The 122,728-nt window shown below is 67.3% G+C and overlaps 12 protein-coding genes across 14 annotated transcripts in view; 5 read left to right on the forward strand and 7 right to left on the reverse strand.

Moving 5' to 3' along the window:
• Positions 1-8,134, reverse strand: part of NFE2L1 (nuclear factor, erythroid 2 like 1) — a 9,308-nt gene extending 1,174 nt beyond the window's left edge. Inside the window, 6 exon segments of the mRNA XM_030966061.1 lie at positions 1-304; positions 836-997; positions 1,556-1,645; positions 2,166-2,381; positions 7,683-8,054; positions 8,057-8,134. The exon segment at positions 1-304 is cut by the window's left edge and continues 977 nt beyond it. Of these exon segments, the coding sequence (XP_030821921.1) occupies positions 1-304; positions 836-997; positions 1,556-1,645; positions 2,166-2,381; positions 7,683-8,054; positions 8,057-8,134 (1,222 nt within the window).
• Positions 8,135-15,850: 7,716 nt separating this feature from the next.
• Positions 15,851-26,788, reverse strand: CDK5RAP3 (CDK5 regulatory subunit associated protein 3). The gene is made up of 14 exons (XM_030966052.1): positions 26,761-26,788; positions 26,232-26,289; positions 25,410-25,541; positions 24,644-24,744; positions 24,146-24,194; positions 21,647-21,944; positions 19,472-19,625; positions 18,656-18,736; positions 18,298-18,376; positions 17,909-17,997; positions 17,424-17,632; positions 16,384-16,555; positions 16,192-16,301; positions 15,851-16,148 (listed from the first exon to the last, which is right to left on the reverse strand). The coding sequence occupies exons 1-13, from the start codon at positions 26,764-26,766 to the stop codon at positions 16,236-16,238; spliced, it is 1,494 nt and encodes a 497-aa protein (XP_030821912.1). The 5' UTR covers positions 26,767-26,788; the 3' UTR covers positions 15,851-16,148; positions 16,192-16,235.
• A 1,842-nt stretch (positions 26,789-28,630) lies between these two features.
• PRR15L (proline rich 15 like) lies at positions 28,631-29,149 on the forward strand. Its single transcript, XM_030966067.1, has one exon. It carries the CDS (start codon positions 28,631-28,633, stop codon positions 28,928-28,930), a length of 300 nt encoding a protein of 99 aa, XP_030821927.1. The 3' UTR covers positions 28,931-29,149.
• Positions 29,150-31,989: 2,840 nt separating this feature from the next.
• On the reverse strand, positions 31,990-35,985 carry PNPO (pyridoxamine 5'-phosphate oxidase). The gene is made up of 6 exons (XM_030966053.1): positions 35,769-35,985; positions 35,197-35,321; positions 33,161-33,214; positions 32,639-32,767; positions 32,304-32,374; positions 31,990-32,226 (listed from the first exon to the last, which is right to left on the reverse strand). Exons 1-6 carry the CDS (start codon positions 35,983-35,985, stop codon positions 32,061-32,063), a joined length of 762 nt encoding a protein of 253 aa, XP_030821913.1. The 3' UTR covers positions 31,990-32,060.
• A 1,298-nt stretch (positions 35,986-37,283) lies between these two features.
• Positions 37,284-47,458, reverse strand: SP2 (Sp2 transcription factor). Its single transcript, XM_030966068.1, is given in 10 exon segments — positions 37,284-38,405; positions 38,599-38,615; positions 39,275-39,301; positions 39,303-39,455; positions 40,015-40,189; positions 41,940-42,225; positions 42,930-43,846; positions 43,849-43,900; positions 45,426-45,506; positions 47,379-47,458. Coding segments are annotated over 9 exon segments (1,791 nt in total). The 5' UTR covers positions 45,489-45,506; positions 47,379-47,458; the 3' UTR covers positions 37,284-38,304.
• Positions 47,459-52,687: 5,229 nt separating this feature from the next.
• On the forward strand, positions 52,688-56,536 carry SP6 (Sp6 transcription factor). Its single transcript, XM_030966432.1, is given in 4 exon segments — positions 52,688-52,832; positions 55,403-55,786; positions 55,789-55,854; positions 55,857-56,536. Coding segments are annotated over 3 exon segments (1,098 nt in total). The 5' UTR covers positions 52,688-52,832; positions 55,403-55,423; the 3' UTR covers positions 56,526-56,536.
• Positions 56,537-60,797: 4,261 nt separating this feature from the next.
• On the forward strand, positions 60,798-65,270 carry SCRN2 (secernin 2). Of its 2 annotated transcripts, none has more exons than XM_030966468.1 (9): positions 60,798-60,834; positions 61,143-61,319; positions 61,594-61,775; positions 61,975-62,174; positions 62,256-62,471; positions 63,149-63,314; positions 63,386-63,563; positions 64,459-64,627; positions 65,167-65,270. In XM_030966468.1, the coding sequence occupies exons 2-8, from the start codon at positions 61,149-61,151 to the stop codon at positions 64,615-64,617; spliced, it is 1,272 nt and encodes a 423-aa protein (XP_030822328.1). In that variant the 5' UTR covers positions 60,798-60,834; positions 61,143-61,148; the 3' UTR covers positions 64,618-64,627; positions 65,167-65,270. The 2 variants fall into 2 exon arrangements, with proteins under 2 accessions (XP_030822328.1, XP_030822330.1); XM_030966470.1 differs by having other exon boundaries at positions 60,799-60,834; positions 61,148-61,319.
• Positions 65,049-69,197, reverse strand: LRRC46 (leucine rich repeat containing 46). Its single transcript, XM_030966054.1, has 9 exons — positions 69,100-69,197; positions 68,706-68,790; positions 68,568-68,628; positions 68,382-68,490; positions 67,330-67,376; positions 67,143-67,252; positions 66,466-66,535; positions 65,476-65,645; positions 65,049-65,392 (listed from the first exon to the last, which is right to left on the reverse strand). The coding sequence occupies exons 2-9, from the start codon at positions 68,734-68,736 to the stop codon at positions 65,049-65,051; spliced, it is 942 nt and encodes a 313-aa protein (XP_030821914.1). The 5' UTR covers positions 68,737-68,790; positions 69,100-69,197.
• Positions 69,198-69,271: 74 nt separating this feature from the next.
• On the forward strand, positions 69,272-74,987 carry MRPL10 (mitochondrial ribosomal protein L10). Its single transcript, XM_030966414.1, is given in 6 exon segments — positions 69,272-69,311; positions 70,804-70,908; positions 70,911-70,972; positions 72,484-72,648; positions 73,511-73,655; positions 74,379-74,987. Coding segments are annotated over 6 exon segments (762 nt in total). The 3' UTR covers positions 74,624-74,987.
• Positions 74,988-76,765: 1,778 nt separating this feature from the next.
• OSBPL7 (oxysterol binding protein like 7) lies at positions 76,766-83,954 on the forward strand. The gene is given in 23 exon segments (XM_030966372.1): positions 76,766-76,959; positions 77,087-77,203; positions 77,331-77,384; positions 77,504-77,617; positions 77,700-77,810; positions 77,898-78,018; positions 78,095-78,198; positions 78,286-78,378; positions 78,465-78,594; positions 78,669-78,793; positions 78,908-78,988; positions 79,066-79,197; positions 79,608-79,719; positions 80,112-80,344; positions 80,985-81,122; positions 81,195-81,258; positions 81,350-81,428; positions 81,528-81,672; positions 82,504-82,645; positions 82,720-82,784; positions 82,786-82,853; positions 82,920-83,042; positions 83,506-83,954. Coding segments are annotated over 23 exon segments (2,553 nt in total). The 5' UTR covers positions 76,766-76,866; the 3' UTR covers positions 83,615-83,954.
• Positions 83,955-84,330: 376 nt separating this feature from the next.
• On the reverse strand, positions 84,331-93,335 carry TBX21 (T-box transcription factor 21). Its single transcript, XM_030966055.1, is given in 8 exon segments — positions 84,331-84,486; positions 84,488-85,064; positions 85,160-85,221; positions 85,802-85,960; positions 86,039-86,160; positions 86,239-86,393; positions 92,906-93,302; positions 93,305-93,335. Coding segments are annotated over 8 exon segments (1,659 nt in total).
• Positions 93,336-105,671: 12,336 nt separating this feature from the next.
• Positions 105,672-114,771, reverse strand: TBKBP1 (TBK1 binding protein 1). Of its 2 annotated transcripts, XM_030966422.1 has the most exons (10): positions 114,449-114,771; positions 112,946-113,170; positions 112,749-112,871; positions 112,558-112,662; positions 112,056-112,197; positions 111,536-111,696; positions 111,206-111,255; positions 108,311-108,429; positions 106,883-107,625; positions 105,672-106,663 (listed from the first exon to the last, which is right to left on the reverse strand). In XM_030966422.1, the coding sequence occupies exons 2-10, from the start codon at positions 113,165-113,167 to the stop codon at positions 106,535-106,537; spliced, it is 1,794 nt and encodes a 597-aa protein (XP_030822282.1). In that variant the 5' UTR covers positions 113,168-113,170; positions 114,449-114,771; the 3' UTR covers positions 105,672-106,534. The 2 variants fall into 2 exon arrangements, with proteins under 2 accessions (XP_030822282.1, XP_030822281.1); XM_030966421.1 differs by lacking the exon at positions 114,449-114,771 and having other exon boundaries at positions 112,946-113,539.
• Positions 114,772-122,728: the final 7,957 nt, after the last annotated feature.

Below are 122,728 nucleotides of genomic sequence, written 5' to 3' on the forward strand. Positions count from 1 at the left end.
CCGTGCCGTTCATCTGGGGCGGGAAGAAGATCCCGCTCAGGTTGGTGGAGCCGAAGGTGCTGTTGAGGCCGGTGGAGTTGTCGGGCGCCAGCTGCAGCAGGGCCGAGCCGCCCGCCACGGAGGGGCTCTCCATGTCCGAGCTGAAGAGGGAGAAGTCCTGGGAGCAGCTGCCCAGCGAGGCCTGATGCAGGCTGACGTTCTGGTTGATGGGCGTGCCGGGGGCCAGGCTGTAGTTGGACGCCAGGAGGTCCCCGCCGGTGCCGCCGTAGAGGCTCTCGGCGCCCGTGCTGTTCACCTCCATGGCCTGCAAGAGACGCGGCACGGCTCGGCCAGGAGCCCCGGGGCCAAGGGCGCCGCCACATCCCACCCAGGAGCTCGCAGGTGGCATGGGGGGTGGCACAGGGACGGCACAGGGACGGCACGGGGACGGCACGGGGATGGCACGGGGAGATGGCACGGGGATGGCACGGGGATGGCACGGGGAGATGGCACAAGGATGGCACAAGGATGGCACAGGGGATGGCACAGGGATGGCACAGGGATGGCACAGGGGATGGCACAGGGATGGCACAGGGATGGCACAGGGGATGGCACAGGGGATGGCACAGGGGATGGCACAGGGACGGCACAGGGACGGCACAGGGGATGGCACAGGGGATGGCACAGGGGATGGCACAGGGGATGGCACAGGGGATGGCACAGGGGATGGCACAAGGATGGCACAAGGATAGCACAAGGATGGCACAAGGATGGCACAGTGCCACCGCAGCGTCACCACCAGGACCAGAATTGACACCTGGAGGGACGAGGCCCGTGCCACCGTCGCGGGGCTCACCTGCATCTCCATGATGGACATCAGGTCCTGCCACTGCTGCTCCAGGTCGAAGGGCGACTCGGTGTCGGCCAGCAGCGGGGACAGCAGGCTGGGGGGGCCGCCCGGGGCCCGGCTCTGCCCGGGCACGGCCTCGCTCAGGGCGGAGACATCGGCAGCTGGGAACTGAGCACGCCGGGGAGTCAGGGCTGGCACCGCGGGGATGAGCAGGGACACGCGGGGATGGACACCCGGGGATGGACACTCGGGGATGGACACTCGGGGATGGACACCCGGGGATGCACACGGGGATGGACACCCGGGGATGGACACCCGGGGATGGACACTTGGGGACACACAGGGATTTTCAGGGATGTTCAGGGATGCTCAGGGATGTTCAGGGATGCACAGGGATTGATGCTCGGGGATGAGCAGGGACACTTGGGGATGCTCAGGGATGGACACTCAGGAACATTCAGGGATTCTCAGGGATGCTCAGGGATTCTCTGGGACATCCAGAGATGGATGCTCAGGGATGGATGCTCAGGGATGCAGCCACCCCCCAGCCCAGCGCCCTTCCCGCCCTCTTTGCCGTGAACTAACGAGGAGCAAAGCCAGGAGGTTTTAATTAGCCACAGCCCCCCCTCCCCGCGTGGAGCCTCCTGGAGCAGCCAAACCCGATTTGCTGCTGCGGGAGAAGCACGGGAGGCAGGCAGAGCCTGGGGCCCCGGCCCGTGGGCTCACCTCGGAATTGTCCCCGAAGGGGAAGGTGGCCTCCAGCAGCCTAAGGCACTCCTCCAGGGACAGCGCTGTCTGATCCTCCGCTCCAGGCACCTGGGGGACGGCAAACACACGCCATGGCAGCCGCGGGCTGAGCGAGCTGCTGCTGAGGAGGAACCAGCTCCCTTCCAGCAGGGCTGGATCGCAGCGCATCCAAAAAGAGCCAGAGCCCCACCCAGTGCTCCTGTGCTGGCTCCATCCTCCCGCTCGCTTCGGGGCTACGGGAGAGCGCCAGCGCCGCCGCTGCCGGCCAGCCGGCTGTCCCTGCTGTCCCTGCTGCCCCTGCTGCCCCTGCTGTCCCTGCTGCCCCTGCTGTCCCTGCTGTCCCTGCTGCCCCTGCTGTCCCTGCTGTCCCTGCTGTCCCTGCTGCCCCTGCTGTCCCTGCTGCCCCTGCTGTCCCTGCTGCCCCTCCGGCCAGGGGGACTCTGCAGTTGCCCACGGGGACACGGCCCTGCCCAAATCCTGCTGCCCTCCTGGGCGAGCCCTGCTGGAGCTGGAGCTGGAGCAGCCCCCGCAGCGGCAGAGCCGCAGGGCCCCGGAGCGCAGCCCCAGCCCGGCCGGCCCGGGGCGTTACCTGCGCAGGGAAACTCTCCCCGGTCTCTCCATCAACTAGCGGGATTCTATCCAAGACCTCCTGCCCTGCACTCCTCCAGCTGTCCCCGCGCTCCCTCCCATCGCTCAGCTCTTTGTCCACTTCGCTCTCTTTCTGACGGTGGCTGTAGTCAAAAATCTCTCGCCCAGCGCCGAGATCAATATCCTGTCTCCACAGGATGTCAATCAAATCGATGTCCTGCAAGACAGACCACATTTCCTTCAGCCCGCTGGCCTGTGCTGGGGGGGTCCCCGCCCGGCGGCCCCTCCCCAGGGCCCCCCGCCCGTCCCGCAGCCCACCCGCCCGGGCGCCCCTGGGCCGCCGGGGCTCGGGAGCGGCGCGGCCCGGCCGGGAGCGGCTCTGCGGGCTCCGCATGGCCGGCGCTGCCCTGCCCGCCGCCCATGGCCGCCCGCCCGCCGCCGGGGAGGCGGCGGGGGCCGCCGGGCCCGCGTCGCGGCGGTGGCTGCGCCGTGCCCGCCTTGCATCAGCCCGTGGTGCCATCCCGGCCATTTGCATAAGGGGTGGGGTGGCAGGAAAATCCCCGCATTCCCACCCACCTGATGCAACTTGAGCCGCCGCCGCTCCGCCGGGCCCCGGCCCGCTCCCCGCCGGCACCGGGCTGCCCGCAGCCCCCGGGCTCCCCCGCAGCCCCCCGCTCCTCGGGGCGGCCCCGGTACCTTTCTCATGTCCCCAGCTGCCGCCCGGGCCGCGGCGCACGCCGATCATGGTCCCCGGGGGAGGAAGAGGAGGAGGAGGCGGCGGCGGGGCGGGCTGGCCGGGGCGCGGCGCCGCGCACGCATCGCCGGCCGGGGCGGCGGCGGCAGCGGCGGGGGAGCCGCGCTCGCTCCGCCCCACCGGCCACAGGTGCCCGCGCGGCCCCGCTGCGGCGGCAGCGGCCGCCCCCGCCCCCGGTGCGGAGGATGCTGCTGTGGCTGCGGCGGCGGCCCCCGGGCGGGCGGCGGGGCCGGGAGGCTCGGCGGGGCCGGGAGGGGCTCGGGAGGGACCGGGAGGGGCTCGGCGGGGCCGCCCCCCCACCTCCCCCGCCGTTCCCGGCTGCGGCGGCCGCCAAGCCCCGCCCCCTCCGCAAGGCCACGCCCTCTCCCCGCCGGGATGCGGCTCTCCCGGACCACGCCCCTCCGCCGATGGCCCCGCCCCACCCCGGGCGGTGGCCACGACCAATCAGCGCCAACGGGGCCGCCGCCCTGGCCAATCAGTGCCGGCGGGGGCCGCCCGCTCAGCCAATCAGCGCCCGCCCGGCGCCCACCGGGCCGCGCCCCCGCCCTGGCGCAGCGGGGCCGCCCCCGGCCCCGCCCGCACCGCACCGGGAATGGGGAATGGGGGCGGGGAACACCGGGACCCCCGGCCCGGAGCCCGCACGGCCCGGGGTCACCTTGGGCCCGGCCCCCGGGACAGCCCGGCCCGCAGGGCGCGACCCCCGGCGCGCCCCCTCCCCTCCTCCCCCGGTGCTCCTCGGCCCGGGCACGCCCCGGCCCCGGTAACCGCGGCCAAGTGTAAGGAGATCCCCCGGGCGGGGGGGGGACGGCGCGGAGCCCCCGCAGCTCATCACATGCCCCACGTATTTTTATCCTCGTGTTGTGGAAACGGCCCCGGGCACGGAGCCTCCGCCGCCCTCCCCACCCCCAATGCTGCAGAGGGAAGCGCCGGGATTTAATCCCAGCTTTGTCTTTAGCCCCGGCTCGAAATGGGCATTTTTTTATCCGTGGGATAAAAATCAAGTGGATTTCATAATTCCCCTCCCGCCCCGCCCGCTCTCCGGGTGCTGCAACGCCCAAAAAGGGGAAAAAAAAAAAAAAAAAAAAAAAAAAATCCCGCACAGCATTCCCGGAGCGAGTTCCAGCTCTTCCCAAAATTATTTATATCGCCCGTGTTCCCCCGGCAAGGTCGCGCCTGGACCGCGCACAACCCACCGGGAGTCGCAAGGAGCCAGGAAAAGTCACGGGAAAATTCCCAGGGCGGCCCCGGAGCCATCGCAGCCCGGGCCCGCGGGCACGGCCCCGCGGCGCTCCCCGGGGAGCCGGGCGGGGAAATCGCCCCCTGCAACAGCCCCGGAACCAAACTGCGGGGGACGAGGGCGCGGGATGGGGCGAGCGGGATTTCCTGGAGCCCGCGCGCGCTCCGGGAACCGCGGAGAACGGCCCCGGAGGGAGCGGGAGCATCCGGGGTTCTGGGGGAAAGCATGGGAAATACAGCCTGGAGGGGCAGGGATGCGGGAAAATCCGGGATTATGGGGAAATCATGGAAAACAGAGCCTGGAGGGACAGGGATGCGGGAAAATCCGGGATTATGGGGGAAATTATGGGAAACAGAGCCTGGAGGGACAGGGATGGAGGAAAATCCGGGATTATGTGGGAAATCATGGAAAACAGAGCCTGGAGGGACAGGGATGGAGGAAAATCTGGGATTATGGGGAAATCATGGAAAATAGAGCCTGGAGGGACAGGGATGGAGGAAAAACTGGGATTGTGCGGGGATCATGGAAAACAGAGCCCTGGAGGGAGCGGGGATCCTGTCTGGCACGGTTTTGGGGGAAATAGTGGAAAACGGAGCCTTGAGAGTGAGCAGGGATGGAGGAAAAGCCGGGATCAGGGGGAAATAATGGAAAACAGAGCCCTCCTGTCCGGCGAGCTTTTGGGGGAAATCACGAAGAACAGAGCCTTGAGAACACGTAGGGATGCAGGAAAAGCCGGGATCGGGGGGGAATGGAGGAAAACGGAGCCCCGAGGATGAGCAGGGATGCGGGAAGGGCTGGGATCCCCCTGATTCCCAGCCCGGGTTCCACTGCCAGCACAGCCAGGCCCGGGGAGGCCGCTGGAAACGGCGGCTCCCGGCCTCTCTGTGCCCGAAATCCCCAAATCTGAGCCCGGTTTCACTGCCTGGGGAGGGAGGCAGCTCCCGGCCTCTCTGTGCCCGAAATTCCCAAATCTGAGCCCGGTTTTGCTGCCCTGGGAGGGAGGCTGCGGCCTCCTGTGCCCGAAATCCCAAATCTGCGTTTCACTGCCTGGGGAGGGAGGCAGCTCCCGGCCTCTCTGTGCCCGAAATCCCCAAATCTGAGCCCGGTTTCACTGCCTGGGGAGGGAGGCAGCTCCCGGCCTCTCTGTGCCCAAATTCCCTCAAATCTGAGCCCGGTTTCACTGCCTGGGGAGGGAGGCAGCTCCCGGCCTCTCTGTGCCCGAATTCCCCCAAAATCTGAGCCCGGTTTCGCTGCCCTGGGAGGCTTTTGGAAAAGGGCAGCTCCCGGCCTCTCTGTGCCCCTAAAATCCCCCAAATCCGGCCCCGGTTTCCCTTCCCAACGCTCCCCAGAGGCAGGAATCCCCAGCTGGGGAAGGGCGCTGCAGCCTCCCAGCAGTGACCTTGCCCAAGGATCCTCCCGATGCCACTCCCGGGGCTGGGAACGCCTCCCCGGGCAAGGCCAGGGGGCAGCACCAGGGGGATGCCCGGCTGCGTGCCCCGTGTCCCTGTGGCAGCCCAGAGCGGGGCTTTCCCCGGAACAGGCCGGGATGGCACTCCCAGGGGCTGCCCCATCAGCTCCAGCTCTGGCCCTGCAGCGCTCCCCGCACAGCTGCTCCCACAGCCCGGCCCTGATCCCGATCCCGATCCTGGCCCCAATCCCGGCCCTGATCCCTGCTGCAGCACACGCCAGCGGCTCCCGGGGCCCTGCTGGGAGGGCAGAGCCTCGCTGGAAGGGCCTGGGGACGTGGATCAGGACTGACAGCCCATTCCACAGCCCTGGAAGGACCTGGGGACGTGGATCAGCACTGACAGCCCATTCCACAGCCCTGGAAGGACCTGGGGACGTGGATCAGCACTGGGACCCCAATCCACAATCCTGGAAGGACCTGGGGACGTGGATCAGCATTGACACCCTATTCCATAAAGCTGGAAGGACCCAAGGCCATGGATCAGCACTGAGACCCCGTTTAACACCACTGGAAGGACCCAAGGCTGGGAATTACCACTGACACCCTATTGCTTGACCCTGGAAGGACCCAAGGCCATGGATCAGCACTGACAGCCCCATTCCACAATCCTGGAAGGGCCTGGGGACGTGGATCAGGACTGACACCCTATTCCATAAAGCTGGAAGGACCCAAGGCCATGGATCAGCACTGAGACCCCAATTCCACAGCCCTGGAAGGACCCAAGGCTATGGATCACCACTGACACCTCGATTCCACAGCCCTGAAAGGACCTGAGGGCACGGATCAGCCCTGACACCCTGATTCCACAGCCCTGGAAGGACCTGGTGACATGGATCAGCACTGACACTCCCATTCCACAGCCCTGGAAGGACCCGAGGGCACGGATCAGCCCCAGGCCCCAGGGAAGCCAGGATGTGCCGTGACCGAGGCAGCCGTGCCACAACCACAGCAGCAGCTCCCGGGGCCTGCGATCACATCCCAGCCTTCCCAAAGGTCAGGGAAAGCAGGAAAACCAAACCCAGCCCAGCCCAGCCGGATGGGGAGGGAAACTGAGCGAGGAAAGGAATTCTGGGCAGGAAAAGTGAGCGAGGAAAGGAATTCTGGGCAGGAAAAGTGAGCGAGGAAAGGAACTCTGAAGAGGAAAAGTGAGTGAGGAACTGAATTCTGGGGAGAGAAAGTGAGCAAGGAAGGGAATTCTGGGCAGGAAAAGTGAGCAAGGAAGGGAATTCTGGGCAGGAAAAGTGAGCGAGGAAAGGAACTCTGAAGAGGAAAAGTGAGTGAGGAACTGAATTCTGGGGAGAGAAAGTGAGCAAGGAAGGGAATTCTGGGCAGGAAAAGTGAGCGAGGAAAGGAATTCTGGGCAGGAAAAGTGAGCAAGGAAAGGAACTCTGAAGAGGAAAAGTGAGTGAGGAACTGAATTCTGGGGAGAGAAAGTGAGGGAGGAACTGAATTCTGGGGAGGAAATCTGAGTGAGGAACTGGCTCCTGGAGAGGAAAACTGAGTGAAGAATGGAATTCTGGGGAGGAAAACAGAGTGAGGAAATGAATTTTGGGAAGGAAAACTGAGTGAGGAACTGGATTTTGGGGAGGAAAACTGGGTGAGGAAAGGAATTTTGGGGAGGAAAACAGAGTGAGGAACTGGATTTTGGGGAGGAAAACAGAGTGAGGAACTGGATTTTGGGGAGGAGCAGGCTCCTGGGGAGGAACGCTGAGGGAGGAGCAGGCTCCTGGCCGGGCTCCAGCCCAGCAGCCCAACCACCTGCTCCACACCTGGGCCAGGGCTCTTTCCCAACAGCGCTGTTTATGTCCCAGCTGGATTGCTCCTCGCTTTCCCAATCCCCAGAGTCACGAGGGGCCCCAGCTCCTTCCCCCTCCTTTCCCTGCTCCTCCGCAGCCAGAGCAGGGCAGGCAAAAAGGGAAAACCAGCCCGGAATTGCCCCGGGAGCGCTGAAACCGAGCCCAGCTCCCGCATTGCGCCATCCCCGAGTGCCAAACGCGCCGACACCCAAACTGAGCCCAACCCTTCCCCGAACCCGCCCCAAACCCCCCGTGTCTCCTACCTCCTTGGTGAGATCCCCGTTGGCGGGCGCTGCCACGGCTCCCAGGTCCTCCAGCTCCTCCCCAAAGCCCTGCTCGGCCCCGGGGTCCCTGTCGGCGCCGGCGCCGCCGTCCTGCGGCCCCTCGGGCTCGCGGTGCACCAGCCAGGCGCTGAGCTCCGTGCTGGGCACCTGCAGCCGGTCCAGGGCCCGCACCTGGCTGAGCAGGCGGCGCGCGGAGAAGAAGGAGTCCAGCTCGACGCTCTTGGGGTGGATGCCATAGCCGTGCAGGGTGTTCTGCAGCTGGTGGAACTGGGTCTGCGCGTAGGCCGAGCTGGGGCCCAGGATGATCTCGCGCAGCGGCGGCAGCTGCGAGCTCAGGTAGCTGTCCACGTCCGCACGCGCACGCCGATCAGGCTCAGCAGGATGGTGAACTGGATCAGCCCTTCCGTGAAGTATTTCTTCAGGGAGAGCATCTCTGGGTCGGGAAAAAAATTAAAAAAAAAAAAAAATTTAAAACAAACAAACAAGGATTGAGGTTGGGGATGGAGAGCGAGGAGCCTCCACACACAACAGGTTGGGTGGGTTTGGCTTTGCTCTGCCCCACTTTCAAACAATCATTTCTGCCCTTCAGGGCAGAGCTAAGAACCAAAGTTTAAAGAATGCTCAGAAAGTGTAAAGAACATTCAGAAGGTTTTTAGTTCAACGAGGCTTGGTTGTCCTCTGAAAAGGCAGGAAATTGGTGCGCGGAGAACCGGAGAAAATCAAAGTTTGAAGCCGGGAACTCTCCCCAGCAGCTCCACCCTCGCCTGCCCCTTTGTTTTTACCCCGCGATCCATGTGACTTACTGTCCGAAAACTCCACATGCAGCGACTTTCTGCGCGCCCCCGCAGCTCGCCCCGCTCCGGGACGGGCTCTGCTCCTTCCAGCAGCTCCTCCTTCCCCTCCTTCTCCTCTTCTGCTCCCGACGCTTTCTGCAGGAGCCTTTTATGAGTCAAAGGTCCCGAGCATGGGCCGGTCCAAAGACTCCAACGCTCCCGGCCGCGATTTCATCAGCAGCTGAAATGTAACCAGAGAGCAAACACGGTAACACCGGGGCACCACCCTGCCCGCACAGCGCCTGCCCCCGGCCACCACCGGGGCGTTTCGCCGCCATTCCCGATTCTGCTGCCCCGGCCGAGTTACCTTCGGCGACAGCACCGGCCGCGCTCCCCCTGCCCGAGCTATTCTTAGGCGGGCGCGTCAATTCCCGCTGCCCGCAGGAATCCGGCCGCCCGTCCCCGCTCGGCCCCGCTCCCGCCGGGCCGGGGCTGTTCCATGGAACACCGGCCACGCTCCCGGGCCCGCCCCCGCCGCCCCCAGCGCGCGGCGGCTCCCGCGGAGCTGGGGGCTCCCGAGCTTGGGGGGTGCCCGGTTCTGGGGGGATCCCCGGTTTTGGGGGGATCCCCGGTTTTGGGGGGATTCCCCGGTTTTGGGGGTCCCCGGTTCTGTGGGGGATTCCCCGATTCTGGGGGGGATTCCCCGATTCTGGGGGGGTTCCCCGGTTTTGGGGGGGTTCCCCGGTTTGGGGGGTTCCCCGGTTTTGGGGGTGCCCGGTTTTGGGGGATTCCCCGGTTTTGGGGAGGATCCCCGGTTTTGGGGGGGTTCCCCGGTTTTGGGGGTTGCCCGGTTCTGGGGGGTTCCCCGGTTTTGGGGAGGATCCCCGGTTTTGGGGGGGTTCCCCGGCGGGCCCCACGTGCGCTCCCCGTTCCCGGGGCCCTTTAAGGCCCCACGTGACCTCACACCCCCCCCCGCTCCGGCGCGGCCACGTGACCCCGCCCCACCCGCGCGCGCGCTCCCGCGGCCTCGCCGTCCCCCTCAGCGCCGCCCGCCCCGCCCCGCCCCGCGCGCGCCGCCGCCGCCGCCACCACCCGCACGCCACCACCGCCACCCCTGCACCCTCCGCTGCCACAGATTCCGCCCCCGCCGGTACCCGCCGGGCTCCGCCGCCGCTCCGGCCCCGCTGCCGCCGCCGCTCCCGCTCCCCGCCCCGGCCCAACCGCCCCCCCGCCCGCCTCGCGCGGCGCCGCCGCCAATCACCGCCCGCCGAGGGCAGGCGGGAGCGAGGCGCGGACCAATGGGAAGCGGGCGGCGAAGAGTTCCTCCCGCCTTCCCGGCGCCGCTTTGATTGGCAGGTGAACTGACCAATAGATCCGCGAGGAGACGCGGGCGGCCCTCGCGCTCAGCGCAGCCAAGCCAATAGGAAATGAGAAACAGACAAGAGCAGCTGTCCCCGCTCTGTGATTGATTGACAGCACACCTAACCAATACCGCGCAAAGCCTTCACTGAATGACAGCGGCGCGAACCAATGAGACGACGCTCAGGATTAGCGCGCTTGAGTGGCAGCGGCGCGCACCAATCGTTGCGGGGCTGTGGCACCGCCCCTTCGCCCCGCAGCGGTTGCCACGGCAACGGGCGGCCCGGGCCCTGAGCGGGGCGAGGCCGCCATGGCGGGGCCGTGCTGGGCCCGCAGCCCTGGCGGGGCCCGCAGCGCGGCCAGAGCCGCTCCCGAGGCCGCTCCTCAGCCTTGTTCCCCTCGGCACCACCCACAGGCCGCGGGTATGGAGGCAGATGTGGGGGGTCACGGCCCCGGTGTTAGTGACTGCTGGGTGCCAGCAGGTGAGGGCCAGGCTGGGGCCCTTCCCAACCACCTCAAAAATCTGCTCCGGGCCAGGATCTGTGGGAAAAGAGGTGGAAAAGCGCTGCTGGCATCAGGCCCTGCCCTTCCCTTTCCGCTCCAGGGTCATCAACCCCTAACCCAGCCTGCAGCCCCGTAACCTAATTAAACATCCGCAGGGCAGGGTTCAAACCCGCGGCGGGTCGTTCACCCCTTCCCGCAGGGATCCCTGTGGGATTCCTGCCCTTCCCACATGGATCCATTTGGGATTCCTGCTCCATTTGGGATTCCTGTCCCTTCTCCCCATCCCACACAGATCCCCGTGGGATTCCTGCCCATCCCAGCTCCGTGTAGGATTCCTGCCCCTTCTCCCCATCCCACACGGATCCATTCAGGATTTCTGCCCATCCCTGCTCCATTTGGGATTCCTCTCCCTTCACCCCTTCCCATGTGGATCCCTGTGGGATCCCTGCCCCTTCTCCCCTCTCACATGGATCCATTGGGATCCCTGCCCTTTCCCCTTCCCACACGGATCCCTGTGGGATTCCTGCCCTTCTCCCCTTCCCACACGGATCCATGCAGGATCCCTGCCCATCCCTGCTCCATTTGGGGTTCCTGCCTGTTCTCCCCTTCCCACACAGATCCCTGTGGGATCCCTGCCCCTTCTCCCCTTCCCACAGGGATCCATTTGGGATTCCTGCTCCATTTGGGATTCCTGCCCTTTTTCCCCTTCCCACACGGATCCATTCAGGATCCCTGCTCCCTGTGGGATCCCTGCCCCTTCTCCCCTTCCCCCTGGCTCGCTGTGGGATCCCTGCCCCTCCCCGTGCCCCATTCCAGCCCGGTGCCCGGGCAGCACCACGCCGACCCTGCCGCTCCCGCCCTGCCCCACAAACCGGGCAGCGTGCCGCAGGCGCTGCTTCACCCCGGCGAAAGGAAAACGAACACGGGGAAAGGGAGAGGCTGGCCGGGCGCTCCCGGGCTTCTCCGGGCTCTTTGTGCCCCCCAAACACCTGCAGAGACCCACGGAGGCAAGGGAAGGTGGTCGAGGGGCTGGAAGTGCCCAGATCCCGGAGATTTTGGGTCATGTCCTCCCCAAACCCTGCCTGGTTGGGTTTTGGGGCTGTTTTCCACCCTAAATTCCCCTTGGGATGGATTTTGGGGGTATTTCCCACCCTAAATCCCTCTGGGATGGAGATTTGGGGGTATTGCCCAACCTAAACACCCCCAGGATAGATTTTGGGGGTATTTTCCACCCCAAACCCTCCCTGGTTGGATTTTGGGGGTATTTCCCACCCTAAACCCCCCTGGGATGGAGATTTGGGGGTCTTTCCCACCCCAATCTCTTCCTGGGTTGGATTTTGGGGGTGTTTTCCACCCTAAACCCCTCTGGGATGGAGATTTGGGGGTATTGCCCACCCTAAACCCCCCCCAGTTGGATTTTGGGTTGTTTCCCACCCTAAATTCCCCTTGGGATGGAGATTTTGTGGTGTTTTCCACCCTAAACCCCCCCAGGTTGGGTTTTGGGGGTGTTTCCCACCCTAAACCCCCCCAGGTTGGATTTTGGGGGTGTTTCCCACCCTAAACCCCCCAGGTTGGGTTTTGGGGGTGTTTCCCACCCCAAACCCCCCCAGGTTGGGTTTTGGGGGTGTTTCCCACCCTAAACCTCCCCAGGATAGATTTTGGGGGTATTTTCCACCCTAAACCCCCCCAGGATAGATTTTGGGGGTGTTTTCCACCCTAAACCCCCCAGGTTGGATTTTGGGGGTGTTTCCCACCCTAAACTCCCCCAGGTTGGATTTTGGGGGTGTTTCCCACCCTAAACCCCCCCAGGATAGATTTTGGGGGTATTTTCCACCCTAAACCCCCCCAGGTTGGGTTTTGGGGGCGCTGCCCCCCCTAACCCCCCCATGGAAAAGGGGGTGTCCGGCACCCCCAGACCCCTCCCGTGCCAGGGCCCGGCTGGGAACCCGAGCCGGGCTGTCCCTCTGGGTTATTTTTGGTGTCCCCAGGGCCATGTGGGGACAGCTGGCCCTGTCCCCGTGCCCGCCTGTGCCGCTGAAGGGGGGCACGGAGCCCCTTCCCCATTTTCGCCCCCCAGGAAAAAAACAAACGCCCCAGCCCCAAAGATTAAAGGGGAAATGTTCCCAAACATGGGAAAACCCGGGTGAATCACCAGAAAACCCCAGGCTGGGAGAGCTCAGGGGGTGGGAGCCGGGGCAGGGAGGGGCTGGGATGATTTGGGCTCCCCAAATCCAGCATGCCCGGGATCCAAGAGCCCCTTGCCCGCTTTTTCTCCTCCAGGAAAACGCTCCACCCCGAGAATCAAAGCAAACAAGGGAGGACTCGGGTGAGTCACTGGAAAATTCCAGGCCGGGAGAGCTCCGGGAACGGGAGCAGGGCTCGGGATGGTTTGGGACGGAGCCAGGAGCCCCTTCCCAGCTCCGGCCTCCGCCCCCAGCGTGGGTGACGCGGGGATTAATTAGGCACTAATGAAGTTTGTCCTGCCCAGCTGCAGCCAGCCGCAATTAAAGATTTTCCTGCCCAATCCGCTGTCGGGGCGGACCCGGCTGTTCCCCTCCTTGCTGGGGTGGGTTTTTGGGGATATTTATGGGGTTTTTTGTTAAACCCCAACCTTAATGCAGCGATCACTTCCATGGGTCCAGCACAGGGGGCCCGTGGGGCAGTGGGGACCCCCCACTCCCCATGGATGTTCCCCACAGACCCCCCAGGCTTGGGACAACCATCCTAAGGACACCCCACATTGGGATCGCCCCCTTTCTGGGAACCCCCAACCCCACAGACCCCACCCCACATTGGGATCGCCCCCTTTCTGGGAACCCCCAACCCCACAGACCCCACCCCACATTGGGATCACCCCCCTTTTGGGAACCCCCAACCCACAGACCCCACCCCACATTGGGATCGCCCCCTTTTTGGGAACCCCCAGCCCTACAGAGCCCCCCAGGCTGGCACAGCCTGTCCCGGGCCCCCCACGCCCCCAAAATCCATCCCCGGGACCCCAAAATCCGCCCCCGCTCCCCCCAGCGCCGCGGCCCCGGCGCGCCTCTTTCCCAACGCGCCTTGCGACACCGCGCTCATTAGCATAGCCCCGCCCCTTACAACATACATTATCCTTATAAGGAAATTAGCCACGCCCGCTCCGGCAGTGGCTCCTCCCCTCATGCCCCGCCCCGGCTCGCGCATCCGCGGTCCTGCAGCGCCACCTGCCGGCGGCTGTGCGGCAGCGCGCGGGGCCCCGCCCCGACCCCCAAACCGGGACCGCCCCCTCCGGGACCCCGCCCTGAGCCCCCAAACCGGGACCGCCCCCTCCGGGACCCCGCCCTGAGCCCCCAAACCCCCTGAGCCCCCAAAGGGACCGCCTCCGACCCCCAAAGACCCTAGCCCCCAAACAGATCCTCCATCCGGGACCCCGCCCTGAGCCCCCCAAACCGGGACCCCGCCCTGAGCCCCCAAACTCCGCCCCCAGTACCCCCTTCCCCTCTTGGGGACTCCCCGGTTGTAGCGCCCCCCCCCCAATCACAGGGGTTCCCCCGGGACACCCCGCACCCGGGAACCCCCCATGCACACCCTGGGGACCCCCAAGGCGGCGCCAGCCACACGAAGCGCCCCCCAAACCCCAGCCCAGGCCCCGCTTCGGGGGTGTCCCCATCGCTGGGGGGCTCGGTGTCCCCTGTGTGTCCCCTCGGGATGGCGACCCTGCGTGTCCCCCTCCCTGCCAGCCCGAGAACAAAGAGGGGCAGCAGCAGCAGCAGCAGCAGCAGGAGGAGGAGGAGGAGCGCGAAGGCCCCGGCGGTGGCAGCTGGTGCCCCCCGGGTGACACGAGGACAAAGGCGCCGCTGCGGGGACAGAGGGGCTGAGCGGGGGGGACAGGGCGGGCGGCCCCACAGCGCCCCAAACACCCCAAATAAAGATCCCAGAGCCGTGCGGGGCGCAGGGCGCTTTGGGGGCAGCAGCGGTCACAGAACAGGGCGGGAGAGTTTTGGGGCGCCCCCCCAGAAATCCTCAGGCTGAGCGTGCCCAGCTCATCGCACCCATGGGGGGTGAGCCCCCCAAAAACAACCCCCGACAGTTTTCCCCTCTCCGGTGCCTCGACTGTTCCCCGATTTCTGTTCCTGTCCAAGGACCCCCCAACTCCCGGGACCCCCCCATCATTCGGGCCCCCCCCGCCGGCCCAGCGTGTCCCCCCGCCCCGCGCGGAGCTGTCGCCGCTCGGTGCCACATCGGTGCCACGTCGGTGCCACATCGGTGCCCGGGCCCGGGGCAGCTGCGGCCCCGCTCCGCGCGGGTTTAACGGGGAAACGCGGGGGCGGCGGAGCAGCTGCAGCGCTGCCCTGGGCAGGGGGCTCGGGGAGGGGGCGCGGGGGGTCCCCGCCCCGCTGGGAGCGGCTGCTCGGCCCCAAAAATGCGGCGGAGAGAGGGAGGAGGGAGAGGCTGGGGAGGGGAGGATGGACAGAGGGATGGACAGAGGGATGGACAGAGGGATGGACGGGGATGGACAGAGGGATGTGGGAAACAATGCCAGGAGAGCTGGGAGGACACAGGGATGGACAGAGGGATGGATGGAGGGACGGACGGGGAGCGCACAGGACAGGAGGGGCCGGGGGTGGCCGCGGGGACAGTTGGGGACAGCTGGGGACAGTTGGGGACAGCGGGAGGGGCGCAGAGCCGCCCCCCAGCTGGCGGGGGGGTCCCGGCGCTGATGGAGCGAGCGGGGGCGCGGGGACAGCGCCGGGACAGATGGAGCGACGTTAATTGGTAATTAACGGAGAGGGAGCGGCAGCCGGCCCGGGGGAGGGGACACGGCCGGGGGGAGGGGACACGGCCGGGGGGGAGGTGACACCGCCCGAGTCCCGTTCCCGGCCCGGTCCCGTCCCTGTGTCCGGACGCCCCCGGGCTGTGACAGTCCCCGCACGGCAGCGACAGCGAGCGGGGACAGGGACCCACGAGGGACCCCGGCGTTTGGGGGCTGGGGCTGCTGCAGGTCCCTCTGTCCCTCTGTCCCTCTGTCCCTGTCCCGGGGTGCAGGGCCGGGGTCCCGGCGGGATGAAGGCTCTCCATGGCCCCCCAGTGTCTTGGAGACGGGCACGGGGACCCCCCCAGACCCCCTCCCTGTCCCCCCATCCCCGCCCGGGGACCCTCGGCGGCTCCCGGCTCCATGACAGGCGGCGGGTAATTAACGAGGCCGTTAACCACGGCAGCGGGGTAATGAGGGGCTCCCGGAGCGCGGCTGTCGCCGAGCGCTGTCACCGCGCCAGGGACAGCGCCACCAACGCCCCGCCGTGCCGTGCCACCGGGCCGGGGGCTGCTGCGGGGCTGTGCCCAGGCTGTCCCCACGGCGGGCACAGCCCCAGTGCCTCGGGGAGGGCTCACAGGGGTCCCAGCTCTCGCCCCCACTCCCTGCCCCTGGCCCTGTGTCCCATCCCTGTCCCTGTCCCTGTCCCTGTGTCCCATCCCTGTGTCCCATCCCTGTCCCCCTCCCCTCAGTGACACACGGCTCCTCTCCCCCGGTGTGACACCAATCTGGGTTTATTCACCGACACCCCCAAACCCCGCAGCACCCCCGGCTGGGCAGGGGGGCTGGGAGGGGCAGGACACCCTGGGGACACCCTGGGGACCCCCCGTGTCCCTCGGGGGTCTCGGGCTGGTGCCCCCCAGGGCTCACAGGTTGATGTCCCTTGGGTGTCACAGGCTGATCAGGGGTCATACATTGATGTCCCTCAGGGGTCACAGGTGTCCCAGCTGGATGTCCCTCTGGGCTCAGGGGTTGGTGTCCCTCAGGTGTCCCAGTTGGTGTCCCTCAGCTGTCACACTCTGGTGTCCCAGTTGGTGTCCCCCAGGTGTCACAGGGTGACCTCTGGTGTCCCAGTTGGTGTCCCTCAGCTGTCACACTCTGGTGTCACAGGTTGACGCCCATCAGGTTCACCGGGCGCCCCCCGTAGCGTTTGGAGATGTCGGCCTCGATCTGCAACGACACCGGGGGGCTCAGGGGGGGCTCAGGGGGGACTCCCGGGGCTGGGGGGGTCCCGGTGTCCCCCGTCCCTCACCAGCCTCTGCAGCTCCCTGGTTCTCTCCTGCAGCTGCTGCAGCTGCGGCTCCAGCGCCGCCTGCTCGGCCAGGGCCTGGCGGCGCCGCTGCCCCAGCGCCTCCCGCTTGGCCAGCAGCAGCTCGGCCTGCAGGGACTGCTGCCGCAGCAGGGCTGTCACCCGCTCCACGTACCTGGGGACAGGGACAGCAGGGTCATGGGGACAGCGGGGACAGTGGGGACAGTGGGGACAGCGGGGACAGTGGGGACAGTGGGGACAGCGGGGACACATTGTCTGGGGACACATTGTCTGGGGACAGCGGGGACACACTGTGGGACAGGGACAGCTCAGCCTGCAGGGACTGCTGCCGCAGCAGGGCTGTCACCCGCTCCACGTACCTGGGCACAGGGGACAGCAGGGTCATGGGGACAGCTGGGGACAGCGGGGACAGCGGGGACAGCGGGGACAGCGGGGACAGCGGGGACACATTGTCTGGGGACAGCGGGGACAGCGGGGACACACTGCAGGACAGGGGACAGGGGGTCGTGGGGACAGCGGGGTCACACTGGACAGGGGACAGTGGGGTCACATTGTCTGGGGACAAGGACATGGGGTCACACTGCAGGACAGGGACAGCAGGGTCACACTGCAGGGACCGCCTGGTTAAGGGCTGTTTTGGGGCTATTTTAGGGCTGTTTTGGGGCTATTTTAGGGCCGTTTTGGGGCTATTTTAGGGGCTGTTTTGGGGCTATTTTAGGGCCGTTTTGAGGCTGTTTTAGAGCTGTTTGGGGGCTGTTCTGGGGGCTTCTTTAGGGCTATTTTAGGGGCTATTTTAAGGATTATATTAGGGGCTGGTTGGGGGCTGGTTCAGGGCTATTTTAGGGCTATTTTAGGGCTGTTTTGGGGGCTGTTTTGGGGGCTTCTTTAGGGCTATTTTAGGGGCCAGTTTAGGGCCTGTTTCAGGGCAGTTTGGGGCCTGTTTGGGGGCAGTTTGGGGCCTGTTTGGGGGCAGTTTGGGGCCTGTTTCGGGGCAGCGTGTCCCTTCGGGGCAGGGCAGGCACCTGGGCGAGGCGAGGATCATGCAGAGGTGCTGCACGCTGCGCGAGCAGAGCTGGCCCAGCAGCTCCCGCGCCGTGGCCAGCTGGGCCCGCAGGCGCTCGGGGCTCTGGCCCTGCAGCGCGGCCGGGGCCAGCTGGAACTGGCTCAGGGCCACCACGTCCAGGGCCTCGTCCTCCAGCTCCAGCAGCCGCTGCGCCAGGAACAGCTCCAGCTGCGGGACAGGGAAAGGGACACGGTCAGGGACAGCAAAGGGGACAGCAACGGGGACACAGGGACAGCAATGGGGACAGCATCAGGGACACAGGGACAGCAACGGGGACAGCAACGGGGACACAGGGACAGCAATGGGGACAGCAACAGGGACAGCAATGGGGACAGCAATGGGGACACAGGGACAGCAATGGGGACACGGTACAGGGACAGCAATGGGGACAGTGTCAGGGACAGCAACGGGGACACGGTCAGGGTCACTGTCCCTGGTGCCCACCTCCATCAGCTCGTCGATGAACTGGTTCCGAGTCTCGGGGTTCTCCAGCAGGGTCAGCGCGTCCGAGCCACGGGCAACGCCCTCGGGGGCTGCGGCGGGGTGGGTGAAGCTCAGCCTCACCCCAAATCCCTGCCCGGCACCCAAATACACTGCCCGGCACCCAGGAACACTGCCCAGCACCCAAAATCCCTGCCCAGAACCCAAAATCCCTGCCCAGCACCCCATTCCCACTCCCTGCCCCATCCCAAACCCCTCTGGGGGTCCCAGGGGCACTGGGAATGGGGAATCTGGGGGGATTTGGGGGGAATCTGGGGGATTTGGGGGATTTGGGGGAATCTGGGGGATTTGGGAGCTGCCTGTGCCCCCCAGGGCCCCCCAGCCCTGCTCACCCTCAGTTCCAGCCTCTACCACCGTGATCGTCCCCTCCTGTCCCTTCTCTCCGTCACCCCAGTCGATGCCATCGTCCCCCTGGGGAGCAAAGGGTGACAAAGGGGACATCAGGGGGGTCTGGGGACACAGGGACACCCCTGGCCCTGGGGGTGTCACAAACCTGGGGCTCCGCTGTGGTTGTCCCCTCCTGTCCCTTCTCTCCGTCACCCCAATCGATGCCATCGTCCCCCTGGGGAGCAAAGGGTGACAAAAGGGCGATTTGGGGACACAGGGACATCGCCCCAGTCAGTGCCACCATGCCCTGAGGGAGGAAAGGTGACACAGGGTGACACAGGGGGACACAGGGACGTCACCCACCTGGGGGCTGGGCTCCACCGTGATGCCCCAGTCGATGTCCCCGCCCTGGGGCGGCTCCGTGGGGAAATCCCCCCAATCGATCTGCGGGAAAAACCCCAAATCCCCGTGGGGCACGGCCGGGCCCCAAACCCCAAACCCCCCGTGAGGCAAGGCCAAACCCCAAACCCCAAACCCAAACCCCAAACCCACCCGGCCCCAAACTTGCCCAGCAGCGCCAGGGCTGTCCCCCTGTCCCCGTGTCCCCCATGTCCCCCGTGTCCCCATGTCCCCCGTGTCCCCATGTCCCCCTGTCCCCGTGTCCCCCATGTCCCCCTGTCCCCGTGTCCCCCATGTCCCCATGTCCCCCATGTCCCCCCGTGTCCCCCTGTCCCCGTGTCCCCCATGTCCCCGTGTCCCCCATGTCCCCCCGTGTCCCCCTGTCCCCGTGTCCCCCATGTCCCCTGTGCCCTGTGTCCCCCTGTCCCGTCCCCTGTCCCCGTGTCCCCCTGTCCCTCTGTCCCCTGTCCCCATGTGCCCCCTGTCCCTCTGTCCCCTGTCCCCATGTCCCTCGTGTCCCCCTGTCCCCATGTCCCCTGTCCCCTGTCCCCATGTCCCTGTCCCCATGTCCCCTGTCCTCGTGTCCCTCCATGTCCCCATGTCCCCGTGTCCCCCTGTCCCCATGTGCCCCCTGTCCCCATGTGCCCCGTCCCCCTGTCCCCATGTCCCCATGTCCCCGTGTCCTCCTGTCCCCATGTGACCCCTGTCCCCCTGTCCCCATGTCCCCATGTCCCCCTGTCCCCTGTCCCCCTGTCCCCCTGTCCCCTGCCCAGCACCCACCGTGTCCTGCGGGGGCGGCTCCGGTGCCTCCGGGGGTGGCTCGGGCCGCTCCAGCCGCAGCGGCTCCTGCCCCGTGCGCCAGCGGAACACCGAGGAGTTCCCGTGCGACAGCACGTGCCGCAGCAGCGGCAGCGCCCCCGCCTCCGCACCGGGGCTGTGACAGGGACATGGGGACATGGGGACATGGCACAGGGACATGGGGACACGGGGATATGGGGACACGGGGACATGGGGATATGGGGACATGGGGGACATGGGGACAGGGATAGCACAGGGACATGGGGACATGGGACAGGACATGGGGACATGGGGACATGGGGGATATGGGGACAGGGACATGGGGACATGGGGACATGGGGACAGCACAGGGACATGGGGACATGGGGACATGGGGATTTCGGGGACAGCACGTCGCAGCAGCGGCAGCGCCCCCGCCTCCGCACCGGGGCTGTGACAGGGACATGGGGACATGGGGACATGGCACAGGGACATGGGGACACGGGGACATGGGGACACGGGGACATGGGGACATGGGGACATGGGGACATGGGGACACGGGATAGCACAGGGACATGGGGACATGGGACAGGGACATGGGGACATGGGGACATGGGGACATGGGGACAGGGACATGGGGACATGGGGACATGGGGACAGCACAGGGACATGGGGACATGGGGACATGGGGACACGGGGACAGCACGTGCCGCAGCAGCGGCAGCGCCCCCGGCTCCGCACCGGGGCTGTGACAGGGACATGGGGACATGGGGACATGGCACAGGGACATGGGGACACGGGACATGGGGGACAGGGGACATGGGGACATGGGGACATGGGGACACGGGATAGCACAGGGACATGGGGACATGGGACAGGGACATGGGGACATGGGGACATGGGGACATGGGGACAGGGACATGGGGACATGGGGACATGGGGACAGCACAGGGACATGGGGACATGGGGACATGGGGACACGGGGACAGCACGTGCCGCAGCAGCGGCAGCGCCCCCGCCTCCGCACCGGGGCTGTGACAGGGACATGGGGACATGGGGACATGGCACAGGGACATGGGGACACGGGGACATGGGGACACGGGGACATGGGGACATGGGGACATGGGGACATGGGGACACGGGATAGCACAGGGACATGGGGACATGGGACAGGGACATGGGGACATGGGGACATGGGGACATGGGGACAGGAAGGGACATGGGGACATGGGACAGCACAGGGACATGGGGACATGGGGACATGGGGACAGGGGGGACAGCAGTGCACAGGGGCCTGCCGCCTCAACACGGGGCTGTGACAGGGACAGGGACATGGGGACACGGGGACATGGGGATGGCACAGGGATATGGGGACAGGGACAGGGACATGGGGACATGGGGACATGGGGACATGGGGATGGCACAGGGATATGGGGACAGGGACAGGGACATGGGGACATGGGGACACGGGGACAGCACGTGCCGCAGCAGCGGCAGCGCCCCCGCCTCCGCACCGGGGCTGTGACACGGACATGGGGACATGGGGACATGGCACAGGGACATGGGGACACGGGACATGGGGACACGGGATAGCACAGGGACATGCGGACAGGGACATGGGGACATGGGGACACAGGATAGCACAGGTACATGGGGACAGGGACATGGGGACATGGGGACACGGGGACAGCACAGGGACATAGAGACACCATATGCCGCAGCAGCGGCAGCGCCCCCGCCTCTCCACCGGGGCTGTGACAGGGACAGGGACATGGGGACATGGGGATGGCACAGGGACATGGGGACAGGGACATGGGGACATGGGGACATGGGACAGAACCGGGACAAGGGGACAGGGACAGGGACATGGGGACACGGGATAGCACAGGGACATGCGGACAGGGACATGGGGACAGGGACATAGGGACATGGGGACACGGGACAGAACCGGGACAAGGGGACAGGGACATGGGGACAGCACCAGGGTTGGGACTGGTCACGGGGACACCTGAGCATCCGCAGTGCCAGGGCTCTGGAGGGCCCAGGAGCTGTTTAGGGGCAGTTTGGGGAGCTGGGGCTGTTTTAGGGCAGCTGAGGGACGGTTTGGGGCTGGTTTGGGGTGTCAGGGCTGTTTTGGGGGACAGGGTCTGTTTCTGGGGGTGCCAGCGCTGTCCCCACCTGTCGCACACGAAGGCCACGCAGGCCTGGTACAGCTCGATGGCGTCCCCGAGGGCGCTGGCGCCGTCCCCGACGCGGGACAGCAGCGACGGCAGCGCCTGCACCTGAGCCAGCAGCTCCCGGCGCACGTCCTCGCCCTGGGGACACGGCAGGACACTTGGGGACACGGCAGGGACACTTGGGGACACTTGGGGACACCGCGGGACACCTGGGGACACCCGATCTAGGGTCTGTTTGGGGTCATTCTGGGGCCCATTAGGGGTTATTTCAGGGCTGACTCGGGCTCTGTTCAGGGGTTATTTCGGGGCCCATTTGGGGTCATTGCAGCCCCATTTGGGGTTATTCCAGGCCTGGTTTAGGGTCTCTTTGGGGTTAGTCTGGGGCTGGGCTGGGGCTATTCCAGGCCTGTTTCGGCTCCCCCCGGGGTTATTTTGGGGCTCATTTGGGGCCATTCCCAGACCCATTCCAGGCTCTACCCGGGGCCATTCCCATCCCATTCCAGGCTCCCCCCTATTTGGGGCCATTCCCATCCCATTCCAGGCTCTCTCTGGGGCCATTCCCATCCCGTTCCAGGCTCTATCTGGGGCCATTCCCAGCCCCATTCCAGGCTCCCCCCGAGGCCATTCCCATCCCATTTCAGGCTCTATCTGGGGCCATTCCCAGCCCCATTTCAGGCTCTATTTGGGGCCATTCCCATCCCCATTTCAGGCTCTATTTGGGGCCATTCCCATCCCGTTCCAGGCTCTATTTGGGGCCATTCCCAGCCCGTTCCAGGCTCTATCTGGGGCCATTCCCATCCCCATTTCAGGCTCTATCTGGGCCCATTCCCATCCCCGTTCCAGGCTCCCCCCGGGCCCATTCCCATCCTGTTCCAGGCTCTCTCTGGGGCCATTCCCAGCCCGTTCCAGGCTCTATTTGGGGCCATTCCCAGCCCGTTCTGGGCTCCCCGGTTCCCGTGGCACTCACCGCGATGCCGTACTGGCGGCCCCAGGCGCCCATTCCCATGCTCTCCGGCCCTGTGCCTGGGGCATTCCCTCCCCGCGCGCCAGCTCCTGCTTGGCGCCATTGCCCATCCCCACTTCACGCCGCTCTAGCCGGCGCCATTGCGCCTTCCCCAGCAGGCTCCCCGAGCCAGCCGGCTGGGGACAGCGGGGTCACCCCGGGGGCTCGGGGGGCGCCCGGCATCCCGGGGGCTCCTCCCGCTGGGACCCGGGGCTTTAAATCCTGTCCTGTCCCGGTTTGGGGCTGAATTCACCCTTAAATCCCATCCTGTCCTGGTTTGGGGCTGAATTCACCCTTAAATCCCATCCTGTCACAGTTTGGGGCTGAATTCACCTTTAAATCCCATCCTGTCCTGGTTTGGGGCTGAATTCACCCTTAAATCCCATCCTGTCCTGGTTTGGGGCTGAATTCACCCTTAAATCCCATCCTGTCACAGTTTGGGGCTGAATTCACCTTTAAATCCCATCCTGTCCCGGTTTGGGGCTGAATTCACCCTTAAATCCCATCCTGTCCCAGTTTGGGGCTGAATTCACCCTTAAATCCCATCCTGTCACAGTTTGGGGCTGAATTCACCTTTAAATCCCATCCTGTCCCGGTTTGGGGCTGAATTCACCCTTAAATCCCATCCTGTCCCAGTTTGGGGCTGAATTCACCCTTAAATCCCATCCTGTCACAGTTTGGGGCTGAATTCACCTTTAAATCCCATCCTGTCCCGGTTTGGGGCTGAATTCACCCTTAAATCCCATCCTGTCCCAGTTTGGGGCTGAATTCACCTTTAAATCCCATCCTGTCCCGGTTTGGGGCTGAATTCACCTTTAAATCCCATCCTGTCCCGGTTTGGGGCTGAATTCACCTTTAAATCATATCCCTTCCTGGTTTGGGACTGAATTCACCTTTAAATCCCATCCTGTCCCGGTTTGGGGCTGAATTCACCCTTAAATCCCATCCTGTCCTGGTTTGGGGCTGAATTCACCCTTAAATCCCATCCTGTCCTGGTTTGGGGCTGAATTCACCCTTAAATCCCATCCTGTCCTGGTTTGGGGCTGAATTCACCCTTAAATCCCATCCTGTCCCGGTTTGGGGCTGAATTCACCCTTAAATCCCATCCTGTCCTGGTTTGGGGCTGAATTCACCCTTAAATCCCATCCTGTCCCGGTTTGGGGCTGAATTCACCCTTAAATCCCATCCTGTCCCGGTTTGGGACTGAATTCACCTTTAAATCCCATCCTGTCCCGGTTTGGGGCTGCATTCCCCTTTAAATCCCACTGGGATTTGGCCTTCCCACAAATCCCGTCCTTTCCCATCCCAGTCCAAGCCAGTTTGGGGACTGAATTCCACCCACCCAGGGGGTTCTTTGGGACACCTCGGGGAATTCCCATTCCCATTATTCCCATTATTCCCATTATCCCCATTATTCCCCTTATCCCCATTATTCCCATTATTCCCATAATTCCCGTTATCCCCATTATTCCCGCCATTCCCGTTATCCCCTCTCACCCAGGTAGGCGTTGTCCTTCTCATAGAGGGACACGATCTCCTGCCAGTCCTGGGGACAGACACGGGGTCAGCAGGAGCAGGAGCAGGAGGATGAGGAGGATGAGGAGGATGAGGAGGATGAGGAGGGAGGAAGAGGAGGAAGAGGAGGATGAGGAGGAGGGAGGGGGGAGAGGGAGGAAGGAGGAGAGGAGGGGAGGAGGGAGGATGAGGAGGATGGGGGGGAGGAGGAGGAGGAAGAGGAGGAAGAGGAGGAAGAGGAGGAAGAGGAGGAAGAGGAGGAAGAAGAGGAAGAGGAGGAAGAGGAGGAAGAGGAGGATGAGGAGGAGAGGAGGATGAGGAGGATGAGGAGGAGGAGGAGGAGGAAGAGGAGGAAGAGGAGGAAGAGGAGGAAGAGGAGGAAGAGGAGGATGAGGAGGAAGAGGAGGATGAGGAGGAGGAGGAGGATGAGGAGGATGAGGAGGAAGAGGAGGAAGAGGAGGATGAGGAGGGCGCTCCCACCTTCATCCTCTGGGACGAGTAGCGCCCGAAGAGGTTCTTGGTGGAGGCCTCGGTGCCCTTGAGGATCTCCACGATGCGCAGGCAGTGGAAATAGTGCAGGTCTGGGGGGAGCAACGGGGTCAGGGGATCCCGGGGGGCTTTGGGGGATCCCGGGGGGCTTTGGGGGATCCCAAGGAAGTTCTGGGGGATCCCTGGGGGGGCTTTGGGGGATCCCAAGGAAGTTCTGGGGGATCCCTGGGGGGGCTTTGGGGGATCCCAAGGAGGTTTTGGGGGGTTCCTGAGCTGCCATCTCCCCCCCTTTGTGAACAACCCTCCCAGCCCAAATCCTGGCTCTGCATGGGGGGAGATCCATCCCCAAATCCCAAACCCCAAACCCCAAATCTGAAATCCCCAGACCCCAATTCCCAAACCCCCAAACCCCCAATCTCCAAACCCCCAAACCCCAAATCCCAAACCCCAAACCCCAAATCTGAAATCCCCAGACCCCAATTCCCAAACCCCCAAACCCCCAATCTCCAAACCCCCAAACCCCAAACCCCAAACCCCAAATCTGAAATCCCCAGACCCCAATTCCCAAACCCCCAAACCCCATCTCCAAACCCCCAAACCCCAAATCCCAGACCCCAGTTCCCAAACCCTCAAACCCCGAATCTGAAATCCCCAAACCCCAATTCCCAAATCCCCAAACTCCCCAAACCCCAAACCCCAACTCCCAGACCCCAATTCCCAGAGCCCCAGCCCCGAGCCCCGGCCCCGGAGCACTGACAGGAGCCCTGGAGCAGCTCGCGGATCTCGAGGTGCTCGGGCATGTCCTGCAGCGCCGCCCGGATCCGCTCCCGCACCTGCGCCACCTGCGCGGGCCAGCGCCGCCCGCAGTGCCGCCGGTCCAGCAGCCAGTCTGCATGGGGACAGGGGACATGGACATGGGGACATGGGGACATGGGGACAGGGGACAGGGGACATGGGGACATGGGGACAGTGCCACCACCGGGACAGCGACACCGGGACAGGGACACCAGGACAGGGACACTGGGATAGCGCCGCCCGCAGTGCCGCCGGTCCAGCAGCCAGTCTGCATGGGGACATGGGGACATGGACATGGGGACAGGGGACAGTGCCACCACCGGGACAGCGACACCGGGACAGCGACACCGGGACAGGGACACCGGGACAGGGACACTGGGACAGCGACACTGGGACAGGGACACTGGGCCAGCGCCGCCCGCAGTGCCGCCGGTCCAGCAGCCAGTCTGCATGGGGACAGGGGACATGGGGACACGGGGACATGGGGACATGGGGACATGGGGACATGGGGACAGCGCCACCACCGGGACAGGGACACCGGGACAGCAGGGACACCGGGACAGTGCCAGCAGGGACAGGGACACGGCGGGGACACGGGGACATGGGCGTTACCGGGGGACATCCCCGGGCTCCGGGGACACGGGGGACAAACACGGGGAGGAATTCCCGACTCTTTTCGCAAAGGCTGGGGTGGATCGCCCGCTGGAGGGAGAAGCGGGAACCGGGCCGGGATAACCGGGACAAACTCCCGGGTCCGGCCCAGAGCCGGGGGGCGCTCCCGTACCCAGGAGCTTGCTGGTCTGGATGTCGATGGGCACATTGCGGTAGTCCTGGGGAGCGGCCTGCGGGGACAACACGGCGGGGGCGGGGCTGCGACAACCGGAACCGGCACCGGCACCGGGAGCGGCACCGGGAGCGGCACCGGGACCCTCCGCTCCAGCGCCAGGCCCGGGCTGTCCCCGCTGCCCCGCGCCTGGACTCGATCCCGGTCCCTTCCCCGATCCCGGTCCCTTCTCCTGTCCCGATCCCGCTCCCGATCTCGTTTCCGATCCCGATCCCGGCCCCGCTCCCGGTCCCGGACCCTTCCCCGCTCCCGCTCCCGCTCCCGGTCCCGATCCCGTTTCCGATCCCGGTGCCGATCCCGATCCCGCTCCCGATCCCGCTCCCGGTCCCGCTCCCGGTCCCGGACCCTTCCCCGCTCCCGCTCCCGCTCCCGATCCCGTTTCCGATCCCGTGCCGATCCCGATCCCGCTCCCGATCCCGCTCCCGCTTCCGCTCCCGATCCCGTTTCCGATCCCGCTCCCGGTCCGCACCTGCATCTTTCCCGGCCCCGCCTCTCCACTTCCGCCCTCCCCGCCCCAGCCAATCGCCTCCCTCAGCGCCCGCGCTCCGGCCAATCAAAGCGCGCTCCGCCCAAAGGTCGAACTTCCACCAATCAGACGGCGGCAGCTCGGAGGCACCGCCACGTCCCTGTGCTGCCATTGGCTGGAGGAGAAAGGGGCGGGGTCGGCGCGGACCAATCGGAGCGGGCGGTGGGAGTTTGGGGTCCCGATCCCGCTCCCGGTGCAAATCCCGGTCCCGGCTCCAAACCTGGCACCAATCCCGGTCCCGGCCACAATTCCGATACCGGTACCGGCCCTAATCCCAGTCCCAGTCCCAAATCTGGTCCCAGTCCCGATCCCAATTCTGGCCCTAATCCCAATCCCGGTCCCAAACCCGGCACCAGTCCCGGTGCCGGTCCCAGGGTGCCCCAGCACCGAGCCGGGATCCCCGGGATCCCCCCCAGCCGTCCCTGCGGGTCCCCAGCATCCCCCAGAGCACATCCCAGATCCCCCCAGGTCCCTCGGGATCCACCGGGAGCCCCAGCAGCGGGCTGGAATCCGTCTGGGAGCCCCAGGGCACAGCCCCGGACCCCGGAGCCACCCAGAGCCACCCAGGGCCACCTGAGGCCACTCCGGGCCACCCTCCCGGGGCTGGCCCCGCTCCCGGTCATGAATATTCAGCCGTGCCCGGCCCTGCCCCGCTGTTTGCTCCGGCAGGAGGGGTTTGGGAGCGGGTTCACCTTGACGGGAACACCGGGGCAGCGGCAGGTGAGCGGCACCTGCCCGCGCTGCCGCCCGGGACACCCCGGGACACCCCGGGACACCCCGGGACATCTCTGGGACATCCCCGGGACCTCCTCGGACACCCCCGGGACACCCCGGGACCGCGGAGGCGGCAGTCGCAGGTACCGGGGCGCGGTGTGGGGCTGGGGCTGGGCCGTGGGAGCCCCGGGGACGCTGTGGGGACACGGCCGGGGCCGGTCCCGCCCGGCGCTGGGGACACGGGGCCACCAGCGGGGCCGTGGCCGCGGTCTCCGTGCCCCTGGCCCCGTGTCGCTGAGGGAAAAGGGGTTTTATCCCCAAAGCGACATCGGGGAGCGCTCGCTGGCGCCACAGGAACCGGGACAGGAACCGGGACACGGGGCAGGGCTGGCCCCGGGCTCTGGGAATCCCCTCGGTGCCCGCGGCTGCGGAGCCGCCTTGCCCCGGGGCCGCGCTGGGCTCCGGAGCCTCCCGGAGCCTCCCGGAGCCTCCCGGAGCCTCCCGGAACCTCCCGGAACCTCCCGGAGCCTCCCGGAGCCTCCCGGAGCCTCCCGGAGCCTCCAGGAGCCTCCCGGAGCCTCCCGGAACCTCCCGGAGCCTCCCGGAGCCTCCGGAACCTCCCGGAGCCTCCCGGAACCTCCCGGAACCTCCCGGAGGCGCCTCCCGGAACCTCCCGGCGCCTCCCGGAGCCTCCCGGAGCCTCCCGGAACCTCCCGGCGCCTCCCGGAGCCTCCCGGAACCTCCCGGCGCCTCCCGGAGCCTCCCGGAGCCTCCCGGCCCCTCCGGCGCTCCCGGCGGGGCGGGCGAGCCCCGCGGCCGGGGTGGGGCAGGGGCAGCCCCGCCGCGCCCCCGGCGCTCCCCGGTTCCTGTTCCCGTTCGCTCCCCGCGCCCCTCCCGCCGCACGTGGCTGACCAGGGCAGCTCCCGGCGCCGCCCGCGGCCCTTTCCCGGCTCTGCCCCGGGGTTCCCGAGCGGCGGAGCGCCCGCCCCGTGCCGGTGCCCCCGGGGATCCCGCGGGACGGAAGCGCCGCGGCCCCGATGCGGCTGCGGGAGGGAGCCCCGGGCCGGAGCGCGAGCCCCGGTGCCGTTCCCGTTGCAGGATGGCCGACGGGCACGGCTGGTGGAAGCTGACGTTCCTGCGGAAGCGCCCGGCGGCGGCCCCGGTGCTGTACGAGAGCCCCGAGGGCCCCGCGGCGCCCGGCGGGGACAGCGCGGACGGGCCCGGCCCCGAGGGCACCCCCGCGCTCGCCGCCCGCCTGGAGAAGATCGTGGACAAGAGCGCCAAGGGCAAACACGTCAAGGTCTCGCACTCCGGGCGCTTCAAGGAGAAGAAGAAAGTGAGGGCGACGCTGGCCGAGCACCCCAACCTGTGCGGGGCCGGCGAGCGCGAGCAGCAGTGACCGGGGAGCGGAGGGGACTCAGGATGGAGCCGATGGAGCCGATGGAACCGATGGAGCCGATGGAATTACCTGCGGGATGATCCCTGAGCTGCGGGACTGAGCCGGGGCGGAGCGGGGCCGGCGCTCCCCGCGCTGCCCAGCGCGGACTGGTCCGTACTGGGATGAGGACACTGCCCGCGGGGCCCGCCCGGCTCTGCCCCGATCCCGATCCCGATCCCAATCCCGATCCCAATCCCGATCCCCTCCTCCCGTCGCTTTTTGGGGCCGAGCCCCGCTCGTGTCCCAATCCCGAGGGGCTGCGGAGCCGCGTCCTTGCCGAGTCCCGCCCGAGAGGGGATGCGGCGCTTCCCTGTCCCCAGGGACCGACCGGCGGCACCGAAAACCCCGCGGGGACCGCGGAGCGCTCCCGGCGGAGCCGCGTTCCGGGAATCTCTGCCCGGAGGAGCCGCGTTCCCCGGAGGAGCCACTTCCCGGGAATCCCCGGAGGAGCCGCGTTCCGGGAATCTCTCCCCGGAGGAGCCGCGTTCCCGGGAATCTCTCCCCGCTGCTGGAAGCGGGGGTCCCAGCCCGCGGCCCGGGATGCTGGAAGCGCTCGCGCCTGCTGCTAATTAACTGTGGTTAATAAAGCGAGCCTGGGAGCGCACGCAGCTCCGGGAGAGCTCCGCGGATGCCGGGATCCAGCCCGGGAGGCGGGGAAGGCTCCGGATCCCCGCGGGACGAGGGTGGGAGCGGGGCTGTGCCGGGGCCAACTCCCCCGGATTGGTCCCAAACTGGGCAGGATCGGACCCAGGGAGAGCAGGATTGGACCCGGGCAGGATTGGACCCAACGGTTTCCCGGTTTCCCAGTTTCCCGATTTCCCCGTTTCCCGATTTCCCGGTTTCCCGGTTTCCACGTTTCCCGATTTCCCGATTTCCCCGTTTCCCGATTTCCCCGTTTCCCGATTTCCCGGTTTCCCCGTTTCCCTGTTTCCCCGATTTCCGATTTCCCGTTTCCCGATTTCCCCGTTTCCCGATTTCCCGGTTTCCACGTTTCCCGGTTTCCCCGATTTCCCGATTTCCCCGTTTCCCGATTTCCCGATTTCCCGGTTTCCCTGTTTCCCGTTTCCCCTCCCATTTCTCACTTTCCCATTTCCCTTTCCATTCTCTTTCTCGATTTCCCGTTTTTTCCCGATTTCCCGTGCTCTTTTCAAGAGCTCGCCTGGGGCCTGCCACACCCTCCCTCCGCCCCTGTCCTCCCACACCCCTTCCGCTCGCACCCCCGGCTGCCCTGCGTCGGACACCGGGCCCCCCTGACACCCGTCCCTCCTGCCCCGCTGCCCTCCTGTCCCTGGGACACCGCTGCCTGCTGGCCCTCCCTGCCACACCGCGCGTCCTGCTGTCCTTCCCTGCGACAACCGCTGTCCCTGCTGTCCTTCCCTGCCACACCGCGCTGTCCCTGCTGTCCTTCCCTGCCACACCGCGCTGTCCCTGCTGTCCTTCCCTGCCACACCGCCCTGTCCCCTCCTGTCCTTCCCTGCGACACCCGCGCTGTCCCCTCCCGTCCTTCCCAAGGGACCCCACAGCCGGGACGGTCCGGAGCCATCAGGGGCTGCGACAGTGGCACCAAGGGGGTGACAGCGCTGTGGCCACCGGCCCTGCGTGCACCGGGCCAGGCACGGTCCCGCTCCGGGACAGCAAACACGGAACCGGGGCGGTTTTGGGGCTGGTCCCGCTCCGGGACAGCAAACACGGAACTGGGGCCGGTTTTGGGACTGGTCCCGTTCCGGGACAGCAAACACGGAACCGGGGCCGGTTTTTGGGACTGGTCCCGCTCCGGGACAGCAAACACGGAACCGGGGCCGGTTTTTGGGACTGGTCCCGTTCCGGACCGGGTCCAGGCCCGGGATTGGCGGCAGCTCCGAGCCCCGGCTGTCCCGGGACAGCCCGGCCCTGCCTGGCTAAACATTAACCCGGTACCAACCCAAAGGCTCCGCGCCTCCACATAAATCCCGATTTATTGTTTTCCGGCAGCTGGAGGAGGGGACGGGCCGAGGGTTGGGGTCTCACGGCCCTGGGACAGGCCACGCACGATTTCAGTTAATTAAACAACAGCAGTAATTGAGCACATGCCGCGATTCCAGCCAAAGCATGGAGAGAGAGGTGGCAGTGGTGGCACAGGGACAGCGACAGGGACAGGGACAGGGGAGTCACTGGGGTCACAGCTGGACCCTGCACGGTCATTAACACGATTAATTAACCACTGGAATGGTTGCAGACAGGGTGAGGGCAGCTCCGAAGGCATCCCCAGCACACAGCGAGGGACAGGGACAGGGACAGGCACAGGGACAGGGACAGGGACACGGACACGGACAGGGACAGGGGAGTCACTGGGGTCACAGCTGGACCCCGCACGATCATTAACACGATTAATTAACCACCGGGAGCGGCTGCAGACGGGGTGAGGGCAGCTCCGGCCCTTCCCCAGCACACAGCGAGGGACAGGGCGGGGCGGCTGCGACACCTGGGGACATTCCTGGGGACATTCCTGGGGACATTCCCGGGGCCGTTCCGGGGGCCGTTCCGGGGCCGTTCCCGGGGCCGTTCCGGGGGCTCGGGGCCGTTCCCGGGGCCGTCCCGGGGCCGTTCCGGGCCGCCCCGGGCCGTTCGGGGCGTTCCGGGCCGTTCCGGGGCCGGCAGTTCCGGGGCCGTTCCCGGGGCCGTTCGGGGCCTCCGGGCCGTTCCGGGGCCGTCCGGGGCCGTCCCGGGCGCTGGGCCGTTCCCGGGGCCGCTCCGGGGCCGCTCCGGGGCCGTTCCCGGGGCCGTTCCGGGGCCGTTCCCGGGGCCGTTCCCGGGCCGCTCCGGGGCGTTCCCGGGGCCGTTCCGGGGCCGTTCCCGGGGCCGTTCCGGGGCCGTTCCGGGGCCGTTCCGGGGCCGTTCCCGGGGCCGTTCCGGGGCCGCTCCTCCGGCCGCTCCGGGGCCGTTCCGGGCCGTTCCGGGGCCGTTCCGGGGCCGTTCCGGGGCCGCTCGGGGCCGTTCCGGGCCGCTCCGGGGCCCGGGGCCTTCCGGGCCGTTCCGGGGCCGTTCCCGGGGCAGTTCCCGGGGCCGTTCCCGGGGCCGTTCCGGGGCCGTTCCGGGGCCGTTCCGGGCCGGCTCAGGGCGACAGGCGCTCGTAGACCCAGTCGCCGTGGCCGCGGCGGGTCATGGCCCCGAGCGGCGCCGCGCGGTCCCGCAGGCGCCGGAACACGATGCGGTCGTGCAGCCGGTTCGATTGGCCCTGCCAGAACTCCACCAGCTCCGGCTCCACCACGTACGCGCCCCTGCAAGGGACACCCGCGCTCGGGGCGGCCCGGGGGGAATTTGGGGGGCTCAGGGGGGCTCAGCCCCCCGGTCTCACCAATAGTCCGGCCTGGGCACCGCCTTGTCCCGGTACAGCTCCTCCAGCTCCGCGTTCTTCTTCCGCAGGTACTGCGGGGAGCGAGGGGAACAACGGGGAGTGAGGGGAACAACGGGGAGTGAGGGGATCCCACAGGGAACCGGGAGTGAGGGGATCCCACAGGGAACGGGGATCCCAAAGGGAACAGGGGAGTGAGAGGATCCCACAGCCAATCCCAAAGGGAAAGGGGATCCCACAGGGAATGAAGGGAATGGGGAGTGAGGGGATCCCAAAGGGCTCGGGGGTCCCACAGCCGATCCCCAAGGGCTCAGGAGCCGGTCCCGGCCCGGGCTCACCTCTCGGTCGGGGATGACCGAGCTCTGCCGGCTGACCAGGGCCCCGATCTGGCTGCCCCGGGGCCGGGACTGGAAGTAGCGCTCGGATTCCTCCTCGGGCAGGCGCCGCACCGAGCCCTCGATGCGCACCTGGGGACGGCACCGAGACCTCGACCCTCAACCCTCACCTGGGGACAGCCCTGAGCCCTCACCTGGGGCCACCACACCCGAGCATGGAATCGCCTCATTCCCTGACTTTTCCACCCAAAAACCGCTGGGATCGCATCCCTGCGGGGACCACCATGCCCTGGGCTTGGGCCAGTGGTGCCAAAGGCCTGAGCTCCATCCCTGACTTTTCCCCCCAAACCCACAGGAACCGTGTCACCCGGGGAACCATGCCCTGGGCTTGGGCCAGTGGTGCCAAAGGCGCTCCCGAGCACAGAACCCCCTCATTCCGTGACTTTGCCCAAAAAGCGCAGCCACCCCGCCCCGTGTGCCCGCGGTGCCCACCGGGGGTGCCCCCAGCCCCAATTCCCCCCGCACCTGGCGGCAGAGCGGCTCCCAGTAGAAGACGAGGGAGGCGAAGGGATTGGAGTCCTGCGGGAACAGGAGGGAGCTGAGGCAGCACCGGGGCCGAGCTCCGCCGTGATCGGGGTTTATTATTGGCATTTATTTACTGGGGTTTATTTATTGGCGTTTATTTATTGGCATTTATCTGAATTTATTTATCAGAATTTATTCATTAGGATTTATCAGGATTTATTTGTCGGGATTTATTGGCATTTATTTATTGGGATTTATTTATTGGCATTTATCTGAATTTATTTATCAGAATTTATTCATTAGGATTTATCAGGATTTATTTATCGGGATTTATCAGGATTTATTTATTGGGATTTATTTATTGGGATCGGTTTATTGGGGTTTCTCGGGATTGATCTCCGTGTGTCTGTGTGTCCGTGTGTCCGCGTGTCCGCGTGTCCGCGTGTCCGTGTGTCCGTGTGTCCATGTGTCCGTGTCTGTGTGTCCGTGTGTCCGTGTGTCCATGTCTGTGTGTCCGTGTCCGTGTGTCTGTGTGTCCGCGTGTGTCCGTGTGTCCGTGTCCGTGTGTCCGTGTGTCCGTGTGTCCGTGTGTCCGTGTGTCTGTGTGTCCGTGTCCGTGTGTCCGTGTGTCCGTGTGTCCGTGTGTCCGTGTCCGTCCGTGTGTCTGTGTCTGTGTGTCCGTGTGTCCGTGTGTCCGTGTGTCCGTGTGTCCGTGTGTCCATGTCTGTGTGTCTGTGTCCGTGTGTCCGTGTGTCCGTGTGTGTCCGTGTCCGTGTCCGTGTGTCCGTGTGTCCGTGTCTGTGTCCGTGTGTCCGTGTGTCCGTGTGTCCGTGTCCGTGTGTCCGTGTGTCCGTGTCCGTGTGTCCGTGTCCGTGTGTCCGTGTGTCCGTGTCCGTGTCGTGTCCGTGTGTCCGTGTGTCCGTGTGTGTGTGTGTGTGTGTGTGTGTCTGTGTCCGTGTGTGTGTCCGTGTCCGTGTGTCCGTGTGTCCGTGTGTCCGTGTGTCCGTGTCCGTGTGTCCGTGTGTCCGTGTGTCCGTGTGTCCGTGTGTCCGTGTGTCCGTGTGTCCGTGTGTCCGTGTCCGTGTGTCCGTGTCTGTGTCCGTGTGTCCGTGTCCGTGTGTGTGTCCGTGTGTCTGTGTGTGTCCGTGTGTCCGTGTGTCCGTGTGTCCGTGTGTCCGTGTCCGTGTGTCCGTGTGTCCGTGTGTCCGTGTCCCGTGTCCGTGTGTCCTGTGTGTCCGTGTGTCCGTGTGTCCGTGTGTGTGTGTCCGTGTGTCTGTGTGTCCGTGTGTCCGTGTGCCCCAGTCTGTGTTCGCGTGTGTCCGTGGTGTCCGTGTCCGTGTCTGTGTCCGTGTGTCCCGGTGTCCGTGTGTCCGTGTCCGTGTGTGTTCCTGTGTCTGTGTGTCCGTGTCCGTGTGTGTTCTGTGTCTGTGTGTCCGTGTCCTGTGTGTGTCCTGTGTGTCCTGTGTGTGTCCGTGTCCGTGTGTGTGTGTCACCTGTGTCCCTGTGTGTGTGTCTGTCCTGTGTGTCCGTGTCCGTGTGTGTACCTGTGTGTCAGTGTGTGTGTGTCTGTGTGTCCTGTGTGTCCGTGTCTGTGTCACCTGTGTCGTGTGTCCCCTCACCAGCTGTGCCCTTCCTGTGTCACAGTTGGTGAACCTGTGTCACCCCTGTGTGTCCCGCCCCGCACCTCCTGTGTGTCACCTGCGGTGTGTGTCACCTGTGTCACCTGGGGAACCCGTGTCACCCTGTGTGTCACCTGTGTCACCTGTGTGTCACCTGTGTCACCCTGTGTGTCACCTGTGTGTCACCTGTGTGTCACCTGTGTCACCTCTGTGTGTCACCTGTGTGTATCATCTGTGTGTCACCTGTGTCACCTGTGTGTCACCTCCTGTGTGTCACCTGTGTCACCTCTGTGTGTCACCTGTGTGTGTCACCTTGTGTCACCTGTGTGTGTCACCCCTGTGTCACCTCTGTGTGTCACCTCTGTGTCACCTCTGTGTCCCCTGTCCCACCCCTGTCCCCGGTGTCCCCGGTGTCACCTGGAGCAGGTGGCCAGGCACATGGCGTTGGGCTCGGCGATGTCCGGGCACTGCAGCGCGTCCTGCAGCCAGGCCCGGAACTGCTCCAGGGGCTCCAGGGACACCAGGTGGCACTCCTCGAACGCCTGGGGACACCGGGGGACACCGGGGGGCACCGGGGGGCAGGGGGAAGGTGGGGACACCGCAGGGCTCGGGGACATCCTGGGGGTGCCACCCTGGCTGCGGGGCGTCCCCGAGCCTCGGGGACGCGCTGGAAGCGGCAGCGTGGGCGGTCACCCTGCCCGGGGGGCTCTGCGGGCACTGGGGGCTCCTCCCGGTCCCCCCGCTGTCCCCCCGCTGTCCCCCGGTCCCACCCCGGTGTCCCCCCGGTGTCCCCCCGGTCCCGGTCCCACCCTCGGTGTCCCCCCGGTGTCCCCCCGGTCCCGGTCCCACCTCGCTGTCCCCCCGGTGTCCCCCCGGTGTCCCCCCGGTCCCGGTCCCACCTCGGTGTCCCCCCGGTGTCCCCCCCCGCTGTCCCCCGGTCCCGGTCCCACCTCGCTGTCCCCCCGGTGTCCCCCCGGTCCCGGTCCCACCTCGCTGTCCCCCCGGTAGCTTTTCCGCAGCTGCTCCAGCTCCATCGCGGCCGCGCCGAGCCCCCACCTCGCTGGAGGCGTGGCTAAACGCGGCCACGCCTCCCACAGCGCAGCCAATAGGAGGAGGCAGAGCGCGCGCGCCTCTATAGGAGCTGGCTGCCCATTGGAGGAGGTGGAAGGGGCGGGGACAAAAGACCCGGAAGTAGTGGCTGGGCATAGAGCGGCGCGGGGGCTCTTAAAGGGGCAACGACTGCGGGAGAGGGACACGGGGACAGCGGGGACACACAGGGACAGCAATTTGGGGACTTGGGACATTTGGGCCTCGGGAGGGGCGGGCAAGGGGCTGGGACATGGTGGGGACGGGGATTTGGGGACATCGAGCACAGGGACGTGGGTATGGGGTGTTTGGGCTGCTGGGATTTGGGGACGGGGATTTGGGGACAGGGATTTGGGGACAATGCCCCGCTCCTGACCCAGCAGCTCACAGCAGGAGCTGAACCATTTCCTGCTACAATTCCTCCATTTCCCATCCATTCCCCAAACCCCGTCCATTCCCCCAAATCCCATAAATTCCCCAAAATCCCATCCATTCCCGAAACCCCACTAACTCCCCCAAATCTGCCAAATCCCATCCATTCCCCCAATTCCATAAATTCCCCAAAATCCCATCCATTTCCCCAAATCCCACTAACTCCACCAATCGCCATCAATTCCCCAATTCCCCCAAACCCCATCAATTCCCCCAAACCCCATAAACGCCCCAAACCCCACAAACCCAAACCCAAGAAACGGAATTTGTGTTTAATTTAAAAGCTCCGAAGCCATAGAATCTATGATACAATGTACACTGTACACGGGGCCACGCCGGAAAGGGGCAAGGAAACAAAAAGGGAGGGAAAAGGGGAAAAAATCATAAAAAGGGAGGGGAAAAGGGGGGGGAATAAAAATAACGAAAGGAAAAGGGGGGCAAAATAAAAAATAAGGGAAAAGGGAAAAATAATAAGGAAGAGAAAAGGGGGAAAAAATAAGGAAGGGAAAAGGGGGGAAAAAGAAAAAATAAGGAAGGGAAAAGGAAAAAATAATAAGGAAAGGAAAAGGGGAAAATAAAAAATAAGGAAGGGAAAAGGAGAAAATAAAAAAATAAGGAAGGGAAAAGGGGAAAAAGAAAAATAAGGGAGGAAAAAGGAAAAAAAAATAAGGAAGAGAAAAGGGGGAAAAATAAGGAAGGGAAAAGGGGAAAATGGAAAAAAAAAGAAAGGAAAAGGGGAAAAATAAAAAGTAAGGAAGGGAAAAGGGGAAAATAAGAAATAAGGAAGGGAAAAGGGGGAAATAAAAAAAAAGGAAGGAAAAATGGGAGAATAGAAAAGAAAAGGAAGGATAAAAGCAGAAAAGAAAACAAAAGGAAGGAAAAAGGGGGTGAAAATAAAAAATAAGGAAGAAAAAAAGGGGAAAATAAAGAATAAGGAAGGAAAAAGGGAAAAAATAAGGAAGGGAAAAAGGGGGGGAAAGGGGAAAAATAAGAAAATAAGGAAGGGAAAAGGGGGAAAGAAGAGGAAAAAAAGGAAGGAAAAGGGAAAAAAAAAGGGATGGAGTCCCAAAACTGCAAACAAAATTAAAAAAAAAAGGGAATTGCCAACGTTGCTTGGGAATAAAACCTGGGAGAGAGGAATTGGCCATGAGGGGGAAAGCTGGAGGTTTGGGAGAGAAGGCAGGGGATTAAATAGATTAAAAAAGCACTCATGATGCACGGGGGGCGGGCACGGGGAGTGTAAGGCAACGATCCCATAGAAAACGGGGATGTCCCAAAGGGGATAGAGATATTTATAGCTATTTATAGACTTTAAATATAAAGTAGGAATGTGCTCTGGAGCCTCTGGGGCTGCGCCTGCCCCACTCCCTGCGGGGAAACGGGGGCAATGGGGCGCCCCATGGGGCTGGGGATGGGGCAATGGGGCACCCCATGGGGCTGGGGGGGCAATGGGGGACCCCATGGGGCTGGGGATGGGGCAATGGGGGACCCCTGAGCCTGTGGGGTCACTGATGGGGGGCTCTGGGTCACCCCCTAAACCTGTGGGGTCACAGGGGAGGCTCTGGGTCATAGAGGGGGCTCTGGGGTACAAGGGGGCTTGGGGTCACCCCCTAAACCTGTGGGGTCTCAGGGGGCGTTTTGGGGTCACCCCATGAGCCTGTGGGGTCACAGGGGGGGCTCTGGGTCACAGAAGGAACTCTGGGTGACCCCCTAAACCTGTGGGATCTCGGGGGGGGTTTTGGGGTCACCCCCTAAACCTGTGGGGTCTCGGGGGGGGCTTTGGGGTCACCCCCTAAACCTGTGGGGTCTCGGGGGGCTTTGGGGTCACCTCTAGAGCTGTGGGGTCACAGGCAGAACTCCGGGTGACCCCCTGAGCCCGGGGCTCCCAGGGACACCCCCGGCCCCGTTTTCGGGGTGCTCGGCGCCCGGGGTCCCTGCCTGGAGTGCCGTGGGCGGCCCCGGCTGCGGGGCCGGGTGCGGGGTGGGGGTGCGGGGGCTGCCCCCGCCCTACAGGTTCTTGGTGACCAGGTGGGTTTTGTAGTGCTTGGTCAGGTGGTCGGAGCGCATGAAGCGTTTCTGGCACTGCGCGCACTCGAAGCGTTTGTCACCTGCGGGGACAGGGGACACCGGGGTCACCCCAGGGTACGGCCCCGTTAGCCCCTGCCACCAGAGACCGCCCAGAATCCTCCAGAGCCCCGGGAGAACCTGCCCAGGTCATCCCAGTGGCTCCCCAGGTGGCAGTGACACCCCCAGGACACGTGCCCTTGATGTCCCCAGCCCTTCCCATGACACCCCCGTCACCAGAGACCCCCAGAATCCTCCAGAGCCCCCCAGAGCCCCGGGAGAACCAGCCCAGGTCACCCCAGTGCTCCCAAAGGGGCGGTGGGTGACACCGGGGGTCCCCCAGCCCCACTGGGGGCTCTGCCCTGGGAACGGGGGACAGCCTGGGATGTCCCCGATGGGTTTGGGGGTGCTGCCCTGGGAACGGGGACCCTGCAGGGATATCCCATTGGGGGTTCTGCTTTGGGAACAGGGACCCTGCAGGGATATCCCAGCCCCATGAGGGGTGCTGCCCTGGGAACAGGGACCCTGCAGGGATATCCCATGGGGTTAACCCATTGGGGGTGCTGCTTTGGGAACGGGGACCCGCAGGGATATCCCAGCCCTTTTGGGGGTTCTGCTTTGGGAATAGAGACGCTCCAGGGATACCCCAGCCCTACTGGGGCTCTGCCCTGAGAATGAGGGATATCCAGGGATACCCCAGCCCCGTTAGGGATGCTGCGCCCCAGGCTCCCCAGGATGTGCAGATCTGTGTGGGGGTGCTGCCCTGTGAACAGGGATACCCCAGCCCCGTTAGGGATGCTGCCCCGTTTGGCCAGCCCCGGATGTAGGGGGGGGTGCTCAGACCCTATCTATGCAATCTGAAGAACGTTAGGATCCCCCCCCCCCCCGGGAGGGTTGGGGGTGCGTGAATGGCGTCTTGGCGTGCCGGTGCCGCTCGTCGGGCGAAGCGCTTGCCGCAGAACACCCAGTTGCACACGAAGGGCCTCTCGCCCGTGTGCAGCCGCACGTGCGCCCGCAGCAGCGACGTCTTGCGGAACGTGCGCCCGCACTCGGGGATGTGGCAGATGTGCTTCTTCTTGCCGCCATCGCCCGGCCTGCAGGGACGGGACACGAGAGGAGAGGCGGCGTCAGCCGGGACAGGCGGGGCTGGGGGATGAGACACGCCCGGGTTAGACCCGGGACAGGCGGGGCTGGGGGATGAGCTGCTCTGGGTTAGCCCGGGACAGGTGGAGCCAGGGGTATGAACCACTCCAGGTTAGCCCAGGAGAGACAGATCTAGAGGGATGAATCGCGCCGGGTTAGACCCGGGACAGGCAGATCCGGAGGGATGAACCACTCTGGGTCTAACCCGGGAGAGGGGGATCCAAGTGGGATGAGCCAAACCCGGGAGAGATGGTTCCAAGTGGGATGAACCGCTCTGAGTTAGCCCGGGAGAGGCAGATCCGGAGGGATAAAGCGCTCTGAGATAGCCCGGGAGAGGCGGATCCAGAGGGATGAACCGCTCCGGCTCTAACCCGGGACAGGCGGATCCAAGCAGGATGAGCCGCGGCTCTAACCCGGGACAGGCGGATCCAAGCAGGATGAGCCACTCCGGCTCTAACCCGGGACAGGCGGCTCCCGGCGGGACGAGCCCTTCCCACCATCAGCACCCACCGCTTGTCGCCGTCCTTGCAGTTGGGGCAGGTGCAGGCCATCCTCCTCCTCTTCTCGCCGGGCTGCATGTCCCCGGACAGCGCCTGCTCCATCTGCAGCTGGATCTGCGTGGGGCTCAGCCCGCTGATGGTCACGTTGTTGCCGGACACGTTCTGCACCGTCAGCTGCTGCTGGCCTGGGGAAAGGGGAAAAGGGGCACTCAGGATCCATCTGCGCCCTCCGGAGCAGGGAACACCCCGAAGTCACCCCCACATGCAGCACAGCCCCTTTTGCCACGTGCCTCCGCTGGTAAGTCCCCTTTTTCCTGAATATACTGTGCGGTTTTTCAAAGTTTTCAAAAAAGTTGTTTTTCGACCCTTTTCGGGGGGCGCGGAATAAAAAAAGGGCTCAAAGAGGGAACAAAAAAGAAACTTTGAAAAAACGTGCAATATATTGAGCAAAAAAACGGGACTTACCCCGCAGCCTAAGGGCCGCTCCAGGCTCGGGCGTCCCGGGCAGCCGCGACAGGGGCTGGAAAGAAGAACAGGGGTCAGCGTCAGCAAGCGGGGCTGGGGTCGGCATCGGGGCTGGGGCTGGGACTGCTGCTCCCCCGGCAGCACCAGGAGCAGGAGCAGGAGGAGGAGGAGGAGGGGAAGAACAAGGGGGACTGGCAGCGGGAGCAGAGCAGCACGGAGGGAGAGCAGGCAGGGAAGCGCCAAGCGAGGGACGGCAGCGCTGGGATGAGCTGAGCCCTGGCCCGGCCTGGGGGCAGCAGGTCCCGCCAGTCCCCTCCGCGTTAATTGGAACAGCTAATTAAATCCAGTGCCCCCCACAGCGGCAGTCCCGGCAGGACGGCAGAGTGGGAGAGGGGCCGGGATTTCTGCTGACGCCTGGCCAGGAGCAGCAGAGCCAGGGCTGGCGCACCGAGCAGGCAGGCAGCAGGGCTGGGCTCAGCCCAGCCAGCAGACAGAGCTCCCCGCAGGGATAAACCTCCCCTCGGCTCTGCACACGGGTTTGGCCCTGCAGCGGGGACACGGCGGCTGCAGGGACGTGACACTCCCGGCACGGGGAGCAGCGGGGCCGTGCCCGGCTGGTCTGGGGTTTGGGGAGATCCTGAGCGAGGGGTCACTGCTGGAATGATCCCTGAGCGAGGGGGTCAGGTGATCCCTGAGTGAGGGGGTCAGGTGATCCCTGAGTGAGGGGTCACTCCTGGAATGATCCCTGAGTGAGGGGTCACTGCTGGAATGATCCCTGAGTGAGGGGGTCAGGTGATCCCTGAGCGAGGGGTCACTCCTGGAATGATCCCTGAGTGAGGGGTTCAGGTGATCCCTGAGTGAGGGGTCACGGTGATCCCTGAGTGAGGGGTTCACTGCTGGAATGATCCCTGAGTGAGGGGTTCAGGTGATCCCTGAGTGAGGGGTTCAGGTGATCCCTGAGTGAGGGGTTACTCCTGGAATGCTGATTCCTGAAAGTGGAGCTGGAAAAATGGAGCTGGGTGTGTGAATGTGCCTCTCCTGGGTTTGGGAGCCTGGGAGAGCCCTCGCTGCTCTGGAAGCTCAGGGAGCTGCCCACTGTCCCTGTCCCCTCAGGAAGGGATCTGATTTAATCTGATCTGATCCAGGGATAACCCATCCTGGGGGAGCTCAGGGAGCTGCCCACCCCCTGGCCCATGCCCCATGTCCCCAGTGCTGCCAGCAGTGCCACCCACCTGTGCTGTTGGTGATGGTGACGGGCACGCCCTGCCCCTGTCCCATCCCCATGTCCCCATGTCCCCAGTGCTGCCAGCAGTGCCACGTGTTGGTGTCGCCCTGCCTGTCCCATCCCCCATGTCCCCATCCATGCCAGCAGTGCCACCCACCTGTGCTGTTGGTGATGGTGACGGGCACACCCTGCCCCATGTCCCCATCCATCCCCATGTCCCCATCCTTGCCCCTGGTGCCACCCACCTGCGCTGCTGGTGATGGTGACGGGCACGCCCTGCACCTGCACGCCGTTGATGTTGATGGTCTGCATGGCCTGTGCAGCTGCTGCCAGCTGTGCCGCGCTCAGGCTCAGGATGCCGCCGGCCGGGGCGATCTTGGGCAGCGGCCGCTCCTTGCGCGGGGCCGGCCTGCGGGCGGGGCCGGGGCCGGTACCGGGGCTGCCGCAGGACGCGCCCGCCGGCAGCGGGATGGACGAGGCCTCCTGCAGCAGCACCGTCTGCAGCTCCCCAGACGGGGTCTTGAAGTAAACCTGGGGGCAGGAGGGAAGGCGGGCGGGGTGTGGGGAATGGGATCCGCCCGCGCAGCTCGGGAATGCTGCAATGGTTTGGGCTGGGGGGGCTTTGGAGGTTGTTGTGTTTCGATTGCCTTCTGCTGGAGCTGGGCTCGGACACTTCCAGGCACGGGGAAGCCACAGTTTTTCTGATAAATGCAGCCCAGCTCCTCCCCACCCTCACTGGGAGGGGAATGGGCCTCTGTGGGACCCCTGGAGAAAGCTCCTGGATTTCGGCCAAGGCGACACAAAGACACCAACCTCTCCCCCCTCACTGTGTGACCCAGGAGCTCCCAGCGGGCTGGCTCACCCCAGCCCCTGCTGTGGCACTGGGGAGCCTTCAGGGACACTGAAACAGCATCTATAAAACAGCTGGAGCTCCTAAATCCCTGCAGAGGGCATGGCTGCACTCCCAACTCCACTCAGCAACGCCCAAACCAGACTCCAAACTGGGAATATCTCACAAATCCCCCAGTTCCTAAACTCTGGGTGAGATCAGAGAGGAACAGCAGTTCCTAAATCCCTGCAGAGGGCATGGCTGCTCTCCCAACCTGCAGAGAATCCACTCAGCAACGCCCAAGCCATCCTCCAAACTGGGAATATCTCACAAAACTCCCCCAGCTCCTAAACCCAGGGTAGAACCAGAGGGGAAGAGCAGGGAGGAGGTCCCCAGGAGGCCGTACCTGGGTGGGGACGGGCTCGGCCGCCTGGATCTGGAAGTTGTGGGAGGATTTCTGGGGCACGGTGGGCAGCGTGGCCGAGGCCGCCTGCACCACGCGCAGCGCCTGCTGCGGGATCTGCACCACCTGCGGCTCCTGCTTGGGCTGCACCACCTGCACCTGCTGCACCACGGCGGGCTGCCCCGAGCCCGGGCTCTGCACGATCAGCAGGTTGCTGCCCGCCTGGATGATGTTCTCGGCCGTGGTCTCGATGAGCACCGTCTCCACCTGCTCGGCCACGGCCACGGCCGCGGGCTGCCCGGGGGACGGCGCCTTTTTCCGGGGCTTTTTGCCGCCTTTGGAAGGGCTGTCCGTGAGCAGCGGGGGCTGCCCGCCCCCCTCGGGGCTCACCAGGGCCGGGGGCAGGCTCAGGGCGACGTTGGCGGCCCCGGGCAGTTTGACCACGCCGCCCGCTGCCGCCGCTTTCTGCGCCGGGGCCGGCTTGATGGGCACGGGCTTGTGCGAGGAGGAGGAGGAGGAGGAGGGCGTGAGGATGGCCTGGCTGGTGCCTGGGATGATCTGGATCTGGTTAGGCTGCACCTGGATGGTCTGAGCCCCGCTGGGCTGCAGCTGCGGCACCGCCTGGTACTGGATGTTGGAGGAGGACGAGGAGGACGAGGAGGAGCACGAGGAGGAGGAGGAGGAGCGCGAGGCTTTGCTGAGCACGGCCGCGTTCTGGATGGCGAACACCAGCTGCCCGCGGGGGTAGGAGGCGCCCACCTGGGAGCCCTGGAGCTGGAAGAGGCTCCCCTTGGAGGACAGGATGCCGATGCCGCTCTTGGCGGAGCCCAGCGGCAGCGGGGCGGGTTTGATGGGCACCAGCTTGCGAGGCGCGGGCTGCGGGGGCGCCGGCGGCGCCGCGGCCGCTTCCACGGCAGGGGACCGATCTTGCTGCATGTGGCTGCCAGCAGCGCCAGCGGGGAGGGCTGCGAGTCCTGCGGAGACGCGGCAGTCAGGGCCCCGCGCCCGCAGCACGGCGACACAGCCCCGGGCGAGGCGCCGTCCATCGCCCGCCTGGGGCGGAGCTGCCCTGCACAGCATTCCCGGAGCTCCTGCCCGACCTGGGGACACTCTGTCACCCCAGCGCGGCGCTGAGGGCCACGCCAGTCTCTCCTGAAGCACCCCCAGGTGACTCCAGCACCCTCTGGGCAGCCCAGCCCAATCCCCAGTTTTCTGTGAGGGAATTCCTGCACATGTCCAGCGCCCACTGCTTTTAGCAGTGCTGACATCTAACATCCCATCCCCGTGCCCCTAAATCCTTTTAAATCCCATCCTTGTGTCCTTAAAACCATCCCAAAGCTTAAAACCCTGTTTAAAACCATCCTAAAGCCTTAAACCATCCTTAAAACCATTCTAAAGCTTAAAACCATCCCAAAGCTTAAAACTGTCCTAAAGCTTAAAACCCTGTTTAAAACCATCCTAAAGCTTAAAACCATCCTAAAGCTGTAAAAACCTGTGGAAAACGCAACCTGGGCAGGGCTGGGCAAACCTGGGCAGAGCTGGGCACACCTGGGCAGGGGCTGGGCTCACCTGGGCAGGGCTGGGCACACCTGGGCAGGGCTGGGCACACCTGGGCAGGGGCTGGGCTCACCTGGGCAGGGCTGGGCACACCTGGGCAGGGGCTGGGCTCACCTGGGCAGGGGCTGGGCACACCTGGGCAGGGCTGGGCTCACCTGGGCAGGGGCTGGGCACACCTGTGCAGGGCTGGGCACACCTGGGCAGGGGCTGGGCTCACCTGGGGCAGGGGCTGGGCTCACCTGGGCAGGGCTGGGCTCACCTGTGCAGGGGCTGGGCTCACCTGGGCAGGGGCTGGGCTCACCTGGGCAGGGCTGGGCTCACCTGTGCAGGGGCTGGGCTCACCTGTGCAGGGGCTGGGCACACCTGTGCAGGGGCTGGGCTCACCTGGGCTCACCTGGGCAGGGCTGGGCTCACCTGTGCAGGGGCTGGGCACACCTGGGCAGGGGCTGGGCTCACCTGGGCACACCTGGGCAGGGGCTGGGCACACCTGGGCACACCTGTGCAGGGGCTGGGCTCACCTGGGCACACCTGGGCACACCTGGGCAGGGGCTGGGCTCACCTGGGCTCACCTGGGCACACCTGGGCAGGGGCTGGGCTCACCTGGGCTCACCTGGGCAGGGGCTAGGCTCCCCCCAAACAGGGCTGGGCACACCTGGGCAGGGCTGGGCTCACCTGGGCAGGGGCTGGGCTCACCTGGGCAGGGGCTAGGCTCCCCCCAAACAGGGCTGGGCACACCTGGGCGGGGCTGGGCACACCTGTGCAGGGGCTGGGCTCACCTGGGCAGGGGCTGGGCTCACCTGGGCAGGGGCTGGGCACACCTGGGCACACCTGGGCAGGGGCTGGGCTCACCTGGGCAGGGGCTGGGCTCACCTGGGCTCACCTGGGCAGGGGCTAGGCTCCCCCCAAACAGGGCTGGGCACACCTGGGCAGGGCTGGGCTCACCTGTGCGCTGCCGCTGGCGGGCTGCAGGTACTCGCTGGGGCTGACAGCAGCCGTGGCAGCCATGCTGCGCTGTCCCTCGGGCTGCGGGCACAGAGCAGGCAGGGATCAGCTCCCCGGGGAGCCCCGCACGCGCCTGGTGCCCCCGAACCACCCCACCCCCGTGCACGCGGCACCTCCGGCCCTCCCCAGGGGCTGGGCTGTGGCTGGTGCCATCCCTGCACTGCCCTCGTTTGCCTCAATTCCAGCGCAGCCTTGGCTCCAAGGAGCAGCCCCCGAAACGGGCAGAGCCCAGCTTCAAAGCGCGTGTGCCCAGAGAGCCGGAATGTCCCCAAACCTTCCCAGTCCCGGCCCCAAACCTTCCCATTCCCAGCCCCAAACCTTCCCATTCCCAGCCCCAAATCTTCCCATTCCCAGCCCCAAACCTTCCCATTCCCAGCCCCAAACCTTCCCATTCCCGGCCCCAAATCTTCCCATTCCCAGCCCCAAACCTTCCCATTTCCAGCCCCAAATCTTCTTGTTCACAGCCCCAAACCTTCCCATTCCCAGCCCCAAATCTTCCCATTCCCGGCCCCAAATCTTCCCATTCCCAGCCCCAAACCTTCCCATTCCCGGCCCCAAATCTTCCCATTCCCAGCCCCAAATCTTCCCATTCCCGCCCCAAATCTTCCCAGCCCCAAATCTTCCCATTCCCGGCCCCAAATCTTCCCATTCCCAGCCCCAAACCTTCCCATTCCCGGCCCCAAATCTTCCCATTCCTGGCCCCAAATCTTCCCATTCCCAGCCTGAAATCCTCCTCCTTCCACCCTGAAATCCTCCCATTTCTAGCCCCAAAACTTCCCTGTTCCAGCCTGAAATTTTCCCGTTCCCAGCCCCAAAAATTCCCATTCCCAGCCCCAAAAATTCCCATTCCCAGCCTGAAACATTCCCGTTTTCCCGGGGATTTTGTGCGGCCGTTCCCTCCCTTCCATCGGAACTTAGGGCAGAGCTGAGGCTCAACAGCCCCGAGTGCGAATCAGAGCGGGGCCGGGCCGGCCAGGGAGGAGCCAGATCCCCTTTTTCTGCAGAAATCCCCTTTTCCCAGGAGAGACCCCACTTTCCCAGGACAATAAATGGGGAAGCCCGGTGTGATCCCTCCGTGTGTTTCCCACTCGTGGTCAAGCAGAGCCCCCTAAATCCGGGAACCATCCCGAACCCCACCAGAAGAATGAATCCCAAGGAAATGAATCCCAAAAACAGCCCAAATCCCATTGGGGAAATGAATCTCACGAGAGAAATTTGGGAATCATCCTGAACCCCACCAGGGGAATGAATCCCACAAGGAAATTTGGGAACCGTCCTGAACCCCATCAGGGAAATTTAGGAATCATCCCGAACTCCATCAAGAAAATTTGGGAACCGTCCTGAACGCCATCAGGGGAATGAATCCCATCAGGAAATTTGGGAATCATCCTGAATCCCATCAGGGGAATGAATCCCATCAGGAAATTTGGGAACCATCCCGAACTCCATCAAGAATATTTGGGAATCATCCCCAAACCCCACCAGGGGAATGAATCCCATCAGGAAATTTGGGAACCATCCTGAACCCCATAAGGAAATTTAGGAATCATCCTGAACGCCATCAGGGGAATGAATCCCATCAGGAAATTTGGGGACCCCCCGAGCATCCCGGGACCCCCCGAGCATGGCGGGACCCCCGAGCACGGATGAGGCCGCGACCCCCAGGGCCCCCCGGAGCTCCCCCCGGTCCCCCCGGGCCGCCCCCGCCGCACCGGGCGGTCCCGGGGGAGGCGGGTCCCAAAGGCCGGGCCCGCCCCCGACCGGGCCCCGCTGCCGGAAGCGCCGCCCGCCCGCCGGGCGCTGAGGGAGGGCGGCTCGGGGCGGCTCAGGGCCGCTCCCCGCCCCGGCGGCCCCGCAGCGGCCGCGGCCCGGCCCCGCTCCCCCCGCACTGACCGGCCGGGGGCGGCGGCGGCTCCGACCCGCTCACGGCGCCATCTTCCTCCGCCGGGCACCGCCCTGCTGCGCCCGCCCACAGAGGGGGTTTGGGCCAATCGCCGCCCGGCTGTTTTGCGATCTGGCCAATGGGCGGTGAGATGATGGAGCGGCGGCCAATCCGAGGAGGGGGAAAAGTTGATGGGCAGCTGCGCCGAGCAGTAAGGCGCGTGATGGAGGGATGGCTCCGCCAATGGGCGCGGAGCTCTGAGGTGACGGACGGCAGCGGAAAACCAATAGTAGTGAAGAGCTCTGATTGACATCATAGACAGCCAATGGGCGCAAGCCCAGCCTGTGGCCATCCGCTGTTTGATTGACAGGCCTTCAAGGGGGCGGAGTTCCTCGTGGGCGTGATCCGCCCAAAACACGCCTCGTGATTGGTCACAATAATTTGATTGACAGATTGATGATTCAATGGAAGGCGCGAGGCGCAGGACCTGCGCTTGCGATTGGCGGAGAGGGGAGTCCGGGCAGCTGAAGCCCGATGACGTCACGGGGTCCCCCGGCGGGTGGGGAGTCCCGGGGATCCCCCTCGCCCCGCCCTCCATTAAATGTGGCACGGAGGGGACCCGGGGGTCCCAGGGAGGGGATCCGGGGGTCCCAGGGAGGGGATCCGGGGGTCCCGGGATGGGCACGGAGGGGACCCGGGGGTCTCAGGGAGGGGATCCGGGGGTCCCGGGATGGGCACGGAGGGGACCCGGGGGTCCCAGGGAGGGGATCCGGGGGTCCCGGGGCGATGGCGCCCCCGAGGGTCCCCAACCCCTGCGGGAAGGGAGCACAGCGGGGTTCGGGGGGTCCCTGCAGAACCTGGGCTGGGATGGGGGTCCCCAACCCCGCACAACAATCGGGGTGCTCGGGGGGGTTCAGGGTCCCGGAGGGGATCGGGGCTCCCTGACAGGATGGGGGTCCCCATGCCCCTCGCAGAATTTGGGGCACCCAAAAGCGACGGGGATCCCCAACCCCTTCCCACACTCCGGGGTGTGCTCCATGTCCCGCAGGGGTCACCCCCACCACCCCATCCCCCTTTTGGGGGTCCCTCACCCTGCCGGGGTCCGCTCGGCGCTGCCGCCCGGGGTTCCCGGGGGTTCCCGGGGGTGCCCAGCTGGCTCCAGCCCCCACGGGCCCGGCTGCTCCCACTGGAGCCAAATAATTGCCCGGTGCTTTGTTGTGCCGTGTCTGTGGCCGCGGGGCCTCCATTTGTGGGAAGCAGCCGCGGCCAGCGCCGCCCTCCCCGCCCTCGTCCCCGCCCTCCGCGCTCCGCTCCGCTTACTCACCGACCCCGGCCCGCGCCCCGAACCCCCCGGGGACCCCCGGACCCCCCGGGGACCCCCCCGGGTACCCCCGGCCCGCGCCTGTCCCGCGCTGGGGTGGCCCGGGGGGGTCGCGGGGTTGGGTCCCTGTGCTGGGGACACCTGTCCGTGTCCCTGTCCCATCCCTGTCCCATTCCTGTCCCTGTCCCTGTCCCTGTCCCTGTCCCTGTCCCTGTCCCTGTCCCATCCCTGTCCCTGTCCCTGTCCCTGTCCCTGTCCCTGTCCCATCCCTGTCCCATCCCTGTCCCTGTCCCTGTCCCATCCCTGTCCCTGTCCCTGTCCCTGTCCCATCCCTGTCCCTATCCCTGTCCCTGTCCCTGTCCCATCCCTGTCCCTGTCCCTGTCCCTGTCCCTGTCCCTGTCCCTGTCCCTGTCCCATCCCTGTCCCATCCCTGTCCCTGTCCCTGTCCCTGTCCCTGTCCCATCCCTGTCCCATCCCTGTCCCTGTCCCATCCCTGTCCCTGTCCCTGTCCCTGTCCCTGTCCCTGTCCCTGTCCCCGTTCCTGTCCGGGCTGTCCCGGTTCTGTCCCGGTTTCCCGGGCCGTGACTGACAGCGGGGCCGCTGGGGCTCAGATACGGCAGCGAGATTAGCCCGGGACTAATTAAACCGCAATTAAAGCTCGCGTTGGAGCGCGCACCGAGCGAGCCCCAGCCCCGTCCCAGCGCCGCAGCCCCGGCCGCGCTCGCTGAGGAAACGCCGCCCGCGGGCACGCGCTGCGGGCAGGGCAGCGCCGTCGCGATAATCGCGATAGAGATCTCCGCAAGGCTGGCACGCGGCCCTGGCCTCGGGCAGCGGGGGCGCAGCGCCGTGCCAGATGTGCCAGCCGTGCCAGATGTGCCATCGGTGCCAGCTGTGCCAGCCGTGCCAGATGTGCCATCTGTGCCAACTGTGCCAGCCGTGCCAGATGTGCCAGATGTGCCAGCCGTGCCAGATGTGCCAGCCGTGCCATCGGTGCCAGCCGTGCCAGATGTGCCATCGGTGCCAGCCGTGCCACCCGTGCCAGCCGTGCCAGATGTGCCACCCGTGCCAGCCGTGCCAGATGTGCCAGCCGTGGCAGCTGTGGCAGCCGTGCCAGATGTGCCCCGGGTACCGGGCACTGGGCAGCGGCCGTGGCACCGCGGCGGCACCGCTGGAAGGGGGACATGGGGGTGTCCTGGCGGGTATTGGGGCACCCCGTGGGGCTGGGACACCCCCGTGCTGGCTGTGACCCCCCCATGGGAACCGTGACCCCCCATGGGGACCGTGACACCCCTATGGGGACCCCTCCATAGGACTGTGCCCCCCCCATGGTGGCTGTCCCCCCCCCAGGGCTGTGCCCCCCCGGTGCCGCCCCGTCCCTCGCTCACCTGGCGCTGTCCCCATGCGCCACCCGCAGCAGTCGCGGGTCCCCCCCGGGCCCGTCTGGGCGTGGGGCCCCCCCCGAGCCGCGGGGAGGCTCCGGCAGCTCCGCCCGGGCCCGTCTGGGCCCCGCGGCCGCCCCCGGGCTGTCCCCGCAGGGACGGGGCGGCCCAGACGGCGCAGCCCCGCGGCGGAGCCCCCCCGGCACCCCGAGCAGCGGGGGCACGCAGGGACGGGTGGGGACAGGGACGGGCTCGGGGACACTGTAAGTGGACATGGACCCTGGGCACAGGGACGGGCTCGGGGACACGGTGTGACACTGCTGGGACACCCCTGGGACACCCCCAGTGCCACCCCTGCCCTGTCCCCGTCCCTGTCCCCACCGAGGGCTGTGTCCCCCCCACCCCCTGCCGGGCTCTGGGGACACCCCGAGGTCCCGCTGCGGTTTTGGGGAGCCCCGGCCCCCCCTGTCCCCCCCTGTCCCCCCCTGTCCCCCCTCTGTCCCCATCCCCCCCCCGCTGCCTGATCACTCATAGGGATTGGCGGCATTTGCCTCTTGCCTTATAATTTATGCAAATGAGCTGTAATTAGCAGTAATTTCAAGGCACGGCTCGGGGTTTCAGACGCTCGGGTCCCCCCCGGGATGCGCCGCGATTCCCTGCCCTGGGTGGTCCCAGCTCTGCCCGGGGGGCACCGCCCGCACCCCCAGCGCCCGGGGGTCCGCAGGAGGGAGCGGCCGCGGGAACAGCCCCGGCTCCTCCCGGGCGGGCCGGGGAGGGAGCGCAGCGGGACCTGGGACAAATGCCCCAGATGTGCCCTACAGAGCCCCATGCGTGCGCTCACCCCATTTCCGTACAGCCAGACACCCCAGAGGGGCTTCTCCCGCCCCTTCCCACGCCGGGATCCCCAGGGCAGCATCCCCCTCCCCAGGACAGGGTCCCCATCCCCGTGTCCCCATCCCGGTGTCCCCATCCCCGTGTCCCCATCCCGGTGTCCCCATCCCAGTGGCCCCATCCCCGTGTCCCCATTCCCATCCCCGTGTCCCCATCCCGGTGTCCCCATCCCCGTGTCCCCATTCCCATCCCCGTGTCCCCATCCCGGTGTCCCCATCCCCGTGTCCCCATCCCGGTGTCCCCATCCCCGTGTCCCCATCCCCGTGTCCCCATTCCCATCCCAGTGTCCCCATCCCCGTGTCCCCATCCCCGTGTCCCCATCCCGGTGTCCCCATCCCGGTGTCCCCATCCCCGTGTCCCCATCCCCGTGTCCCCATCCCAGTGTCCCCATTCCCATCCCGGTGTCCCCATCCCCGTGTCCCCATCCCCGTGTCCCCATCCCGGTGTCCCCATCCCGGTGTCCCCATTCCCATCCCCGTGTCCCCATCCCGGTGTCCCCATCCCCGTGTCCCCATCCCGGTGTCCCCATCCCGGTGTCCCCATCCCCGTGTCCCCATCCCCACCCCGGTGTCCCCACCCCGGTGCCCGATCCCCTCCGGTGGTGCCGCTCTCAGCCCACCGGGCAGCCCCGTTTCTGCGGCGGCGGCGGCGGGCCCGTCCGTGCCGGGATGATGGAAACCGGCGCAGCTTTCCCCGCGGCCAGGGCGGAGCTCGCTGCTCCTCGGCCGGGCCGGGCCGGGCGCTCTCCGGGCTCCCACGCGCCGGCCGCGATCGCGGCGCTGCCCGCCCCGGCCCGGCTCCGCCGCCGCCTTTTCCCGTGGGATTCGGGGGCCCGGGGACCTCCCCGTGCCCACCGGGGTCCGCGGGGGCTGCGGGACCGCCGGGCGGGCGCAGCGGCTGCAAATGGGGACACGGCGCGCCGGTGATTAAGTGGCTCCAGCGGCCGCGGTGTTGTCACCCGGCGGCTCGCGGGGTTTGTCCCTCCCGGCAGCCTCGGGGGGGACACGGCAGACACGGGGGTGGGACACCCCCGCCCGAGCGGGGACAGGCTCCGCCAGCGCCTCCCGGGCGGTTTTGGGTGGCCCCAAACCCCCCGGGGTCACGGTGGGTCCTGTGTCCCGCTCCCTCCTGCCAGCTGTGACCCCGAAATTGTCCCCTGTGTCCCCCCCCGTCCCACTGGTGCCGCGGCGCAGAACCGAGGGGCGGTGGGGGGCACTGAGCCCCCACGGGGACAGGTGACATCCCTGCGGGCAGGAGCAGGTGCCCGCCCCCGTGTGCCACCCCCGTGTGTCACCCCTTGTCACCCCCGGGCACACAGAGCGGGGGGCGGCCACCCCTGTGTGCGGGGACAGGGCCGGGGGTCCCGGGGGGTGGCAGGAGGACAGGGCGGCCACCTGAGCGTCACCAACAGGCGAGGGGGTGCCTGGAGGGGGTGGGAACACGAGGGGCGCCCGGGGGTCCCCGGGGGTGGCGGGGGGTGGCAGGAGGAGGCGGCCACGGCCGCGGGAGGGAGGGAGGGAGGCGGTTGTTGCTTTCTTCTTTAATTACCCCCCTGTTTGCGGTGTCTGCTGCGAACTTCCCGTCCCCTCCCTCCGCTTTCATCCGCCGGATCCTGAGCCCGGAGCCGGCTCCTGTCAAGCGCCGGGGCTGCGGCTCTGCCTCCAAGGGTTAAAATCACCGGGCCGGGGGTGGAGCTGGGCGGGGGGGCGGAGGGAAGAGCCGGCGGCCGGGCTGGGACCCGGCCATTCCTGCTCGCCCGGCCCAGTGGGTGCCCCGTCCCTGGGGAGCCGCGCGGGTCCCTCGGGGTCCCCTCGGGAAGCAGCGCCCGCGCCCATGAGGACGGAGCCGCCGGGAGCTCGCCGCCGCTAGAGCCGTACGTACCGCCGGTGCCGCGGGACGGGACCCCCGCCGTGGTCCCGGGGACGGGGCTGCCCTGACCCAGGCGGGGGCGCGGCCGCTCCGGTCCGCGCTGCCCCCCGAGCCCGGGGCTCCGGCCCCGCCGCCTCCCGGGACACCGCGTTCTGTCCCCTCGCTCCAGCGTCCAGCGCGACCCCCGCCCCTCGGGGGTCTGCCTCTGAGACCCCTCGCGCGGTGCCGAGTCCTGCGGGGGCTGCACAGGCGGGACCCCCCCCCCGCCACCGGAGCGGCCCCGCTCCCCTCCCGAAAAACCCCGGGCAGCTCCGCCGGGGCGCGGGGGGCACGGTCCCGATCCCACCGCAGCCCCCGGCCCCGCAGCGTCCCCCCGGCCCCGGGGCATCCCCGGGACTCGCGGCATCGCCCCAAAGCCGCCGCATCCCCCGAGCGCGGCCCCGCCGCCGCCCCCGTGCCCCCGTCGGGACTCCCGGTGCTGGGGGCGCGGCGCCCGCCCGGCCCCGCCGCGGGGCGAGGCACCGGCGGAGCCGGGAGCCGGGGCCGGGCCGCCCGTGCCCAGCCCGGGCCGTGACTCACGGGACGCTTCAGCCGCCGCTGCCTCAGTTTCCCTGCGGTGAAATGGCCAACGCGTCGCTGAGCCCCGCCAGGGAGGGAGGGAGGACGCCGCGGGCCCCTGGGGATTTTTGTCATCGTTCCCGGATGGAAAAACGTCCTGGGAGGCTCCGTGCCCGGCCGGGGCAGGCCCGCGCACGGGGCTTCTCCCAGCGCTCCCCATCCCGGTCGCGGCCCTTTCCCGGGTCTGGGGCTGGGATGGGGGGCTGGTCACGGTGCGGTCGGTGGGACCCCCGAGCGGGGGGGATCGCTGCGATTGGGGTGTCCCAGGAGAGCCCCGTGCTGATCCCATGGGCTGGGAGCGCCCCCGGAGGGTCCCTCCCCTCCCATGGGGGTGTGGGGGGCTGGGGGATGTCCCTGAGCCCCCAGATCGGGGGGTCCCGTCCGTGCCAGCCCCCCAGAGGCCCGTGAGGGGCCGGCACTGCGGGACTTTGTGGCTTTGACCCCAACTCGGAGCTCGTGGGGAGCAGGGTCGGGGGGCTCCGGAGCCCTGAGCGCCGCTGCGGGCGGGGGCGATGGAGCCGCCAGTGCCACCCCCTCCCGAGCCCGCTCGTGTCCCCGGGGCCAGGGACCGTCCCCAGCGCTGGGTGGGCAGAGCTGAGCCCCCCACGGGGCAGCAGGACCCCAAAACCTGCTCGGCTGCCGCCCCGGGGGCTCATCCTGCCCCCAGCCCCAGGCCGAGCCCCACCTGTGTCAGCAGCACAGGTACAGGTGGGTCCCGCCGGGGGCATTTTGGGACCCCCCCAAACTCCCACCCCGAACTTTGGGGTCCCCCTGCCTGCCCGAGTGACGCCTGGCCGGGGAAAACGGGGTCCCCATGCGGCTGAGGGGTCTCCAGCACTGTGGGGACCCCGGAATCACAGCGAGGGCATCGGGGGGCACCGGGGGTCTGCTCGGGGGATCCCCCACCCCAAATCATCCAGCACCCCCCAGATGTGTCCCCAAGGCTCTGTCCCTGTCCCGAAGCATCTGTCCTTGTCCCTGTGGGTCTGTCCCTGTCCCTGAGGCTCTGTCCCTGTCCCCCGCGGGTCCGTCTCTGTCCCCGAGGCTCTGTCCCTGTGGGTCCGTCCCTGTCCCTGAGGGTCCATCCCTGTGGGTCTGTCCCTGTCCCCGCGGCTCCCGGGGGTGGCCGGGGCAGGGGGATGGTGACGAGAGCGGCGCTGGGAGGAGGTTCGGGGGCGTCCCTGGGAAGCCGGGGGGCGGGAGCCGGCGGCGGCAGGTGGATTTCGACACCGGGGTGGGGCCCGTCCCCAGCCCCGTGGGGTTTGCGCAGCTCCCGCTGAGTCACGGCCGCCCCGCGGGAGGCTGCGGCTGCCCGGGGCTCGGGGGGTGTCCCGGGGGTGCCCCGGGGCTGCGGGGGAGCCGGCCCGAGCCAGCTTCAAAGGGCGGCCCGGGGCTCCGCTGCCTCATCCCGCTGCCAGCCAGCCCGGGGCTGCAGCCCCCCCAGAGCAGCCCGGGGGCTCCCAGCTGGGCCGGGCCTTGGGGGGAGCCGAGGGGGGCGAGGCTTTCCCAGCCCGGCTGGGCTGCGGCACAGACAGGCTGGCCTCGCGGGGCCGTGCCCCCTCCATGGGTCTGGGGACGCCACCTTCGTCCCCTTGGGGAGCCGGGCGGTGTTGGGGGGCACAGCTGGGGAGGAGATCAGCAGATGCTGGATGTTCCTCGGGTTTTGGAATTAGGCGCCGACCCCTCCGGGCTGCAGACGTGACCGAGCGGCGCCAGGGGCTGGCACAGGGGGCGGGGACGGGTGTGAGGGGTGCCCCCCCCCCCCCCAGCCGGTGCCACGGTCCCGGTGTCCCAGCGGTGTCGCGGAGCAGCGCAGCCCCCTCGGTGGGGGCTCAGGGCGCCCCAAACCGCGGCTGCGGTGCCGGTGCGGGCGGGGCCGGGGGGCGCGGAGCTGCGCCCCCCCCTCCTCTCACAGCTGCTCTCCCCCCTCCCCGGCCGCCCCGCTCGGCCCCGCAGGTCCGTGCGCGCCGCCCCGCGATGCTGACGGCGGTCTGCGGCTCGCTGGGATCGCAGCCCTCGGACGCGCCCCGCGCCTCCCCGACCCACCTGGACCTGCAGCCGCTGCAGCCCTTCCAGCCGCACGGCCCCGCCGCGCCGGCCGCCCCCGACTTCGCCTCGCCGCTGCCGCCGCCCGAGCTGCCGCTGCCGGGGCCCGAGGACGCCGCGTTCGCCGCCGCCGCCGCCGCCTACGAGCCCCATGGCCCCCCGAGGTTAGAGCTGCCCCCCGAGGGGCCCCGCCGCGCCGGAGCCTACGCCAAGCTGCTGCCGGCCGCCCCGGACATGGCGCATCCCTACGAGCCCTGGTTTCGGCCCCCGCACCCCGGAGCCCCCGGCGAGGGGGCGGAGGCGTCAACTGGTGGGAGCTGCACGCCGGGGCCAGCTGGATGGAGCTGCCGCCGGGGCAGGCCGGGGGCTGCCGGTGCCCGCGCACCCCGGGCTGCCCGCGGGGCTGGGCGGCTACGGCGGGGCCGAGCACCAGCTCTGCGCGCCCCCCGCCCACCTGCTGCCCCCGCCCGCGCAGCACCTGCTGGCCAACGAGGGGCGAAGGCGCTCGAGGGGCCCCCGGAGCCGCGGGGCGCCGAGGGCGAGGGCGGGGGCGGCCCAAGGGGCCCGGCGGGCCGTGCCCCGCGGCGGGGCGCAGGCGGCGTGCCGCTGCCCCAACTGCCAGGAGGCCGAGAGGGGCGGCCCGTGCCCCGAGGGGGCCAAGCGCAAGCACCTGCACAACTGCCACATCCCGGGCTGCGGCAAGGCCTACGCCAAGACCTCGCACCTGAAAGCGCACCTGCGCTGGCACAGCGGCGACCGGCCCTTCGTGTGCAACTGGCTCTTCTGCGGCAAGCGCTTCACCCGCTCCGACGAGCTGCAGCGGCACCTCCAGACCCACACGGGCGCCAAGAAATTCTCCTGCCCCGTCTGCGGCCGCGTCTTCATGCGCAGCGACCACCTGGGCAAGCACATGAAGACGCACGACGGGGGCAAGGACGGGCCCGAGCCCGAGGGCAAAGGCGCCGGGGACGCGGCGGCCGCCAAGGGAGGCAAGAGGGAGCCGGAGGGGGGCACGGCCGCCCCCACAAACTGAGCCGCTGAGCCCGGGGCGGGGGGGACGCGCACGGAGGTGGGGCGGGGGCCGGGGGGAGCCTTCGGGGCCGGTCTCCGGAGGGGCTCGGGGCGGGGCTGGGCGCAGGGCTGGCTCCTTGTGCCGGCAGCGGCGGCGAGCCCGGGGACGGCGCTGGTGGCGCGGCCCCGTCCCCGGCGCGGCTTGGGGAGCGCCGCAGCCGGAGCTGCCCCGCGGCGGTTTCACTTGTCCCGCTGCCGCTCTCCCGCCCCGCTTCTCCCTCCCCCTCCCTCCCTCCCCCGCACTCGTCCTCCCCCGGCTTCCCAAATCTTTTTTTTCGGGAGGCTGCTGGCAGGCGGCGGGGCTGTTTGGGAGGAACATCAATGGGAGCCGAAGGAGCGGGAGCTGCCCGGGCACGTCCAGCCCAGAGGGGAGGAAGGAGAAGGAGAAAGGGAGAGAGGAGAGGAGGAACCCGGGAGCCTCCGCTCGGGGGGGGCGGCCGCAGCCCCCCGGGCCCTCCCCACGGTCCCCTCCGAACCGCGGCACCCCGGGCTCGGCCCCCAGCCGTGCCAGCCCCGCTCTGCCGTCGCCCACGAGGTGTCGGCACAGCCACCCACGGGCGACACTCGGGGGGCCGGGGACATCCCCGTGCCCCAGCGGGGGCCGCTGAGCCGGCGGGGTCCCCCACCCTCGGAGCCCCGCTTTGTCTGTGCGGCTCGAAGATGTGGAACCCATTTTTGGCCCGAATCGTGGCTAAAATGGAGAGAAAGGGAAACAAAAGAACCCCCAAGAAATCCTGCGCGAGTGTGGCCGCGGGGAGCTCGGGGGCCGCGGGGGCCGCGGCGGGCGGTGGCCCGAGCGCGCACCTGCCGCGTTCCCACGCCCACCGCCGCGGCCGCGGGCGGGAGGCACCGGGGCGGCCGCGGGCCCGGGCGAGCCGGGGCGGCCGCATTCCTCCGGCCTGGCACGGCCGCGCCGCCGCCCGCGACCCCCGCCCCTCCCTGCGGGCGCCCCCGCCCCGGGCCGGCTGCCCGCGCCCCCCGTCCCTCCCGGGGACCGCAGCCGCCCCGGGCCCCTCGGGGGCGCCGTGTCCCCTCCGTGCATGCTGCCTGTCCCCTGTGGCCCCGTAGCCGTCCCTCCCCGGGATCCCGGAATTCCAGGGAATTCTGCCTGGCCCCTGCATGCTGCCCGTCCCCCCGGGGACCCCAGAGCTGTCCCTTCCCTCCCGGGGACCCCCGGGCCTTCCCCCACCAGGGACCCCGTAGTTTTCCTGCCCTGGGGTTGCCCCTGTCCCCGGGGCACCCCGTATCTGTCCCACACCCCTGGCTGGGGGTCCGTGAATCTCGGTTTTTAGATCTTTCGGGGTCTTACACCCCGATTTTGGCAGAACCCCTCGGACACAGAAGGAGAAGCTAAACCCGGGACCTGGGAGGGGGGTTTGGGGGGGTGGGGTTCGCTGGCTGCTCGAGGCACCCGGGGGTCCCCCCGGCGCTGCCCCCCAGCCAACACCAGTTCGAACCAGTTGGGAATCTGGGGAGGGGGGCGATTTGGGGGGCGCTGAGCCCCGGCCCGGCCCCTCCGGGGGGTTCTGGGGGGGCCGTGTCGGGGCTGCCCGGGCTCGGAGCGCCCCGAGGTCGGGGGGGGAAGGGGTAGAGGTGAAGTCGAGTGGGGTCCGTGCCCAGAGGGCGCCCCGAGACCTTCGGTTTTGAGTGTTTTATTATTATTATTAGTATTATTATTATTAATTATTATTAATATTAATTATTAATTATTATTATTTTATTAAGGTGAAGCCAGGCTTTGCTGCTCGGGCAGAGTGGATGTCCCGGGCCGGAGCTGTGGCCGTGGGCTGTGCGGATGGGGCGGGCTCGGGCCCCTCCAAGGGTCCCCATGGCTGTCCCCTCGCTGTCCCCATGGCTGTCCCCATGGCTGTCCCCATGGCTGTCCCCTCACTGTCCCTCGCTGTCCCCATGGCTGTCCCCATGGCTGTCCCCATGGCTGTCCCCATGGCTGTCCCCATGCGCTGTCCCCATGGCTGTCCCCATGGCTGTCCCCATGGCTGTCCCCATGGCTGTCCCCTCGCTGTCCCATGGCTGTCCCATGGCTGTCCCCTCGCTGTCCCCTCGCTGTCCCCTCGCTGTCCCATGGCTGTCCCCTTGGCTGTCCCCATGGCTGTCCCATGGCTGTCCCCTCACTGTCCCCTCGCTGTCCCCATGGCTGTCCCCATGGCTGTCCCCATGGCTGTCCCCTCGCTGTCCCTCGCTGTCCCCTCGCTGTCCCCATGGCTGTCCCCATGGCTGTCCCCATGGCTGTCCCCATGGCTGTCCCCTCGCTGTCCCCCCGCTGTCCCCTCGCTGTCCCTTGCTGTCCCCATGGCTGTCCCATGGCTGTCCCCATGGCTGTCCCCTCGCTGTCCCCATGGCTGTCCCCTCGCTGTCCCCTCGCTGTCCCCATGGCTGTCCCATGGCTGTCCCATGGCTGTCCCATCGCTGTCCCCATGGCTGTCCCATGGCTGTCCCCATCGCTGTCCCCTCGCTGTCCCATGGCTGTCCCCTCGCTGTCCCCTCGCTGTCCCCATGGCTGTCCCCTCGCTGTCCCATCGCTGTCCCCTCGCTGTCCCATCGCTGTCCCCCGCTGTCCCCTCGCTGTCCCCGTCCCCAGGCCCCGAGGGGCTGGCGTGCCCCCCGGGCCGCGGGGCAGGGCCGAGCCCGGGGCTGGGACCCCCCAGCACGAGGTGAAGTCTCGCTGGGGGGGTCTCAGGGCACGTCCCCAGCCCCAGCACGGCCCCCGCTGTCCCCCCCCCGCAGGACTCGGGTGACCTGGGCTGTCCCAGCTCTCGAAGGACGTCCCCGACCCCGGAATTTGCCTTTTCCAGCACAAAATTCCCCCTCGGTGTCCCCCAGATGGGATCTCACCTCCCAAAGGGACCCGGGGGGGGCTCAGGACCGTCCCCGTGTCCCTCAGAGTGGCACCAACGGGACTTCAGCGGCCCCTGCAGCACCTGGGGGGGCTCCGGCCCTTTGGGGGCAGATTGTGGGGGGCTGCACCCCACGGCTGGGCTGGGGGGTCCCACGGCCACGCCGGCACTCGGGGCTCAGCCTCAGCGAGCTGATCCAACCTGGGGGGCTGCGAGGGGGGGCCCAGGTGCGCTCAGCGCCCCCAGGTGCGCTCAGCCCCCGCAGCCCCGGGGCTCTGCCAGCCGCGATGGGGCAATGAAGGCTGTAAAACCGGGTGGGGAGGGACGGCGGCCGGGAAACCAGTCCGGCCTGCTGCGGCGTGGGGATCCCGGCCCCGCGCCCCGAACCGCCGCGTCCCCCGCCCGCCCCCGGGGCAGGGAGGCACCGGGCCGGCGGGGCCCCGGGCCGGGGGCGGCCGCGGGGGGGATGGAGCGGCCCCGGGGGCGCCCCCGGCCCGGCGAGGGAGCGTTTGTGCTGTGAGGAGGCTGCGGGGCTGTGGGGTTTGCGTTTTGTACTGGAATAAACGCCGCGTGTTTTCCACGCTCCGGCTCTCCGGCTCCATCCCTGCCCAAGGACACGGGGGTCCCGCGCCCCGACCCCAAATCAGCCCTGCCGAGGGGATCAGGCATCCCGACCCCAAATCAGCCCTGTCAAATGGTTCAGGGGTCCTGCATCCCGACCCCAAACCATTCATTCTAAGGGGCTCAGGGGTCCTGCATCCCGACCCCAAACCATTCATTCTAAGGGGCTCAGGGGTCCCCCAGCCTGGCCTCGGCTCTCCAAGGCTTCCCAGCACGGGGACCCCGGGAGCTGCTGGGTGCGGGGCTGACACGGGCTGGGACCGGCCGAGCCCCCCTGAGGGTCCCATCCTGCGCCCCCCGGGCCGGGCGGGCGTGCGGGGTGCCCCCGCGGGGGGTGCCAACGGGGGCGCTGCCCACGCCGGTGCTGCTCACGGGGGTGCGGGGGTGCCCATGGGGGTGATGCTCACGGGGGTGCGGGTGTGCCCACGGGGGTGATGCCCACGGGGGTGATGCCCACGGGGGTGATGCCCACGCGGGGCTCTGACCCCCGAGAACCCCCAGCACGCACCCGGGTCCGCCGTCTCTGCCCCAGGGGAGGAAAATTGGGACCCCCGTCCCCGGGCTCCTTTGGGAACCGCCCCCCCGACCCAGGCGGGTGCCGGTCCCGGTGCCGGTGCCGGTCCCGGTCCCGGTGCCAGTCCCGGTGCCGGTGCCCGTCCCCGCCGCTGCCGCCGTGCGGCCTCCGGCCACCGGGCGCCGCCGTCGCACGGCCGGGGCTGGACGGGGCGGGCCGGGGCCGGACAGGGCGGGCCGGGGCGGGCCCGGGCAGCGGCGGAGCTGCGGAAGCAGCGGCAGGTCCGTGGGGACGGGAGGCCCCCGCGGGGTCCCGGTTACCGGCGCTGGGAGGGACGGAGGGAGGGGGTCCCGTCCGCGGTCGGTGCTGGGGGGTCCCGGTTACCGGGGCTGCGGTCGGTGCGGGGCTGCGGGGTCCGGGGCGGGGGGTGCCCCCCAGGTCACCCTGCCATGGGGTCCCTGATGTCCCCCCAGTTTCAGGGACCACGTCAACCCCTCCATGCCCAGCACCAAAGGGACCCTGGGGACACATCCGGGGCAGGGACAGGGACGGGGGGGTGACATCGCCCTCGGTGCCCGCCCTGACCCAGTTTAGGATGGCGGGGCACGGTCCGGTGCCCTCGTCCTGCGACTGCTTCGTGGCCATGCCCCCGCACACGGCGGCCCCCGCCGTCATCTTCGCCAAGAACGCCGATCGGCCCCGGGACGAGGTGCAGGAGATCGTCTATGTCCCCGCCGCCACCCACCGGCCTGGGGACAAAGTCCAGGTGAGACCGTGCTGGGGCCAACGGGGCTGCAGGGTCAGGGCGTGCGGTGCCAGCTCAGCCGAGTGTGTCCCCACAGCGTGCAGGGCCAGGGGGGCCGCAGGGACAGGACAGTGAATGTGCCAGGTGTCACCCTGTGTGCCAGGGGGGCTGAGAGCACTGAGGGTGCCAGGTGTCACCTCTGTGTTCCCCCAGAGCACCTCTGTGTCCCAGGGGGGCTGCAGGGACAGAGCACTGAGGGTGCCAGGTGTCACCCGTGTCCCGCGTGTCCCCGCAGTGCACGTACCTGCAGATCGAGCAGGCAGAGCGCACCCACGCCGTGCTGCTGAGCCGCCCCGCCTGGCTCTGGGGGGCCGAGATGGGCGCCAACGACTGCGGGGTCTGCGTGGGCAACGAGGGCGTGTGGACCCGCGAGCCCCTGGGCGAGGCCGAGGCGCTGCTGGGCATGGACCTGGTGAGGTGAGGAGGGTGAGGATGATGAGGGTGATGAGGACAGCCCCATGTCCCCATGTCCCCATGGTGAGGACAGCCCCGTGCCTGTGCTGTCCCAGCCGCTGGTGAGGAGGGTGAGGGTGGTGAGGGTGGTGAGGATGGTGAGGGTGATGAGGACAGCCCCGTGCCCAGCCCTGGCTCTGTCTGACGGGCGCTGCTGGCGCAGGCTGGGTCTGGAGCGGGGCAGCTCGGCCCGGGAGGCCCTGGAGGTGATCACGGCCCTGCTGGAGCGCCACGGGCAGGGCGGGAGCTGCAAGGAGGAGCCGGTGCCCTTCGTGTACCACAACACCTTCCTGCTGGCCGACCGCACCGAGGCCTGGCTGCTGGAGACCGCCGGGCGCTACTGGGCAGCGCAGCGGATCCGGGGTGAGCGGGCACGGGGGGCACCGGGGGCACTGGGGGGGTCCCGCAGCCCCCCGAGTGACCCCCGGGCCCCCCCCGGCACAGAGGGCAGCCTCAACATCTCCAACCAGCTGAGCATCGGCAGCGAGATCACGGCGGAGCACGCGGGGCTGCGGGAGCGGGCGCGGAGCCAGGGCTGGTGGAGCGGGCACGGCGAGTTCAGCTTCGCACGGGCGTTCTCCCTGGAGAAGGAGCCGCCGCGCATGGAGGCTGCCAAGGCACGGCTGAGCGCTGGGAGGGAGCTGCTGCAGCGGCACGCAGGTGGGACAGGGCGGGGACAGGGCGGGGACAGCGTGGGGATGGGGATGGGCACGGAGACAGGGATGGGGATGGGATGAGATGGGGACGGGGACACGGACAGGACTGGGACAGGATGAGGACAGGGATGGGGATGGGAACAGGACAAGGACAGGGATAGGAACATGATAGAGACAGGAAGGGGAATAGGACAGGGACAGGGGTGGGGACAGGAATGGGGATGAGGACAGGGATGGGGACAGGACAGGGACAGGGATGGCGATACTGATCCATGGCTGCTTCCATGCCGGCAAGGAGCTCTTGTGGCAGCACTCAGGTGGGGACAGGGATGGGGACAGGGATGGCCACCCATGGCTCGCCAAGGGCTGCATCTGTGCTGGCACAGCCCCAGCTCCTGGGGACAGGGCCTGGCATGGGGACAGCCACCCACAGCTCACCCCAGTGCGTCCCCACAGCCACCCCACATGTCACCAGCCACCCACACCTCGCCCCAGTGCGCCCCCACACCTCGCCCCAGTGTCCCCACAGCCACCCCACATGTCACCAGCCCCCCCACACCTCGCCCCAGTGTCCCCACAGCCACCCCACATGTCACCAACCCCCCCACACCTCGCCCCAGTGCGTCCCCGCTGCCCAGGGCCCGGCTGGCCGTGCTGAGGTGGCCCTGCCTGTCCCCGCAGGTCACATCACGGAGGAGACGCTGATGTCCATCCTGCGGGACAAGGCCAGCGGGATCTGCGTGGACAGCGAGGGGTTCCACACGGCCGGCAGCATGGTGTCCGTGCTGCCCCGCGACCCCGCCGTGCCCTGCGTGCATTTCCTCACCGGCACCCCGGACCCGTCCCGGTGAGGCGCGGGCGGGCGCGGGGCCGCGGCGCTGCCCGCGGTTCTGCTCCCTCACCCCCGCTCCTCCCCAGCTCTGTGTTCAAGCCCTTCGTGTTCGTGGCCGGCGTCAAGGCGGCGCCGCAGGTGAGGTCCCCGAGCTTCCCGCAGGATCCCGCCCGGCAGATCCCGCGCTTCCGGAGCTCCGTGGATCGGCGGCACGAGCTGTACCGGCGGCACCAGGCGGCGCTGGAGCTCATGGAGCGGGAGCCGGTACTGCACACCCCGCACAGCCCAGGGATCCCACAGACCCGCACACCCTGCAGAGCCCACAGAGCCTGCGGATCCCACAGAGCCCACAGACCCCACAGAGCCTGCGGATCCTACAGACCCCACAGAGCCTGCGGATCCCACAGACCCACACACCCTGCAGAGCCCACAGAGCCCACAGAGCCCACCGACCCCACAGAGCCCGCGGATCCCACAGACCCGCACACCCTGCGGATCCCACAGACCCGCACACCCTGCAGAGCCCACAGAGCCCACAGAGCCCGCAGACCCTGCGGATCCCACAGAGCCCACAGAGCCCACCGACCCCACAGAGCCTGCGGATCCCACAGAGCCCACAGACCCCGCACAGCCCAGGGATCCTACAGACCCGCACACCCTGCAGAGCCCCTGCAGAGCCCGCAGAGCCCACAGAGCCCACAGACCCCACAGAGCCTGCGGATCCCACAGACCCGCACACCCTGCAGAGCCCACAGACCCTGCGGATCCCACAGAGCCCGCAGAGCCCACAGAGCCTGCGGATCCCACAGACCCGCACACCCTGCAGAGCCCACAGACCCCACAGAGCCTGCGGATCCCACAGACCCCACAGAGCCTGCGGATCCCACAGACCCGCACACCCTGCAGAGCCCGCAGACCCTGTGGATCCCACAGAGCCCGCAGAGCCCACCAAGCCCACAGATTCCACAGAGCCTGTGGATCCCACAGAGCCCGCAGAGCCCAAAGATCCCACAGATCTCACAGACCCCACAGACCTTGCAGACCCTGCAGACTCACAGATCCCACAGACCCTTCCCCACCCTGCAATGGGATCAAACCCTGAGCTCTGTGACCCCATTCCGGAACCCCCGATGTCCCTGACCCGCCCTGATCCCCGCAGGAGCGGGGCCAGCGGCTCCTGGGCACGCTGCAGGAGCTGGAGCAGCAGGGCCTGCAGGGCATGCGGGATTTGCTGCAGGGCAGGGCGAGCCCCAGCCCCCAGGAGCTGGCCGACCTCTTCTTCGACTGCGTGGAGGCCGAGATGAAGTTTTACACCTAAAGCTGCACAGGTGGGTGGGCTCGGGTCCCCCCAGGGCGTTTGTCACGGACAGGGAATCACAAAACATTCCCAGAGTCCGACCCCAACTCCTCCTGACTCCCAGCCCCCGGGTTACCCCGGAGGTGAGCTCAGGCTGGACTGGGGTGCGAGGGGAAGGACAGGGATATGGGATATGGGATATGGGATGGGATGTGGGATATGGGATGTGGGATATGGGATGGGATGTGGGATATGGGATATGGGATATGGGATATGGGATATGGGATATGGGATGTGGGATGTGGGATGTGGGATGTGGGATATGGGATATGGGATGGGATTGGGGGTCCTGCCCACTCCCCGTGTGTGCTTTCCCCATTTCCAGCCCCTGTATGGGATGGGATTGGGGGTCCTGTCCACCCCCCGTGTGTGCTTTCCCCATTTCCAGCCCCTCAGGGGGCACCAGGCTGGACTGGGGTGGGAATAAAGCCTTTATTGCTGGCTGCTGCCGCAGGGTATTTGGGATAACTGCCCATTTCCTGCTCCTCTGGCACGGGTCTCCTCCTGCAGAGCCTCGCCCGGGGGCTGGCTGGGCCCGCCGGGTGCCGGCGGAGGTGCCGCCGGTGCCCCTGGGCGCCGCTGTGGACACGGCCGGGCCGGGCCGCGCTGCCCCGGGCCCAGCAGCAGCGCCCGGCGCTCCGCAGCTCCTCCAGGCGGGCCCGGTGCTCCTCCAGGCTCAGGGTCCGCCTCAGCCGCGCCCGCGCCGCCAGCTCCCGGCGCACGGCCCCGAGGAAATCTGCCCGGAGGGACGGCAGCTCCAGGAGCCGCGGCGCCGCCAGCGCCGGCACCGCGCCGCGTGTCCCGCCCCCGCCCGGGCACCTCTGTCCGCCGTGAAGGGAGCCCTGAGCGCCGGGAGCAGCTCCTCCTCCTCATCCTCCTCATCCTCGCTGCTGCAGGAGCCTCCTCCCGCCGCCTCCTCGGCCGCGCTTCCCTGGACGGGCTGGGAATCCAGCTGCAGGAGCTGGGGCAGCGCCGCCAGCACCCCGGCCCTGTGCGGGGAAGGGAGGAAAAGCCGAATTTCCTGCAGCTGTGGGAGCGGGACTGGGGGTCCCGTCCTCCCTCTGCCCACCAGAGCCTGAGCGGGGAGAGGAGAGATTCAAATCCCTGAGATGGAGAGCAGGGATTCAAATCCTTGGGGTTTGAGCAGGGATTCAGATCCCTGGGGTTTGGAGAGATTCAGATCCTTGGGATTTGGAGAGCAGGGATTCAAATCCTTGGGGTTTGAGCAGGGATTCAGATCCCTGGGGTTTGGAGAGGAGAGATTCAAATCCCTGGGGTTTGAGCAGGGATTCAATCCCTGGGTTTGAGCAGAGATTCACATCCTTGGGGTTCGGAGAGGAGAGATTCAAATCCCTGGGGTTTGAGCAGGGATTCAATCCCTGGGGTTTGTGCAGGGATTCAATTCCCTGGGATGGAGAGCAGGGATTCAGCCCCTGGGGTTTGTGCAGGGATTCAGCCCCTGGGGTTTGGAGGGCCAGGCTGTGTTTGCTATTTCATGGAATGGTTTGGCTGGGAAGGGTCCTTAAACCCCACCCAGCTCCATCCAGGGACACATCCCACTGTCCCAACTGCGCTGGGGCACTGCCAGGGATCCAGGGGCAGCCACAGCCCCTCTGGGAATCCCATCGCACCCCCTCCCCACCCTCCAGCCAGGAATTCCTTCCCCAAATCCCCTCTGGCAATGGGAACGCGTTCCCCCTTGTCCCCCTGTGTCCAGAACCAGCTCTCCGGGGGCACTGCAAGGCCACAATCGAGTCACCCCGAGCTCCTCCCGCGTTTTGGGGGGCTGTTTGTCCCCTCCAGCCCCACCTGTATCCCTCCTGCTGGGTGCACGGGTTCCCTGCCAGGTCCAGGATCCGGAGGCTGCGGGGCAGCTCCTCTGCCAGGACAGAGGCAAAGCACAGGGAGCTGGGAGCCCAAATTCCTGCTCCCCAAAACCCCCAGCTCCCCTCGCTCCTGGGGCAGCCCCCAAACAGAGGTGGCCCCCAAATAGAGGGAACCCCCAAACAGAGGGAACCCCCAAATAGAGGGAAAGCACAGCAGGGCTGAGCTGGGAGCCCAAATTCCTGCTCCCCAAACCTCCCAGCTCCCTCGCTCCTGGGGCAGCCCCCAAACAGAGGTAACCCCCAAATAGAGGGAACACCCAAACAGAGGGCTAGGAGACAAAACTCCCCCCCCACACTCCCCGCTCCTGGGCAGCCCCCAAACAGAGGCAGCCCCAAAAAAAAACCCCAAACAGAGGCAGCCCCCAGGACAGAGGGAACCCCCAAATAGAGGCAAAACCCCCAAATAGAGGCAGCCCCCAAAGAGAGGGAAAGCACAGGGGGGCTGAGCTGGGACCCCAGATTCCTGCTCCCCACACTCCCCAGCTCCTCTTGCTCCTGGGGCAGCCCCCACAGCAGCACTGCACCCCACAGCCGGGGAAACTGAGGCAGGAGGGCGGGAATGGGAGTGCAGACGGCCCTGGGGGGGGTCCCTGCTCCCACCTGCGTGCAGCACCTGGATCAGGTTGCAGGACAGGTCCAGGAGGCTGAGCCGGGGCAGCCCCCGCAGGTTCTGCACCCTCTGGATGCGGTTCCCAGCCAGGCACAGGAACCTGCGGGGCTCACGAGGGCAGGGCTGTCACGGCCCCCTGGGCACGCCTGCTCCCCTTCCCCAGCCCTCCTGCTCTACCTCAGGTTGGGAAAACACTCCAGGTTCTCCATCTTCTCAATGTGGTTCTGGAAAATAAAATAGAAAAAAAAAACCAAACCCCAACGTGGTTTTCTCTTGTCGTTTTGTTGGGGTTTTTTGTTTGTTTGCTTTTGGTTTTGTTTTGTTTTTTTCATTTATTTTGCCTGCTGAGTGAGAATTCACATTTTGGGAACGCTCTGGGATCGCTCCAACCAATGCTGGGGGCAACACGGGAGATGCTGGGGAAGGAACGGGGTGGGGGGGACAGTGAGAGATCCCCAAATCCAGAGCCCTGAGCTGAGTATCCTCATGTGGGTTTGGGAACAGCGGGATTCTGGGGGGGTGGAGCGGGGGGAGGCTCAGAGACCCCCGTGGGGGGATTGGGGGTCACTGGGGGGACAAAACCCTCAAGGGTGGGGGGAACTGTTCCCTTCTGGATACTGCGGAGGGAAAGCAGGAGCAGGACTGGGGTGTCTGTGGGATCAGGAGCAGAATTGGGGTGTCTCTGGGATCAGCACTGGGGTGTCTGTACGATCAGCATTGGGGTGTCTGTGGGATCAGCACTGGGGCGTCTGTGGGGTCAGGATCAGAACTGGGGTGTCTGTGGGAGCAGAATTGGGGTGTCTGTGGGATCAGCACTGGGGTGTCTGTACGATCAGCATTGGGGTGTCTCTGGGATCAGCACTGGGGTGTCTGTACGATCAGAATTGGGGTGTCTGTGGGAGCAGCATTGGGGTGTCTGTGCCCCCAGGATCAGCACTGGGGTGTCTCTGGGATCAGCACTGGGGTGTCTGTGCCCCAGGATCAGAATTGGGGTGTCTGTGCCCCCAGGATCAGCACTGGGGTGTCTGTGCCCCGGATCAGCACTGGGGTGTCTGTGGGATCAGCACTGGGGTGTCTGTGCGATCAGAACTGGGGTGTCTGTGCCCCCAGGATCAGCACTGGGGTGTCTCTGGGATCAGGATCAGCATTGGGGTGTCTGTGCGAGCAGAATTGGGGTGTCTGTGCCCCCAGGATCAGCACTGGGGTGTCTGTGCCCCCCAGCTCCGTACCTGCTGCAGGTAGAGGCTGTGGATCCCGTCCTGCCCCCGGGTTTTCCCGATGCAGCAGATGTTCTCCCGGTCCAGGCGGATGGTGCCGGTGGGCAGCGGCCCCGTGGAGCTGAAGGGGACACGGGGGGTTTTGGGGTGCCCCGAGCCCCCTCCGTGCCAGCCCAGGGGGCTCTGGGGGATCCTCACCGTGCGCGGGCGATGATGAGGCTGTCACTGAGGGTCGCTCCCGGGCACGGCTCCTCGGGCGCTGCGGGGATTCAGAGCGGGGGTCCAGGGCAGGGGCGGCCCCTCCTGCCCGGGGGGAGCCCCCAGAGCCTCACTCACCCCCACAAAGGGCGTCCCCTTGCTCAGCCATGGCCGGGCGGCCTGGGCTCCTTGTCTCCTCTCCGGGGGGATGGAGGAGCAGGGTCTGAGGGAACAGAGGGTGACACACCTGTGGGCTGGGGATGTCAGCTGGGCCGGGGTCAGGGCTGGGACCCCACAGCGGGCAGGGGGGCTCTGTACCCAGGGGGATGATGGCACTGCGGGGATCAGTGGGACCGAGAGCCCCGGTCTGGGCATCTCAGGGACCCCCGGGATGGGGCTGGGGGGTCACCGGGACCAGGCCCCACTGGACGGCGGCTCTTAGAGACCCCTGAGATGGAGCCACGGCAGCTCAGCAGGACCGGCTACCGCGGGTTTGGGGCTCAGAGACCCCCGGAAGGGCCAGGGGGCTCACCGGGAGCGGTTCCCCGGGTTTGGGGCTCAGAGTCCCCCACTTTGGGGGGTTCAGCGCCCCCGATCCGGGCTCCGAACAACCAGGCCGCGCCGCGCCGTTGCTATGGAGACGGGCGCGCCGGAAGTGATGAATCCTCCACCTTCCCACAGGCCCTTGCGCCGGCGCGACCAAGATGGCGGCGCTCAGTGGCGGCGGGACGCGATGGCGGCGGGGTGAGAGATGGGAACGGGAATGGGAACGGGCTGGGACAGGGGCCTGGAATGGGAACGGGATGGGACAGGGGCCTGGAATGGGAACGGAAGTGGGAACGGGAGTGGGAACGGGACTGGAACAGGAATGGGAATGGGAAGGGACAGGAATAGTAATGGGACGGAGAGCGGGACAGGGCCAGGAATGGGAACGGGAGTGGGACGGTAATGGGAACGGGAATGGGGTTGGGAAGGGACAAGAATAGGAATGGGAGGGAGAACGGGACAGGGGCAGGAATGGGAATGGAACAGGACTGGGACGGGGGCTTGGAATGGGAACGGGACTGGGAACGGGAGGGGGCAGAGACCGGGAACGCGAGTGGGTCGGGGGCACGATCGGCAACCAGGGCCAGGACTGGGGCCGGGCCCGAGGCAGCCTGGTGCCGGTATCGGTGCTGGTATCGGTGCGGGGGCTGAGCTCTGTCCCGCAGGCTGGCCGCCCGGTGCCGGTACCGGTATCGGTGCTGGTATCGGTGCTGGTATCGGTACCGGTATCGGTGCCGGTATCGGTACCGGTATCGGTACCGGTATCGGTGCCGGTATCAGTACCGGTATCGGTGCCGGTATCAGTACCGGTATCGGTGCCGGTATCAGTGCCGGTATCGGTGCTGGTATCGGTGCTGGTATCGGTGCCGGTATCGGTGCCGGTATCGGTGCTGGTATCGGTGCTGGTATCGGTACCGGTATCAGTACCGGTATCGGTGCCGGTATCAGTACCGGTATCGGTGCCGGTATCGGAGCCAGTATCGGTGCCGGTATCGGTGCCGGTATCGGTGCTGGTATCGGTGCTGGTATCGGTACCGGTATCGGTGCTGGTATCGGTACGGTATCGGTACCGTATCGGTGCGGTATCCGGTACGCGTATCGGTGCCGGTATCAGTACCGGCATCGGTGCCGGTATCAGTGCCGTATCGGTGCTGGTATCGGTGCTGGTATCGTGCCGGTATCGGTGCCGGTATCGGTGCTGGTATCGGTGCTGGTATCGGTGCCGGTATCAGTACCGGTATCGGTGCCGGTATCAGTACCGGTATCGGTGCCGGTATCGGAGCCGGTATCGGTGCCGGTATCGGTGCCGGTATCGGTGCTGGTATCGGTGCCGGTATCGGTACCGGTATCGGTGCCGGTATCGGTGCCGGTTGCCATGCTCAGCGCTGTCCCGCAGGCTGGCTGCCCGGTACCGGTATCGGTGCTGGTATCGGTGCTGGTATCGGTGCGGGGGCTGAGCTCTGTCCCGCAGGCTGGCCGCCCGGTGCCGGTACCGGTATCGGTGCCGGTATCGGTGCCGGTATCGGTGCTGGTATCGGTGCTGGTATCGGTGCCGGTGCCGGTACCGGTATCGGTGCTGGTATCGGTGCCGGTATCGGTGCCGGTATCGGTGCTGGTATCGGTGCCGGTATCGGTGCCGGTATCGGTGCCGGTATCGGTGCCGGTTGCCATGCTCAGCGCTGTCCCGCAGGCTGGCTGCCCGCCCTGCAGCTGCTGCGGCGCGGCTCCAAGGCGGTGACGCGGCACTGGAAGGCCGTGCACTTCCAGCGGCAGAAGCTGCTGGCCCTGACCGAGTACCTGCCCCGCGGCCCGCCCTGCCCCCGCGCTGCCTGCCCCGGCCCGGCCCCCGCCAGCAGCAGGTACGGCACCGCACGGCACTGCACCGCACGGCATGGCATGGCACTGCACCGCGGCTCGGCACGGCACGGCACGGCATGGCATGGCATGGCATGGCATGGCATGGCATGGCATGGCACGGCTCGGCACGGCACGGCACGGCATGGCATGGCATGGCATGGCACTGCACCGCACGGCACGGCATGGCATGGCATGGCATGGCACTGCACCGCACGGCATGGCATGGCATGGCATGGCATGGCATCGGCATGGCATGGCATGGCATGGCATCGGCTCGCGGCACGGCATGGCATGGCATGGCATGGCACGGCATGGCATGGCATGGCATGGCATCGGCATGGCATGGCATGGCATGGCATGGCATGGCATGGCATGGCATGGCATGGCACCGCACAGCTCGGCATGGCATGGCATGGCATGGCATGGCATGGCATGGCATGGCATGGCATGGCATGGCATGGCATGGCATGGCATGGCATGGCATGGCATGGCACGGCTCGGCCTCGGCATGGCATGCTGGAGCTGGCGCGAGTGTGTGACCCCGTGGGGTGGGATGTTGGGGCTGGGAAACAGGTGAGACCCCATGCGTGGGACCTCGAGATCTGGGGGGACACCTCGAGATCCCTGGGAACACCTCGAGATCCCTGGGAACACCTCGAGATCCATGAGATCACCTTGAGATCCATGGGAACACCTCGAGATCCCTGGGAACACCTCGAGATCCATGGGAACACCTTGGGATCCATGGGAACACCTCGAGATCCATGGGAACACCTCGAGATCCATGGGATCACCTCGAGATCCATGGGAACACCTTGGGATCCATGGGAACACCTTGGGATCCATGGGATCACCTCGAGATCCATGGGATCACCTCGAGATCCATGGGAACACCTCGAGATCCATGGGAACACCGTGGGATCCATGGGAACACTTTGATATCCATGGGATCACCTTGAGATCCTTGGGAACACCTCAGGATCCATGGGAACACCTTGGGATCCATGAGATCACCTTGAGATCCCTGGGAACACCTCGGGATCCATGGGAACACCTTGGGATCCATGAGATCACCTTGAGATCCATGGGAACACCGTGGGATCCATGGGAACACTTTGATATCCATGGGATCACCTCGAGATCCTTGGGAACACCTTGAGATCCTTGGGAACACTTTGAGATCCATGGGAACACTTTGAGATCCTTGGGAACACCTTGAGATCCTTGGGAACACTTTGAGATCCATGGGAATCCCTCAAAATCCATGGGAACACCTCACAATCCACGGCATCACCTCGCAATCCTTGGGACCATCTCCCCCCAGCACCTCCAGCTGCGGGATCACACCAGAGGTCCCATCCTGTCCCCTGTCCCCAGGAGGACGGCTATGGGCACTGTGACACCGGGGCTGTCCCCTGTCCCACCCTGACACCCCCTGTCCCCAGGAGGACGGCTATGGGCACTGTGACACCGGGGCTGTCCCCTGTCCCACCCTGACACCCCCTGTCCCCAGGAGGACGGCTATGCCCGCGTGCTGCGTGCCCAGCTGGAGGCCACGCTCCGTGCCAGCCGCATGGTGGCCGTGTGCCAGTACAACGCCATGGCCGACGAGGACGTGGCCACGCTGCGGCACTTCCTGCGCCGCCACGACATCCACGTCAAGTTCGTGCTCAACGAGGTGGGGCTGGGCCTCGCGGGGGTCCTGGGGGTGTCCAGGGGTATCCCGGGGCTTCTGGGGGTGTCCAGGGATATCCCGGGGCTTCTGGGGGTGTCCCAGGGGTGTCCCAGGGGTCCTGGGGGTATCCAGGGGTTTCAGGGTATCCCGGGGGTTTTGGGACTGTCCCGGGGGTATCCTGGTGCTTCCGGGGGTGTCCTGGTGCTTCCGGGGGTATCCCGGGGGTTCTGGGGGTGTTCCAGAGGTTTGGGACATCCCAGGGGTGTCCTGGTGGGTCCGGGGGTATCCCAGGGGTATCCAGGTGGTTCTGGGGGTATCCCAGTGGTATCCTGGTGCTTCCAGGGTATCCTGGTGCTTCCAGGGATATCCCAGTGGCTCTGGGGGTGTTGTCCTGGTGGTTCTGGGCTGTCCTGCTGGCCCTGTGCTGTCCCGGTGTCCCCCGGGCGCTGTCCCGCTGTCCCCGCGCTGTCCCGCTGGCCCCGGGGTTGCTGTCCCACTGGCTGTCCCGCTGTCCCCGTGTGGCTCCAGCGCTGTCCCGCTGTCCCCGTGCTGTCCCGCTGGCCCCGCGCTGTCCCGCTGGCCCCGGGGTTGCTGTCCCGCTGGCCCCGCGCTGTCCCGCTGGCCCTGTGCTGTCCCGGTTGCCCCGCACTGTCCCGCTGTCCCCGCGCTGTCCCGCTGGCCCCGGGGTTGCTGTCCCGCTGGCCCCGCGCTGTCCCGGTGGCTCCAGGCTGTCCCGCTGTCCCCGTGCTGTCCCGCTGGCCCTGCTGCTGTCCCGCTGGCCCCGTGCTGTCCCGCTGTCCCCGCGCTGTCCCGCTGTCCCCGCGCTGTCCCGCTGGCCCCGGCTCTCATGCAGGCTGTGTCGCAGGTTGCCCGGCCGGTGCTGGCGCAGTCCAAGCTCAGGAACCTGCTGCCGCTGTTCGTGTGCAGGAACATCCTGCTGGTGAGCGCGGAGCCGCGCGCCAGGGAGATGCTGCGCGTGCTCAAGGGGGTGCCACAGGTCACCCTGCTGGGTGAGAGCCTGCCCCGCTCCCCACGGGCTGGGAACGGGGCTGGGAACGGGGGAATGGGGATGGGAATGGGGGAATGGGGACGGGGATGGGAGTGGGGGAATGGGGATTGGAATGGGGGAACGAGGATGGGAGTGGGGAATGGGGAATGGGGGGGAATGGGGGGGATTGGAATGGGGGAATGGGGATGGGAATGGGGCTGGGAATGGGGGAACAGGGCTGGGAATGGGGGAATGGGGCTGGGAATGGGGGAAGGGGCGGGGATGGGAGTGGGGGAATGGGGGAATGGGGATTGGAATGGGGGAATGGGGATGGGAATGGGGCTGGGAATGGGGGAACGGGGCTGGGAATGGGGGAATGGGGATGGGAGTGGGGGAATGGGGGAATGGGGCTGGGAATGGGGGAACGGGGCTGGGAATGGGGGAATGGGGGAACGGGGCTGGGAATGGGGGCCTGGGCTTGAGGGGCTCATCCGGGGCTGAGAATTGGGATCCAGGGCTTGGGAGGCTCATCCAGGGCTGGGAATGCTGGCCCAGGACTGGGAATGAGGCCCCTGACAGAGCTGCATCCATGCACACAGGGCAGGGCGGCCTGAGGAGCCAGCAGTCCCTCCCCAGGGGGCTCTGGGATTCCCTCCCCAGGGGGCTCTGGGATTCCCTCCCCAGGGGGCTCTGGGATTCCCTCCCCAGGGGGCTCTGGGATTCCATGCCCAGCTCCCTTTTCCAGGCGCCTGCATCGACGACACCATCCTGAGCCGGCAGGGTGTGGAGCAGCTGGCCCGGCTGCCGCCGCTGGAGGTGTCGCAGGGCCAGACGGTGGCCGCGCTGTCCCTGCTGCCCTCGCAGACCTGCTCCCTGCTGCAGCGCGGCCCCGCGCTCCTGGCGGCGCTCCTGGAGCAGCACCTCCGGCGGCTGCGGGGCGCGGGCGGAGCCGCGGAGCCTGCCCCGGGCCCCGTTACCGGGAGCCACTGACGCTGGGAGCTGGGAACCAGCTCCTTCCCCGGCCACGGGAAACGGGGAGCCCCCCGGATGAGGGCTTGGGGGGTCATGGACACAATTCCCATGGGATTCTCCAGCTCCACAGCGCGGGGTCAGGGGCTGGGGGTTTGGCACCGAGGGTCCTGCGGCCCCCCCAGCCCCGCAGGGAGTCGTGGCCATTCCCTTGTGCTCCCTTGGGATCGTCCCAGCAGCGTTCCAGCTGTGAGCGGGGTCTCTGGGAGCAGCCGGAGGAGGAGGAGGAGCGCGGGTGGGCCCTGCAGGGGGGTCTGGGGCACTCCCACCCGGTGCCTTCGGGACGGGGCCCGGGCTCCCTGTCCTGCCCATTAAAGCGTCCGTGTGCAGATGCCGAGGCCTCGTCTGCGATTCTGGGCGTGGGTGGGGGGTGGTGCTGCCCCCCGAGGGTGGGGGGAGAGGCCAGGGCTGCTCTGGGGGTGGGAGAGGGAAATGCCAGGGTGGGAATGCCCCGGGACCAGCTTGGAGCGGTGAGCCCCGACACGCCCGCGGGTCAGCGATTCCCGGGATCCCCATGGGGTGAGCAGCCCCGAGACCCCCACGGGATGATGATCCTGAGACCCCCGCGGGCTGGTGATTCCCGGGATGCCGGTGGGTCAGTGATCCCTGAGACCCCCGGGGTTGGCAATCCCCAAGCCATGCGTGGGATGATGATCCTGAGACCCTCGGACATCCATGGGACCCCCTCGGTCGGTGATTCCCGGATCCCCGTGGGATGACCAACCCCGGGACCCCCGTGCGGTGCTGCCTCTCCCCGCCCCTTTCCCCGGGGCTGCTCCCGGGTGCGGTCCGGAGCTGCCCCGGTTCCGTGCGGGCGCTCCCGGGCTCCCGGCGGCTCCCGGGCTCGCGGCGGCTCCCGGCGCTGGCGGCTCCGGTCCTCCACGGAGCAGGGGGCAGAGCCGAGCGGCTCCGGACCGCCCTCCGTGTTCCGCTTCCTGCCGCCGCCGCCGGGCAGGATGCGACCGGCCCCCGCCGCCCGCCCGCCGCCCGCCCAGGTGAGCACCGGCACCGGGGGAGGCTCCGGCCGGCCCCGCGACCTCCGGCCCCCGCTGCCCCGGGGGGTGACACCGGCGCGGGGACACCGGGATGGGCTTTGCCCCGCCGGGGGATGGAGAGCCCCGGGGGTACCGGCGCAGCCCCGCTCCGGTGCGAGGGGTCCGCACCGATCCGCTGCAGCAGCTGCGGGAGAGAGCCGGGAGACCCCCGGTGCCTCCCCTCGGAGCCGCCGTTACCGGTGCCGGGTTATCTGAGGCAGCGTGGCTGTGTGCCGGTGCCGTGGTTACCGGCGCCGTGGCCGTCGGTACGGCGCTGACGGTGCCGCCGTTACGGGCACGGTGCTCACCGGTGCCGGGGCTTGGCCGCTGTGCCGGGGTTATCCCGGGATCCATCCTACAGCAGCGGCCGGGACTCACGGGTACCCCGTTAGGGACAGCGCCGGGGAGGGGGGGGTGGCAAGGCCAGGAGACGCTTCCCGTGCCTCAGTTTCCCCCTCTGGAATGGCGAAGGGCAAAGGGAACAAACGCCGTGCCGGGAGGGCGAGCGGCCACACCGGGATTTGCAGGGGTCGGATGGGGCAGGGGTCGGTGCCGGCCCGTGGGGCTGCGTCACCCCCGGCTGTGCCAGGCTGGCCGGCCCGTGGGGCTGTGTCACCCCGGGCTGTGCCAGGCTGGCGGTTCACCCGGGACGGCCGTGTCGGGTGATTTTGTACGGCTGTGCCATTTTGGTGTCCCCGGCTTCCAGCTGGCGGTCCGGTGTAGGCTGTCAGGCTGGGGGGGGGGCTGTGTCACCCCGGGCTGTGCCAGGCTGGCCGGCCCGTGGGGCTGTGTCACCCCGGGCTGTGCCAGGCTGGCCGCCCGTGGGGCTGTCCCGGGCTGTGCCGGCTGGCCCGCCGGCGGTGCGGGGCCGACGACCCGACTGGGTGGCACAGCCGCGAGGCGCGCCGGGGTCAAAGGCTCCGCTCACGCAGAAGTTTCTGGGTGCCGGCGGCGGTGCCATGCAGAGCCCCCGCGGGGCCGGGGACGGGGCCATGCCCGCCACTCCCGGTCCCCCGGGGCTGCCGGGGCCGCCCCCCAGCGCCCTGACCGGCCGTGCCGTCCCCGCCGCGAGCTCCCCGCCCTGACGGCCGAGCTCGGAGCCCCGGCCCCGCAGCCCCGACGGGAGGGGGGGCCCGGCCCGGTGCCCCCCGGCCCCTCTGCTCGCCGGCCATGGGCAGCCACGAGAAGGACCCGTGCTCCCCGAAAAGGGCCCTGTCCCGCTCCAACAGCACCGTGTCCTCCAAGCACAGCAGCGTGCAGCAGGTTGGAGGGTTTGCCTCTGGATTTGGGGGCTGTGGGGGCTGTGGGTACCAAACATCCCTGCCTGGGGCCAAGGTGGGCAGCAGCCTGCGGTGCTCAGGGACCCCCACACTGAGCCCTGTCCCCGCAGGGCTCGGAGAGCTGGGAGGTGGTGGAGGAGCCCCGGGGCAGCCCCAGGCAGCGGCCGCAGCGGCACGAGGGGTACCTGCTCAAGAAGAGGAAGTGGCCCCTGAAGGGCTGGCACAAGGTAACAGGCAGAGCTGGCACCAGGGGCCGTGAGCCCGGCTGGGCCTGGCAGGATTTGGGGGGGGACTGGCTCTAGGGGCTGCTGTCTGCACGCCCTCCCAAAAGAAACCTTTCCCCTCCATCCTCAGCGGTACTTCGTGCTGGAAAACGGGATCCTGAAATATTCCACCACGTGCCAGGACGTGAGTGTGCGCCCAGGCTGTGGCCAGGCGGCCTGCCCGGGGGCTCAGGGCTGGGGACACCCCCGTGGCCCCCTGAGGAGGGGGTCTGTCCCCTGACGGGCGTCCCTGGGCCCCCGCAGGTCCTCAAGGGCAAGCTGCACGGTGCCATCGATGTCCGTCAGTCCGTCATGTCCGTCAACAAGAAGGCTCAGAGGGTTGACCTGGACACGGAGGACAACATTTATCACCTCAAGGTGCTACTGGGAGGCTGGAGCTGGGGAGGCACGGGGTTGGGGACATCAGGTGCTGTGCCCTCCAACCCGGCCCTGTCCCCAGATCAAGTCCCCGGAGGTGTTCTCCAGCTGGGTGAGCAGCCTGTGCTCCCACCACCACGGCGAGCGGCCGGGGCCGTGTCCCCCGGGGGGTCCCACGGGGACCAGCACGCAGGTGGGTGACAGCCGGGGGTGACAGCCGCGGGCAGGGCCTGGCCAGGGGGCTCCTGACACCATGGGTGCCCTCTGTGCCCCGCTGCAGGGCCAGTGGACGCGGATGCTGCCCTCGGGCAGTGCCCCGGCCCTGTCCGCGCTGGCCAGCTCCCGGGACAAGGTGAACGCCTGGCTGAAGGACAGCGAGGGGCTGGAGCGCTGCTCGGCCGGTGAGCGGGGCCCGAGGGGGCTGGGGGGCCGGGCAGGGTCCCCGCGGCCCCTCCCTGACCGCCGTGCCCCTGGCAGAGCTGTCGGAGTGCCAGGCCAAGCTGCAGGAGCTGACGGGAATGCTGCAGCACCTGGAGGCCCTGCACCGCATCCCCTCGGCCCCGCTCATCTCCGGCGGCCAGGTGAGAGGCACAGCCGGGCCAGGGAGGGGGTCCCGTGCCCCCCTTCCTGGGGAGGGTCCGGCTGCAGCCCCCTCCTCTCCCTCCCAGCCCTCGGCCGCCACGGAGAGGCCCAAGAAGGGCCGGAGGAGCACCAAGATCTGGTGCACGCAGAGCTTTGCCAAGGACGACACCATCGGCAGGGTGAGGGTGAGCTGGGACCCCCGCCCCGAGCTCTGCCTGGGCACGGAGCGCCCTGGGAGAGCCCCCTGAGCCCCGTGTCCCCCCAGGCGGGCCGGCTGCACGGCTCTGTCCCCAACCTGTCCCGCTACCTGGAGCCGTCGCAGAGCCAGCTGCCCTTCAGCGTGCCCCCGGAGTACAGCCAGCTGCAGCGCAGCTTCTGGGTGCTGGCCCAGAAAGGTGCGACGGGCGGGGGCTCCGGGGCGGGTTTGGGGTGCTGAGGCTCAGCCTGACCCCGCCGTGTCCCCCGGCAGTGCACGGCTCGCTGAGCAGCGTGGTGGCGGCGCTGGTGGCCGAGAGGGCCCGGCTGGAGGAGATGCGGCGGGCGCTGGACCGGCAGTGCCCGGCCCCACGGCCCGGCAGCGCGGGCACCGCCGCGGTGAGGGGGCGCGGGGGCCTCGGGGGCTGCTCTGGGGTGCCCTGGCCCTGCCAGCCCTGTCCTGGCCGGAGGGCACCGGCCGGGGGGCTCGGCTCAGCCTCGCCCTCCCCACAGCCCGCCCTGCGCCGCTTCCACTCCCTGTCCGTCTCCTCCGACACCACCCTGGACTCCTTTGCCTCGCTGCACCCGGATGAGGTCAGGGGGGTGGGATGGGGCGCTCTGGGGGTGCTGTGCCCCCCGGGGCGGGGCTGAGCCGCTGGCTGTGCCCGCAGCCGGACGCGCTGCCCGCCAAGGGCCGGGAGCAGCAGCTCTCCAACCGCAGCATCGTCTCGCTGGCCGACTCGCACACCGAGTTCTTCGATGCCTGCGAGGTTTTCCTCTCGGCCAGCTCCTCTGAGAACGAGGTGAGGGGCTTGGGGGGCTCTGCTGGCTGGGGCTGTGCTGGTGGGGGGCTCTGCGGACCCCCCGCCACCCCTCGCTGCTCTGGGTTCATCTGTCCCCTCTCTCTGCCCCGTCCCACCTCATTAGGCGGCCCGAGAGCCGCTCCCCGTGTCCCCCCCAGCCCCGGGACCCCCCAGCCCCGGGACCCCCAGCCCCGGGACCCCCCAGCCCCGGGACCCCCCCGCTGCCGGTGTCCCCCCGCCGCTGCTCCCCCCTCCCGACACCCCCATCCCAGGATCCCGGGGCTCATCCCACCCTTTCGGGGGGGCCCTTCCCGGTAACGCCCCACCCGCCCCCTCTATGGGGTCCCCCCCGCATCCCCCCCATCCCCCCGGGACCCCCGAAGCCGCCGACGGTCCCTGCGCCCCCTCAGCCCTCGGAGGACGAGTCGTGCATCAGCGAGGTCACCACCAGCGTCTGCGAGGAGCCCACCGAGCCGGGCGGGCCGGGCCGCCCCCCGACAGGTACGGGGAGCACCGGGGGGGGCACCGGGCGGGGAGCGGGAAGGGGGAACCGAGGCGCAGGCAGCTCTGCTCCCCGACACGGGAAAGGGGAACACGGGACGGGGGAACGGGGGAAGGGACAGCTCTGCTCCCCGACACGGGAAAGGGGAACACGGGACGGGGGAACGGGGGAAGGGGACAGCTCTGCTCCCCGACACGGGAAAGGGGAACACGGGACGGGGGAACGGGGGAAGGGACAGCTCTGCTCCCCGACACGGGAAAGGGGAACACGGGACGGGGGAACGGGGGAAGGGGACAGCTCTGCTCCCCGACACCTCGGGGATTGGGGGCTCCGTCCCAGCGGCCGCTGCCCGGCAGGAGCGGAGCGCCCGGGGCCGCCGGCGGAGCCGCTGCCGCTGGAGCCGCCGCTGGAGCTGCCGGGCCGGACCCGCGGCGGAGGAGCCGCCTGCCCGCGCCCCCCGCGCCCCCGGGGGACGTGAGCCTGTGGGGGCTCCTGCGGAGCAGCGTGGGCAAGGACCTGTCCCGCGTGGCGCTGCCCGTGCAGCTGAACGAGCCGCTGAACACCCTGCAGCGGCTCTGCGAGGAGCTGGAGTACAGCGAGCTGCTGGACAGGGCCAGCCGCGCCCGCGACCCCCGGCAGCGCCTGGTGAGGGGGCGAAGGGGGCACCGGGGGGCAAAGGGGACACCGGGGGGCAAAGGGGACACCGGGGGGCAAAGGGGACACCGGGGGGAACGGGACACTGGGGGGCAAAGGGGACACCGGGGGAACCGGGACACTGGGGGGGGCGAAGGGGACACGAGGGGGATTTAGGGGAGCTCAGGGGCAGGAGGACATGAGGGACTTTGAGGACACAGGGGACGCAGGGGGCTTGGGGGATACGGGGGGCTCATGGGGTGTGGGAGGAGCTCAGGGGGTCCCAGGGGGCTCGGGAGCAAGGGGACGTGGCTTGGGGACATGAAGGGCTTTGGGGACAGGGTGGGCATTGGGAGGTTGAGGGCACAGGGAGTGTGGGGGGACACTGGAAGTTTGGGGGACATGAGGGGACTTGGGGAGTTTGAGGATTTTGGGAAGCCCAAGGACGTGAGGGGACAGGGAGACTTTGAGGATTTTGGGGACACGGGGGACCCCAAAGGCATGTGGGATTTGAGGATTTAGTGGGCTCAGAGGTGCTTGAGGACACAAGGCTCTCCTGGGACTTGTGGGAACGGGGGAGGGCACAGCGGTGGGCGTGGTGACAGCGTCGCGGTGGCCATGGTGACACGGTGACACGGTGACACGGTGACAGGTGTACGTGGCCGCCTTCGCCGTGTCCGCCTACGCCTCCACCTACTACCGGGCGGGCAGCAAGCCCTTCAACCCCGTGCTGGGCGAGACCTACGAGTGCGTGCGGCCCGACCGAGGCTTCCGCTTCATCAGCGAGCAGGTGGGCACGGGGGGGGTCCTGGGGGCACCCGAGCTGGGCGGGGCTCTGGCATGTCACTCCGTGTCCCCACAGGTCTCCCACCACCCTCCCATCTCCGCCTGCCACGCCGAGTCTGACAACTTTGTCTTCTGGCAAGGTGAGGGCGCTGGGCACTGGGAGGGTCCCCTCAGGGTGGGGGGACTGGGGGGTCTCACCTCCTCCTCCTCCTGCTCCTCCTCCTCCTCCAGACATGAGGTGGAAGAACAAATTCTGGGGCAAATCCCTGGAGATCGTCCCCATGGGCACCGTCAATGTCCAGCTGCCCAGGTGAGCCCCCAGCCCCACGGGTGGGCCCCCCATATCCCCACATCCCCACCCCCGTGCGCCCCCTGCCCTCCGTGCCCACCGCGAGGGCGCTGCCCGCAGGACCGGGGACCACTACGAGTGGAACAAGGTGACCACGTGCATCCACAACGTGCTGAGCGGGCCGCGCTGGATCGAGCACTACGGGGAGGTGCTGATCCGCAACACGCGCGACGCCTCCTACCACTGCAAGCTCACCTTCTGCAAGGTGTGCCCCGCCCCTTCCTGCCCAGGCCCCGCCCACACACTGCCCTGACCCCGCCCCCTCAGGTGTGGCCCCGCCCCATCACCGAATTGGTAATTAAACACTGTGTTGTTGCCCCGCCCCTTGTCTGACCCCACCCCTCACTTATGGCTCCACCCCTTTCCAATAGCCCCGCCCTTTCCCCAGTGATCCCACCCCCCTTGTGCCCCACCCTCTCCCAATTACTCTGCCCATCACTCCTGGCCCCACCCTTTTCCCAGTAGCCCCGCCCTTTCCAAATGACCCCACCCATCATAGCCCCGCCCTTTCCTATTGACTCCACCCTTTCTAGAAGCCTCCACCTATCACTCATTGCCCCTCCCTTTTCCAATAGCCACGCCCTCTCTCAGTGGCCCCACCCTTTCCCAGTGGCCACACCCCCTTCCAATTACCCCACCCTTTCCAGAAAATTCCTCCTCATGGCCCCACCCTTTTCGTATGGCCAATGACTCCTTTCCCAATGACTCCACCCAATTGCAGAAAGCTCCTCCCATCACTCCTGGCCCCACCCTTTTCCCAATAGCCCCACCTGCTCATAGCCACGCCCTGTCCCACTAGCCCCACCCCTTCCCAGAGGCCCCACCCTATGACCCCACCCCATCATAGCTCCGCCCTCTCCTTATAATCCCACGTTTTCCCAGGGCCCCACCCTTCCCCTATGACCCCACCCTGTCATAGCCACGCCCCGTCCCCATAGCCCCACCCCTTCCCAGCGGCCCCGCCCTTTCCCGCTGACCCCGCCCCTCGCTCCCGGCCCCGCCCCGGCCGAGGCCGCGCTGAGGCTCGGTGCCGCAGGCCCGGTACTGGGGCGCGGGGGCCAACGAGGTGCAGGGCGCCGTGCTGAGCCACGCCGGGACGGCCGTGGAGCGCCTGGCGGGCAAGTGGCACGAGGGGCTGCGCCGCGGGCCCGCCCCGGGCCAGTGCGTCTGGAAAGCCAGTAAGGACCTGGGGGCACCGCCCCGGGGGTCACCCCGCCCCGGGGGTCTCTGAGCGCCCCACGCCCCCGCGCAGACCCCATGCCCCGCGAGCACGAGAGGAGCTACGGCTTCACGCAGTTCGCGCTGGAGCTGAACGAAGCTGACGCCGGAGCTGCGCCGGGTGCTGCCCTCCACGGACACGCGGCTGCGGCGGACCAGCGGTCAGCAGCGCCGGGCGGGCCGGGCGGGCTGGGGGCGGCCCGCGGCTCACCGCCCTGCCCCGTGTCCCCGCAGGTACCTGGAGGAGGGGAACGTGCCGGCGGCCGAGGCGCAGAAGCGCCAGATCGAGCAGCTGCAGCGCGACCGGCGCCGCGTCATGGAGGAGAACAACATCACCCACCAGGCCCGCTTCTTCAGGTCTGGGAGGCTCCCAGGGCTGGGCACCCCCGGATCGGGGGGAGGGACAGACCTTCTGGGGGTCCTGAGGGCAGCTCTTGGCTCAGGGGGGCTCGCAGGGGGATGTGGGGCTCTTATGGGATGGGGAGACCCTTCCCAGGAGTCTTGGGAGCGCCCCATGGCTCAGAGGGATGGGGGGGTTTAAGGGGGGTGTGGGGCTCTCAGGAAGTGGGGAAAGCCCCCCATGAGAGTCCTGAGGGCGCCCCAAGGCTCAAGAGGATGTGGGGCTCGCAGGGAATGGGGAAACCCCCCATGGGAGATCTGAGAGCATCCTAGGGAGATGTGGGGGATTTAAGGGAATGCTGAGACCCTCTGGAGACCTCATGGTTCAGAGGAGCGTGGGGCTCTCAGGGGGATGTGGGGCTCTCAGGGAATGGGGAAACCCCCCATGGGAGTCCCAACCGTGCCCCCCGCCCCGTGGCAGGCGTGTGACAGATGCCAGTGGCAAGGAGTCCTGGGTCACCAACAACACCTACTGGAAGCTGCGCCTGGACCCCGGCTTCTCCCAGCTGGACAGCGCAGTGCTCTGGTAGCCCCCCAAAGCCGGGGGGTGCTGAGCCCCCCAGCTCCTCACAGCAGTGCCCAGCAGTGGGGCTGGTCCCCCCAGCACGGGGGTGCAGAACCCCCCTCCCCTTTCCGAGCCGTTTTGCCGCTGTTTCAGTAAAACTGTGATGTAAAAATGGGAGGGGGGCGCTGGCAATGCCTCCCCCCTGCCCCGGGCAGAGCCTTGGGGACACCTGAGGCACTTTGGGGCAGGGGCTGGCAGCGCCCCCCTGCCCTGGGGGCGCAGGATGACAAGGGGGGGGTTTAGGGGGTCGCAGGGTGCCCGCGGGCGGGAAGACCCCAGTGCCCCCCCCTTCCCCAAACTGTGCACAGGGGCTGCTCAATAAAGGCTGTGAAGAGTTGGGGTGTGCAGAGAGATTCCTTCTCCCCCCCACCCATCACCAACCCCGGGGGGCTCAGGACCCCCTCCCAAACCAAGCTGGGGATGCCCAAATCCCTCCCACCGCCCCTCCGTGCCTCAGTTTCCCTCCCCACACGCTCAGAACTGCCCAGGGCCGTGTCCCACAGTGGCCCCTTTATTGCGATATGCTGCTGCCCCCCGCCCCACACCGGGCGCGGGGGGGGCTCAATAAATACTTCAGCATTGGCCCCCCTCCCTTAAAAACCACCCACACCAAAAAAAACCCCTCCCCACCGCCCCCCCGCCCGCCCCCTCCCCGCTGGCCCCCGCCACCGGGGCTGATTGTCAGGCTGAGCCCCAGGGTGCGGGGCTGGGGGCGCGCAGGAGCCACGGTTGGGCTCTCCGGGGGGCTCTGAGCCCGCGGCGTGCCTCAGTTGCCGTAGTAGCCGTAGTAGGCGCCGTCGGCGAGCGGCTCCTTGTCGTAGACGTCGCCGTTGCGGGGCGGGGAGGAGCTCTCGGTGCTCGAGGGGTACGGGGACAGCCGGCGCCGCTTGCACTCGTACAGCCCCGAGTCCGAGGAGTCCCCGGCGGCCCCGGGCGCGGGCGGCTCGCCGCCCCAGCCCCCCGGCTGCTTGCCCTTCTCCTCGCGGGGCTCCCGGTACCAGCCCAGGGCCGCGGCGCCGCCCTTGGGGCCGAGCTGCGCGGGGCTCCAGCCGCCCGCGAAGCCCCCCGGCCCCTCGGGGTAGTAGGGCAGGGGCGGGTGCGGGCCGGGGGGCAGCGGCAGCGGTTTCACCCCGTAGGGCAGCGCTTTGCCCCCCCCGTAGCCCCCCTCGAAGCCGCCGTAGTCCAGCGCGCCGGGGCCGGGCGGCTGCTGCGGGGGGAAGAACCAGGGCGGGGGGTCCTTGGGGGGCAGCGGCAGCGCGGCCGCCCCCCGCTCGGCCCCGAAGAAGCGGCCCGGGGGCAGCGGGAGCTGCTCGGGCAGGAAGGGCTGGAAGCGCGGCGCCGGCAGCAGCTGCGGGCAGCCCGGAGCCTCCGGCGGGGACGGGGTCAGGCGGTCGCTCTCCGAGCCCGGGTACATCCTGGGGGGCACACGGTGCGGTTCTGGGGGGCTGCTCCTGCCGGGTGGGGCCGGGGGGGGAGCGGGGGGCAGGAGGGAGACGGGGGCGGCACTCACGAGTCAAAGTTGTCCCGGAATCCTTTGGCGAAGGGGTTGTGGTCGATCTTCAGCTGCGTGATCTGGGGGGACGTGGATTGGGGGGGCCTGTCCCTCCTCCGGGGTGTCCCCCCGCTGTCCCTTTCCCCCCCTCCCACCAGAATCCCACCCTTTTCCGGGGCAGGGGGTGCTGGGGGGCTGTGGGATGCTGAACGGGTTCGGGATGGGGGTACTGGGGTGGGAGGGACGGTCCTGGGGGGGTTCTGGGGAATCCTGGGGGAGGCTGAAGGGATCCAGGGGGCGGCTCTGGAGATGAGGGGATCTGAGGGCACTGGGAGGCCTCTGGGATGCTGGGGGGATGCAGGGGAGATGCTGGGATGCTGAGGGGATGTACCCGGGTCGCAGGGATGCCCCAGAAGGCGGTGCTGGCAGACAGGGGTGGCCTGGGGCGAGGCCAGGGGGGTTCCTGAAGCCCAGCACACCCTGGATGCTGCTGGGGATTAACGGGGCTGCTCCGGGGGCGGTTTTGGGTCGCTGTGGTGACGCTGGGATATCCCAGCTGGTTTCTGGGAGGACGCTGGCGGGGTTGCTGGGGTTTTTGTGCTGTCGGGGGTTTTGGGGGGGAGCTGTGTGCTGGGGACTGGCAGCGGGGCTCGCACTCACGTCGGCGTTCTGGTAGGCGGTGACGGCGATGAACTGGGTCTCGGGGAAGGCGAAGGTGTGGGTGTGCGGGGAGGGGTACCCGTCCTCCCCCTCGCCCTCCTTCACCTCCGTGACGTGCAGCCGCGGCTGGTACTTGTGCAGCGACTGCAGCACGATCATCTGCGGGGGTGAAACGGGCCAGCGAGCCGTCAGGGCGGGGCACAGCGAGCTGCCAGGGCGGCGGGGCCCTGCCCTCACCTGTCCGACGTTGTTGGAGGCTCCCTTGTTGTTGGTGAGCTTCAGCTTCCCGAAGGAGACCTCCTGGCGCATCCAGTGCGCGCCCGTGTTGGGCGAGTCGGGGTGCAGGTACAGGCGGTTCCCTGCGGGGACAGCGGCCGCGGCGTCACCCCCGGCCCGGCGCCTCGAGGGCGAGGAGGAGGGGGATGAAGGGCCCGTACCTGGCATGCTGCCCTCGGCTTTCCCGCACTGCACCCACTTGCCGCCCTGGTAGCGCCAGTGGTGCTGGTCCACCAGCACCACGTCCACGCAGACGCTGTAGTGCGCCGCGGGGTTCAGCCCCGACAGGCTGAAGCTGAGGAAGGGGAACATTCGCCTGGGGAGCGGACAGAGGCACGGACACCGTCACCCCCCCGCAGTTTGGGGGTGATGGGGAAACTGAGGCAGCGCGGTGCCCACCCCCTCCGGCGGTGCCCTGAGCAGCTGAGTGACCCCGGCAGCTGGGGGCTGCTCTCGGGGCCGATCCCCCCCGGTATCTTCCTCCCCCTCCCCAAGCACCTTCCGGATCGGAAACCAACACCGCTGCTATTTCGGGCCGGGCGCCAGCCCGCGCCAAGGGCAGGAAGGGGACACGGCGGCACCGGGGGGGACCACGGCGTGGCAGCTGCCACCCCCCCGGGCTGCCCCCCGCTGCCCCCCGGCTGTCCCCTGAAACCGTGCTGCGAGAGCTCTGCCCGCTGCTCTGCCCCTCTGGGACTCAGCCCAGGGGCCCCAGTGGCCCCAGTATTCCCCAGTATCCCCAGTATTCCCCAGTAAGTAGCCCCCAGTAACCCCAGTATCCCCAGTATTCCCCAGTAGCCCCCAGTAACCCCAGTGTCCCCAGTATTCCCCAGTATCCCCAGTATTCCCCAGTAGCCCCCAGTAACCCCAGTGTCCCCAGTATTCCCCAGTATCCCCAGTATTCCCCAGTAGCCCCCAGTAACCCCAGTGTCCCCAGTATTCCCCAGTATCCCCAGTATTCCCCAGTAGCCCCCAGTAACCCCAGTGTCCCCAGTATTCCCCAGTAGCCCCAGTAACCCCAGTATTCCCAGTATCTCCAGTGGCCCCAGTGGCCCCAGTATTCCCAATGTCCCCAGTATTCCCAATGTCCCCAGTATCCCCAGTACCCCCAGTATCCCCAGTATTCCCCAGTATCCCCAGTAACCCCAGTACCCCCAGTATTCCCCAGTGTCCCCAGTGTCCCCAGTATTCCCCAGTGTCCCCAGTATCCCCAGTAGCCAGCTCATGCTGGTGTCGGGGCCTCCAGCCGAGGCTGCAGGCGCCGTTTCAGCCCCCGTGGCTCCCGGCCATGGAATTTTGGCAACCGATGGCCGGAGCTGGACACTGACCCCCCCTCCTGCTGTCCGGCCACCCCATTAATGTCACCGCCGCCAGAAAGCCACCAGGGCCACCCCTCAGGTCCCTGTGAGTGGGGCGTCCCCCACCCAGGGAACGTTCACCCCGAATTCCCGAGGGGAGGGGGACAGAGGGGAAATGGGGGGTTCGGGGCCCCCGCAGGAAGCGGGGCCGGGGGAAGAGCAGTGGAAAGAAAAGTCAGCGGGTGGAGGCTGACTCAAAATTGCCCTTGCGAGAGAGGGAGGAATAGAAAAAGAAAGAGAAGAAAAATAGAAAGAGAAAGAATAAAACTGAGGAGAAAATAAAAAACCCAGAAAAATAAAAGAGAAGAAAACGAAGATTAAGAAAAAAGAGGGTGGGGGGGGAGGGAAGGAAGATAAAATAGAAAAAGAAGAAGAAAAAGGAAGAGAAAAATGAAAAATAATGGAAAAAAGAGGAAAAAATGAAGAATCAGGAGGAGAAGAGAAAGAAGGAAAAGAGAAAGACTAAAAACGAGAACATGAAAATAGTAAGAATAAGAAGAAGGTAAAGAAAACGATAAAGAAGCAGATAAAGATAAAAAGAGAAGCAAAAAGAGAAAGCAGCGGAGGCAGCAGCAGCCGTGGTGAGGAGCTGCACGTGCTCAGGACCGACGCTGGCCCCGAGCACCCCGGGCGCCCCCGGGTCCCCCCAGGTCCCCCCGAGCCCTCGCAGACCCCGCTGTCCCCTCTGTGTCCCCAGCGGGACCGTCCCGCGGGCTCACATCCCGCGGCGAGCCCAGGGGGTTCCAGCCGCGATAACAAATCCCATTCAAACCGCACTGAAAACCGCCTGGGAGCCCCGAGGCTCGGGCCGCGGCCGGGCCGAGCTCCCAGCGCTCTGCTGCACCAGCCCCAGCCCTGCAGGGAGCGCAGAGGAAGAAAACAGCTTCTTTGCTTTTTTTGGGCTGGTTTTTTTTGCCTTTCTCTCCCACGGCGCGTTCCCCCGCGCTGCCAGCCGAGCCCCGGCGCTCACACGCGGCGGGGAAACCGCACGGGCCCGGCCGGGCACGCAGGGCGGGGGCAGCCGCCCAAACCGCGCTCGCCTCGCCTTCATTTCCACCCCCCCGCGGCCCGGGCAGCGCTCGGCTCCCCCGGGCCCGGCGCTGCCGTTTGGGAGGCGCCCCCTCCCAAGGGCGGGTGGGCACCGCCGGTTCCACCCTCGGGGCTTTGTTCAGGCGCTCGGGGCTCGTCCCGGTGTGAACCGCTCGGTTCGGGGCGGCGCGGGGACGCCGAGGGGACAGCTGGGGACAGCTGGGGACAGCTGGGGACACACGGAGGGTGGCCAGGTGGCAGCGAAGGAGGGTGGGGGGCTCCAACCCCCCCGGCAGAGCCTCCCCAGCGCCCGCAGGCTCGGGGGGCTGCGGCTTCCTGAGCTTCCTCCTCCTCCTCCTCCTCCTCCTCCTCCTCCCTCACCCGGCGGCAGCGCGGGGACCGCAGGAGCCACCGGGGCCGTGTGGGACACGGGACGCGGGACAGGGGACGCGGGACACAGGACGTGGGACACGGGACATGGGACATGGGAACAGGACACGGGACACGGGACATGGGACACGGGACATGGGACATGGGAACAGGACACGGGAGCAGGACACGGGACACGGGACATGGGACATGGGAACAGGACACGGGACACGGGACATGGGACATGGGAACAGGACACGGGACACAGGCCAGCCCCGGTGCACGGCACAGGGCACAGGGCTGGGTGACATGGCAAGGTGGCACAGTGACATGGCTTGGTGACACACCAGTGTATGGCACGGTGACACGGCAATGCACAGCCTGGTGACATGGCACGGTGGTGACATGGCACAGTGACATGGCTTGGTGACACACCAATGCATGGCACGGTGACATGGCAATGCAGGCCATGGTGCCACAGTGCGGTGGCACAGCTGGACGAGTCCTGGTGGCAGGCGGTGGCACTGCTGCGCGGCACGGCACATCTGCAGAGCACAGCTGCACTGCCCGTGTGGGTGACAGGGCACCGCCAAATGTCACAGCGCAGCAGGACGCGGTGACAAGTCACAACATGTCTGCGCCAAGCCGCGCCGAGCTGCCAGCCTGGCGCTGCGTGTCCCCAGCCCTGCCAGCCCAGAGAGCCACCCCCAGGGTCCCCAAAGGCGCTGCCACCTCTGGGGTCCCTCCTCATGCACGGCCGCCCCTCAAATCAAAGCCACTTTGTGTCCCCAAAGCCACCCAAGTGTCCTCTCCGAAGGCAAAGGCGTCTCTGGTGTCCCCAAACACAGACAGAGCCCCTGCAGCCCCAAAGGCAGCGCTGAGCCACCCCCCAGTGCAGGGAGAGCCTCTCTGTGTCCCCAGTGACAGGGACAGCCCCTCGTGTCACCCCAAAGCACAGGGCCAGCCCTTTGTGTCACCCCAAAAGCCAAAGACAGGCCCCACGTCCCCTCAAAATGCAAGGACGGGCCCTGTGCCACCCCAAAGGGCAGGGACAGCCCCTGTGCCACCCCAAAGTACAGAACCACCCCTGTGCCACCCCAAAGGGCAGGGCCAGCCCCTGTGCCACCCCAAAGTACAGAACCACCCCGTGTGTCACCCCAAAGGGCAGGGCCAGCCCCTGTGCCACCCCAAAGTACAGAACCACCCCTGTGCCACCCCAAAGGGCAGGGCCAGCCCCTGTGCCACCCCAAAGTACAGAACCACCCCTGTGCCACCCCAAAGGGCAGGGACAATCCCTGTGCCACCCCAAAGGGCAGGGACAATCCCTGTGCCACCCCAAAGTACAGAACCACCCCTGTGCCACCCCAAAGGGCAGCGTCACCCCCTGTGCCACCCCAAAGTACAGAACCACCCCCTGTGTCACCCCAAAGGGCAGCGTCACCCCCTGTGTCACCCCAAAGGGCAGGGACAATCCCTGTGCCACCCCAAAGGGCAGGGCCAGCCCCGGCAGGAATTCCCCGTGCCCGGCGCTGCCGGCGAAGTCCGGGGGGTTTCCGCAGGAATGCTGCCCTGCCGAGCCCCGGAGCCGCGGGGGACACAGCAGGGACACAGCGGGGACACAACAGGGACAGGGACGGGACAGGGACAGGGACAGGACAGCAGCAGGAGCCGGGACAGGGACCGGGACAGGGACGGGACAGGGACAGGGACAGGGACAGGGACAGGGACAGTGACAGGGACAGGGACAGGGATGGGACAGGGACAGGGACCGGGACAGGGACGGGACAGGGACAGGGACGGGACAGGGACAGGGACAGGGACAGGGACGGACAGGGACAGGGATGGGACAGGGACAGGCGTGGGAAGGCGCCCGGGGGTTGTCTGGACGCGATGGTTGGGGTGGGGCGGCCCAGGACAGGCTGGGATGGCCCAGGCTGGCACGGGACAGCAGGAACGGCGCCAGCAGGGCCAATCCCAGGCCTGGCCAGCCTGACCCCAGTGCCGCCGTGTCCCCCCAGCCCCAGTGCCCCCGGGGCTGCACCCATCAGTGCTGAGGAACGGGCGGTTCGGGGCTGCAGACCCACGGCGGGGTCGGACCGTGCGCCCCCCCTGCCCCAGAGCCCCCAGCCCGGGGTTTGGGGTCCCGTTTGGGGCTCACGGCCCCCGCGAGCCCCGCTGGGGCTTTTCCTGTCTCAGCAGCGCTGCAGCCCGGCCCTGCACGCTGCAAAAGCAGCTCAGGGTCGGGGGAAACGGATGTTCTGTGGCTCTGGTTTGACGCTCTCCCCGGGCTGGGCTTGCGTGAGCCCCCCCTGCGCCGAGCCAACCCCCCTCAGCCCGCAGCCCCTCCGCGGCGGGGGATGGAGATGGGGAAAACCCCAAAATCGGCGGTTTCAGGCTGGAGATGAAAGCAGCGGCGCAGCGGGGCCGGGGGGTGGGATCTGCGGGGCCACCCCAATTTCCAGACCCTCGGCACCGGCTCTGACTCGGCAGGGAGGGCACGTCCCCAGCGCCCGGCTGGGAAAGAGGGCAGAAAAGGGGGGAAAAGGGGAATTTCAGCACATTCCTGCGGGGCCTGAGGCGTGGCGGGACGCAAACAGCGATTTGGGGTGTCCTCCCCCCGCCACCCCTGGGGACGCGGCCCCCCCGCCCTCCGTGCCGGGCTCGGAGCATCCCCGGGCGAGCGGGGCCGGGCTCGGCCGTGCCAAACCAAGCGGCCCTAACGCGTTTAGACTTGCACCGCGCCCAGCAGGTCGGGCTCGGCATCGAAGTGACACCGACTGTCTGCGGCCGAGGGGCGCGGGCACGGAGGGACCCCTGGGCTGGGCAGGGGGGGCAGGAGGGGCTGGGGGGGCTGTGCCAGCTGCTGAGGGCACAGAGGGGGGTGCAGCCCTGTTTGCCCTTGGCTCGGGGTTTTGGGGGCCCCTCGGGGTGATCTGGGGGTGGCAGGGCTGTGTGCGATCCCTGCCGCGATCCCATTGCCAGGGAGACCCCAAAGTGCAGCCCAGGGCGGGTTCTCCTCATCCTCATCACCCCAGTGTGGGGCTGAGGGACGGGGTTACATTTTGGGCTCCCCTTGCTCCACGTCGTGGTGACTCCACGGCCCCACAGGGCCTGTGTGGCACCCAGACCCCCCAAACTGGCTTTGGCAGAGCCCCCCGAATCCCCGAATCCTCTCCAGCCCCAGAAGCTGCAGCCCAGCGCGGAGGGGACAGCGAGTGCCCGGCTGTGGCGGCAGCGAGGGCGTTTTTGGCAGCCAGGACGTGCCCGAAACGCTCCCCCTGCCCTGGTCCCGGAGCTCGGGGGGGTTTCCACCCCAGAGAGGGGACAGCGAGGGGACAGGGTGGCACCCACCCGCCCACGGCGCTCCGGGGCGGCAGCAGCTCCTCTGCACTTGTTGCAGCGCCAAGCTCCGGATCCGGCCCGTGGGCTGGGGCCGGATCAGAGCCGCCTGCGGGCCCCTGGCAGCGCCACCACCTCTGCCACCTCCTGACACCGAGGCTCCGAGCCCCCTGTCGCTCCCTGATGCAGCTGGGGACACCCCCAGACCCTTTTCTCCTTCCCACAAGCCTCAACTCCCCAAGGAAGCAGCACCAGGGCACGTCCGGGATGCTTTGCCTCCCCTCCCAGGTCTTTCCTAAAACCCACGAGGGAGCGGGGGTCCCCTCTCGCACCCCGAGCCCCACAAACACCTCCCACCCTCCAGCCCTTTGGGGACACGAGGCAGGACCCCCCAGCCGCTCTCGGGGGTCTGTGCCACCCCCTCACTGCTGTGTCCCCTCCTCTGCACCCCCGGTGCCCACACGGGCCCCCCGCCACCCCCGGTGCCCGGTGGCGCTGCCGGTCTCTGTGGCGGTGCCTCCGTTCCCCCGGTGCTCTCAGGTTCCCCTCGGTGTCCCCACCTCGTCCCCTCCGTCGCCTCGCGCGTCCTGCGACACTTCCCTGTCCCCGCACACCGCGGTCCCTGTCTCGCTCCGAACCTGCCCAGCCCACCCCATCCCCTCCAGTCCCTCCCAGTGCCCCGCCGCCCCCAGCCCCGCTTCCCCCCGGTGATCCCGGTGCCCCCGGTGCTCACCTGCCCTGCTTGGTGATGATCATCTCGGTCTGGTGCTTGTGGAACTTGGCCCAGAGCGGGTAATTGTTGAGCATCACCTGCACCTTCCCGGCCGCCCGGTAGCCGGGCAGGGCGCAGAGCGGGGGGCACAGCGCGCCCCCGCCGCCGCCGAACGCGCCCTCGGTGCCCCCGTAACCTTCCACGGGCGCGGCGGGAGGCGGCGGCGCCCGGTAGGGCGGGCACGGCCCCAGGTACCGGCCGCCAAAACCGCCGGGAGCGCCGTACGGGAGCGGGGGGGCGCCCGGTTCCGGTGCCCCTCCATCACCGAAGAAAGCGGCGGCGGCGGCGGCGGCGTCCCGCGGGCCCGGCGGCTCCTTGCCGAAGCCGGCGGCGGCGCTGAGCATGGGGGCGGCGGGCCCGGGGCTCCGGTGCCCGGCTCCAGCGCGCCCATGGACGGGCGGGGGCGCCGGCCCCCGCTCAGCCGCTCATGGGGGTCCCCGGGACGCGGCGCCGCTCAGCGCTGCCCGCCCGGCCGCGCTCCCGCCGCCCCCTCCATGCCCGGTGCTACCGGGGGGGCCCCGAGCGGCGGCGGCCCCGGGACAGCCGAGAGGGAGCGGGAGCCAGAAAACAACCCCGCAAAAATACCCAAAAGCAGCGGAAAAACCCCAAAAGTGCCGCGGGGGTTCCGCGCCCGCCGCCGCTGCCGGTGCCGGAGCCTCAGCGCTGCACCTGCCCGGCCCCGCGCCTCTTATCCAAAGAAGCGGCTCCGCTGCCGAGCTCCGCCCGCAGCCCCTCCCCAGCCCCTGGGGGGTGGTGCTAAGGGCTCGGCCTCTTCTGGTCCCCCCTGCCCTTCTCTGTTTTGGGGGACTCTGAGACCCCCGGGAAGCTCAGCCCAGACAAACACCCCCCGTGTCCTGTCCCGTGCCCACCCCCGTGCCACCCCCAGTGCCACTCCTGTGCCCTGTCCCGTGCCCACCCCCGTGTCCTGTCCCGTGCCCACCCCCGTGCCACCCCCGTGCCACCCCCAGTGCCACTCCTGTGCCCTGTCCCGTGCCCTGTCCCGTGCCCACCCCCGTGTCCTGTCCCGTGCCCACCCCCGGCCGGGCCATCCCGGCCCTGTCCTTGACCCCGCGGTGCCCGGGGAAGTCCCGGTGTCCCCCGGAGCCCCCCCAGGCGCTGTCCCCGCGGTGGCCGCGGCCTCTGGCAGGAGCCCAGCCCGGTCCTGTCACTATTTTCCATTCCCAGCGGCGCGGTGCCACCCCCAGAGCGCACACAGGGACGGTGGCACTGCCACTGTCCCCCCTCCTGGCAACTGGGGGACCCCGCTGGGGCTGGGGTGGGGACGGACGGACAGGGGGACACGGGGGATGGGGACAGGGGACAGGGGTGGGGATGGGGACAGGAATGGGAACAAGGGACGGGACTGGGGATGGGACAGGGACAACGGACGGGACTGGACACAGAAATAGGAATGGGGACAAGGGACAGGAATGAGGACAGGGATAGGGATGAAGATGCGGCAGGACTGGGGATGGGGACAAGGGACAGGATTGGAGATGGGAATACAGATAAAGATGAGGATGAGGATGAGGATGTGGCCCGGGACAGGGACGGGGATGAGGATGAGGATGTGGCCCGGGACAGGGACGGGACGGGGATGAGGATGTGGCCCGGGACGGGGACGGGTCGGTCGCAGGACTGAGGATGAGGAGCGGGGACAGCGTTGTTCCCCCCGGCGCGGCCCAGCGGGAGGACACGGCGAGTTCGGGATGCGCAGGGCGGCCGCGGGGCTGGATGGGCGGCAGGACGGGACCCCCGGGTCTCCAGGCTCGGGGGTGTCCCGGGGGTGCTCGGGGGTGCCCCGGGGGTGTCCCGGGGGTGCTCGGGGGTGCCCGGGGGCGCCCGGGGGTGCCCGGGGTTCCCGGGGTGCTCGGGGGTGCCCGGGGGTGCCCGGGGGTGCCCCGGGGTGTGCACTGCCCCAGCAGACACAGCTTCGCAGCCATTCGGGCCGGCTTTGCCCCGCTGCCATTGTTCAGAGGGGTCCCGGCCTCCACTCTCTATGCAAACCCCCCTGCTGCCCCCCACCGCCCCCTCCCCACACTGCTCTGGCTCCCTGAGGCCGGCAGTGCGGACAGCATCCCCCCGTCCAGCTGTGCCCACCCTCCGGGGCACCCCCAGACCCCCTGCCCACCCCCGGCAGGGACCCCCACGCCGAGATCCCGAGTGGGAAAATGAGGGAAACCAAGGAAAATTCCAGAACTGTTTTTTTTTCTAGGAGGGAAAATAAAGGCCGGAGGGGGGTGAAGGGTGGGGGGGAGCGGCTCATTAACGGGGGGAGCGAGCGCCGAGGCACAAGTGCTCCCGACGTCACCGCGCGCTAATTCATCCCCGTTTCACCATCGCCGCCGAGGATGAATTCACAGGGACACCCCCGCTGAGGGAGCGGCCGCCGCGGCCACCCGGAGGGGGTCGGGCTCGCCAGGGTCCCCACCGCGGCCGCAGCTGGGCCCTGCCGCCCCCGCCGCCCCGCGGGCCCCTCGGCAGCGGGCTCCGGAGGGGCGGGACAGGCCCCGTGCTCAGGATGTCACGGTCTCGGGTCTCCCCCTGCCACCGTAAAGTGACACCAGCCACGCTGGAAGACGCGGCGGGACTCCTGGGGAGATGGTGGTCACAGGTGTCCCCGTGCAGGGGGGACTCGCGCAGGGACAGCAGGGACAGAGGGGACAGCAGGGACAGGAGGGGACAGGAGGGATGGGAGGGACAACAGGGACAGGGGGGACAGAGGGGACAGGAGGGGACAGGAGGGATGGGAGGGACAGGGGGGACAGAGGGACAAAGGGACAGGAGGGACAACAGGGACAGGGGGGACAGAGGGGACAGGAGGGGACAGGAGGGGACAGGAGGGATGGGAGGGACAACAGGGACAGAGGGACAAAGGGACAGAGGGACAGGAGGGACAACAGGGACAGGGGGGACAGAGGGGACAGGAGGGGACAGGAGGGACAGGGGGGACAGGAGGGGACAGGAAGGGACAGCAGGGACAGCAGGGACAGGGGAAACAGAGGGGACAGGAGGGGACAGGGGGGACAGGACAGGAGCCGTGTCCCGACCATCACCTTGAGCAGCCACCAGCTGTCCCATTGGCTGGTCACAGGGATGCTCTGGGACATCCCGGACCCCTCTGGGACACCCCGGACCCCTCTGGGACGCAGCGTCCCTTGGTTTGGGACGCTCTGAGCCCGAGCTGGGCCCTCCACAGAGAGGGGCCGCGGGGATTTGGGCTCCAGCGCTCCCCACGGCCGGGCATCCTCCCCCGCAGGGCCCCTCCTGCAGCGCAGGAGCTCCGGCGCCTCCTGCGGCTTAGATCCCCTCCCTTGGCAGCCCCGTGCCTCAGTTTCCCCGCTGTGGGTGGCGGATGTCACGCTCACGTTTCCCCCACCCCTGGGGTCTCCAGCCCAGCACGGGCTGGGGGTTGGACCCCTCGTGGAGGGATTATCCCGGGTTTCCCCTGTCACCTCCGGGGGGTGTCACCATCCTGCATGTCCCCACTCCCGCTGACCCCGGCACCAAAGCCCCGCAGAGGGGCTGGGCAGAGGGTCGCACCCAGCCGGGGCGGCAATTCTGCAGTCCCCAAAGTGTCCCCAAAATGTCCCCAAAGTGTCCCCCCGCCTGCCTGCAGCCCAGCCCCCAGGCCGGTTCTGCCTCCGCCCTGGAATTTGGCTTCTGGGGAACGAGGGGAAACTTGCGGGTAATTTTCTTACTCGGGGGCACCGTTCCTGTTTTCATTATTGAAATGAGCACGAGGGCACCGGGCATCCGCGGGGGCTAAATTTGGGCTCAGGGAGAACCAAAAATACAAAAATGCTGCCCCCACCCCAGAGGAATTTGCATCTCGCCGCTGCTCGAAGGCAGCGCGGTGACGAGCGCTCCGTGGAGGCACCAATGGCACAAACGGCGGGGCCCCCGGCCCGGCCCGGCCACCTGCGACCCCTCGGGGACCCCGGCCCGGCCCGACCACCTCCCACCCCCCCGGGACCCCGGCCCGGGGCCGCATCCGCCGCCCACCCGCAGCCAGCGCCGCATCCCCGCTGCCCCCGGGCAGAGCCGCCCTCCCTGACCCCCTCCCCGCGCTCCCACCCTGCAAAGCCGCTCCTGCCCCGCGGCCAGGCCGCCCCGAGCTCTTTGTCCCCCCGCTTTGTCCCCCCTGGCCAGGTCCCCCAGGTCCTCCGGGTCACAGCGGGGAAATGGAGTCACGGCTGGTGCCGAGTGGGCAGAGGGCAGAGCGGCTGGGGGGGGTTTGGGGGGGCTCAGCTCCCCCCATGGAGGGTCCCAGCCGCTGGGGAGGGACCGGAGGGAGGGAGGGGAGCGGGGGGGTCCTGGCGAGCCCGGTTCCCGTTGAGGACCCCGAACCCCAAGTCCTGGGCAGCGCGGGAAGGACGCTGAGCCCCGCGGGGAAGGGGCACCCAAGGGTGACAGGGGCGGGTGTCCCCAGCAGGGCCAGGCCTGGGCCAGCCGGGGGTGGCGATTCGGTGACAGCTCCGCGTGGGGGGGCTGGGTCAGCGGCCCGGGCAGGGCGAGCAGACGGCTCCTTAATCTCGGGGAAGGAAGCGGCTCTGGTTACGGAGCTGCCCTCGGTGTAAAAGGAGAGCGACAGGAAGAAAAGTCATTAACATCGTTCCAGCCGCTGCCACCCAAAACCCCGCTGGTGCTGAGCCCCGCGCCGCCAGCACCGCTGTCCCCGTGCCCCCGGTGCCCCCCGTGACCCCCGTGCCCCCGGTGCCCCCGGTGCCCCCCGTGCCCCCGTGCCCCCCGTGCCCCCCGTGCCCCCGTCCCCGCTGTCGCTGCGCCCCTGAGGAGCGCTGGCGTTGGGTGGCACCGGGGCTCCCCAAAATCCCCTCCCTGGGGGGGTCCCGCCGCCAGGACTCCGCGGGGGCGGCTCCCGGGTCCCTCCTGTCCCCTCTCCCCCGGAGACCGATCCGCGCCTGGGCTCCGGTCCCTCCTCCCCTTCCTCACCCCGGCCATGGCAGCCCGGCGGCGCGCGCGGGCAGCTCCCCCCGTGTCCCGGCTCCGTGACACCGGGCCCGGCTGCCGCCGCCTCCCCGCGCGTGGGGCGGGAGCACCGCGGGATCCGTGGCTGCGTGGGTGTGCGAGAGCGCTGGGGGTGCCCGTGGGTGTGCAAAGGTGTGTGACGGGCTGGGGGGGGTGGGGAGGTGTGCAAGGCGGGCTGGGGGGGCTCGGTGGGGGGCTCGGGGGTTCCCGGGAGTGGCGGGGCCGGGCGGGTGTCGGGCTGTGCCGGCACCGCCGCGGGTGTGCGAGGGCGGCACCGCGGGTGTGCGAGGACGCAGCTGTCCCCTGTGCGCATGGGGCCGCCACCGTGCGCCAGGCCGGGGGGTCCGGGGGGTCCGGGGGGTCCGGGGGGTCCGGGAGGTCCGGGGGTCCGGGGGGTCCGGGGGGTTCGGGGGGTCCGGGGGTCCGGGGGTCCGGGGGTCCGTTTCACCCCCCGCCGCCGTCCGCGGCCCCTCGCCCCGCTCCTGTACGAGGCGATTTTCTTCAGCGGGAGCCGCATCCTCGGCGCGGAGCGCGGCTCCCTGGGGAGTGCCGGGGGGCTGCAGCCCCTGTCCGGCCGGCTTAGCGTGACGGGGGCGCGGGGGGCTCCGGGCTGGCGCCCCCGGCCCTTCCTCTTCGTCAGCGGGAGGCGAAGGCCGGGGAGTGATGTGCGCTGCCCGGGCGGGGGGACGGCGGGCGAGACACGGGCTACAGCTTCTGACAACGCGCGGGCCCCGCGGGCGGCGCGTGTGCGGGATCGCCGCCCCGCCCTCCCCAGAGCCCCCCCGGCCCGCCATCCGGCCAGGGGAGGGGTCCCGCGGGATGGGGGACGTGGGTGACGTGGGGACAAGGGGGGCTGGACCCCTCTGGGATGGGGCGAGGATGGTCCTGCCCGGGGAAGGGGTGGAGATGTGGATCCTGCCCCACAGGTACCGGTCCTGCCCCACTGCGAGCAATCCGGACCAAATGGGACCAATCCGGACCCACTGGGGACCAATCCTGACCAAATGGGACCAATCCGGACCCACTGGGACCAATCCTGACCCACTGGGGACCAATCCGGACCCACTGGGACCAGCCCTGCTCCATAGGGGACGGTCCCACCTGTCAGGTGCCATCCTGTCCCTCAGCATCCCGCTGCGATCTGGAAGGTTCTGCCCTGCAGGAGCTGTAGGGCCCAACCCTGCAGGGTCCCATGTTCCCCCACGGTCTGATCCTATTCCTGCTTTCCATCCCCCAGGGTCCAATCCTGCTCCAGGGGTTCCCCTCCTGCTGCAGGGTCCTGTCCTGCCGTCCCGACTCCCTGGGGAGTGAGGTCTCATCCCACTCTGTGGGGTCTCGTCCTGCTCTTTGGGGACTGATATCCCCCACGGGATCCCCTCCAGCCCCACGGGACCCCCTCCTGCCCCAGACCTCTTACCTAGCCTCAGGTCCCTTGCCCACGGGATCCCCTCCTGCCCTACGGGATCCCCTCCTGCCCCACGGGACCCCCTCCTGCCCCACGGGACCCCCTCCTGCCCCACGGGACCCCCTCCTTCCCCACGGGACCCCCTCCTGCCCTGCACGGCCCCATTGGCTCCGTGGGGTCCCACCGTGCTCGGACGGTCCCCATTGGGTCCGTTCCAGCCCCACAGTCCCAGTCCGGTCCCGGGCAGTCCCGGAGCCCCCGGTGAGGCTCCGGAGGCTCCGCCGCTGCCCCGGGGGGCGGCGCGGGCCGGGGGAGGCAGCGGAGGCCGGGACGGACACTCGCAGCGTGCCAGGCGGCAGCGCCGGCGGATAAAAATACCCGAGGGGGCCCTGCCGACGGAAGTGGAGGTGTCGGCAGCGGCTGCTGGGGCCGGGGGTGCCGGACTCGGGTGCCCCGGCCCCCGCCAGCGACCCTCGCACCCAGCACCGGGAGCCCACCGAGGCGGGCGGCGGCAGCAGCGGCAGCCGCGTCCCGGTGCCCCCCGCCCCAAAACCACGGGGCACGAGGAGAATGCTCGTCCCCCTCACCCCGGGGGGGGTCACCCCCAGCCCGGCGTGCGCCCCCCGCCACCGCCGCGGCCGCGGCGAGGTGGCCGTGGGGAAATGCGAAGTGACAAATGACGCCCCGCGCGCGTTAATTGATGTGACGCGGGGCTGACACCGCGCTCGCAGCCGGGGCCGGCGCGCGGGAACGGGCAGGAAAGGAGGGGAAAATGAAAAAGAAACAAACAGATTCCAATCAAATGTTAAAAATAGGTCACGGGGAAGGAGCCGGGGCCGGTTTCATTTCAGCCGCGGGTTAAAAGGAGCCGCCCGCGGGTCCGGCGGCACCGGAGAGCCCGGGCGGGGGCGGGGGGACGAAAAGGAGGGAGGGGGCGGTGGGGGGTGAGGGGAAGGGGACGCGCCACCCGCACCGTGAGCCTCTGCCGGGGCCGGGAGACCCCAGCCCCAAACCGCACCTGGCTGGCACCCGGCTCTGCGGCCCGGCGGGGCCGGACTGTCCGCAGATCGCGGCTGTGGCAGCCCGGGGGGCCCTGGGACAGCCCCGGCGGGGATCGGGGCCGGATCCGCCCGGCAGCGCTGGGCCGTGGCCCCGGGAGGGTGCTCGGTGCTGGGCTGGCCCCAGCGGGTCACGGGCAGTTCAGGCGGGGGCCGGGCTCCGGGCCAGCCGCGGCTCGTGTCCCCCACGGCCCCGCGCGTCCCCGTGGCCGCCGTGACCCGCAGCGAGCGCTGAGGAGCGGCCCCTGCGGCCACCGCGGGGCCCGGCCACCGCCGCTGCTGTCCCCGAGAGGCGCGGGGACCAGGGACACACTCACTGTCCCTCCGCAGAGCGTCCCGCCCTGGCCGCAGCGGGGGCGGGGGGTGCCGGCGCACGGAGGGATTTGGGGAGGGGGGATCCTCTCCAGCATCGCCCCCTTTGGAGGCTCGCTGGGGGTGACCCCGAGTTTAACCCCACTTACGGCGCCGGCAGACGCTGTCCCCGGCGCTGATGGGTTGTGACAGCCGAGCGTCCCCCCCGGCGGGCGCTGCCGCGGCGCTGGCCGTGGCGGGGGGGGGTCCGCGAGCCCCGTGTCACCGCGCGTTGGCTCCGTCACCTCCCCGCAGCGCGGCGGCGGCTCCGGGGCGGCCCGCGGCTCCCGAGGCGCCCGGTGGCGCTTGTCGCTGCGCGGCAGCCGCGATGGCGCTGGGCACATGGCAGCCGCGTTTGTGGTGTTTGTGTTGTTTGTGTGGGGCTCTGGCCCCCCCGCGCTGCCATTTGAGGCCGCGGCCCCCGCCATGGCTGGGGACGGGAGGGGGTGACAGCGCAGAGCCCATCCCGTCACAGGGAGCAGGGACAGCGCGGTGGCTCGGCCAGGAGGGACACGGCTCGGCCAGGAGAGGGCACGGGTGGCCAGGAGGGGACACGGGGTGGCCAGGAGGGGACACGGCGTGGCCAGGAGGGGACATGGCTCGGCCAGGAGGGGACATGGCTCGGCCAGGAGGGGACACGGCTGGCCAGGAGGGGACACGGCTCGGCCAGGAGGGCACGGGGTGGCCAGGAGGGAACACGGCTCGGCCAGGAGGGGACACGGGGTGGCCAGGAGGGGACACGGCTCGGCCAGGAGGGGACACGGGGTGGCCAGGAGGGGACACTGGGTGGCGTTCCCCTGGGTGTGGAGGGCAGGAGGTCCCCGCGCACTGCGGGTGCCAGCACCGCTGTCCCCAGGTGTGGAAACCTCCAGGAAGAGCATCTGTGAGAGGCCAGGAGCTGCTGGCAGCGGGGTGGGACAGGGCCAGCGGGCAGCGGGGACAGCAGGGCAGTGACAGGAGGGGCAGGAGAACCGGGGGGACACACGGAGCAGCCCTGCTCTGGGGTGTGGGTACCCCAGGGCGAGGCAGGGACAGGACTGAGGCACCTGGGAGTGATGGGAGCACCCTGGAGGGATGCTGGAACACAGCTGGATACAGGTACCCAGGGTGATACTGGCACCTGGAACACAGCTGGATACAGGTACCCGGGGTGATACTGGCACCTGGAACACAGCTGGATACAGGTACCCAGAGTGATGCTGGCACAAGTATAATACCGTGATACTGGCACCTGGAACACAGCTGGATACAGGTACCCAGGGTGATACTGGCACCTGGAACACAGCTGGATACAGGTACCCAGAGTGATACTGGCACCTGGAACACAGCTGGATACAGGTACCCAGGGGTGATACTGGCACCTGGAACACACTGGGTAGGGGGGGTGGAACACAGCTGGATACAGGTACCCAGGGTGATACTGGCACCTGGAACACAGCTGGATACAGGTACCCAGAGTGATACTGGCACCTGGAACACAGCTGGATACAGGTACCCAGGGTGATACTGGCACCTGGAACACAGCTGGATACAGGTACCCAGGGTGATGCTGGCACCTGGAACACAGCTGGATACAGGTACCCAGAGTGATACTGGCACCTGGAACACAGCTGGATACAGGTACCCAGAATGATACTGGCACCAGGACCCCCAGTTTGATGGAGGCACCCAGGGTGACCTGAGGACCCCAGAGTGGTGCTGGCACCAGCGTGATGCTGGCACTGGATTTCCAGCCTGGCCACAGCCACGCAGGGGTGATGCTGGCACCGGGCCCCCAGCTGGATCGGGTATCTGGGCCCACACCAGTGTGATATGGGCACCCTTGGGTGGTTCGGGCACTTTGGGGGGATCCAGGCACCCCGGGCAGGGGCTGAGCTGCGGGGCAGAGGCGCGGCAGCTCCGGCCCTTGGCAGTGAAGCCGGGCGGAGAGCCGAGCCCCGGAGGCGGGGCAGCTGTCCCCAGGGCCGGCGGGCACAGCCGCGGGGCCAGCGGGGTCCCTCCCCCTCAGGGCAGCCCCTCCATTTCTTATAAACGCCTCTGGCGCGGCTCTGCAGCGCTGGCATTGCGGTTAAACCCGGGGCTCCGGCTTTGACTCACACCGGATCCCCCGCAGCCCCGGGGCGCCCACGGCAGGAAAAAAACCCTCACGGGGCAGCCAGCCGGGCACTTCCTCGCAGAGCCGTTTCCTATAAACCCCGCGCAGGGGACACCGAGATGGCAGCGCGTCCCCCGAGCCGGCCTGGGGTCCCTGGAGCCCCCCTGAGCATCCCCGGGGTTGTGCTCGCAGGGACCCCTCAGGAACGGCCGGGATGAGACCCCAGCGCCGCCTCCGAGGACATCAGAGAATCCCTGAGCGACTGAGGGGCGCAGGACGCTCCCGTCCCCCCAAAGCGCCCTCGGTGCTGCCCGGGTCCCCCCCTCCTGCAGGGGAAAGCGGGGCCCGGGCAGTGAGAATTGGTTTGTTTTTCCCCTAAATGATAAAAACACTGAGAAAAGGGGAAAAAAAAACCCAACCCAACTGAAAGCTGGAAAAAGAAACCTTAAAGGTGCCCGAAATAAGAGGGGGTTTTGCTGGGAAAAACAATGAAATGAAGTTGTTGCCTAGGAGATGGTGTGGTGTCACCCGCTGGGCATGGGGACATGGGGACATGGGGACACAAGGGGACACTGGGGACATGGGGACACAAGGGGACACTGGGGACATGGGGACACGGGGACACGGGGAAGGGGACGTGGGGACACAACGACAGCGGGACATGGGGAACGGGGACATGGGGACATGGGGACACGAGGGGACACTGGGGACATGGGGGGGACACACTGGGGACATGGGGACATGGGGACATGGGGACACGAGGGGACACTGGGGACATGGGGACATGGGGACACTGGGGACATGGGGGGGACACTGGGGACATGGGGACACATGGGGACATGGGGACACTGGGGACATGGGGACATGGGGACAGCGGGGACATGGGGACATGGGGACGAGGGGACACGGGGACACGATGGGACATGGGGACACTGGGGACACGGGGACACGGAGGGGACAGGTGTGTGCCAGGGGAGATGGGGGTGGGGGAGGGCGCTGACACGGGGCTGGGCGGGGCCCTGGGGAGAGTGCCCGGTGTGGACACTGCCCCTGGGCCCTGGGGACAGTGCCCTGTGACACTTTGAACGGGGACAATTGCCCCAGGGGTGCTCCCACTGCCCTCGGCACAGGCGGGAGGTGACAAAGGCCAGCCCATGTCCCCGCAAGAAGCCCCCGCAGCCCCCGCTCAGGGCCGAGGCAGGCCTGGCTTGTCCCTTGTCACCGCAGCTGGCACGGCCGGGCCACACGGGGGGCCTGGCGCCTCCAGCCGCACTCGGGACGGCACCGAGAGCCACCAAACGCCACCTTGTCCCCCGTCCCGCACCCTGGGGACAGCGGGGCCGCATCCCCCGCATCGCCCCTGGGGCGGCGCGGCCGAGGGGGCTCAGGGTGGCCTTGGGGGCGCTGCGGGGGTGGCACGGCGGGGACAGCCCGTGGGACAGCGCCGCCACCCGAGGCACAGCCCGGCGCTGCCGTTGGCAGCTCGGGGGGGGTCACAGGAAACGGGGCCACCAACGCCCTCGGCGGACACCCCCACTTCCCTCCGCAGTGGGCAGCGGAACGGGCGGGCGGCAAAGGGAAACTGAGGCACGGGGGCAGCCGTGGGAGCCGCTCCCTCCCTCTCGGGGGGTCCCCACGGGGGACAGAGGGGGTGCTGAGCCCCCACCGCAATGGCGGGAGGTGACAAAATGGGCAGCACGGCCCCGAGCCACGGCCGCGAGCCCCCCGGGACCCCCGGGACCCCCGGGAGCAGGGGGAGCCCCCGGCGGCCGCTTCGGGGCGCTGGGACCCCCAGACTCACGCGAGGATGGCGGGGACGCGGCTGCAGCGGGTGACGCCTCCTGAAGGGACGGCGATTTGGGGTTCCGGGGGGGTCCCCGCGGTGCTGAGTCAGCGGCCGCCGCCCCCGGGGGGAAGCGGCGCCGGGAGGGTGCCGGGATGAGTAACGGCAGCGCCGTTTGGCTTTTATCACGTGATTTCAAAAAAAGAGAGAAAAATCCGGGGAGAACGTGGGGGCCGGGCCCCCCCGCGCAGGGAGGCCCCGCTGCCCCCCGGCCCAGCGCTCCCGGTCCCAGCCGGGACAGCCCGGCCACGGCCCGACCGCAGCCCCCGAGTGCCCCCCGGCCCCGCCGGGGCTGCCGGTGCCCACCGGGGGGCGGATGGATGGTGGGCAGGGGCTGCTCTTCCTGCCCCGTGCCCGGGCACACGCGGAGATGGGGCGGCGATAAGGCTGCGGCGCCGCGCTTATCTCCTTCACACCATCGGCCCGCGGCGCTGGGAGCCGCCTTCGCACCTGCTCGGGGCCGGGTCGGGCTGGGGGGCCGGGCCGGGACCCCCCCGGGGCTCAGCCCGCCCGGGGGTCGCTCCCGCCCGGGGGTCGCTCCCGCCCGGGGGTCCCGCAGCGCTGGCCCGGCCCCCCCAGGCCGCGGGAGGGGCTGTGGGACCCCCAATAACAGCAGGGAGGGACGGACAGATCCCCCTGCCCAGACCCCCAGGAAACCCGGCACAACCCCCCCGCCATCCATCGCCCCCCGGTGTGGTCCCTTCTGTCACCCCGAGCCCGCCGAGCTCTGATTGTCCCGTTCCGTGCCACCCGCCCGCCCAGCCAGCCCCAAGCGGGCCGGGAGCTGCAGGACACCCCAAACCTGCCACCCCCAGGGCCCCCCGGCCCCAGCCCCATCCCCGGGGGGCACCTCCAGCCGGACCCCCCTCTCCTCCCCAGGGACCCCCAGAAGGAGGCACCGCCGCCCCCTCCGCGGCGTTTCGGGCAGGTTTTATTGGAGTCGGTGGTCGCAGCGAGGGCGGGTCCCTCGTTCCGGGGGTCCCGGCTTTGGGGGGTTGGGGGTGTGCGCTGTGACACGGGGGGGACATGCAGCGCGAGCGGCTGGGGAGGGGGGACAGCGCTGCGCCCCCCCCTCCCGGCGGCTTTGAGGTAGATCGAACGTGGGGGGACGGGGGTGACGGGGGGGGCTCAGGGGAGCAGCCGCCTGCAGCCCCCGGTTAAAGCGGGGTTCGGGGGGGCTGCGCTGTCCCCACGCCGCGCGGGGGGGTCGGGGGGAGCCCCAGGGAGCCCAGTGCAATGTTGGGGGGTGGGGGGGTCCGTGCTGCTCCTCCGGGCTCGTTTCTCAGCAGCATCGTTGTGGGGAGGGGGGAAATTTGGGGGGGGGGGTGCTTTTAATGTAAAAGAGAGGAAAGACGCTTGAACCGGCGGGACGGGGCAAAGGGGACCGAGAAGGAGCAGCTGCCCCCGCTCCCACCTGCGGCCCCCTCCCCTCTCCTCCTTCCTGGGGGCCGGACCCGGGACTCGGCCCCTCGGATCCTCCCTGAGATCGAGCAGCGGCACTCGAGGGGACAGAGGACACCCAGGGGCACAGACGGGCCACTCCGGCCACCGCCTGGCACGGCGTGGTCCTGGTACCCCGAGTGGAGCACCCGAGCCTGGCACGGGAGTGAGGCGGGCGGGGCTGGACCCGCTCCGAGCGGGCCGGGGGCTCGGGGGGCTCCGGGGGTGATCCTGGTACCCCGGGCACGGGGGTGAACCCGGTCCAAGAGGGCCGGGGGCTCGGGGGGCTCCGGGTGAGGGCGGGGGGCTCAGTCTTTCCGTAGCTACTGAAGACTTGGAGGTATTTCGGGAGCCGGGCGCTCCCGGTGTGTTTCCATGCAGCATCCAAAGGTGGGGAAGGGGGCGAGGCTCAGATCTTGCTGTTCTCCAGGTGCGAGTCGATGTGTTTGACCAGGGCATCGTCCGGGTACCCGATGGGGAAGGCCAGCTGGCACAGCGGGCAGCTCCGCACCTCCGAGTCCACCGTCTCCAGCAGCAGCTGCGGGGGGCACAGGGCGACGCTGAGACCCCCGCGCTGGGCACGTCCCCTCTGTGACCCCCCAGAACCCCCCCGCTGCCCCCAGCCGGCCGGGAGGCCGGGCGACAAACGGGGAAACTGAGGCACGGCACCTCGCTGCGGGGTGCCGCCGCGCCGGGGGGGCTCCCCCGATCAAACCCCCCCCAAAACCCCGCGGGGAGATCGGGGGGGCCTGCTCACGTTGATGGAAGGCCAGGACTGGGCGTGCTCGGCGCGGGCGTAGGCGGCCGCCGTCCGGTGCGCGGCGTCGGCGTCGGGCGCGGGGAAGCCGGCGCAGAAGGAGGCGCAGCGGATGGCGCCGGCCTCGGGGCTGGGCGGGCTGGGCAGCGCCCACTCCTCCTCGTCCGACGACTGCTTCTCGAAGCGGACGTGCTCCTCGAAGGGCTCGTGGGCGCTCAGCGGGGCCCCCGCGCCCCCTAAATAGACCTCGCCGTAGGGCCGGTGCTTGGGCAGCGTGGAGGCCTCGGGCTGCAGCCAGAGCGAGCGGCTCTGCTGGTACAGGGCCACGTTGGTCACCTCCGAGTAGCTGCGGCGGCCCTGGAAGCCGGCCTTGATGTGGCGGCTCGAGGGTTTGGCGTAGGCCAGCTCCATCCTCTCGCCGGGCAGGCGGTGCGGGGACGCCGAGCTCGGAGCGGGGCAGGGCGGCGGCGGCGGCGCGGGCGAGCGGCGCTGCTGGCCCGGGGACTGGCTGGGCGGCGGCACCGGCGAGCGGCGCTGCTGGGCCGGCGACTGGCACGGGCCGGGGGCGGGCGAGCGGCGCTGCTGGGCCGGAGATTGGCTGGGGGGTCCCGGCGAGCGGCGTTGGAGGGCGGGGGATTGGCACTGCGAGCGGCCCGGAGGAGCGGGCGAGGGGCACTGCGGGGCGGGCGAGCGGCGCTGCTGGGCCGGGGAGTGGCACTGCGACAGCGGCGAGTGGCGCTGGCCTGGCACGGGACAAGGGGCACGCACGGGAAGTGCTCGGCGTTAGCGCCGCGGCTTGGCAAGTGTGGAAACGTGGAACGCGTGGAAATGTGGAAAATGCGGAAATGTGGAAAGTGTGGAAATGTGGAAAGTGTGGAAAATGTGGAAATGTGGAAATGTGGAAATGTGGAAAGTGTGGAAAATGTGGAAAATGTGCCTCAGCATCCAGGGGCATCCCGGAGGGAGGGGTGGGGATGTGGCTGTTGGGACCCCCAGAGGGATGGGAGATTCTGGGGGGATGCAGGCAGGGATGGATGGTCCCAAGGATGGATATTTTGGGATGGGACGGTCCCAGGTATGGACACTCCTGGGTATGGATATTTTGGGATGGATCTCCCAGGTATGGATGGTTTCTGAATGGGACATTCCCAGGTGTGGATGATCCCACATACGGATATTCCCAGGTATGGCTACTTCGGGATGGGACACTCCCAGGTATGGATGCTCCCAATTATAGATGTTTTTGGGATGGGATATTCCCAGGGATGGATATTTTGGGATGGATACTCCCAGATACACCCAGCTAGGGATGCCCTTGCTGTGGGACACTGCCAGGGCTGGGCACCCTTGGGGACCGACACCCACCGGAGCTCACCCACCCCCTTTTCCCGGTGTCTGTGCCCCCCAGCCCTGCCTGGTGCCCCTTACCCCCGTTGAGGCTCTTGTCCTGCAGCAGCGCCCGCAGGATCTGGCTCTGCAGCGAGCTCAGGTTGCGCAGGCGGCACAGCTCCTCCGTCAGCTCCGTGTAGGCCAGCGCCAGGTTCACCCTGCAGAGGGGCAAAGGGGGCCGTGGGAGCCGCAGGAGAAACCCTTCAGCGGGGATTGAATCCCACTGCATCCCTCGGGAGGGGTTAAACCCTTCAGCGGGGATTGAATCCCACTGCATCCCTCGGGAGGGGTTAAACCCTTCAGCGGGGATTGAATCCCACTGCATCCCTCGGGAGGGGTTAAACCCTTCAGCGGGGATTGAATCCTCCAGCAGGGGTGGAATCCTTCAGCGGGGCCTGACCTCCCCCCTGGAATTTTGGTTGGTTTGGGTTTTGGTTTGGTTTTTGAATAAATACAACTAAAAAAGGCTTGGGGCTGCTGCCTGGATGGTGCTTCCAGCATTCCTCCAGGAAAACGCAAAGGAAATAATGGCCCAGGGTGAGAAAAAGGCACCTCAGGGCGTCTGAAGTTCCCTCTCTCCGCCCGGCCAATTCCGAGGACAATTGTTCCGACCCAGAGGACAATTCCCAAAGGGGACACGGTGGCTCTGCGGGTGACACAGCCCCGCGGACCCCCAGGACCAACTCAAACCCAACCCGAATTCACTTTTCTAACTCGAAGGGAGAAGCTGCGGCCAGGGCGCGGCGGGTGCTGCTCCCCCCGCTCGGAAGCGCTGCCAGAATCAGCAATTCTGCCCCAAGTTGGTGTCGCTTTCCGAGCCGGGCTTCTCGGCGGGGACGCGAGGGGACGAAGGAGCCGCGGGGCCGGAGCTCGGCGCGTCCCGGCGCGCTCCCGCTGAGCCGTTGTGACACCGCGGGCACCGGAGCCGCCGCTCGTAACCGCGGCTGACAGCGCCGGGCCCCGCCGGGCCCCCGGGCACAGCGGCCCAGAGAGGTGGGAAAGGAGGAGGAGAAGGGGAAAGTGAGGAAAAGGATGAGGAGAAGGAGGGGAAAGAGTGAGGGGGGCAGGAGGAAAATAATAGAGGAAAAAAATAGGGAGGTGAAGAAGAAAAGGAAAAGGAGGGGAAAGAGAAGTAAGAAAAGGAGAAAAAGAAGGAAAAGAGAGGAGGACAAAAAGGAAAAGAAGGAAAAGTATGAAAAGTATGAAAAGTATGAAAAGGAGGAAAAGGAGGAAAAGGAGGAAAAGGAGGAAAAGGAGGAAAAGGAGGAAAATGAAGAAAATGAAAGAAAAGAAGGAAAAGAAAGAAAAGGAAAAGGAGGAAAAGGAGGAAAAGGAGGAAAAGAGGAAATGAGGAAAAGGAAAAGAAAGAAAAGGAGGAAAAGAAAAACAAAAAACCCTGGGGACACCCACAGGATGTCACCTTCGTGTCCACCAGGCCCCTTTTGCTGCAGAGCTGGAGGAGCCGGGGTGGGGACGCGCCTGGCATTGGCACCCATGGGTGCAGGAGTCACTAAAACCCACACAATCCCCCCAAAACGCGGGGCGGGGTGGTCTGACCCCCCAAATCCCCACCCTGCTCTTTCCAGGGCTTTCCTCAAGATTTGGCTCCTGGTTTTTCTCGAGAAGGAGTCCAAGAGGGAATAACTGCAAGCTCAGAAAGCCAAAAAAAGTCAAAATTTCAGAAAATAAACAAAAATAAAGGAAGATCAGGACGCGGGGGGAACCCCGCCCCAAGCACAGCGCGGCAGAAGCGCCAGAAAATCACCCGGAGATGGAAAACGCCGATAAGGCGCTTTTCACACCCAAGAAAGCAGTGGCGGAGAGAAGCAGGTGACAAAAAAGAGCTGAATCGGCAAGAAAAGAGCGCGCAGGGAAAAGCTGTGCCCGGGGAGGGGGTGAGGAGCCAGCCCTGCCTCAGTTTCCCCATCCCAGCGTGGTGAATTTGGGCTTAAAAAGTAAAGATTTTGGTGGTCGGGGAACGTTAATGGAGATATTTGGGAGTTTTAATTTCCGTGGATGTTGCGGGAAAGGGGTGGGGATCTGGGGGTGAGCTCGGGTGACGGAATTTTATGGAAATGGAGGGAATTGGTGGAAACCGAGGGAATTCAGGAGGGGAAGGGAGAGGCGGGAGCCCCCCCGGGCAGGGCCCGGCTCCCCCCGGATCCCCGGGCTCTGATCTGCGCCGGGACGACAGAAACGGCGGCAGCGTCCAACACCTCCGGAGCACGAGGGGCCGGAGCCCCCGAAACAACAGCCAGCGCCTTCCCGGGCCGCTGTCACCTCCCATCCGTCCGCAGCTCGGCCCCGCTGTCACCGCCCGCCGCGGGCACCGCGGGCAGCGGGCCCGAGTCACAGCGGGGACAGCGCCCCCGCCCCGGTGCCACCGGGAGCCACTGGGGGGGTTTGGGGGGGTCCGGGGACACCGTGACTGCCTCGGTGTCACCGTGAGACCTCGGGGGGTTTGGGGGGTCCGGGGACACCGTCACTGCCTCGGTGTCACCGTGAGACCTCGGGGGTTTGGGGGGGTCCGGGGACACCGTCACTGCCTCGGTGCCGCTCGCTCGGCAGCCGAGAGCCGTCAGTGCCCTCTGGAGGCAGCGCCGAGCCCACACCGGGCACCGGGACAAGGCACCGGGACACGGCACGGACACCGGAACCGGGCACCGGGACAAGGCACCGGGACACGGCACGGACACCGGAACCGGGCTCGCCACGCCCGCAGCCCCGCTCAGCCCCAAGCCCCCGGGGCGCAGTTGGTGATTTTGGGGTGCGGGATCCCCCCACTGCCGCACTTCAATGCAGGGACCCCCCCGGGACCCCCGTGCAGAGGTGTGGGGTGACCGCCGTGCCCCACAGCCGGTCCCGTGTGTCCCCACGGGGCTCCCCCAGTGCGGGGCTCCCCCAGTCCCCCCCCAGTCCCCTCGCAGCACTTACTGGTCGTCGCCCACCTTCTTCACCCAGGCCATGTCCCGCTCCGACTGCTCCTGGGGACAGCAGAGCCCCCTCAGCACCAGGACCGGGCGTGGGGGGTCCCAAGGGGTCAGACCCTGCCCTGCACCTGCTCCCAGACACTTCCCAGCACCCAAACCCCACATACTGGGAATGAGGGGTCCCAAGGGGTCAGACCTGCCCCCTTCCTCCTCCCAGACATTCCCCAGCAGGAAGGGGGCATAGGGGCGTTTTTTGGGGTCAGGCCCTGCCCCATTCCTTCTCCCACCCCCCGACCCCGGACGGGGCCGGTCCCAGCCCGGCCCTGCCCCGCACCTGCTCGCGGGTGTCCTGCAGGTGCTTCAGCTCCGCCTGCAGCCTCTCGCACTCGGCCTTGAGGTGCTCCTCGCGGTGCTGGGCGCGCTGGTTCTCCTGCCGCGCCGCCTCCAGCTCGGCCTCCAGCCCGCGGCTCTGCCAGCCCCCGGCGCGCTCCAGCACTGCGGGCACGGCCCGGCTCAGCTCAGCCCGGCCCGGCTCAGCCCGCACGCCGGGCTCACGTGGCACAGCCCGGCTCAGCCCGGCTCAGCCCGGCTCAGCTCAGCCCGGCCCGGCTCAGCCCGGCTCAGCCCGGCTCGGCCCGGCTCAGCGGCAGCCCGCCTCAGCCCGGCACAGCCCGCCTCAGCGCGGCACGGCCCGGGCTCAGCGTGGCACAGCCCGGCTCAGCCCGGCTCAGCCCGGCACAGCCCGGCTCAGCGTGGCACGGCCCGGGGCTCAGCGTGGCACAGCCCGGCTCAGCCCGGCTCAGCCCGGCTCAGCCCGGAGCTCCCGGGGCTCCCGGGCGGGGAGGGGCGCTCACCGTGGCTCAGGCCGGGGTTGGCGTGCAGGGCCATGAAAGGCACGTCCTGGGCGCCCAGGCCGGGGAAGGCGCCGCTGTCGCGCTGCCGCAGCTGCTGCTCCAGGCTCCGGATGCGGCTCAGGTGCGTCTCCACCAGCGCCCGCTGCGCGGGGAGGGGACACAGGGGACACGGCTGAGCCTCGGCCCCTGCCCGGGGCTCTCCTGCCCCCCAGCCCGGCACACGCGGATTTTGGGGTCGCTTTTGGGAGTGGGGTCCATCCGGTGACAGTGGCGTGGCAGGGGGGGCTCCCTGGCCGGGGAAGGGGAGCAGGGGGTGCCCGGGGAACACCGGAGCCTCGGCGGGGGGAGCGGGGACATGGATAAATCCGAGCATCCCTAAAACCCCAAGGTGGCCAGAACGGCCCCAGCCCTGCATCCCCGAGGACGGGGACACCACGGGCCCGGTGCTGTCGCGGAGGAGGGACAGGGACCCCGCTGTCCCCTGCTGGCGGCTGTCACTCACCATCTCTCCCAGCTCAGTCTCCAGGTCCGCCTTCTCCACGCACAGCTTCTCGTAGGCCTGGATCATCTCCTCCAGCTGCTCCTCCCGCTCTTTGCTCTTCTGCAGCTGCCGGGGCAAGATGGGGGGGATTTGGGGCTGGGGGCTGGCTCGGGGACCCCCAGAGCCCCCCCAGGCCCCCTGTCCCCGCTCACCTCGTGCTGGAACTGGTTGAGCTGCTGCTGCAGCGACGCCTTCTCGCTCTTGAGCAGCGAGTTCTCCTTGGCCTCGTAGAGGGAGAAGATGTGCTCCTCGCCGAACTCGCCGATCAGGGGGTACTGCAGCCGCGGGGCAGGCGGTCAGCGGGGCCGCCCCGGCCCCACGCGCCCCCCGGGCCCCCCCGACCCCTCACCTTGACCTCGTACATCTTGAGGCGGCGCTTGAGCGTGGAGTTCTCCCTCTCCAGCCCCGTCAGGCGGTTCTTGATGTCGTCGTAGGCGGTGATGAGGGCGAGGTGCGAGGCCGAGCACATCTCGCCCGACAGGTCGGTGTTGGGGCTGTCCAGCCAGTCCTCGTCCGGCCCCAGCGCCTCCTGCGTCAGGATGCTGATGTCGTCCTCGAACATGGAGTCCATGTCCTGCCTGCGGGGACACGCGGGTGACACCGGGCAGGGCGGGGGCTCTGGGGACACTGGGGTGGTGACCCGGCCAGGGCAGGGGCTGTGGGGGCTCAGTGGTACCGGGTGACAGTGCCAGGAGCTGCCACCAGCAGCAGCTCCAACCCCCGCTGTCCCTGGGGTGACAAGGGGACACCGGCCATGCCGTGCCATCACCTCCGTCCCCGCTGGGAACAGAGGGGACAGAGGGGACAGAGGGGACAGAGGGGACGGAGGTCCTGCCGCCGCCCAGGCTCCATCACACCAGGGTGGGAGCAGAGAGCCCCCCGGGGGGGACACGGTGACATTCCCGCTGTCCCCTCGCGGGAACGAGCACCAGAAATAGCGGCCGCTGCCGCCGCTGCCGCCCCGCGCCGCACGCGAGCTGCTCCCGGCCTCCCACGCCTCGCAGCCGTGCCCTAAATGCCGCTCACCCCCCGAGCCACCGGCCCCGGCACTGCCCCCAAACCCTCCCGGGGTCCCCGCCCCGCCCGTCCCGCTCTGCCCGGCGCTGACCCCGCACGGGGCTCCGCCGCGCCCGGGGCTCCCGGGATGGTTCCCGGTGGCTCCAGGGATGATTCCCGGTGGTTCCCGGGATGGTTCCCGGTGGCTCCCGGGATGATTCCCGGTGGCTCCCGGGATGGTTCCCGGTGGCTCCCGGGATGGTTCCCGGTGGCTCCCGGGATGATTCCCGGTGGTTCCCGGGATGGTTCCCGGTGGGAGAAGCGCCCGGAGCCGGCGCGGCCGCTGTGGCGCTGTCCCCTGTCCCGGGCGGGGACCCCGCGGGCAGGCGCAGCCCCGGCGGAGCTCTGGGCGGCACCGCCGCACGAATAATTCATGGCACAAAGCTGGCAGAGGGAGGAGAGGTCTGCAGGGGGACGGGGGGGGGACAGCGCGGCCCCGCTGGCACTGCCAAGGCCGGGGGTCCCGTGGGCACCGGGGGGAATAAACCACGGACCAGGGGTCCTAAATCCACCCCCGGTGCTCGGGCAGGGAGGGCACTGCCATCACCCCCTGGGGAAACTGAGGCACCCCCAAAGCCAGGATGAGACTCCCCAAGCTCCGGGACCCCCCAAATGAAGATCCCCGGAGCCCTGGGGGGGTCCCAGGCCCTGCCAGCGGAGGCACCGCGGCGACAGGATCCTCCTTGTCCCCAGCACTCGGGGCCTGGAGGCGGCTCTGTGTCCCCAGCCCGGCCCAGAGCCCCCCGGGCCGTCCCCGCTGCTCCCCGGCCTGCCGTGCCTCAGTTTCCCCGGACACCTGCCTTGCAGCGGGCCCCAGGCGTGGGGCGAGGCGGCGCGGGCTGGGCAGGGCTGCGGCGCGGGCACAGGCGTGTCACAGGCGTGTCACAGGCGTGTCACAGGCGTGTCTCAGGCGTGTCACAGGCGTGTCACAGGCGTGTCACCAGCGTGTCACAGGCGTGTCTCAGCGTGTCACAGGCGTGTCTCAGGCGTGTCACAGGCGTGTCACAGGCGTGTCACCAGCGTGTCACAGGCGTGTCACAGGCGTGTCACAGGCGTGTCACAGGTGTGTCTCAGGCGTGTCACCAGCGTGTCACAGGCGTGTCACAGGCGTGTCACAGGCGTGTCTCAGGCGTGTCACAGGCGTGTCACAGGTGTGTCACCAGCGTGTCACAGGCGTGTCACAGGCGTGTCACAGGCGTGTCTCAGGCGTGTCTCAGGCGTGTCACAGGTGTGTCACCAGCGTGTCACAGGCGTGTCTCAGGCGTGTCTCAGGCGTGTCACAGGCGTGTCACAGGTGTGTCACCAGCGTGTCACAGGCGTGTCACAGGCGTGTCACAGGCGTGTCTCAGGTGCAGGAGCTCCGGACATCCGCCGCGAGAGGACCGGCGGGAGCCGGAGCTGCTCTCATCGGGGTCCCCGCGGCGCCGCCGCTCCCTCCGCGCTCCCGGCCCCTCCTCGGTGCCTGGGGAAAAAACCGAAAATGGAGTTTGGGAAAAAGCAGAAATGGGGCTTGGGAAATGAGCAAAAATAGAGCTGCGGCTCCCCGGGACTGGGACACTGCTGGAGGGCTCGGCCGGCGCAGGGCTCCGGTGGGAATGGGGATGGGACTGGGAACGAGAACGGGAACGGGACCGGGAGCGGGAATGGGGATGGGATGGGATGTGCCAGGCTCTGGGTGCTGCCGGGCCCCTGGCACCCACAGAGGCTGGGTTGGGGACAGGCCTTGGCCCCCCCAAAAACCCTTTTGGGGCCGGGAGGATGCGCTCGGCAGGACCCGGCCTAGGGCAGCCCCCCTGCCCCCCCCATTGCTGGGACCCCCCCGGGGCTGTCCCGGTTCTGAGGGGCTGGGGGGGGGCGGGGGGGGCCGCGGGGGGGGCTGGGGGCACCGCCACGGCCACGAGCGAGGGCAGCGCGCGCGGAACCGGCGGGGAAAGGGGGACGGGTCGAGCGCGCCCCCGAGCCCCGGAGCCAGGCCCGGAGCGCGGGTGAGCGCGGCCGGGGGTCGCAATAGGGTCAGCGGGGGGGGTCCGGCCTGCGGCGGCCCCGGAGCCTCCGGGAAACCGTCCCCGAACGCCCCCGGGCCGGACCGGGGCCGCGCCGCGCCGGGGGTCGCGGGCGGGGGACGGGGACGGAAACGCAGGAGGGGTCCGGGGCGGAGCCGGGACGGGATGAGGATGAGGATGGAGCCGGGGATGGGGACGGAAGCGGGATGCAAGCACGGGTGGAGATGGGCACGGAGCCGGGGATGGGGCTGAGGGCGGGGATGAAGACGCGAATCCGGCCGGGGATGGAGATGGGGATGAGGATGGGGGTGAGGATGAGGATGGAGCCGCGGATGAGGATGCAGCGGGGATGCTGAAGGCGGCGGGGGCAGATGGGGCTGGGGCCGGGGCTGGGGTCGCGCCGTGGCGGGAGCGGACAGGCCCGGTGGGGCGGGGGCCGCCCGCTCTGCCCCCCCGGCCGCTCCCGGTGCCCCCCGGCCCAGGCCCCGCACTCACCGGCGCTGCTGCTGCGCTGCGGCGGCGCCCGCCGGGATGCGGCTCCGTCCCCGCCCCGCCGGGTCCCGCCGCCGCCGCCGCCGCCGCTCCCGTTCCCGGCGCCCGCCGCAGCCCCGGCCCCGCCGCCGTTTCTTCCGCTCCGGAGACACCGACACACCACGTGGGCACCGGGCGGCCGCCAGCCCCTCCCCCGCCACGCGCCGGGGCCGCCCCCGGGGCTGTGACCCCCCCACCGGGGCACGGCCGGTCCCGGGGATGCTCCGGGGCGGACACGGGCGCTGGGACCGGACCCGACACCCCCGCCGTGCCCTGCCCCGGGGGGGCACCACCGACCCCCGGGGGGCACCACCGACCCCCGGCCCCCTCCGTGCCCGCCCGACCCCCCAGGGGTGCTCGCGGGGCCGGGGGCGCCCCCCGGGGCTCCCCTCCATCCCGGGGCTCCCCTCATCCCGGGGCTCCCCTCATCCCGGGCTCCCCTCCATCCCGGGGCTCCCCTCATCCGGGGCTCCCCCTCATCCCGGGGGCTCCCCCCCATCCCGGGGGCTCCCCCTCCATCCCGGGGGCTCCCCCTCATCCCAGGGCTCCCCCTCCATCCCGGGGGCTCCCCCTCATCCCGGGGGCTCCCCCTCATCCCGGGGGCTCCCCCTCATCCCGGGGGCTCCCCTCCATCCCGGGGGCTCCGGCCCGGCGGAGCCGCGGCCCCGCGCGGTGGGGGCTGGGCTCCCCCCCTGCCCCCGCCCCCCAACCCCCCCTTCCCCCTCCCCGAACATTTTATTCCCTGAATTGTTCTCGGAGCCGCTTCCATGATGGAATTACATCTTCTCCCGGGTGCGCGGGGTTATTAATAGCTGCTCTCCTTTCGCCGCGGCTGCCGGGGGCTCCGGGGGACAAAACCCCCCCGGGAGGGGTCACTGCCGGACCGGTGGCCGAGGACAGACCCTGGAATGACCCACGGCTCGGACAGACCCCTGCAGCCCCCCGAGAGGGGTCACTGCCACCCCAGTGCCCACGGACAGGGCCTGGAACGACAGCACGGACAGACCCACGGCTCTGAGTGACCCCGGTGGCACCAGATTCCTGGAAGGGCCTGGGAATGGGGAGCAGAGCCCCAGGGATGGGGCCAGGGGGGATCTGTGGGACCCCGACGCTCCAAACATCCCTGCCAAGGCCTCTGCAGGAGCTGGGGGGGAAGAGCAGCCCCAGGGACGGGCACTGAGGGGGATCCGGCCCCAGAGCCGAGCTGGGGGATGTCAGCACGGAGAAATCCTGGTGCTGAGCACGGCTCTGGCACGAGGGGGGAAAGGAACCGCTGGAAAATCCAGCTCGGGATTTGGGGTCCCAGCAGGAGAACCAAAGGGAGCAAAGCCTCAAACCGGGAGCTTCAGATTGGGATTGCCGATCCAGATTGGGCAGCCTGGAGGGGATCCAGGCTCTGGACAGACCCCTGGCACTGGGGGCCACCACCAGGGGGTCCCGTGGGAGCCAAAACCGCACCGCGAGGCCGGGAATATTTCGGGAAGCCAATGCCAGGGAGGCACCGACGCTCGGCGGCCGCTCCCGTTGGAATTTCCAGCCGGGAATGGCCCTCGGTGCGCGGCCGGGGAAGGCAAAGAGCCCCGGCAATGTCACCCGGGGGTGGCGCGGGGCGGGCGGGATCCGCGGGGATCCGGAGGGGTCCGCGGGGCCGGGATCTGCCGCAAACAGGGCCCCAAAACCAGCCCCGAGCGGCCGCTGCCGCCGAGGATCGGCTGCAGAGCGCTTTGAAGTGCAAATGAAGGATTTCCGCCAGGTCGGGAGTGAATTTGGGAGGAAAAACATCCCGGAGTGCCCCGATGGATGCAGGGACCGCCCCGAGGGGCACGGGAGGCGCCGGGAGTTGGGGACAAAGCGCGGGGACGAAGCGGAGCTGTCACAGGCTCGGGGCGGGAGGAGGAGCAGAGGCAGGACAGGCCCGAGCTGCTGGAATTGTCTCTCCCCTGGGATTTGGGGGATTTGGGGGATTTGGGGTCCCCAGAGCCTCTGTGGGCAGCGCTGGGTCATCCCATGGGATTCCCTGCTCTTCCCAAGGCTGGGTTTTCCATGGAGCCCCATCGGGGAGAAAAGGGGAGCACCGGGAGCCCCCCTCTGTCCCCCGGGTCCTTTTCTCCCTCTTCCCAACGATTTCTCAGCTGGAAAATCACATTGCAGAGGGTGTCCTGTCCCCTCCGGGTGACAGAGCCTGGGAAAGGTCCCGAGGCCACCGCGGCGCATCCGAGGCTCCAAACTCCACTCGTGGCTCGTTTTTGCCACTTTTTCCAAAGAAAATCAGCTTTTCCTCCTCTTCTAGGGGGCAGAGAGCATCAGGCCAGTCCTGGATAAACCCGGAGCTGCTGATCCTGGGAATGATCCCGGGAATGATCCCAGGGAATGATCCCGGGAACAAACCCAGGAACGATCCCGGGAATGATCCTGGGAATGATCCCAGGAACGATCCCAGGAACGATCCCAGAACGATCCCAGCACGATCCGAATGATCCCGGGGACGATCCCGGGAATGATCCCAGGAACGATCCCAGGAACGATCCCAGAACGATCCCAGAACGATCCCAGCAATGATCCCGGGGACGATCCCGGGAATGATCCCAGGAATCCCGATCCCAGAACGATCCCAGCAATGATCCCGGGGACGATCCCGGGAATGATCCCAGGAACGATCCCGGGAATGATCCCAGGAACGATCCCAGGAACCATCCCAGGAACGATCCCAGAACGATCCCAGAACGATCCCAGAACGATCCCGGGAATGATCCCAGAACAATACCAGAACGATCCCAGAGCGATCCCGGGAACGATCCCAGAGCGATCCCGGGAACGATCCCAGAACGATCCCAGAACGATCCCAGGAATGATCCCAGAACGATCCCGGAATAGGAACGATCCCAGGAACGATCCCAGGAACGATCCCAGAACGATCCCAGAACGATCCCAGAACGATCCCAGAACGATCCCGGGAATGATCCCAGAACAATACCAGAACGATCCCAGAGCGATCCCGGGAACGATCCCAGAGCGATCCCGGGAATGATCCCAGGAACGATCCCAGGAACCATCCCAGGAACGATCCCAGGAACGATCCCAGAACAATCCCAGAGCGATCCCAGCGCGATCCCAGAACGATCCCAGAACGATCCCAGGAACGATCCCAGAACGATCCCAGCACGATCCCAGAACAATCCCAGAACGATCCCAGAACGATCCCAGAGCGATCCCAGCACGATCCCAGCACGACGCGGGGTGACGCCGTGTCCCCGGCCGGGGTGGCGGCGCACATGGCACCGGTGACACAGCGCTGTCACCTCCGGCTCCCCCGGAGAGGAAACGCGAGCTCGGCGCTCCCCTCCCACGGCGTCTCCGAGCGGGGGCCGGAGCCTGGCAGAGGCTCCCGGGAAATGAGGCAGCAGGGAAAAAAAAAAAAATCTAAAAACGACCAAAATTGGGGAAAATGAAAATAAAAGTGGCTTTTTAATGTCTGATTTGGGAGGTGAAACTACGGATCCTGCCCGGGTTTTTGTGGAGCTGGAGGAGCACCCAGGGGCGGTTCCTCTGCTGATTGATAATTTGATTGATTGGGTAATTAATGAAGGTGGAGCTGCAGTTTTGGGGCTGTGGGGGATCAGGGATCAGGGTGGGATTGGGGTCCTTGAGCTGCTGATGGAGCCAAATCGTCAGGAATTTGGGAATCTCCAGCAGGGATTCCGAAATCTCCAGGAGTTTGGGATCTCTGGGAATGCGGGATCCCCAGGAATTTGGAATCTCCAGCGCCACCAAATTCCTCGTGATGCAGCCCAAAAAATCCCCCCAGGAATCCCAAAAGATGCAGGAAGAGTTCGATCCACGCCCAGGCAGCGATGGGATCAGGGAGGGGCGGATTGGAGGTCCTTGTGATACACCCCAAGAAACCCTCCAAAAACCCCCAAAACAGGCCCAAAAAGGCCTCCAAAAAACCCCAAACAGGCCCAAAAAGGCCTCCAAAAAAAACCCCAAAACAGGCCCCATAAAACCCCCCCAGGAAAGGCCAAAAGAAGTGCAAAGCCCCCAACCCACCCCCAGAAAAAGCTCAAAAATGTCCCAAAAACCCTTCCAAAAGCCCAAAACCCTCCAAATTAGCCCAAGAAAGTCCCACCAAAAAAACCCCCAAGAAGGTAAAAAAACCACCCCAGAAATGTTCCCAATAACAAAAAAGCCCTTTAGAAAGAGAACAAAACCCCCCCAAAAAACCCAAAGGCCCCCAAAACCCCAAAAAGGGCCCTGAAAAGGCCTCAAAATACCTGTCAAAAAGCAAAAAGAAAACCCCAAAAAACCACCCCCAAACCCCCCAAAAATTGTCTTTAAAAGGCCCCAAGATGTCCTCCAAAAAGCCAAAATAAACCCCAAAAAACGCCCTCACAACCACCCCAAAAAAGCCTCTAAAAACCCATCAAAAACCCCAAAATAACCCCAAAAAAAGAGAGTCTGAGGCGGTTTTTTTGCACTACTCTCAGTGTTTATTCTGCGCTGCCTCAGCCGGGACCAGACCCAGCCCCAGAACCGGAACCAGAACCAGAACCGGGACCAGAAGCAGAACCGGGACCAGAACCGGGACCGGGACCAGAACCGGAACCAGAACCGGAACCAGAACCGGGACCAGAACCGGGACCGGAACCGGGACCGGAACGGGACCGGAACCAGAACCGGAACCAGAACCGGAACCAGAACCGGCCCCGCTTGGCCCCTCCCGCCCGGGAACGGCTTTTTTTTTAATTCCATTTTTTCAGTTTTTCAATGTTTGTTTTGAGTTTTCTCTCGTTTTGTTCCACCTCTGGGGATCGCCGCCCCCGCCCCGGAGGAAAAGGAAAAGGCATCGCTGGGAGGGATCCCGGAGGGACCCGCGCGGATTTTCCTCGGATTTGGGATTTTTGGGCTGTTTTGGGTTGGTTTTGTCGGTTCTGCGCGCTGGGCAGAGCACTGAAGGCACATTCATGTCTGATACCCTGTACGAGCTGGGGCAGCCGGGAGCGACAGAGAGCGGAAACAGCGGGGAGGGGAGGAGGAAAAATGGGGGGAAATAAAAAAAATAAAATTAAAATTAAAAAAAAAAGGAGAAATATGGTGGGGAAAAAAAAAAGAAGTTGAAAGGATTGGGGGAAATGGGAAAAAGTTGAAGGGGAAAGGAAAAAATAATGAAGGAAAAAAAAAAAACCAAATGAAAAAATGAAGAAAAAAAGAAAAATGGAAAAAAAATTTGACATAAACAGGAAAAAAATTAGAATGGGAAAAAAAAAAAAAGACAAATAGGGAGGAAAAGAAAAATGGAAGAAGAGTAGAAAAACTGGAAAAAAAAAATAAAAATGGAGAACAAAAGAGAAAGAAAAATGGGAAAAAAAATGGGGAGGAATAAAATAAAGAAAAATTTAAAAAATTAAAATAAATGGAAAAAATAAAACAAAGAGGAAAATAAAAATGGATAGGAAAGGAAAAACAAAAAATAAAAAAGGAAAAATAAAGGAAAACAGAAAACTAGGGACAGCAAAAAACACCCCACGAAAAATTAAAAGGAAAATAAAGGAAAAATTCCGAGAAAAAAAATCAAGAAAAAAGAGAGAAAAATGGATGAAAATTAGAAGAAAAACGAAAAAGAAATTAAAAGAAAAAGGAAAACCAAAAGAAAATTGAAAAATAAAAGATAAAAATACGAAGAAAAAAAGGAAAAAATAAAACGAAAAAATGGGAAAAATAAAAGAAAAATTAAAATCAAGGGGAAAATAGAAAAATTTGTAAAATTAAAAGAAAAAATAAAACTAAAAAAGAAAAAGAAACTTTCCAGGAACTGAGGAGCAAATCCTGCCCAGTTTTCCTGCTCCCCCTCCCAGGAGCTTTCCCGCCACCTCCACAGAGCTGCAAACGAAGTGAAAATTCCAAATCTCCAAACCCTGAACATCCTAAGGAAAAAAAAACAACTTTTTTTTTTCCCCCCCCCTTTTTTTCCTTTTTCCAGAGGAAAAATTCTGCTCCCAACGCGGCGAGAAATTTGGGAAGTGGCAAAGAAAAAATTCCTTGTGGATTACTGGGAAAAAAACCCCAAAATCCATTTAAAAAAATCCCAATTTTTTCCTGGGTTTCCCTCTGGAAAAGAGCCAAGAGTATCCCAAAAAAAAAAAAAAAAAGAAAATATTGGGGAATGTTTGACACCATTTTATTCATCTTCAACTGCAGTGGAAAAATAGAAACCTTTTACAAGCGCCGGCGTTGTCAGCTCAACTCAAGTTATATATTTATATATTTTATATAAATTTCTTTTTTTTTCCTTTTTTTTTTCCTGTTTTTTATTTTTTCCTTGTGTTTTTCCAAGTGCAGCAAGAGACCAAAAACCACATCGAGCCTGATCCGAATCGAGCCCCGAAAAAGCAAAAAAAATCCCAAATAATTCCAAATAAACAGCTTTTAATCCCATTTTTTGTGGTTTTTTTCCCACATCCAATTTCCTCTCTAAACATCACCTGAATTTTTTAATTTTCTCTTTCTTTTTGTGCATATTTTTATTTATTTCTTTTTTTTTTCAC

This window comes from Camarhynchus parvulus, chromosome 27 (genome assembly GCF_901933205.1).
Source record: "Camarhynchus parvulus chromosome 27, STF_HiC, whole genome shotgun sequence".
Lineage (NCBI taxonomy): Eukaryota > Metazoa > Chordata > Aves > Passeriformes > Thraupidae > Camarhynchus > Camarhynchus parvulus.

Coding starts and splice junctions, on each gene's coding strand:
- SCRN2 (XM_030966468.1), top strand. CDS start 61,149: ATGGCGGGGCACGGTCCGGTGCCCTCGTCCTGCGACTGCTTCGTGGCC. Junction 61,320..61,593: donor GGCCTGGGGACAAAGTCCAG/GTGAGACCGTGC, acceptor GTGTCCCCGCAG/TGCACGTACCTGCAGATCGA. Junction 62,175..62,255: donor GGCAGCGCAGCGGATCCGGG/GTGAGCGGGCAC, acceptor CCCCCGGCACAG/AGGGCAGCCTCAACATCTCC.
- PNPO (XM_030966053.1), bottom strand. CDS start 35,985: ATGCCCAGCCACTACTTCCGGGTCTTTTGTCCCCGCCCCTTCCACCTC. Junction 35,322..35,768: donor GCTACCGGGGGGACAGCGAG/GTGGGACCGGGA, acceptor CGGTGTCCCCAG/GCGTTCGAGGAGTGCCACCT. Junction 32,227..32,303: donor GTGCCCAGGCCGGACTATTG/GTGAGACCGGGG, acceptor TGTCCCTTGCAG/GGGCGCGTACGTGGTGGAGC.
- PRR15L (XM_030966067.1), top strand. CDS start 28,631: ATGGCCGACGGGCACGGCTGGTGGAAGCTGACGTTCCTGCGGAAGCGC.
- LRRC46 (XM_030966054.1), bottom strand. CDS start 68,736: ATGGCTGAGCAAGGGGACGCCCTTTGTGGGG. Junction 68,629..68,705: donor AGGGGACGCCCTTTGTGGGG/GTGAGTGAGGCT, acceptor GAATCCCCGCAG/CGCCCGAGGAGCCGTGCCCG. Junction 66,536..67,142: donor GATCCAGGTGCTGCACGCAG/GTGGGAGCAGGG, acceptor CTGTCCTGGCAG/AGGAGCTGCCCCGCAGCCTC.
- TBKBP1 (XM_030966421.1), bottom strand. CDS start 113,362: ATGGCACGGCATGGCCGGTGTCCCCTTGTCACCCCAGGGACAGCGGGG. Junction 108,430..111,205: donor AAGAAGGTGGGCGACGACCA/GTAAGTGCTGCG, acceptor GCCCCTCTGCAG/GGTGAACCTGGCGCTGGCCT. Junction 106,664..106,882: donor AGTCCTGGCCTTCCATCAAC/GTGAGCAGGCCC, acceptor TGCCCCCCGCAG/CTGCTGCTGGAGACGGTGGA.
- CDK5RAP3 (XM_030966052.1), bottom strand. Junction 25,542..26,231: donor CCAGACCAGCAAGCTCCTGG/GTACGGGAGCGC, acceptor GTCCCCATGCAG/ACTGGCTGCTGGACCGGCGG. Junction 19,626..21,646: donor GTGGCCTTCGTGTGCGACAG/GTGGGGACAGCG, acceptor TCCCTGTCACAG/CCCCGGTGCGGAGGCGGGGG.